We start from the raw sequence: 105,771 nt of genomic DNA, 5'->3' as shown, positions 1-105,771 counted from the left end.
AAGATCCGGAGATAATTGTACAGTCTGACATGATGAAATTCTCTTATTTTCTGCAGTGCAAACAAACTGCTAGAACAGCTCAGTGACATACAGGCAGAGTGGTGATTGTCCCATTATTACCTTATTATAATTGGGTGGAAGGAATTTGTCACCATTTTAGGAATGCTGGATATGAAAAATTCCCAAGCAGAAGGAAAAACACCATTGCAATAAGAGAATGTAAAAAAGTGACCCAGAACAGGAGCAGTTTTGAGCACACGAGGACCTGGAGCTTTCTTGGCATTGAGGTGGTTCAGGATTCTTGTAACATCCTATCAAAAGATCACAAAAAAGGAGGGTAGTAAATCAGCTTTAGCTGAAGATGCAGTAGAACCACCAAGTTTTAATAGGTTGGAGTATAGATGGCCAGTTGCTTTGAAAAGAGATCAGAATAGTTGACTACCATTTGAAAAGAAGCAAGTTTTCTTCTGATAGCCTTCTCAAAATTGAGTTTAGATTGATTAATAACTGTCTTACAATTGTTGCAAGCTTCAGTGTAGGCAGAAAAGGAAGCTGGAACTTTGGTACAAGCCAGTGCAATATGCTATTTTCTTATTCTGACCATTCATAGCACATTCTGAACACCAAGGTTTGGATCAAGGATGAGATTTTAGGGTGGAATGCAAAATAAAGGACTGCACAATCACCTGGAGATAATTGTACAGACAGATATGAAGTTCTCTCTCTCTCTCTCTCTCCAAGGCTGCCAGGAGAGCATATGAGGTTCTGCCAGTGATGTACAGGAATTTTAGTATCAGGGATGAGGAGGTGATTATCCCAGGGTGTCTATAAATTATTTACCTGATCATGATGCTTGATTAAAATTTTATTGTAAAATGGTTTACTGCAGCTATCAAAGCAACTCAGTTTTTTTCTCATGTGGTTGGCAGCCTTGATCCCAGCAAGCATTATGGCAGTACAGGATTAAAATGGTGACAGTGCAGGAGAAAGCAATGTGTTTATTGTGGCTGTGGGATACCAAATCTCCAGTGACTGCATTTGTTCCCAAAAAAATAACACCTATTGATTTATTTGTATGGGGCTACATAAAGGACAAGATGTATGCAAAATAAGTTAAGAACATCACAGAGTTAAAAGGGATTGAAAGGCAATGACTTCCATTTCTCAAGAGATGCTTCAAAACACTTGGAATGAAATCGGCTACCGTCTTGACATTCTACATACCACCAAAGGTGCCCATGTGGAAGTTTATTGAAGTGCAGTTATGATAAGAAGTTTCTTGAGTTGCTTAAATTCAGTAAAATGTTTTACAATACCTATTATAGTAAAATATTATAATAAAATTTGAGCTTCACAATCAGGTAAATAATTTATAGACACTTATGTATCATATATTTTATTTTTGAAGTATTATAACAAAACAGATTTACCTAATCCAGCATATCACCAGATAACATTAAAATTACTGCCTTGTGATGATTTAATTTTGGTAAAATGTTTTTAAAGTTGACTGTATTCAGATATTTGAGAATGCCTGTTATAAATGCTAAAATTAGTACTGTGATTACATATTTAGCATATGTCTATGCAAAGTAGTCACTTCACTTTATTTGGAGGTATGCCATATTTTGTGATTAGCTTGTCTAAGATATTTGTAATTAAAGTGAATTGAAGAATGCCACGGAGGATAGTTGATTCCAAAATGAAGTTCCAGTTTAACTTTCATTAGTTAGTTTATTATTCAGTAAATTTCCTTCCGGGTGATGTATTTGTTATCTACCTCTCATTTATATCATATCATTCAGTTTTTTTTTTTTGACAAAAGAATTGAGGAATAGCTAAAACACTTGCACCTGCGTATATACCTGAAATAATAAAAACACATGAAATTCTTTTATCCATTACACTATTGATTCAACTATTATGTTGAATCAGTAGTGTAATGTCCCTAATAGTATCCTAATTTACAAAGTCAGTTATAAGTCATTTGCTCAAATGTATCAGTTACTTAATTTCATATTTAAAAATTAACTCATGAAATTCTGGTTAATATCATAAACTCGATTCCTGGTTGTGAGCCTTTCTCCACAACTCTATGAGAAAGTAGGTGGTAGATGACTTTCATCAACCGGTGAAATACCACCACTTTGCTTATTGGAGGCTTGAAGTGGTGAAACCCATGTTTATTCTATAGAGCAAAGTTTCCGGCATCCCCCTCCCCCCATACGTCTCCTTCAACCCATGCTTTTTTAACTCAAGCACGGTACTAAGTACTAGAGGTTCTAATACCTCTCTTGTTTGGGGTTCACATAAAAAAAAAAAAAAAAAAAAAAAAAGTTTATTCCAGTAATCAGTTACTCCCTGGCTGAAAGCAACTTTCTGTGCATCTATTCTGCAACCATCCTTTTTCAATTTAAGTGTGTCTCCTTGTATGTGTTTCTTGAGAAAGAATAAAAATATCATCAGCATTCAGTTTATGTGGACATATTAAACCCTTAAACACTTCAAATTGATCGCTGCTCTTAGTTAAGAAGCACATAGAAAGCACCCAGTTGATGTAGGTGGTCTGTGTAATGTTGGTGTGTGAAACAATTGAAAAAAAACAAAAAACCAAATGACATTGACTATAATGAAAAGCTATACAGACGAATAGAGTGGTGCAATAAATCAAACCTCTTTTAACAGGAGATTTCTGCCTTCCAGATATCAACTGGAGTTTTTGGGCTGGTCACTCGCACAATAGCATAAAATTTCTGAATTTATTGAGTGACTGCTTTTAACACCAGCATGTTAAAGAGGCAACAAGGGAAATCAATCTTGACCTGATTACATTAGCTAATATGATTTTTATCTCCACTAACATCAGCTGTTTCCATCAGTTTTTGTGTAGATTTCGAAAATACTGCAATAATTAAAATTTCACAACACGTCTTTAAGACAACTTAGATATAGTTCAGGGATATCAAAAGTGGCAGCTCTTTTAATGCAGTAAAATGCTATTGGAGAATAGCAACCCCAAAATAACTTATAAAACTTTGTGAGGTTGAACTAAAAACAGTAGGCGAAGAAAAGGAATTGGGAGTTATAAAATAGTCAGACGTGAAGTTCTTTGAGCAGTGTAGACAGGTTGGCAAGGAACACCCATGGTGTCCTGTTGATGATTTTTCAAACATTTGCTTGTAGAGAGGTCATAATCCCACAATACTCTGTTCAAGTATGGAAACCACACCTAAAAAAGATAAGCTTCTTGAAAGGATTCAGACAGGCAATTTGACTGGTGAGATTGGTGAAAAGTGGCTTCCATATAAAGCCGCCGTAGCCTAGTGGTCAGGCGCGCGGGTGCATAAGTACATGTGCTTTGAGTGACCGGGGTTCAAGCCCGTGACTGCTGAATACGGTGCTGTTTCTTGTATTCTGTCTATCTTGTTAACTCCTCTGACTGTTTGGTCGTCCCAGAGTATAAACAGAATTTATTTATTTAATATGTGGACTACATAGCATGGAAACTAGATTCCTCAGAGGGAATTGAAGAGTATAAGGCTCTGAGAAGTGAAAGTAAAATGAATGACTAAGTTTTCACTACAGTAGACTTTCAGAATAATGGCACCTTTGGGAATTCGAGGTGCCATTATTTTGATTTTTCCATGATCTAGAAAGTTTTATTTTTAATATATTTAATGCAGAAATAATGAGACTAAATAAAATAAAAAAAAAAATTAAAAATGCAATTTTATTAACTGCACATAAAAAACAAACATGTTGACGATCCAGTGTTATATTCTGCCATTAATACACTCCTGCTTATGCCTTGTTCTATTTTCTTTATTATATCAAGTTTAGTTTGCACAGATAACACGGAGGTATCATCACCGTCCCAAATTCTTCCATCCACACCGGATGGAAAAGGACAGGGTTTGAATCCCACCGATGATGCGAGGAACTTTTATGGGCTTTTTCAACTCCGTGGCTGAGTTAGTTGGTCTCAGGCATAGATAGCAAGATTTTTTCTTCCAGAAACTGGGGTTTTTTTCGTCAGGCAAATCGACAAGAGAACACATGCAATTTACAGACATAAAATAAAAAAAAAATTAAAAATGCAATTTTATTAACTGCACATAAAAAACAAACATGTTGACGATCCAGTGTTATATTCTGCCATTAATACACTCCTGCTTATGCCTTGTTCTATTTTCTTTATTATATCAAGTTTAGTTTGCACAGATAACACGGAGGTATCATCACCGTCCCAAATTCTTCCATCCACACCGGATGGAAAAGGACAGGGTTTGAATCCCACCGATGATGCGAGGAACTTTTATGGGCTTTTTCAACTCCGTGGCTGAGTTAGTTGGTCTCAGGCATAGATAGCAAGATTTTTTCTTCCAGAAACTGGGGTTTTTTTCGTCAGGCAAATCGACAAGAGAACACATGCAATTTACAGACATAATACACATGGGTATATGAATTAACTTTCCGGGTAACCCTAATGCAATAGTTTGGATTATATCAAGTTTGTCACTAAGGTTTAATGTTGTTCTTCTTTTCTTCTCTATACGAGGTTTATTAACTTTAGGAGCCATAGTGAGAGGTTTTTAATTTAAAATAAATGTAAAACAGTAGTATAATCCACGATATCAGTACAGAATTCACTTTCAAAATGCCGAATTTAAACAAATACAGTAATCACGTTCCTTGCCATTTTCTTTTTTCGGCACTGCAAGACATCTATGCTATATGTAAACATATATAAACATCTGATCTCAATGTGCCATTATTTCGACAGTATACTATACTTATAAATTATTCAAAACTAGGAGCCATAAATTCAAATTACAGGGGAAGAGGTTTAGACTGGATTGCAGGAAGTTTTATTTTATACAACAAGGTATTAATTAATTACTGGATTGTTACCTCCACGGGTGGTTGAAGCTGACAGCTTGGAGAAATTCAGAGGTTAGCTGAATAGACCCCCTACGTGAGATACGTGTTCTTTTTTTTTAATAAATTTTTTTTTTTTGATAGTACAGCAAAAGCCTACAACTTCCTTGCACCATATGGCTAATACTATTCTATTTCTTAAAATCATTTAAAAGATGAGAGAGTGGTTTATTGGACCCCTTATCCATCATATATATCAGTTTTGAGAACATATGGTTTAAATGTTCTCATTCTTCCCTTACTTCACAAGTACAGGTTAATGTTGGAAAAAAAGTCATGAGTTTGGATTAAATTTGAAAGTGTCTCCTATTAGTATTAGTAATGGCCGCATGGTGCAAGAAAGCCTACGGCTTATGCTGCACCAGCCAAAAAAAAAAAAAAAAATCCGAACAAAACAATGATAAAAACAAAAAAATAATAATTAATAAAAAAAAAAAGGAAATTAAATCTATCATCCTATGTGCTTCCCTTACCCGAAAGTACTATCCAGATGACCTTTGAATTTCCCCAAACTGTCGGCCTCTACCACCCATGAAGGCAACTTATTCCAGTAATTTATAACTCTCTGGCTAAAATAAAACTTCCTGCAGTCCAATCTAAACATTTTCCCCTGTAACTTGAATTTATGCCCCCTAGTTATAGCATCATTTATAGTCTTGAAAATTTCGTCCTCATTCATTTTACTGATGCCTCTCAGAGCCTTAAACACCTCAATCAAATCTCCTCTAAGGTGTCTAGTTTCCAAACTCTGCAACCCACATATTCGAAGTCTTTCTTCATAAGGACGCCCTTTTGTCGATCTCACCGGGCGAGTTACCCGTCTTTGCACCCTTTCAAGAAGCTCGATGTCTTTCTTTAGGTGCGGTCTCCATACTTGAACACAGTATTCCAAGTGTGGTCTAACATAAGCCTTATATAATGGGATTATCACATCCCTATCTCTACTTGCAAAAGTTCGATAGGACACCATAGGCCTTCCTTGCGACCTGTTTACAATGCTCAGAGAATTTTATGTCTGACCGTATTATAACACCCAAGTCGCTTTCCTCCAGTACTGGGTTTAGTTGAACTCCACCGAGTGAATAAGTTATTTTTGGGATTACTGTTTCCCAGGTGTAATACCTTACACTTTGTTGGATTAAAGCATAGCTGCCATTTTTCTGACAATTCCTGAAGTCTATCTAGGTCTCTCTGAAGAAGCTCAGCTTGACAGTGATCATTAACTACTCTACCAATTTTAACATCATCTGCAAATTTAGACATGACGCCCTCTATCCCTTCATCAATGTCGTTTATGAAAATTAAAAACAACAGTGGTCCTAATACTGATCCTTGGGGAACCCCACTTCTTACATCAACCCAATCTGAGGAATAGCCATTTATCACAACCCTCTGCCTCCTGCCCCGAAGCCATCCTTCTATCCATCTAAGGATTTTCCCAGTGATTCCAACCTGTTCCAGCTTATAAAGCAACCGTTCATGTGGGACTGAGTCAAAAGCTTTGCTGAAATCTAAATAATGTCGAAATTATTCCCTAAATCCAGCTCGTGAGTGACCCTTTCGAAATAGCGAACCAGATTTGTTAAACATGATTTTCCCTTTAAAAAACCATGCTGTGAGTATCCTTGAGAATTTCAATTCGATCCAAATGATCCTGAATTCCACCCTTGATCATTGCCTCCATGATTTTCCCTACTACTGAAGTCAGACTGATAGGTCGATAATTTCCAACTTCACTTTTAGAGCCACCCTTATGTATGGGAGATACATTTGCACTTTTCCAATCCAAGGGAATCTCCCCAGAGTCTAGCGATGCTCGCATAATTAGCCTCAATGGTTCAATGCACTCGCTTGCCACATCCCTTAAGATTATAGGGTATATTCCATCAACTCCAGGAGCCTTACTGGTCTATAGGCTCGAAAGTTTTTTCATTAAATCTTGCGAAATTTCAATATCATTAATTACATATTTTTTAACTTCGCTCCCACAATTTCCCATTGCCACAAAAGGTTTTTCATTTGTAAATATCGATGCAAAATAACTGTTGAGTTTATCTGCAACGGCAGCTGGTGTATTTAATACTATCCCCTTTCCCTTACGTAAAGGTCCGATCTGGTTTGTCCTGCTCTTCTTGGCATTTATATTATATGTGAAGAATTCTTTATCCCCCTCTTTGCTCTGTTTGCTAGTGATTTCTCATAAACTGCCTTTGCCTGTCGAACTGTTTCTGTGGCTCTATTACACATCACCTTATAGCTGTTATAGGCTTCAGTACTTTTTATTGCTCTGTAACCTTTCCATGCCACCTTTTTCTGCTCAAGTAATGTGGCAACTTCACTATTCATCCAACTTGGAACCCTGCTTGTGGAGTATTTTTTTTAATGGTATATATGCATTCAAGGCATCTGTGATTAATGTTTTAAAAGCGTACCACAGTTCAAATGTATTCATTTTCTGTACGATATCTACCCAGTTAATAGAGGCCATGTAGTACCTTAAGGCATCGTAATTTCCTTTTCTGAAATTAAAACCCATTCCTTTGCCTTTTACTTCTGCTACCTCTCTCATCATCATCCACTGTAGAACTCCGTGATCACTTCCTGCTACTGGTTCCTCTACTGCCAGCCCTGTTATGTCATCTGATTCATGTGTGATGATGAGGTCTAGGATATTCTTTTCTCTAGTACTTTCCCTGACATGTTGATACAAATAACAGTCATCTAGTTGATTTAAAAATTTTGTTCCACATGTCGAGTTTCCTTCCCATTTACTCCAATCAATTAGAGGCAAATTTAAATCACCCATAATAAGACATTGACGCTTACTTGCCCATTCCATTTGCATGTAGAGGCTTTTGTCATAATCTTCACAATCACCTGGTCTGTAGATTACTCCTACTCGCATTATACCTTTGTTTCCAACTATCTCACACCGTACAGACTCTATACTAGCATGTGAAATGTCTGAATCCGGGATAGCTATCATCGCACTCAGGCTGCTTCTGATAAGAAGCATCACCCCTTCTATCTACCCTATCCTTCCTAAATACATTATACAAGCCGTACTTAAACTCATCATCCTCAATTTCCGGGTGGCACCACGTCTCTGTAAGCCCTATTATGTCTGCGTTACTTGTTTTAACCATCAGTTCGAATTCACTCATTTTATTGACGCCCAGAATTCTGCGCAGACACAATAGGATGGTGTCTGGGCAGAATTGGATTTTACGATGAGAGCCTTGTCAATCAATTCGGCCTTGGAAAGATTGTGCAAGGCTCATAGGATAGAATTTTTTCAGCATGGTCTGTGCTTACTAACAGGAGAGATTGTTTCGACAGGGATGGGATTCACTTAAACAGAAAGGGTGCAAGAATATTTTCTGATGCTATCAAGGCAGTATTAGGTAGGTCGGAAAACTGCTAGCTTGGGGGGGATACATGGGCTAAAAGATTAACAGTAGCCGCAAGCAGAGGCGAAAGTGATTCTTGCACTGCTTCTATTGTAATGCAGCCTAGAGAGCAAGTTGCTGGGAATTAAGAGCTGCTTGAAGTCATCATGGAACAAGAAAATACATGGGCTGAATTAGGGTAACTAAGAGTGGGAACAGGTGCATGTACACCAATGCTAAAAGTATAGTAAAAATATTTGAAGTTTTGGTCAAGACCTATTCAAAGGCAGATATTGTTGGGATATCAGAGACGTGGTGTCACACAGATATAAGCAGTGAAGAATTGGAATTTGAGGAGTACAATTTGTACAGAAAGGATAGACAGGGTAGGGGTTATGCTGTTAGTTAAGAAACATAAAATCTAAGGAAGTGTATCCAGTTGACATGGGTGGACATTGCAATGTTGAGTCAGTTTGGTGTGACATAAACACTGGGAAAGGGAACATGTGAGTAGGAGTGTGTTATAGGCCTAATAACTGTGATGAGTACTACGAACAGTTGTGCAGAGAAATAGGGGGCCAGTAACTGCAGGGGCTCACATCTGGTGAGTATGGGCTTGGTATACCCAGGGTCCTGAGCTGGATATCATCATTCTTCTCTTTCTTGATGATTCCCTTCTTTCCCCCCCCCCCTCTCTCTCTCAGGGTAACTCAGGAATTTTTTTTTTTTTTTGGCTGGTGCAGCATAAGCCTCAGGCTTCCTTGCACCATATGGCTGATAATAATAATAATAAATCAGAATGTCTTGTAATGGGTGATTTTAACTTTACAGATATTGACTGGAACCAACTTGAGTTGGTTACTTGCATGCTAGCAAGACTTTTGTGGATTTATTAGATGATTGTTTTCTACAGGAACATGTTCAAGGGGCAACTAGAGGGAGTAATGCTCTTGATCTGATTATCAAAAGTGATTCATTCATTAAGAATTTGCAGATAAAAGAACCACTAGGTAACAGTGATCACAGTGTACTGATGTGGGATTTACTTAAAAGATGTACTACCATCAAGGGTAAAGGGAAGGGTTTTTGCTTTTGTGAAGGTGACTACAGTGGTCCAGACAGTTTTTAAATTCTATACAGTGGGATCAACTGATGTTAAAAACAGCGAATTCTAAATGGGAAGCCTTCAAGGAATTAATCTTGAAAGCTATTAGGCTTTTCATACCAACTATGAGATACTGTTCAAGATTTAGACCTAAATGGATGTCAATTGATTGAGGCTCGTGGCAGAGAAGAAAACTGCATCGGATGCATATAAATTATCAAGAGACACAGAAGCCTATGGCAGATATAATCAAGTCCCAAAGGAGGTTAGGAAAGTGAAGGCTGATTATGAGAAATACTTGACAAAGGATGCAAAGATAAACAAAGACTTCTTTACTTATATAAACTCTAGAGGGAAGGGGATGAATCAGATTGGCCCACTTGATATTGGTAGTTCGACTGTTGATGATCCTGCTCAGATGGCTGACAAACATAATGAAAATTTCCCTCAGCATGAATTGTTGAGGAGGCTTCCATCCTGCAGTGGGTTGATAATGGCTGCACTTTACTTTACTTTTTACCAACATTAACTATGGTATCTTCAAGAGAACAGATATTAGTGAATGATTCGAGGAAGGAATAATTTCTGATAGACATTTTCCTTTTATGACCATGCAGAACAGACTCAGAATATGTGCTTAGAAGAAAGAAGTCAAATTATGTAAGACTTCTTAAATTTTTAATTTTAAGCCATATGAAAGCCTGGAAAGTGGAATATATGCCATGTTTTATTATCTTTTCTAAATTTTTTTTGGCTGTCACTAAATTATGCATTTGTGCAGGTTAAGTTTGTCCCTTGTGTGTTTTCTAAGAAAGGATAAGAATATTCGTCATCATCATTAAGTTTACTCAATCCATTTAAAGCCTTAAACACTTCAATCAGGTCACTGTTCAAGTGCCTAGTTTCTGAGCACTTCGATTTGCAGATCCAGTCTTTTATGGTAAGAATGCCCCTTTGCATTCCTAATCATCTTGCATCTGTCAGCATTACCTTTAGTAAAGACATATGATGCAAGAAAGCAAGCTTATCATCAGCCAGGAAAAAAAAAAAAAAAAAAAAAACTTCCACTTCACGCCTCCGTTCGTTCGAAATACCTGTCCAGCCGAGCCTTAAATTTATTTAGGCTATCAACTTCCACAACAAGGGATGGAAGTCTGTTCCACCAACCAACTACCCGCTGGCTAAAGGCAAATTTCCGCACATCTATCCTACATCTGTCTTTCCTCAATTTGAATTTATGCCCTCTCAGGTGATTATTCTGAGCAAGAGGCAGAATCCCATCAGCATTGAGCATGCTCAAACCATTCAAGGCTTTATACACCTCTATCAGATCACCTCGCCGGTGCCTAGTCTCCAGACACTAATTTTCAAAACTTAAACCTTTGTTCCCTTCACTAACCTTGTTGCCCTTCTCTGTACTCGTTCCAGCAGCTCTACATCCTTCTTGAAATGAGGCCTCCAGACCTGTATATAGTACTCAAGGTGTGGCCTGACCATTGCCTTATACAAGGGAATAATCACCTCCTTATCCCTGCTAGAAAAATTCCTGTATATCACTGATAAGGCACCATGAGCTATTCTTGCAGCCTGTCTGCACTGCACAGCCTATCCATATATTCCTGTCATGTTGGACTGTTCGTGCATATACACTATAACACCTTGCTAGCAACCATATCATTGTCCACTTTGTCTTAAATCCTCACCATCCACTGGATTTTGTCACAATGCAGCATTACCAATTCAAAGACAGGGTAAATACAAATTCCTCTGTCTCTGTTGATTAATTGTTTATTGCAGTAAATTGTTCATTGCTTCAAGCCAGCATCTCTGTTGTTGATCTTTCTCATGGCTAATGATAGAAACTAATTGGAGGTTTTATATAATGGCACCTCTGCCATACTTTTGTGTGCTGGAATATGACACAGAGTACAGGCAACCCCCATATAACACGGTTTCTCTCTAACAAGATTGATATGTTGCAGCAATCCTTGCACATGATACTTCTTCAAGGCTTTGCTCTAACACGGTTTGAGAATTGCTGTAAATCTCGCATAACACGGTATTTTTGAGCTTTTGCTGGAAACCCCCCCCCTTTTTTTATGAAAACCCCAAACACGAAAGGTATCAAAACCTATAGTACTTAGTACTGTGCATGGGTTGAAGGAGAAGTATGGGGATAGGGGGATGCCGGAAACTTTGCTCTAGAGACTAAACATGGGTTTTACCACTTCAAGCCTCCAATAAGCAAAGTGGTGGTATTTCACCGGTTGATGAAAGCATCTACCACCCTGATATTATGTTAGATGTAATTTTCAACATTTCCATTCCTTTTTTGTGAATCCCTGCTGTTGACTCGCTAGTTATCGCCTTCATGATATTTTTCTAAAGCACATTTCTGAATGTCATAACCATAAAACAATAAAAACAATTTGCAGTTTCCGGTTTATTGGTCTTTTTGGTTAGTGTAATCAGTTATAAACAGGTAGTAAACTCGATCTTCTTGCATTTGCTGTAGTACCGATAGCTGGTATTCTGTGGGCTTTCATTTTCACGTTATTATGATGAAATGTGTTTTCCCTTCCATGAAATATTCAATCATATAAAAAACATAAATAAATTTTCATGGAAGGGAAAACACATTTCATCATAATAACGTGAAAATGAAAGCCCACAGAATACCAGCTATCGGTATTACTCATTACTCCGTATCATGCATGCCGTGTTCTTTGTTATTAATTGCTTATCATTTTTATTATTTTAAATTTTACAACCAAAAAAAAAAAAAAGTCAGTGAATAGAAATATAAATTAGTGTGTACAGTAAGCGTAAATTTATTTTTAATTTGCAAACTGGAAAATATTCTTCCGATTTTAACGTATTGTTTAAAACGGGGGATCCGCTGTATTTTGTTGGGCGATCCCTGGGTTAGGTTCTATGCTATTGAACTTGTGCTTGTTTGAGACCATAAAAAAATAATAGTGACTTCGAAGGTGCAGTTCGTGACTTTTAAAGAGAGCAGAAGGTACACAAAATCTAGATGCTGCAGAAGAGATTGTGCTTAGCAGCGATGAAGAAAATTAAATGAACGTACATTATCCGACATATAATGTATCACGTAAGGTAAGACGTTTGTTCGATTATTACTATTTAAGTTACTACTATTATAAAAATAAAGTTAAAATATTAAGATATAAAAATCTTACTTATAGTAGTTATAAATTACTACTATAAAAATTAAGTTTCCAATAGTTATAAAAAAAAATAGCGTATTTTTGTTAGCTTTGTGGAATGCAACCCTCCTTTTTGTACTGGTTCTTAATCCCTTATAACACGGTCTCGCATTACACGAGATTTTGTAGGAGCTAAACTACCATGTTATACGAGGGTTACCTGTAATCTATAAATTAACCCCCCCCCCCCATACAATTGACCATTTTTCCTGTGTAACATAACATCCAAAAATGGCACGGTCGGTCACATTCCACTTCTAAAGTAAATTTTGAGGGGGAAAGGTATTTGTAAAGTACAGTATTTATTTATTTAACTGTATTTTTTTATTTATTTATAAAACTTATGTAACAAGTAATTCAATGTCATTAAAGATTTTAAATACAGTTGATCAGCATTGGAAAGAAGTAGTATTTAAATTTAAGTGTTATTATTAAATTGTAATTCTTTCCATTCTCAGATGAAGTGCTAACTAACATCAAAATATTCTTATGAGCATGATGACAGTGAAAGACTTCAAACATTTTAAGTGTTGGGTTAGTGAATAAACAAGTGAAATGAAATTAAAAAAGAAAGAAAAATAATGGATATTTAAAGTTCAGTAGTTTATCTGTTACAAGACTGGCTGTACACTTCTTTCGGTCGTTCACATCCTTCTTTGAGTGGGTGTGGTTTACCTTCAGTTTTAGCACATCTAGAAACTTAATTTCATATTAAAATACACAAAACTAACATAAAATACTAAGTGGTCACTTTATTAGTTAACCTACCTAATAGTGGGTAGGTCTTCCCTTTAGCACTAGAACGTCCTCTATTTGTCATGGCATGGACAAAAAAATCTGAAAAAAGTGCCACAGCAATGCTGATCTACATTGACTCAATTTCTTCCCAGTCATTACGAATTGGATGGTTGCAGATCTGCTGTGAAGAGTCATTCCACCTCATCTCGCAGCAGCTCAACTCAATTAAGTTCAGGAGAGGCCACAACAGTAGACGGAATTCACTCACTTTCCGTTCTGCATAGTTGTGGGTTTGTGATATTGCGATTATCCTGTTGGAAGAACCTATTTACAGATAAATATACTGCAGCCATGAAGGGATGTGTCTGGTTGGAAACTGCCAGATAGCCTGTGACATCCATATGTTTCTCCATTGGTATCAAGGCATTCAATATACTCCACAAAAGTATCCCCATACCATTCTACCACCACCATCCTACATTGTCGACAATTGGCAGAACAGGGCCTATTTTCTCGTTCTTTTCTATCATATTCAGGTTCTCTCATTAGCATGAAATAGTGGGAAGAGGATTTATCAAATCAGGCAATACTTTTTCAGTCCTCTGTTATACAGTGCTGGTATGCCTGAGCCCACTGTAATTATACCTTCATATTTTTTTGGTGATGTGATGTGGAACCTGATTTGGTTGTCAGCTGTGTTAATCCATCTGTGACAGGGTAGCAGAGTTGTACATTTTGAAGTGCCCTTTTGTTACCACTTGGTACTGGGTTATTATATGACTGATTTTAGCCTTTCTGTTTCCCTGCACAAGTCTTTTCAACCTTCATTGGCCTTGCATTAAAGAGCTGTTTCTGATGCAGGATTGTCAGCGGGATTTTTTGGTTATTGCACCAATCTTTGATACACAATACTATGTTATATGTGAAAACCCCTTCAGAAGTGACATCTACATGTGGCAATTACAATTCAGAGTAACTTAATTCTTTGATCTTGTCCATTCTCACACTGAATTACGCACACACTGCATAACATGATGCTGCTATTTGAAATAGTACTCCTTTTCATGAAAAATATAGATTTATTAAATAAATGCCAATCAAGTAAATAAGTTTTTTCTTTTTTTTTTAACTTCTTGAGTTAAAACATTTTAATTCAGGAAGTAAAATGTGTTAGTTCTAATACAGTGCATCATTTTTCAAATGAATTTAAAAAATCCTTTAAAAAAGGCTTGTTAAAACTTTCTGCATGAAAATGGTTAACAGTTTCCATCTTCAGTGCCATGCATCCACTTCTGCGAGTTCAGAGGGTTATTTTCATTGTTTACAAATACAGACCATAATTTCATTAAGAATAATGGAGGATGAAAGCAAGATATAATGCCATTATCACTTTTGCCCACCTCTGTCCAAACCAGATGGTTCTGTTGTCACTTCAGCCAAGGATAAAGCTGACCTGCTAGCATCCCATTTTTCTTCCAGCTCATGTATTAATGATCTTGGTAAAACACCTCCCACCATTCCCAACACGCTCCATTCAATGCCTCCTGTGGTCTTCCGTCAAAAGGATAACAGAAGGATTTTGATGAATCTTGATGCTAAGAAAGATCCAGGCCCTGATGGTATTTCTCCACTTGTTCTCAAAACCTGTGCTCCTGAACTTACTCCTATTCTTTGCCACCTTTTTTCACTTTCTTATTCCAAAGGTGTTTTTCCTTCTGCTTGGAAATTTGCTCATATCCAGCCAGTTCCTAAAAAGGGTGACAAATCCCCCCCCCATCCAATTATCATCCCATTGCAATTACTTCTACTCTTTCTAAAGTAATGGAGAAATCAATTAACCGCCAACTCTTAAACTACCTAGAAACATTCTGTCTGATCAACGATCGCCAGTATGGATTCCGTCAGTGTCGATCCACTGGTGATATTCTGGCTTATGTTACCCATTTATGGACTAATTCAATGAAAAGGTTTGGCGAAACACAAGTAGTTGCTCTTGACATCTCAAAGGCTTTTGATCGTGTTTGGCATAAAGGTCTTCTAAAAAAGCTTCCATCTTATGGTTTGCCAACTGTTTTTAGTAATTGGTTATCCAGTTTTCTCTCTGATGATGGTAGATGGCTCTCTGTCTTCTAACTTCTCCACTAATGCCGGTGTCCCCCAAGGTTCAGTTCTTTCCCCCACTCTTTTCCTCTTGTATATTAATGACCTTCTTCCATTGACTGGAAATCCTATCCATAGTTTTGCCGATCATAGCACATTGCATTCCACTTTCCATTTTGAGAAACCTTGTCCTGCTCAATCAGCTTCAACTTCTCGAAAATCTGCTACCAATTCCTTAAATGCCGATCTTCAGGTAATTCTCCAGTGGGGCAACGACAACTTAGTTGATTTCAACCCTTCTAAAACTCAGTCTTGTCTTATATCTCGCAAAAAGGATTCTTCTGCTCCTATGCTTATCTTTAGTGACACTCCGATTTCTAGGCAAAATGATATATCTCTTTTGGGGATTACCCTGACTTCTAATCTCTCTTGGTACAAGCACATTACAAATATTGCTTCCTCTGCATCTAAAAAACTTGGTTTTCTCTTTCGCTTTCGGCGTTACTTTTCTTCCAAACAGCTGCTCACTCTGTATAAATCGCAAATCCGCTCTGCCATGGAATATTGTTCCCACATCTGGGGTGGTGCCCCCAAAACCTCTCTCAGGCTTCCCCATTTCTTTACAGTTCTCATCGGATCAATGTGAAGCTTCTCCTTCCCTACTGTAATGGTCTGTCTTCCTGTTTGTGTATTTACCATTTTCAAATTCTGCAGCTAATATATCAGAATGATATACTAGATAGCATTTTTAATATTTCTATTATGTCAGAATTTGTTTATTTACCAAGTACTCTCTTTTTTGTAACTCAAACATATCCCATCATTGTTTATTACAGTATTCCCCCCCACCCAGTAAATTTCCAATTGATTAAAGTTAATTCTAACATTCTCTGTACAACTGTTTGGTGGTAACCATTACTTTCTCATGGTCCCAGTTTTGCAAACAGTTAACAGCTCTTGGAGTCATAATGTTGTAAGAGCACCCCACTACTTTGCAATTTATTGCATGTCCAAGTAGAACAGCATGAAGTAGTAAAGAATGAAATCTACGTATGCTTTTAACTACAAAAAAAAGAAAAGTTTAGTCTGTATTTTCTCCAGGCTAAGAGTTTTGAAAAACAAGTAACCTTGCCTGAATAGCAAAATGTTACTATTCCTCAAGTATGATATTCATTTTTTTTTTTTATTGAAAAATAGTGGTAAAAAAAATTCTTTATGGTGCCATGTTTCTGCTAAACAAGCATCAGGAGAGTCAAGATTTTTTTTTTTTTGAAAACAAAACTATTACTAAAGATATTTGTTCACATTATCCAATGTAGTGTCAGAATTAAGAATAAAATTTTAAATTGCACCTTTTAAGCATTTCTTACTCCCACCCAAAAAAAAAAAATGAAGGCAATATGCCAAAGTGCACCCACTTTTAGATTTAAATTTGCATTTCTGCTAAACAGTTAATAATACCATTATTAACTGTTTAGCAGAAACAGTTAATAATGGAAACTGTCTAAATTAGGAAGGAAAAAAAAAGTTTGATCTTTATAAACCTGTCTTTCACTCAAATCTTTTTGGGAGTTGGACATTTGGATGATAAAGTGAATTCTCGACCAAAAAAAAAAAAAAAAACTAGATTAATAAAAAGTGTTTTCTTTATTGTCGGAAAATAAGTCTCTAAAGCAGTGATTCCCAAACCCTTGTCACATCTGCAGGTAAATACTGTATTCATTAAACACACTAAAGCATGAACTCAATGGCACATCAGGGTGCTTGGCATACAGTTTGGGAACCACTGCTCTCGAGTGTCATTTTAGACAAATAAACATTGTTTCCTATGTGGCATCAATACAACATAGTATCTTTTTTTAAGTGTACTAAGACAGCTTCACTTCTTTTATAATATCAGCAGTCTTCTAGACCATGAATATATTTTTTAATCCTGCAGCAGATATCGAATTACTTTCTCTACAATACATACACAGAAAAAAAGGAATCAGTCATCTTAAAAAGAGATATTTATTTAACAGTACTAGTTGACAGCCAGTATAACACTTAAAAATATATCTATATATAAAAAATGACGTCTTTATTAAAAATCTGTACAAGCCAATTTAGTTTACTAAAAAATACATTGTTAATGATAGCATCAATTATCTTTACATTATGCTCATTCAATAAGATCTACTGGCTGACAAATCCAAGTTAGCCATTCCATAATCCCTAAAAAGTCTACATCGTACTGTGACGGTTTAATTTTCCTATAAACATCCAGTATTTCTTGTAAACACTTTGAAAATTGGTTCAAAACATCTTCTGACCAGTCTTGCTTTACGATAACCATCACATTACTTTCCAAGTTCTGTGGTATTAACACGCCCAACTCAAGCAGCTTACTTACCAGCATTTCTAACTTTAACCAGCTACTTTTTGAGTTGCTACTTAATGACATGAGCTGAATATTACGAGACGAAATAATATTTTGTATGCATGAACTCTGACTGTCACTTGTCCAAAGCTGCATAAATGCATTTAAAACTTCCTCGGAACAGATGTCAGGCTCATGGATAATAATCATTATGGCCAAATCAGCAGAAAGGCTGCCAATTGTTTTGGAATTTGTAGCTGTTAATTCGGACCTCATTTCTAAACACACTGAAACAGACTGCAATAACTCTACGATATCAGTAGCTGAACCGATCTCTTTTCTTTGTGCCTTTAAAATAAAATATCGCAATAAAATAATAATGTCCACAACAGATTTTCTCCCATTCCTATTATCATTTCCACTTTTCTGTATTGCTAAAAAAGAATTACAATCTTTATGTTTAATAAGCCTTTCTGACTCAGTTTTAAGGTCACTTTGAGTGTAGTCTACAGTTACAGAAGCTTTAGTCCATTGCAGTACCTTGTCGCTAGCCATTCTGCTGGCTATATGCTTACACATTGCTAAAACTTGGCAATTTGTCTCCTCTGAAAGCAAAAGTGGAAGAACTTTTTCAATTTCTTGACGGCAGAATTTTTCAACAAACTGTTCCGTTTCTGTTTTTATCACATTGCATAGTTCTACAGCTTTATCAATAATGGTTGGAGCTAGTTTTTCTAAACAGTCATTAACACTATACTTGCATTTTAATTCAAGTGCTGTGTGTTTGATACTCTCAAGAGCTGTGGCTTTAGTGGCAGGAATAAGTGTGTTCCTAATCTGACCAATTGTTCTGGAAGCAATCCGGTCAGATACAAACTCAACAGTCCTCTTCATAGAAGACGGATGGAGATGAAAGAAATTTTCTTCTAGCTGAAGTTCAAGTTGTTTTGCAGCCATACACGGAGATTTTGTGTTCTCAGCTGGAATAGGTGTAATTTTGCGAATTTCTTTTCCTCTGCTACGTATTCCTGCCAGATAATTTTCTAATACAAGTCTTATTTCACTCATATAAGGGCAACAGAGATAGACTATATGGTGGTTCACAAGAGGTAACATGTCAAGGGTTAATGCAGATTCTGAGGTTGTTTCGGTTTCTTCTGTATTGATTTCAATAACTTTTACAAGATTTGCCAAAAATAATGACTGTTGAAAGTTTGGAGTTTCGAACAACCAACCTAAGATCATTTTCAGAAAATTTTGATTGAAAGTTCTTATTTTACTAAATTTTGCTCTATAGATTTTCAATAAAACCTTAAAAAGGCTTTGATAGGTATCCAAAAAGGGAACAACAGGATCCATCATGCTTAAATATTCAACAATCCAAGGTACAGTCAAAATTAACCTACATTTTGCTATTGCTTCTTTTAAAATACCATATATGTCTAGTGGGAGAGGTACACGGTTCCGAAGTAGCTGCTGACTAGTTAGTATATCCCCAGGGACTGATTCTGAGGTGAAGTATGGATAGAATGTAATGAAACCAAGAAATTTTCCTAACAATCGTAAAGTCTGTAAAGCAGACAGAAACTCTTCTTGTAACGATTCATCGATAACAAGTGCCTCTGAATCAAAAGAAAGCTCTATGTTATTCACCTCTAAGATTTTTATTGCAAAATTATCTATTAAATGCTGATTAAGGGCTGCGGATCCTGCAGTTTTAAGAAAATCATGAAAAAATCCTTGTGGTCCTGGAAATGAAGGAGGAGGATTTGGTCCTCCTATTCGAGATGGTGCTAGAAACCGCTCTTGAAGTTTTTCAAATTTTTCCGGAAAAGAACGTTTCAGTATGGCCAGCTGCCCTTCAGTTTTACTGTCATCTAATTCCAGTCTTCCACAGCAAGTTGTAATCAACTGTGATTGTATCAACCGAGCAAGATGTGCATAGTTTGCTGGATCTTGGCCTAGGCCAACTATGTTCCTCACTCTGTTGTTAAAAGTTCCATGTGAGGTACAGCCAGGCATCAGGTGATCTTGCTGCCAATCTCTCAATAACTCATAGAATAAATCCCTTTGTTTTCGAAATACATGAAAAGAGTTATCACTTGGGAAATTTTTCCTGTTATCTGTTTCTGCCTGAAAAGATACACCCTGAATAGATGAAGACCTTCGTTTAGGACTAATAACGAAATCCTCGCTGATGGCATCAAGCACAGTGATCAATTCATTTGGAAACTTTTGAATATATGGCAGGCCGTTCACTAGTTTTAAAGTTGTACGGTCGAATAGAGAAAGAAGATTTTTCTGCCTGCAAAGAACACCTAATGAGAAGTAAATACAGTTATGGACAGAACCAAAAAAATTTGCATCCAGTTCATTATTTGTTAATTCGCTTGTGCACGATAGTTTTACATTTGATGTCAGCAATTGAAATAAAAAGTACAACTCTGTTGTAACATTAGGCACTAAACCAGCATCTATAAATTCAGAGTAAATCATAATAAAAATATCTAGGGTTATTCTGTTAGTGACTTTACTGATTTCTGGAGAAATATATTCTTTAAATATGACTTGTTCAACATTTTGTGTTAAAGGAGCTTTTGATGTTTCTGAATTCATTTGACTAGGCTGGGTGTTTGTACTGGATGACATGTCTTTGGCCAATGAACGTGACGCAGACAGTCTGGATAAATTTTGAGTTTCTTGAATGGGTGAAAGATTAAGCATATCAATCCGAGTCTTTTTTAACAGTTCCCGTTCCTCTTGAAAACTTATATCCTTCACATCTTGGACTGGAGTTGACTGGAAAACATTATTCCATGCTTTAAGTGGAGGTGTGCCAAATGGATTTTCCTGCGGTTTTGGGTTGTTTGAAGAGGTGTCATTGGACGTACATTTTTTTATAGGAGTTGGATTGATCCGTCGTGGTGGCACTTTTGCTGATCGGTCACTGGCCGTTACTGGGGGAAAGGCTTCGAAGTCACTTATATCTGGTGGTTTTTTCACGGTTTGCCTGGGGGGACATTTAGAATCTGTAATATTTTTGGAACTCCTAATATTACGTCTATTCCTAATGCGCCGTGAATTTTTGTCATCTTCGTTACTATCTCCACTATACGGTAGTGTGTCAATACCATTTGATAACTGCGCAGCACTATCTGGATTATGAGATTTCTGTAGTGACTCGAAGGAATCTGGAGAACTATTCAGAATGTCTCTTGAATTGTCTTTATATTTCCTCCGGTCATTTTTATGAGGCAGATGAAACTTTTTATTGGAAAACGAGTTATGAAGCTTTTCATTTTCTGTGGAAGAATCTTTAACAGAGTTGTCAGACAGGGACGATGTTTCAAAGCTAGACGACAGCACTACATCCCGTTTGCATTTATGATCGGAGGAAAATATTAGCGACCTAGAAGAATTCTTACAACGTTTAAATGATTTCTTATTCTGTTCATCATGAACTGCCATCTTCGTTTTTTGGAACTCACATGGCAGTTTAGATGGTGACTGAGCGTTGCGATAACCATTCTGCAAAATCCACGCACAGTGTTCTCGAACGTAGTTAAGAAAATAAGGAATGAATTCTAGTCTCACCTTTTCAGAATCTTGGAAACTAGCGTGTGACGACAATGAATTATTTACACCATGCAACCAACGTATAACTTCCAAAGATGGTACTTCACCGTTTAGCACACATTGTAATACTGCCGCCATAACTTACTGATTAAGCTGCCACCTGCTGTGAACAATGTGCATTTATTTCAAAATTTTTTTTTTTCAATTTTACAACTGAAATCTAAAACGTTCAGTACTATGAAAGAATGAAATCTTGGTTTATGTAGCTGCTGCTTTAAAATGCAAATAAAATATGGAACGAATCGATTCATGCTGATAAACTCATTTCTTCATCAGCGCTATTATAATCTTCAAACTCTAAGCTAATGACGCCGTTGTGAAAAGTAGAAGCAGTCCTGAGAACGGTTATGTTAAAAACTATTCACGCGACATTTCAGTTATTTAGAATTCTAACGTGCTGGCTTCAGTTTATTCGAAACGAGCTGAATAACTCCACCAAACTTAATAAATTTGCAACCAGACATTTCATTTATTTTATTATTGTTTTTTTTTTAAAAGCAAATGACAATATTAGTTTATTGTGAACCACTAGATAAACTGAAACAAATGTATATTATACGATGCTAGGCAGACTCGTTGCGATAACTGCTCGAAACTGTTAGTCAGCACCACAAAATCGAACCCATAATAAAACAAAATCAAATTATGTGTGTATAATGTAAATTGCTAACTAAAATATATAAAGTATGTACACTGCTCCACCATTAATATCCGGACACATGCCTTTAGACAAAAAAAAAAAAAAAAAAAAAAGTTTTTATTCTGTCATTTAATGTCATTCAATATTGTTCAGTTAATATTTAAGGCTGAACTAGACAAACATTTGGAGTGACTGGATGGGGGGTGGGGGGGTTGGCTGATGCTGTATAAGCTTGATTTCTTGCATCATATGCCTCAACTAATGCTAATATTTTGTTCTGAAACCTTTTGCTTTTATGACAGCCTTCAATTTTCGCGGCATACTCTCAACCAGCTTTTTATAAATGTCAGGTGATATGTTCCTCCACTCGGACTTTAACGCAGCCACCAGTTCGGCTTGTTCTTTGAGCAATCTTGATATACACGTACCCGACGATCCAATACATCCAAAAGATGCTTAATAGAGTTCAGATCAGCACTCTGGGCTGGCCAATCCAAATTTTCTACACCCAAACCACTCTGTTACGACCCGAGCAGTATGGTATGGCGCGTTGTCTTCTGATACAGCTACGGGTCTTCCCCGAAGTATTGTCATAATGTTGGAAGTGCATAATTGTCCTGGTATTGCACAGCGTTCATGGTTTTGTCAATAAGGACTAATGGACTCAAGTCAAACCATGAAAGGAGACCCATACCATGACACTACCCCCAGCAAACTTCTTTGCTGGGAGTGTACAATCAGGAAGGAACTTTTCACTTGGCGTTCACCACACACAGGAACGGCCATCAGACTGGTAGAATGCGAACTCGACTCGTCTCTCCATATGACTTTTCCAGTGCTCTACACTCCAGGATTCGCACTCCTCACACCATGTTAATTAGCATCTAGCATTTGTTCAAGTGACCAATTCTGTTGAACTGTTAAGGTAATTGTGTTGATATGTTCGAACATCCCAGTGTGCATATAAATATTCACGCTGGGCTGTTCGAAGCCCAGTGTGCATATTTATAGCAAGTTTTCTGATGTGTTGCATTCATAGAATCTGTTTCCCCGCCCGTGGAGGGGGTACCCGGGATATTAATGGCAGGGCAGTGTATTTATAGACTGCAGTTGCTGTAGTAGTAGTGGCATGTGATGTAAGAAAGCAAGTGTATGAGCTTATGCAGCATAAGCAAAAAAAAAAAAAGAAACACAAATCACATCACTACCCCACCAAATGCCTGTCCAGTTCCTCCTTAAATTTATTTAAACTATCAACTTCGAAAACGACAGATGGAAGTTTATTCCAGCAATTAACCACCCGCTGGCTAAAGGCAAATTCCCGCACATAAGTTCTACATCTGTTTTTCTTAATTTGAATTTATGCCCCCTTAGGTTCGTAATCTGAACAAGTGGAAGGATCCCATCAGAATTCAGCGTGCTCAACCCATTCAAGGCATTATACACCTGAATCAAATCACCGCGCAGGTGACTTTCTCCAGCCATTGCAATTTGCAGAATTTAAACCTCTCTTGGTAAGAGGATTCCTTCATCCCCTCGCCAACCTTGTTGCCCTTCTCTTTACACGCTCAAGTAAATCTGCATCCTTCCTAAAATGAGGCCTACAGACCTGTACGCAGTACTCAAGGCGTGGCCTGACCATTGCCTTATACAGAGGGACAATCACTTCCTTTTCCCTGCTAGCAAAATTCCTATATATCATTGACAAACTCCATGACCTGCCCCTGGCAGCCTGTCTGCATTACTGAGAACACTTCATATCTGACTGCGCAAATGCTCGCAGGTCTCTTTCATTTTCTACCACCTTAAGTGTAGTACCACACAATTGGTACATTTCTCTGGGGTTACATCTACTCATACCCTAATCCAAATATATGATATCAAAATTATTTTTTTTGCATCCAGTTCCTTTGTAACACATCATAATATCCTATCAAATTTGTCAGACAAGACTTTCCCTTAACAAACCCATGCTCTGTCTGAATTATTGCTGCAGTCTTGTCTAGGTGATTTTGCAATGCATCTTTAACCAGTGACTCCATTATTTTACCCGGAACAGAAGTTAAACTAACTGGTCTGTAATTACTCGTGTCACCCTTCGATCCCCCTTTGTGAATTGGGGATACATTTGCACATCTCCAGTCCGTGGGGAACTCCCCTGAGTCTAAGGATGCTCTTATAATTATGGCTAAGGTTTTGCTTAGTTGCTTTGCCTCCTCCTTTAATATTACTGGATAGATCCCATCCACCCCAGGTGCCTTTCTTATGTTTAACTTCAATAATTTCTCCTCCACTTTGCTCTCAGTTATTACAAAATCATTAAGCAGCCTGCTACAATTTGATAACCTTGTAGCATTTTCAAACCTTAATAACTCCTCATGTGTGAATGTAGATGCAAAATACTCATTCAGTTTGTTTGCTATCTGAGCAGGATCATCAACAGTCGAAACATCGATATCAAGTGGACCAATCAGATTCATCCCGTTCCTTTTAGGTTTATATTAGTAAAGAAATCCTTGCTCTTTTTCTTAGCATCTTTTGCCAAAGATGTCTCGTAATCTGCGTTTGCCTGCCTAACCTTCTTTGTGACCTGATTACAGACTAGCTTATATCTGCCATAGGCTTCTGAGTCGTTTGGTAATTTATATGCATCCCATGCATTTTTCTTCTCTGTCACGAATCTCATTAGTTCATTTGATAACGAAGCGCCTCCGCAGCCAGGTGGGAAGGAGCAGCAGTGCATAGCACGCGCTTCTTGAGTAGACCGGGGTTCGAGCCTGTGACCACCAAATACGGATGATACGGAAAAGTCAGGGAATGACCACCGCATATTCAAGGAGCAATATAGCCTTAGTTGCTAATGCTCCTAAAAAAAAAAAAAAAAAAACAACCAGCAGTGTACAGCGTGTCTGGCACGACGATTCCTTATATCCCTTTCATCTCCAAAGGGTTCAGTTACTACTCTCCCAAGATCATCCTGCACGTGTGGCTTTTGCACAATGGTTTCCCAAGAAAGTGTTCAAGTCTTGAATTTTCCAGCCTATGTTTTGTTCACGGATGAGCCTTATTTCACTCGGGAAGGCTTATTCAATCAACACAATGCTCATGTGTGGACTCACGACAACCCACACGGTGTGCACCCCCGTGCAGCACAACATCGCTTCGCAATAAATGTGTGGGCAGGTATGGTCGGTGACTGCTTAGTCGGTCCATACCTGTTACCGACCCGAATGAACTCCGCTAAATATCAGATTTTTCTTGAACAAGTTCTACCAGTGTTACTTGACGATGTTCCAGCAAATGTGAGACGCAACATTGGTTTAAACCTGACGGGGTGTTTGCCCATTATGGAAGATGTGTTCGTGAACATTTAAACAGGAATTTTGGGCGTCGATGGATTGGCCGTGGTGGACCTGTTGCCTGGTCCCAATGCTCATCTGATTTATCGAAATGGAAATGGACCTCGTGGCGAGACGCTGCTGCTACTGTCAAAGAAACTCCAGGTGTGTTCGACCGTGTCCGCAATCCATGCTGGGTTGGTGTCACGCATGCATCGCGTCTCATCGTGGAACCTTCGAGCATCTGTTGTAACATCATGAAATTCATCCATCTCGTACTCCATTGTTAATATTATGTGAAATAAATGCTTGCCACTAATTACTGTCTTGTGTCATTTCTGCTTCTTGTGCCTCTGCTACTACTTTCCCGTGACGTTTCCGGTTATGGGTTCCTACGCGATTCACATTCCTTTAGATGTTACGTACCTCCCCTAAACGTTTGTACCAATATTTTTGAGACACCCTGTATATATATAGGGTTGTTAAAATTAAGGTATCCCTATGCAGAGGGCTCTGCAGCGAGTTCTGAGGTTCGTACTGAAGAGAAATTTGGATAATAAAGAATGTACAATAAAGGTACAATAAAGAATGCGCTCGCCATTTATTGGAAAAAAGAATTACTTACAAAATTTGTCCTTGTATGGCGCTGTATAGCGCGTAACTATCTTAGTTACGATTATTCAAATAACTTAAGTTATTTGCATAATCGTAAGCTATTGCTACAGCGCCACTACTCAGATCTACTGTACTGTATTGTACGTATAAAAGCAAAGCAAAGCAGTCTCTTCAAAATCATACAGTAGATGTTTGCCTGCACTACAGCATCAATGCCAACTGTTGCAGGAAAAGGCGCTATTAGTGAAAACTGTACTATTAGAAAGCAACAATGCAGCTGCAGCTATTAGAGAATTCCGGCATCAGAAGCGCATAAGGCCCACGTGGACCTATGACTGTTTGTGCTGTCCGCAAAATGATCGCGAAATTTGAAGCGACAGGGCATCTTGGTGTTCAATCAGGTAGAGGGTGAAAACGAGTGGACGCCTCTCGTGGCTATGGCTGTCGTGGATTTAGCAAGTCAATCACCATGTGGTAGTGCAAGTGTGCCATCTGTTTCTCGTGAAATGGACATGCCGTATTCCACTGTAAGGCTAGTAATGCGTCAGGTGTTGCGGTACTATCTTTACAAGATGCACATGGTGATGCAGATATTCGTTTCACATACGCACTTTAGTTTCTGCCGCGAATGACAGTGGATATCACTTGGCCATGGAAAATCCTTTGGAGTGATGAAGCCCACATCTGCTTAAATGGAAAAGTGAATGCGCACAACTGTCGCATGTGGGCAACAGAAAACGCTCGAGTTATCCAAGAGGTCCCATTTCATTCTCCAAAGTGACAGTGTGGTGTGGATTTATGATCACATTCATGATTGGGCCATATTTTTGTGAACAGGTAACACCGATTGGAACCCCCCACCTGTTCCGTCACTGGACAGCGATATTATGAAATGTTGGCAAATTTCGCAATACATGTACCAGAGATGCAACAACCTGGATGCCTTCAGGATGCCATATTCAAGCAAAATGGTGCACCACCCTACATCCACCGTTGTGTCCAAAGATCGCTAAGGCAACACTTTACAGACGAACGGGTCCTCAGTCGTTGTTTCCAGACGTCTTGGCCACCCCAATCACCAGACATCACCCCATGTGACTTCTGGTTGTGAGGTTTTTGAAAACCCAGGTGTATCGGAAAGGATGTCAGACTCTCACAGATCTGAAGGACAGCAGTAGACGTCATGTGCTGGCTATTCCAGTTGACATGTTATGTTCTGCTGTAGAAAATGCTGTTCTTCGAATGGAAACTGTTGGTGACCAAAATGGAGGACACATTAAACAATTGTAGCGTTGTTCAAGTGATTTGTATTGCCACAGGGCCATATAGTGACAAATTTTGCAACTAATTTTTTTCCAATAAATGGCGAGCGCATTCTATATTGTACCTGTTGTCCAAATTTCTCTACAGTACGAGCCTTAGAACTCATTAGCATTTAGCATTAGCATTAGCATTAGTAGAGGCATTTGATGCAAGAAAGCAAGCTTATGCAGCATCAGCCAAAAAAAAAAAAAAAAAAAAAAAACCACTTCCACTTCACCCCTCTGTTCGTTCAAAATACCTGTCCAGCTGAGCCTTAAACTTATTTAGGCTATCAACCTCCACCACAAGGGATGGAAGTCTGTTCCACCAACCAACCACCCGCTGGCTAAAGGCAAATTTCCGCACATCTATCCTACATCTGTCTTTCCTCAATTTGAATTTATGCCCACTCAGGTGATTTTTCTGAGCTAGAGGAAGAATCCCATCAGCATTGAGCATGCTTAAACCATTCAAGGCTTTATACACCTCTATCAGATCACCTCGCTGGTGCCTAGTCTCCAGACACTGTAATTTACAAAACTTAAGCCTTTCTTCGTAAGAGCACCCCTTTGTTCCATTCACTAATCTTGTTGCCCTTCTCTGTACTCGTTCCAGCAGCTCTACATCCTTCTTGAAATGAGGCCTCCAGACCTGTATACAGTACTCTAGGTGTGGCCTGACCATCGCCTTATACAATGGAATAATCACCTCCTTATCCCTGCTGGAAAAATTCCTGTATATCATTAACAATACTCCATGAGCTACTCTTGCAGCCCGTCTGCACTGCTCAGAGAACTTCATATCTGCCTGCACAACCACCCCCAAGTCCCTTTCATTCTCTACCACTGTCAGTGTAGTACCACAGAGTTGATACGTTGCTCTGGGGTTGCTGTTTCCCATGTGTAGTAGTTTACATTTGTCAATGTTAAACTTCATTTGCCACCTCTCAGCCCATCTGCTCAACCTTTCCAGATCCTGTTGCAGCAGCATAGTGTCAGTAGTGTCCTTGACAACCCTGCCAACCTTTGTATCGTCTGCAAACTTGGACATTAAGCCCGATATACCATCATCAATATCATTTATAAATACAGAAAACAATAATGGACCCAACACTGAGCCCCGAGGGACTCCACTAATAACATCAGTCCACGATGAGCAGTGTCCATTGATTACCACTCTCTGTCTTCTCCCACTCAACCACCCCTTTATCCATAGCAGCAATTTGCCTCCAATGTCACACTGCTCCAATTTGTGTAGCAGTCATCCATGTGCAACAGTATCAAAAGCCTTTCTAAGATCCAAGTATATAATATCAAAGTTATTCCCTGCATCCAGTTCTTTTGTGACTGCATCATAGTATCCAATCAAGTTGGTCAGGCAAGACTTCCCCTTAACAAAACCATGCTGTGTCTGAGCTATAACTGAAGCCTTGTCTAAATGATCCTGCAGCGCTTCTTTAACCAGTGCCTCCATTAATTTTCCTGGAACAGAAGTTAAGCTCACAGGTCTATAATTACTTGTGTCAGCCTTTGATCCTCCTTTGTGAATTGGGGTCACATTTGCACATTTCCAGTCTATGGGTACCTCCCCTGAGTCCAAGGAAGCTCTCATAATTATGGCTAAGGGTTTGCTTACTTCCTTTGCTGCCTCCTTTAATATAACTGGATAGATCCCATCCACCCCGGGTGCCTTTCTTGTGTTTATCTTCAACAGTTTCTCCTCCACTTTACTCCCAGTTATTTCAAGATTCTGAAGCTTACTGCTAGAGTTGAATACACCTCTGGCATTCCCCTCGCTGAATAACTCCTCATGTGTGAATGTCGATGCAAAATATTCATTTAGTTTGTTAGCTACCAGAGCAGGATCATCAACAGTTGACCCATCAATATCAAGTGGACCAATCTGATTCATCCCCTTCCTTCTAGAGTTTACATAAGTAAAGAACTCTTTGCTGTTTTTCTTTGCATCCCTTGCCAAGGATTTCTCGTAATCTGCCTTCGCCTGCCTAACCTCCTTTGTAACTTGGTTGCATATCAACTTGTATCTATCATAGGCTTCTGTCTCAAGTGTTAATTTGTATGTATCCCTTGCATTTTTCTTCTCTGCCATTTGCCTCATTAGTTCATCTGACATCCATTTTGGCCTAAACCTTGAACAATATTTCTTAGTTGGTATGTAAAGCCTAGTAGCTTCCAAGATAAGTTCTTTGAATGCTTCCCATTTTGAATTTGCTGTTGGTAACATCGTCAGTTGGTCCCACTGTATAGAATTTAAATACTGTCTCAGTCCATCGTAGTCGCCTTTACGAAAGCAATAACCCTTCCCTTTACCCCTAATGGTAGTTACCTCTTTGAGTAAATCCCACTTCAGCACACTGTGATCACTGCCACCTAGTGGTTCATTTATCTGCAGATTCTTAATGCATGAAGAATCACTGCTGATAATCAAATCAAGAGTATTACTCCCTCTAGTTGCCTCCAGAACATGCTGATGTAGAAAACAATCATCCAATAAATCCACAAAAGCCCTGCTAGTGTGTGAGTAACCAGCTCCCAAAATCCAGTCAATATCTGGGAAATTAAAATCTCCCATTATAAGACACTCTGATTTACTGGCCCACTCTATTTCCCTATACAGTTCCTTATTATACTCATCAGAGTCATTAGGCCTATAGCACACTCCTACTCTCAATTTTGATCTCCCAATGTTTATGTCACACCAAACTGACTCCACACTGCACTGTCCAGCGATGTCGACTGGCTTCACTTCCTTGGTTTTTATGTGTTTCTTAACTAATAGCATAACACCTCCCCCCTTCCTATCCTGTCTATCCTTTCTGTAGACGTTGTACTCCCCAAATTGCAGTTCCGCATCCCTTATATCTGTGTGACACCACGTCTCTGATATCCCAACAATATCTGCCTTCGATGTTTTGAGCAATACCTCAAATTCATCAAATTTATTTACTAAACTCCTAGCATTGGTGTACACGCAAGTATACCTGCACCTGTTTCTATTCTTAGCTACCCTAACACAACCCATGCGTTTACTTGTACCGCAATGGCTCCAGCAGTCTCTGAAATACCATGCATCTTGTTTTTCAGGCTTCTGCTCATTCTAATAGAAGCAGTGCAAGAATCTCTTTCACCTCTGCCAGTGGCTACTGTCAATCTATTGGTCTTTGTCTCCCCCCAAACTAGCAGTTTTCCGACCCACCTAACACTGCCTCGATAGCATCAGCAAATATTCTTGCACCCTTTCTATTTAAGTGTATCCCATCCCTGTAGAAGCAATCTCTCCTGTTAACAAGTACAGTCCAGGCTGAAAAAAATTCTACCCCTTGAGCCTTGCAAAATCTTTCCAGGGCCGAATTGATCGACAAGGCTCTCATCATATACTCCCTCCTATCGTGTCTGGGCAGAATTGCAGACACTTTCAAATTCAACCCTAATTCTCGGCTTTTGTTCAACAGTGACCTGTACTTGTTAAGTAATTCTGCCGGTCTCCTACTCTTAATATTATTAGTGCTAACGTATTAGTGCCAACTCGGAATACTTTAGGGTTGTTAAAATTAAATCATCCCTCGTGTTTCATTTTCTGTATCTATGACTGAAAGTCATAGATATAGAAAATGATACACGAGGGATGATCGTTTAATTCGTGGACGTGCAAGATTTTGTTTACCGCGCGAACTTTCCATAACTATCGCTAGAGGCCCTCTCCCTGTTCGCTACTGAGCAGACTCTGTGTACGCATGCCAGTACTTGTCGAGCGATTGTTGCCCGAAGAGAGGTTAGCCGCGCCTCACTGACGATCGTTTCGAAGCAAGTACCATGTCGGACATACAGATTGAACAGCTATGTGATTCATATTGTATCAGACGGACACAGTTAAAGAGATTAATGAAGCGTATGGTACGATGCTTCATAGGAAGGCAATATTCCGGTGTCAAGTAGTTTCTCCATCAAGACAATGCCAGACTAAAAAAAAAAAACTAAACTATTATATTTAGGCCACCCGAATAATTAAATTCATCTGTCGTGCTGTGTGTCTTATGTCTGTATTTGCATGTGTTCTATGGTCGATTTGTCTGTTCTGCTGGACGAAAAACCCCAGTTTCTGTGGGAAAACCTTGCTACCTACGCCTGAGACCGACTAACTCAGCCATGGAGTGAAAAAAGCCAACTAAAGTTCCTCGCGTCATCGACGGGATTCGAACCCGGGCCTTTTCCACCCGGTGTTGGGAAATCAATGCCAGACTCCATACTGCTAATATTGTGCAACCTATGATCACTCATTGCAATAGGTGCCAAGGTTTGACCCCAGGGGCTCACTCTGGTAAGTATGGTCTTGGCACACCCAGGGTCCTGAGCTGGATATCATCATTCTTCTCTTTCTTGGTGATTCCCTTATACTTCTAACTCTCTCTCTGTCTTAGGGTAACTCGATTTTTTTTTTTTTTTGTCTTGTGCAGCATTAGCCTCAGGCTTCCTTACACTATATGGCTAATAATAATAATAACATCCCACTTATTACCAGACTTCGCCGTGCGATTTCTCCCTATTTCCACGTATGAAGAAAGCTCTGAAAGGCAAGTGTTTCGCGTCCGACACATCAATACTCGTAGAGCCAGAACGGAAGCACTTCGCAGTCTTTAAAAATGGCTTTCAAGAAGCATTTAATGCGTATGTACGACGGTGGCGAAAGTGTAAAGTTCAAGGGAGAGTATTTCAAGAAGGAGAAATCTTCAGAAAATTCAGATGATGACAATTAAGATAAGATCTTGCACCGGTCTGCGCACGTAGCACAGTGGTATCGTCACCTTCCTCCCTACCCCTGGTGGAAAAGGCCCGGGTTCGAATTCCATCGATGACGCGAGGAACTTTAATGGACTTTTTTCACTTCACGGATGACTTAGTCGGTTTCAGGCGTAGATAGCAAGGTTTTTCCCTCGGAAATTGGGGTTTTAGTTCAGAAAAAACAGGTTAATCGACCAGAGAACACGGAATTTACAGACATAATACATAAACGGGTATTTTATTTGAAGATTCAATGCGCAAGGCATAATATGATATGGGTTTAAATTAACTATATAATATCGGTGTAGATCCACCATAGTTTACCCATAAATTAAACTACGTATGTAGTGTGAAGGCATCGTTTTTAATTGTATCTCATATTGTGGCTACCTTAAAAGCTGTTGGCCTATCATCGGTGGGTGGGCAAGTACATTGATAGTGCATCCCACCGATGACAGGCCAACAGCTTTGAAATGGTGACCGTCTGGGTGGTGGTATCCACTGAGGATAAACAACGGTAGTTTTCTCTACTAGAGAAGTGTTACTTATTCGAAGTAGTGCAATACCCGGTATCTCGTTGAGAAGGTAGCCACAATACAATTAAAAACGATGCCTTTACACTACGTAAGTAGTTCAATTTATTTGTAAACTATGGTGGATAAACACCGATATTATATAATAAACGGGTATATGTATATAATAATTTGATTATTATTATTATTTTTTTTTTTTTTTGGGGGTTTATAATATGTTCGGCTATGATGATCATTGCAATAGGACAAAAACAGTCAATGTATCAGAAATTTCCAAATAAAGAAAAACAATAATAAATTCATACATTTTTATCAGAATTTTTTCATAAATTTAAAAATAAGGTAGGATAGCAAGTTTAAAATTTTTGGGACTATACACTGCCCTGCCAATAATGTCCCTGGCACCCCCTCCATTGATGGGGAAACAGGTCCTATGCATGCAACACATCAGAAAACCTGCTATAAATATGCACACTGGGCTTCGAACAGACAATTACAAAAGTGAGTATGCAAGATGACATGTTCAACAGAATTACCTCAACAGTTCAACAGAATAGATCACATCAACAAATGCTAGACGCTAATTAACATGATATAAGGAACGCGAATCTTGGACTGTAGAGCAGTGGAAAACAGTCCTATGGACAGACGAGTCGAGTTTCGCACTCTATCAGTCTGATGGCCATTCCTGGGTGTGGCGAACGCCAAGTGAACTGTTCGTTCCTGGTTGTATCCTCCCAACAATGAAGTCTGGAGGCAGTGTCATGGTATGGGGCTCCTTTCATGGTTTGGCTTGGGACTATTAGTCGTTATCGAAAAAACCACGAATGCAATACCAGGACAACCTGGACTTCCAACATTATGGCAATACTTCGGGGAAGGCCCGTAGTTGTATCAGAAGACAACGCGCCATACCATACTGTCCGGGTCGTAACAGAGTGGTTTGCTGAATTCTTCGGTGATCCGGAGTAGTTGCTGGAGTTGCTCCTCGGTTGGAATTTGGTCTAGACAAATACAAGACCCACATACTGCACCAGGGAAAATTAGTTGGCCGAAACTACCAGCTGCTGACTGGTAAAGAGATCGAAGCTATGACAGAAGGAGAGACCTACAAATACCTAGGGATGCTGCAGGCTGAGCAGTTACAAAACAAGGAAATCAAGAAGTGCCTCACCGAAAACTATCATCAGAGACTCAGAAACCTGCTGAAAGCAAAATTGAACGGAGGGAATACAGTTAAAGCCATAAACACCTATGAAGCTCCAGTACTAAGATACACATTCGGAGTCATAGATTGGACTAACACCGAGCTAGAAGATATCATGAGATAGACAAGGACAATGATGATCAAGAGCCGCCAACACCACCCGAAGTCAGCAGTGGAGAGAATAACGATACCTCGGAAAGAGGGAGGAAGGGGCCTGATAGACCTGATAGAACAACAGAAAACAACGATGGTTAACCTGAAGGATTACTTCGAGAACAACACAGCACCACTCCACCAGGCCATAAGAAAGATAGATAAGTGGTATACCGCCACTCAACCTAAGCGAGGAAACCCTTCCCGACCAGACGGTACAAGAAACGAAGTTAGAAAGATGGGCAAAGAAGGCACTCCATGGCAGACACTACAATGACCTCCACCAAGATCACATCGATAACTGTTGAGAAAGAAGGCAAAGCCTTCGAAAGCTTCAGATTTTCAATTATTCAGATTTTAGCGCTTTTAATTCTGTATATTTTATTGTATTTTATGGTATTCTTTTTCTTCTTTTTTTTCTTTTCTTTTTATATACTTATTGTAAATAGTGATTTATTGTAAATTAGTAATACCAGTTATTGAACTATTAATTTCGTTTTTTGTTTTATTATTTCAACGCAAGGTTGGTGTAAACTACTAAAAATTTATATTATGATAACATTCCTTCCAATGCATGGCTCACAAGCGGGACGCTCTTCCCCGAGACTGAAAGATTCATGCTGGCCATCCAAGACCAGGTAATCAACACCAGAAACTATAGACAATACATCGCAAAGGAGCCCGGAATGTCAGATGACACATGTCTACGATGCCACCTGGCCTCAGAAACGATCCAATACATCACTGCAGGGTGTAAGGTGATCACCCAGACTGAGTACACTCATAGACACGACCAGGTAGCCAGAATAATAGATTAGAGGCTAGCGAGGAAATACCAGTTGACCCAATAATGTGTACCATACTACAAGTACGAACCCCAGGTAGTACTAGAGAATCGAACCCACAAGCTGTACTGGCACCGCGCAATAATAACGGATAAGACCATCCCGCACAACAGACCGGACATAACTCTTGTGGAAAAGATGGGAAAGGCTACCTACCTGATTGACATAGCAGTGCCCAACACTAACAATATCCAGAAAACCCATGAGAAAAAAATTAGGAAGTACACGAACCTGAGACATGAGATCAAGGAGATGTGGCATATGTAAGAAGTATCAACCATCTCAATCATCATGTCAACCACCGGTATGGTACCAAACACTCTATATAGCAGCCTAGCAGCTATAGGTCTAGCAGAGAATACCTACAAGGAACTCCAGAAAGTCGCAATCCTGAACACCTGTAGGATGGTCAGAAGTTTCCTCGACCCACAGTACCAGATATTACAACCACCCTGTGTTCTTGGTAGCAGTACCTGTCACGCAGTGGAATCCCCCAATCAGGGAGAAATAAATAAGAGCAACAACAATAATAATATAAGAGCAACAACAACAACAACAACAATAATAATAATAATAATAATAATAATAATAATAATAATAATAATTATTATTATTATTATTATTATTATTATTATTATTATTATTATTATTATTAGCCATATGGTGAAAGGAAGCCTGAGTCTTATGCTGCACCACCAAAAAAAAAAAAAAAAATCTTAGTTACAAAGCAGTTAAGTAATAAAGAAGAGATTATGTGGAAAATAAGTACATGTATGTACTCATTTTTTCCTTAAAAATAACATTCTGTTTCTTTCATGGCTCCTTATTTTTTTCTAATTTTCCCTAAAAAATAATAAAAATATCTGAAAATACAACTTTCCGTGGAGGCGCTAGACTATAATTATTGATACCGTTTAGGAATTTGAAAGTGGTTGCTGTGCTGTGGATACCACTGAGACATCGAGTGATCCTTGGATTTGTTTTTTAGATGCACCAGTGTCCGATCCTCAATGGCATCTTCCATCTTGAATTTTATATGCACCCGGGTTTTATTAATTGAGCATACCTGACGTGTATTTAAATTTTTTTAAATGCATGATTTACTTGACAGAGCGCTGTCAGCATTCATGTAATTATGTGTTGGCTACATTTTTTGTACTTAATAATGCAGTAATTTATAGTTAGATGCTACCAAGCCCTGCTGCTTTTTTTATTAGCAGGCCAATTGTAGTGTTTCTATTTCTTTTTGTCTTTTAATAAGAGAAGAAACAGTACCGTATTTTCCCTCCATTTTTTTAAATTATTTTTTTGAAAAGATTTGCTTTAAGTGTTTGTTCATAGACGTCAGGACTGAAGATATTCGTTATGTCTTCTGGTGTACCTTTTTTAATACGAAAGGTATCTGCTAATCCTGAGGTAATAAAATCAGTATTATTTTCAGATTTAATGCTAATTTACTACGTTTCTTTGAGTTTTAATTATCTTTTATTAACTTGTGCAAATTTTGTGTGTAGGAATGAGAAGTTTAACGGCAGTTTCTCACAGCCCGTATATCGTTGTATTTATATTTAAATTTAAATGTTTGCATATATAGTTTGTTTTTTAATAATACTCGCTTACGCATTATAAAAATGTCTGCCATCAAAAAAATTACCAGTGTCTAGACAGAATTGTTAAATTTATCGGAATTGCGTGCACGCGATTCCTCGAATCGCGATGGAATTCGATAAATCGCGCCGTGATTCCGTGAATCGCATGCGTCCCGGCGGTTGTTCTTAGACACGCCACAGGGTTTTTAGTTCGACCCCAGCTCAAATTTCATAGTTGCAAAATTATTAATTTGGGAACCATCTGCTTGGTTTTTAGCTGTTCCATGATACCTGCTAACACGGCATATTATTATTTACAAATGCGATTATTGTTATATTGTTTTTTAGGTAAACAGTAAACACGTGTTTACTGTAAACAAAAAAAATACACATAATTTGCATAATCAAGCCCATTGCAATTAGAAAAGATTTAGGATTGGTAAATTAATAGTTTTGAAGAGCTGTCAAAACCATTTTCGGCATATCGTCATTTACAAATGCGATTATGGTCATATTGTTTCTTAACAGTGAACACGTGTTTATTGTAAACAGAAAATACACATAATTTCACGAATTTAATAATATTGATAATCAAGCCCATTCCTATCGGAAAATTTAAGATTGGTAAATTAATAGTTTTGGAGAGCTGGCAAGGAACTGCAAAAGTAATATGCATTTTCTTTTTCCATTTCATAAGAGGCGTTTAAAGGTAAAGGCCGAAATTTAGTTTCTGGTACCACTCATGCTACTTGAGGTTGCGTGAAGGATATGAAATGAGAAAAATAGTTATTATTATTAGCTACGTGGTGCAAGGAAGCCTGAGGCCTATGCTGCACCAGCCAAAAGAAAAATTCCGAAGTTACTCTGAGAGAGAGAGTTATTATTAGCCATATGGTGCAAGGAAGCCTGAGGCTTATGCTGCACCAGCCAAAAAAAAAAAAAAAAATTTCCCATGTTACCTTGAGAGAGAGAGAGAGAGAGAAGTAAAAGGGAATCACCAAGAAGGCAAGAAAGAGAAGAATGATAATATCCAGCTCAGGACCCTGGGTTTGCCAAGCCCATACTCACCAGATGTGAACTCCTGAGTTGTAATTAGAAGAAAAAAAAAAACACTTATAAGAGGGATCATGTTTTAAATCAACTTTCATTTTTGTTTTGTGAAAAAAGGTTAGGTTTTTGCACGACTTTGGGAGGGATTCAAGTATAAACCGGACATTGGCCATGGCCAAGGGTATCGGATACTAAAGTTTTACCAAAAGAAAAAAAAAAAAAAAAAAAAAATGACAGGAGCACTTTATTTCCTTTTAGTTTCAGCAATTTCTCTTCTGTTTCCTCTTATCACAAAATCATTTAGCTTCAAGTTATAACTTGGTATACTTCTAGTATCCTCATTCCTAAAAATTGTGTGAATGTAGATTCAAAAATGCAGAATGTTTTTTAATTTGTTAGCAACCTGAACAGAATCATTAATACTTGTGCCCTTGCTGCCTCCGTAGCCAGGTGGGAAGGAGCAGCAGTGCGTAGCACACACTTCTTGATTAGACCGGGGTTCGAGCCTGTCACCACCAAATACGGAGGATGTGGAAAGGTCAGGGAATGACCACCGCATATCCCGGAGCAGTATGGCCTTAGTTGCTAATGCTCCTAAAAACCAAATAACAACAACAAACAACAAACTTGTGCCCTTCACATGTTGTGGACCAATTTAGTTTTTCCCTTTCATTCAAGTGTTAAAATAAGCAAAGAATTCTTTACTACTTTTCTTCTCATTGTTAGTGAAAGACTTTTAATCTGCCTTAGCTTGCCTAATCCCCTTAGCAACTTGATCATGAACTAGTTTATGCTTACTGTAAGCTTTGTGTGCTCCCTGATAATTTTTTCCCCCTTGTGGGCAGCACAGTTGATGGAAAAGACCTGAATTCGAGTCCCGTTGGCAACGACAATAAGAGGAATTTGTATGGGTTTTATTAACAATGTGGCAGAGTTAGTCAGTCTCAGATGAGGGTAGCATAGTTTTTTTCCTCCCGGAAACTCTGGTTTTCCAACCAGAAAAACAGAAAATTGACCACAGAACATGTGCAATTTACATACAGTATACTCGCAGCAATATGGCCTGAGTCACTGATGCTCCTAAAACCCTAGTTTAGATCCATTTAGGTCTAAACCTTGAACACTATCTCTTAGTTAGGATAAAACACTTATTAGTTTCTATGATTACTTCAAGGATTTGAAGTTGGTAGCATCATCATTTTGCCCCATTGCCAAGAATTTAAAAACTGTCTAAAATCATTGTAGTGACCTTCACAAAAGCAAAATCCCTTCCCTCTATCCAATTACAATTATCAATAGTTTAGAAACATGGTACCAGAACAAAAAATAGATGAACAAGCTTTAAATAATTGAGAGAAAAATGAAAGGAATAATGCTTGGAAGCATCGTTAAAATAAAGCAAACAGACTGATAAGAGGGCTAGGATAAAGAATATAAGATAAAATAAAATATAGTAATAATAGCAGATAATAGTCAGACATGAAGGGCCACACAGTGGACAACAGGAGAACTAAAAACATACAGTAAAGTTCAAAAACCTGATGAAGAGATAAACTCCAAAGAACAGCACAAATACGGTGGATGAGAAAAGCCCAGCATAGATCATATTGGAGAAACTTGAATTCTGCAATGTATCCTATTTTCCCAATTTATAAAAACCTGTATAAGAATTCCTGTGTGTGAAAACTTTAAATAGCTTTTCCGCATTTAAGTACTTTTTACCTCTTCTTTCCTTCCACTTTTTTTTTTGTGGTGCCAGTCAATGTTTTACATAAGTAATGTATTATTTTATTATTTTTCTCAATTTAATGTTTTACGTTCATTTTGATTTAGAAGTTAAGTTTCCTTTTTTGAATAGTTTCATTTTGAAGAATGATGTCATACTGATACTGTTTTAAAAATATTTTTTTAAAATAAAAATATTAAATAATTGACAATGGAAAAAGTACATCTTCTGCATGTGTTTACATCAGTATGTTAGTTTTGCCACTGGATTTTTCATTAAATATTATATACTGATGTAAACAAACCATTGCAGGGTGGGGGATAGCATTTGAGTAATCTCCAGAATTTTTAGTTTCCCTCTTAGAAAATACTTTCTGCAGCTAAAAATTATGAAAAATGAGCTGATATGGAAAAGAGGAAATGATTTCCGAAGCAATAGCATGCGTAAAGGCAACTACAGTGGTCTCAGATTTTTTAGGTTCTATACAGTGGGACCAACTGATCATGTAACCAACAGCAAATTCTAAATGGGAAGCATTCAAGGAAATAATTTCGGAAGCTACTAGGCTTTTTTGTTCCAACTAAGGAATGCTGCTCTAGGTTTAGGCCCAAATGGATGCCAGATGAACTAATGAGACTCGTGGCAGAGAAGAAAAATGTATAGGGTGCACAAATAAATTGTCAGGTGACACAGAAGCCAGTGCCTCAGGAGCAGCAGTGCGTAGCACACGTTTCTTGATTAGACCGGGGTTCAAGCCCGTGACCACCAAATACGGAGGATGCGAAAACGTCAGGGAATGACCACCGCATATCCCCAGAGCAATATGGCCTTAGTTGATAATGCTCCTAAAAACCAAATAACAAACAAACAGACACAGAAGCCTATGGTAGATACAAGCTAGTCTGTAATCAAGTCACAACGGAGGTTAGGTGAGCAAAGGCAGATTATGAAAAATCTTTGGCAAAGGATGCAAAGACTTCTTTACTTATATAAACTTTAAAAGGAAGGGGATGAATCAGATTGGTCCACTTGTTATCAATGGTTTGACTGTAGATGATCATTCTCAGATAGCTGCCGAACTAAATGAGTATTTTGCATTCACACATGAAGGAGGAGAGGGCCAAATTTTCAAGGAGGAGAGGGCCAGATGTTCATCAAACTCTAACAGGGAGTTAAATGATTTTGTATTAACTGAGAGCAAAGTGGAGGAGAAACTGTTGAAGTTAAACATATGAAATGCACCTGGGGTAGATGGGATCTATCCAGTTATATTAAAGGAGACAGCAAAGGAAGTAAGCAAAGCCATAATTATGTGAGCATGCTTGGACTTGGGGGAAGATCCTACAGACTGGAGATGTGCAAATGTATCTCCAATTCACAAATGGGGATCAAAGGGTGACACAAATTAATCTGTTTAACTTCTGTTCCAGGGAAAATAATGGAGTCGCCGGTTAAAGAAGCATTTGCAGGATCATCTAGACAAGACAGCAGTAATAATTCACACACAGCATGGGTTTTTCAAGGAAAAGTCTTGTCTGACCAACTTGATTGGCTACTATGATGTGGTCACAAAGGAACTGGATGCAAAAAATAATCATGTATCATATAGTTGGATTTCAGGAAAGCTTTTGATACTGTTGCATATGTAAGACTGCTGTACAAATTGGAGCAGTATGGCATTAAGGGCAAGTTGCTACAATTGATAAAAGGATGGTTGAGTGGGAGAAGACAGAGAGTGGTAATCAATGGGTACTGCTCTACATGGACTAATGTTATTAGTGGTGTCTCTCAGGGTTCGGTGTTGGGCCACCCATTGTTTTGTATCAATGATATTGATGAAGGTATATCAAGTCTGATGTCAAAGTTTGCAGATGATACAAAGGTTGGCAGGGTTGTTAATGACAGTATGCTGCTGCAACAGGATCTGGAAATGTTGGGTAGATGGGCTGAGAAGTGGCAACCGCAGTTTTAACATTGTCAAATGCAAAGTACTTCATATGGGTAGCAGTAACCCCAGAGAAATGTACCAACTGGGTGGTGTTACACTCATGGGGCGAAGGTAAAGAAAGCCAACATGAGAACAACAAGAAACGTCGGATAACTTTACGCGGAAAATTAGTTTCCTGATACGGCACTCTAGCGCTGCTCGCTCGATAAACAGACGGTAGGTGTTATCGGTCTGGAGCAAAGTTGAGAACAATATATTTGATTGACAGGTAGGCATGGCAAACAATGTGCCGATTGGTGTGCGAACACAACACACAATAACATCAGGTTAGTATCATTTTAGCAGTACTCAGAAGCACTAATGGTAACTTGCCCTAATGAACACGTTCCATAATGGTGAAAAGAGGTCAGGTTACCCCCACTTGAATCCCATGGGAGCTTGAACCCCTCCCGAAATGGAGGGGGTAACCTAACCTTTTTTTCTTTAGAATCATGTGGACTAGTGCATAAATTGTTTATTAACAAAATATTATTTTATTATTACTGTACTTTTATTTTTAAAGACACTCGTGCAGATACACACATATCATAACGTCAATCACACCTCAACAGCTATTCACTATATATATATATATAGAATCTTTCTTTCTTTTCTTATATTATTTCCTAACATTTAAGGTTAGGTCACTAAATATAAGGAAACCGTTTCTATTATTTCCTAACCTACCATTTAAGGCCAGGTTACGAAATATAACAAAAAATAAAGAAACCTTTTCCTTTTTTTGTAACCAAACCTAAATCAACAGTATACTAAAAACACTCATGAACTTCAAAAATCTGCTTTTAATAATGAGAAAAAAAACATAATGAAGAACATAAAAATGAACAGAATGAAACTTTTATTAATTTAGTTTTCATCAAAAAATCAACCAACGTTTTATTTTCCTTACAAATTTCTTCCATCTTTAAAAGATTCATTGCTGCTATTACCTGTTTTCCATTCATCACAAAACTATTATGCACCGTTCTTTACTCATAAATATACATTATAATGCCAACACAGTAGCTTGTCATCACAGTAGCTTGTCATCTGTCGCGCCCACCACCAATCATTTCATCGTTTGCCATGCCTACCTGTCAATCAATATATCCTCGATTTCAGCTCCAGACTGATAAAACCTACCGTCTGTTTACCGGGCGAGCAGCGCTACAGTCCAGTGTCGGGTAACTAATTTTCCGCGTAAGTTATCCGGCATTTCTCGTCGTTCTCGTGTTGGCTTTCTTTACCTTAGCCCACTCAGGGTAGTGGAGCATGAAAGAGACCTGGGGGTAATTGTGCAGTCAGATATGAAGTTTTCTAAGCAGTGCAGACAGGTTGCCAGAGTAGGTCATGGGGTCTTGTTAATGATATACAGGAATTTTGCAAGAAGGGATAAGGTGGTGATTATCTCCTTGTATAAGGAAATGGATTCGAATGGATTGAGCCAGGCTCAATGCTGATGGGATTCTTCCTCTTGCTCAGATTACAAACCTGAGGGGGCATAGATTCAAACTGAGGAAAGACAGTTGTAGAATGCCAGTGGGTAGTTGATTGCTGGAACAAACTTCCATCTATTGTTTTGGACATTGATAGCTTAAATATATAACCTCCATGCACAAGTACATGGTGGGTGACCACCCAGGTGTGAACCAACGTAAGCAGGGGTCGAGGTGTGGCACCCACACCACATGGAGGAATGCCGCCCCTCTATGTTACCAGGCAGTACTAGGTGGTAGATGACTCTCATTAACCAGTGCAATACCACTACTTTGCTTATTGGAGGCTTGAAGTGGTGGAACCCATTGTTTAGTCTCTAGAGCTAAGTTCTGGTCAACCCTTTCCCATCTCTTCCATCATGCAGTATGATTGATGACTTTTGAGGTTATGACGAACATCGTGGCGAGATCCAATATTCCTTACATTTGGAGGGTACAGCTCTAAAACTGTGTTTGCAGGCCGGTCACTAGTTAGTACACTGGACTGAACCTATTGGTAACTCTCTAGGAGGCTTCCAAAGCATCTAGTGTATAATCTTGCTACCTCTACTCTGCCAGATAGAGACTGGAGGGAGTCCGAGTAGCGTATATGCGGGTGGCATTCGCGGCCACGTTATGTCAAAGATCCGGGTATATTCTTACCATGTGGACACCATATCCAAAAATTTTATTACTTCATACAGCATGTCCCACCCACTTTTTCTTATTATTGAATACACCATGAATTGTAAAACTAATAGAGCAACCTTATCTGCAAAAAGATCTAAACCTCCCCAAACACTTCCTAATTCATTTCACAAATATACGTGGTCTCAGTTCTAATCTCAACGATGTCCATTTCCACTTGCAGTCTGCCAAACCCCATGTACTTTTTCTGACAGAATCTCAGTTATCGGTTGATTCAACTACTGCTCATCTCAGATGCACAAAATTATTCGTTGTTTGATTCCTTTTGCCTCAAAGTTGGTACTTGTGCATATGTCCGTTCTGATATTCCCTGTCAGAGATTTGGAAATTTGGAATCTCCTCTCTTCGATCTTCTCTGGCTAAAAATCTCTCTACCTCATTGTGCCAAATTCATCTGTTGTCTCTGCCATTCTCCCATCTCCACTAATCACTTGGAGCTCTTTGACTTCCTCTCTTTGCAACTTTACTTTCTCCAGTCCAACTTTCCTAACAGTGAGGTAATTTTCCTTGGCGATTTTAATGTTCACAACTCCAGCTGGCTTCCATTTTCTAGTCACACCGACCCAGCTGGTCGGGATGCTGAGACTTTTGTAATTACTAATGACCTTGCACAGATTATTCATTTACCTACAAGAATACCGGACAATCCTAATCATACAGCCAACATGCTTGATCTTTTTCTCACAAACAACCCTTCTAAGTACACGGTTGAAGTGAGAGGTCCTTTAGCCACTTCAGATCACAATTTGGTGATTGTCTCTTCTCCAATGGAGCCTTTATCTCATGACTATTCCCAACCTCGTGTTGTTTGGCATTACAAGAATGCAAAATGGGATGACCTGCGAGATTTCTTTTCCTTGGTCGGATTACTGTTTCAAAACTTCTGATGTCAATAATTGTTCAGATCGTGTCAGTGAAATTATTCTTGCATGAATGGAATCCTTTATCCCACACTTCACTTTAAAATCTCGTCCTTTATCTAAACCTTGGTTTTCCAATAAATGTGCTAAGGCTCTTCAAGAAAAGAACATTGCATATTGTAATTGGCTTGTTTCTAATTCTTCAGTTTCATTTTCTGCCTACACCAAAGCTCGCAACAATTGTAAAGCAGTTATCAATCAGTCTAAACTAGTTTGAACAGGCTAAGCGTAGAAAACTTTCTTCTTGCCCTAATGGTAGCCGAGCATTCTGGTGTTTTGCTAAAGCTATTGGCAAGAGACCAAATTACATTAAAGCCTCCTTTAATGTAATTGGATAGTCGTATTCATCCCAGGGACACTTTTTTTTTTTTTTTTTTTTTTTTTACATTTAGCTTCAACAGTTTCTCCTTCACGGCGCCTCCATAGCCAGGCGGGTAGGAGCAGCAGTGTGTAGCACACGCTAGTTGATTAGACCATGTTTCGAGCCCGTGACCACCAAATACCGAAGATGCGTAAAGGTCAGGAAATGACCACCGCATATCCCCGGAGCAATATGGCCTTAGTTGCTAATGCTCCTAAAAACCAAATAACAACATTCTCCTCCACTTTCCCCTCAGTTATCACAAAATTATTCATCTTCCTCCCAGAATGTGACTCACTTCTGGTCCCATCTGTAAAAAATTCCTTATGTTAATGTTGGTGCAAAATATCCATTCCGTTTTTCTACACCCTGAGCAGAATCATCAACAATTAATCCTATGATATCTAGTGGACCAGTGTGATACATCTCCTTCTTGCTACTGTTTATGTAAGTAAAAAAAGTCTTTGCTGTTTTTCTTTGCATTCTTTGTCAGAAATTTCTCATATTCTGCCTTAGTTTGCCTAACCTCCTTTTTAACTCGATTGCAAACTATTTTATATCAATTATGGGCATCCGTGTCACTTGATAATTTATATGCTTTCCATGCATTTTTTTCTCACTACCACAAGTCTCCTCATTTCATTTGACATCCATTTAGGTCTATGCTTTGATGTATATTTCTTAGTTCGTATACAAAGCCTTGTTTACAACACAGATGGTGCAAGATCACAGAAAATGCAGTTTCAGTGACAGTGATCAAGATGTCTTAATGATAACTGTATTAATTGTAGAAATATGTGATTCAGCATAGAAGGTGTTGATGAGGAAGAAGAGGATCTAACAATACTCTATATTTAGAGAGACATTTAGTATCTAACAGCAACTGTATTTGGAGAGAGTTTCTGGTTTTGAAACTGGCCACAGATAGCAAGAATCAGAGATGCCATACAATGCATCTTCCCTTTTGCTATTATTTCAAGAAGTATATGCATGTAATTTTTTAAACAAAATACCATCTTGTTTCCTCTGCTGTGATCAATGAGTTTGTTATTATAAAATTCATCAAATGTGGAACAAAAAAATTACGTCATATTGTTCTTCCGTGTTTCACCTGATGAAACATTTACATCTTTGCAAGAATTTGATTTACTGGCTGCATTTGACCACTCCTGCAAATTAATTTTTTTTTTTTTTTTTCTGGAATGCTAGTTCATAAAGAGGAAATAAAAATGATAAGTATTATTCTGTTTTATAATACAAATCGAAATATTAATTTTACTTGTTCTGTGTTAATACCAGCATCTAAACTGATGCCCAATGTCTAGGGAACTGAAGCAGGACCTGGGGATAGGAGACTAGGTAGCTGGTTATCTACAAATAGCTTTTTATTTAGAGAAAAACTAAACGTATTCTGTTAACACAATGGTGTTAACATGTGTTCCAATTGAGGGTATGCACGCACTTTGTGATGTTTTCAGTTCCAATCTGCTCCCATTGCAGATCACATCACCAATCATTGACCTAGGGATCTTCAGTGTTGTTGGAATGTCACATAAAGACTGATTGCTAATGTGGTACCCTGCTATAAGTCTGTTCTGGAAGTCTAATTCTGTTTATTGTGGAATCTTGTTTTCATAATCATGCTACTATCACTTCAAAGCTTTTATTTAGTGTGTAACATGTGGTTCTTGGGTAGAATTTGACCAACTATCAGTGGAGGAATGCCCAGATATTAAGGACAGTGTATTAAAAGATATAACTTAAGATATACTGTATGTTATTGTTATTACATTATGCCAGTATTATTTGATATACTGCAATTCCATTTAAATTTTGTTAGTACATTTATATTATTATATATGCATGCTATGCATTCATATTTTGGTGATAATAAATTATTTTTTCTTAACAGAACAATGTAGACAGCATTGTATGCTTTATTTGCGTAATAACACCCATTTAAAATTTTCCCTTGATTTAAGGGAGAAACCTCCCCCCCAAATCAAGGTTCCAATGTATTTTTATATCTGTTATTTTATTTAATTTTTTAATTTAGACAGTCATATTCTCTTTAAACCCCCCCTTGGTTATATGTTTGGATATGCCTTGTAATAGCATTTTTCTTCTTTGGTAAATGATGGATTGAATATCACTATTATGTGAATTAGTTTACTTTTTTAATAATGGTATTCTTTTCAAGAAATGTATAATCCTTTGTTTCCATTTTCCAACTGTTTTGTGGCATTGAATAATTTACTGCAAGCAGTGCATTGATGGGGTCTATTGTTTAATGTTCTTTGTAATGCATAATAAACCTTTAACCTCAGTGCTTATACTTAAAATTATTTTGATTATTCTTTTTAGTGTATAGTACTCTAATAATAATTAATGTAATACTATAATTCTAATTTTTCAGGCCTTTAAGAAAGTTCCTGAAAACCCAAGATATAGGCATGTAAGGCCAGTGATAGATACTGGTAAGTTACATTTTTATCATTAAATTTAGCACCAAAAGATATTTTCTTAACTAATCACATTCAATGAGAACATCAGGGTTTCCCTTTCTACTGGGAGTTCCTCTTTTGTATTTTCCAGTTTCCACAGTTTTTCGATGAATTTGTAATAGATAGTACCAGACAGAAGCATTTGCTGAGTAGAAATGATACCATCTTTTCGAATAGTATACTGAAAAGATACCATTCTGCTAATCTTGAGTTTGCTTAATAATTTGGATTTATCTAATAGTATATTTACCAATGTAGTCCTAAAAGAGTTATTGTAATGTTCATCTTATGTAAAATTACATTAGGAAGTCATTAATTTTTTTCCTTCTGCTTTAAATCAGTTTGGATTGTTGCATAAGTTTCTTGTTTGTTGTCTTTGTTTCACATTTTTACATTGTCTCTTTGGCCTGGGAGAAAATTTTACATAGCTCTACCCTTTGCTTAAAGTGTTTAAAAAGAGGAACCAGAATGTTTGTGAAGTTTATTTTAACTCAGTGGTCTTATAATTTTTGTGTAAATGTGCATTTTTATCATTTTACCTCTGGATACTTTAGCAGTTGAAGAATATTCTTATATTGCTTGTAAGATATTTTAAAAGCAAAACAAAAATGGTAGAATGGAATATAAACTTCTGAAATAAACTCCATGCTTGTTTGAAGTCCATGAAAAGGTAGCAGATGCTGTTCAGGCTTTCTGAGAAGAGTCAGGGTGACATCCTGTCGCACAGAATATCTGGAGGAATATAATTGAACAGTACACCCGAACATGATGCGAGATTCAATTTATTGGTAGATTTTCATTTAGTGATTTAATTTATATGCTTCAAATAGAAATTACATTCCTCATAGGACATTTCTGAGACAACTGTACACGAAGAGGTATGTTATTAGTGAAATTGTCCTCCAGTTATAAAAGGCCAAATCTAATTGCTAAAAGTTACTATGTTTTAACCCTTTAATTTGCATATCAGTTTTTATTGCAAATATTCTTACTGTTGTATGTGTAGTTTTTAAAATTTTAGGGTCAGTTCTATTTTATTAGTAAATTTATTTTTATTTCATTGTCCATTTCATTCAGTATAGTCAGATTATCCTAAGCCTGACTTTAAACCACATCCCAATATCCTTATAGGTATCAGTGAGTCTTTTTATATGCTTTTGTAATTCAGTTACAGGTCTTCAGGATAAGCCTTTTAAGGAAAGATCGTCTGACCAATTTGGCAAGGTATTATAAGGGTAGTAACGATGAAACTGGATGCAAAAAATAATTTTGATAAAAGCAGTGTTCTTAGTAGATCAACGTTATGAGGGGAGGTCCCTCAGAATTCTCTGCTAGGGCCCTTGTTTGTAATTTTCACTAATGATATTACAAGTTTTGCTTAAAAATTTTGATGATGATTTTAAAGCTGGAGGATTGTTGTCATTGAGAACCAGGCTAGCTTTGCTACTGCGACTTAGATAAATTCTACAGCTGATCTAAAAAAAAAGCAGTTACGCATTTATGCTAGTAAATATGAAGTTATAAATTTTTATAAAGTATTCCGAAGTAGTTAAATTATCAAATAGTAATAGCACTCGACACTGTTGGAGGTGAAAAGGATCTGGAAATTGCAGTACTGCCTGATATGAAATTCTCTCAAGCATAGCAAGGCTGCTAGGGCAGAATATGGGATATTGTTAATGGTACGCAGGAATTTTACCAGTAGAAACGGAGATAATTATCCCACTATACAAATCAATGGTTAGACCAAATCTTAAATACTGTACATAGATGTGGAGACCAAATTATGGGAGAGATACTAACTTACCTGAAAGGGTGCAAAGGAGGGCACCAACTAGTTGTGGATGCAGCGACCCTAGTTCTGTAAGGTACAAACTTTATATACAATACATCTTTATTGAAATCTGTTTAAAGCTTAAAATCTTAAAGGGGTTGAACAAATTTAATGATATGAATATTTTTTCATTTTAGGATGATGACAAAGGGGACTTTCAAATTCAGGAAAATAATTGTAGACTAAATATGATAAAATTGTCTTTAGTTAGAGTAATCAACTGTTGGAAAATTATTACCTAGAATTGAAGAATCAAAGCACTTATGTAGATTTAAAGTGGGATTAGATGGATATTTGGAAAAGTAGATAATATAAAATCTATATAACATTTGCTTCATTTCATTGGGTTGCCATTTTATTAATAATAGTATTACTTATGGTATTGATGGGTAAATTAGGCCTGCAGTATAATTTCAAGAACAAAAAAATATATATATATTAAAGTTGACAAATAATTGCTATATTCCTATAAAAATATTATTAAATAATTTTACATTGTATTATTGATAATGCAACATACTTTTAATATGAAAATATAAATCAAACAAAAGTTTCATCTCTCATAAAAATAACGATCGTGGTATTTAGTTTTATTGCTTTAGTTTAGGTTCTGGACAAGGACAAAGCAGCCACATAAATAAAAAAAAGTAAGCACTTTCAACATCATAAATCTTATTTTATATATAATAATAGTGATCACCTCAATACAGGTAGGTGCCTAGTTTGACAGCATTGGTCAATTTGTAATGTTAATAATTTGACAGCATTGGTCAATTTGTAATGTTAATAATGAATAAATTAAAAAATGTAGATATCATTTATATAATGCAGCCTGCAAAAATTTTTTTCCTCCTGAATTTGTCCTTGTGCCAAAAGAGGTTTTCCACCATTGACTTAGAGATTGCCAGTATAGGATAATCTAGGTGCCTCCATAGCCAGGTGGGCAGGAGCAGCAGTGCGTAGCACATGCTTCTTGATTAGCCCAGGGTTCGAGCCCGTGACCACCAAATACAGAGGATGTGGAAAGGTCAGGGAATGACCACTGCATATCCCCAGAGCAATATGGCTTTAGTTGCTAATGCTCCTAAAAAACAAACAACAACAACATATGGGATAATCTCTAAGTCAGTGATGAGCGAGTATGGAAAAAATTAATGCATTATTTTGGGACTCTAAATTTAAAATAGTATAACAATGCAAAGTAACCCTGCTGTACCTGATTCTCATCTTAGAAAAAATAACACCTAAACACTGGTTAGCCTGTGTAGCAGGTTCTAATGGCAAAGCACAAATTTTTAATTTAAAATTTTGGGCCTATATATATATATATATATATATAGGCCCATAATTAATATATTTCAAAAATGCCTAGATGTATAATATACTCTAAGGCAAGCAAAATATTTTAACTTGTATTGCTCATTGACCTTCAGTGCTTCACATATTGACATTTTAGTTTCAGGAAGTCAGATTAATGGAAAAACTGTTATTAGTGTAATTTGATAAAGATTTAATGCAGTTTTTATAAATTATTTTTATTTTTATAAATTATTATAATTAAAAACTTTAATACCCTATAAAGTATTAATATCCTAAATTAAAATCCTTTACTACCAAGTTTTGAAAGGCTAAAATATCCCTGTTAGGGGTATTTTAGCTTTTCAAAACTTGAATGAATTTATGACTTTAATGAATCATTAAAATTCTTATTTAAAATAAATAAAATTAAAATATCTAATCTACAAATTATGCTGACCTTGATATTCTTATATTCTTCGAGGGGAAAAAAAAAAATTGCAGTGTAATTAATTAATGTTTTTTTTTTTTTTTTTCCAGAAAATTTATTGCATATGTTTTTATAATTTTTAGGTGCAAGCGCAAGAAAGTATTTAGAGAAAATTAAAGAATCACAAAAAAGTATGAAATTTTTTTACATAGATATTTTCATTGTAATTATGACGTCATACCCTCCCACTTTTGGTGTTTGAAATGCAATATGAATATTAAAAATTGACTTACTAATATATCTATGGATTATGCTATTAACTATGAATGTTAGATTTCCCACTTCTACGATACAGTCATGTCTAGAGGCAAAACATGCACTCTGAGCTTGTGTGTATTCTATTAATAGTTTTGTTAAGCTTGATACCCTGAGTAAATTGACTTCAAAAAGACATAACACTTGTTAAAATGACAGAATGATGATATATTTTGTATGACAAATGACATGATATTGCCAAGGGAAATGTCTTTGTGTGTGAGCGATGTAAGGAGTGTGAGGCAATCAGGTGCCAACTCAGTGTTATGGGCCTATATATATATATATATATATATAGCTTGAAGGACAGGGTGGATACCCTCAAAGGATTTCAATTGAGGGCCCATCAAACTCTCAGCTGCCCACATCAATGCCAGAGCTTGCACTTGAACATCACGCAACACAGGAATAACCCCCAAGGCAGAATGCACTGGTCCCAAAGGAACTAGTTGTTGGCGATGACTCTATTATCAAGGAAACGGGGAACATATTGTGCAAAAAGGATAGGTGGAACAGGACCAGGGTATATCTGCCAGAGGCAAAGGTTGATGACATAGAACAGATAACATCTTTTAAGGGCACAAAAGGTGATATTGCTTTACACGTTTGGAACTAATGATATTAAGAGTAGGAGACCAGTGGAATTACTTAACAAGCACAGGTCAATGTTGAAAAAAAGCCGTGAGTTAGGGTTGAATTTGAAAGTGTCTGCAATTCTGCCCAGACACTATAGGAGGGAGTATATGATGAGAGCTTTGTCAATCAATTCGGCTCTGGAAAGATTGTGCAAGGCTCAAGGGGTAGAATTTTTCTCAGCCTGGTCTGTGCTTGTTAACAGGAGATACTGCTTCTACAGGGATGGGATACACTTAAATAGAAACGGTACCAGAATATTTGCTGATGCTATCGAGGCAGTGTTAGGTTGGTCGGAAAACTGCTAGTTTGGGGGGGGGGGCGATAACAGTAGCCACTGGCAGAGGTGAAAGTGATTCTTGCACTGCTTCTATTGGAATGAGCAGCAGCCTGGAAAACAAGGTGCAGGAGATTTCAGAGACTGCTGGGAGTCATTGCAGAACAAGTAACTACATAGGCTATGTTAGGGTAGCTAAGAATAGGAACAGGCGCATGTATACTTATGTGTACTCCAATGCTAGGAGTTTGGTAAATAAATTTGATGACTTTCAGGTGTTGGTCAAAACATCAAAGGCAGATATTGTTGGGATATCAGAGATGTGGTGTCACACAGATATAAGGAATGCAGAACCAGAATTTGGGGAGTACAATGTGTACAGGAAGGATAGACAAGATTGGAAGGGGGGAGGGGTTATGCTATTAGTAAAGAAACACATAATATCCAAGGAAGTACAGCCAGTCGACATGGCCTGACAGGGCAGTGCCGAGTCAGTTTGGTGTGACATAAGCACTGGGAAGGCAAAATTGAGCGTAGAAGTGTGTTATAGGCCTAATGACTCTGATGAGTACAACAAACAGTTGTGCAGAGAAATAGATGGGCCAGTAAATCAAAATGTCTTGTAGTAGGGGATTTTAATTTCCCAGATATTGACAGAATTTGTGGGTTGGTCACTCACACACTAGCAAGGCTTATGTGGATTTATTGGATGATTGTTTTCTACAGCAGGATGTTCAGGAAGCAACTAGAGGGATTAATACTCTTGATCTGATTATCAGTAGTGATTCTTCATGCATTAAGAATCTGCAGATAAAAGAACCATTAGGTGGCAGTGATCACAGTGTGCTGAAGCGGGGTTTACTTAAAAAGTTAACTACCATCAGTGGTAAACGGAAGGGTTTTTGCTTTCGTAAAGGTGACTGCATTGGTCTGAGACAGTATTTAAATTCTATACTGTGGGACTAACTGATGATGTTACCAACAGCAAATTCAAAATGAGAAGCATTCAAAGAATTAATCTTGGAAGCTACTAGGCTTTTCATACCAACTAAGAAGTATTGTTCAAGGTTTAGGCCTAAATGGATGTCAGATGAACTAATGAGACATGTCAGAGAATAAAAAATGTATGGGATACATATAAATTAATAGGTGACACGGAAGCCCATGATAGATACACTGATGAGTCAAAACATGACCACCTACCTAATATGATGTTGGTCCTCCCCGTGCAGCCAAAACAGCTCGTACCTGGTGAGCCATGAACGCTACAAGATTTTTAAATGTGGCTTGTGGTATCTGGTACTAACACGTAACCAGCAGATCCTTTAACTCCTGTAGGGTCTGTGGTTGAGATGCCGCAGGTCCCAGACATCAATGCCATGTTCCAACACACAGCATTGGTGTCTGGGGAATTTGGAGGCCAGGGCAATATCTGGACTTCTCATGTTTCGGGAACCAGTTTCGAACAATCTGGATAATGTGGCATGGTGGATTATCATGCTGAAAGACGGCACCATCAGAGGGTGAAGACTATTGCCATAAAAGAGTACCTGGTCAGCAATGATGTTTAAGTAGGTGGTAGATGTCAGAGTGCCCGGCACATGGATGACTGGACCCAGGGTATCCCAGCAGAACATCGCCCAAGGCATGACACTGCTGCCACTGGCTTGTTTTCGTCCCATGGTGCATCCAGGCACCATCACTTCCCCAGGTAAAAGATGCACATGTACCCAGCCGTACACATGGTGCAACAGAAAACGTGATTCATCGGACCAGACAAACTTCTTCCAATCACTCAAGGTCTAGTTTCGATGCTCGTGTGCCCATTGTAGGCACTGTCGTTGGTGATCCGTGGTTAGAATGGGCACTCGGAGCGGCCTGTGGCTATGCAGCCCCATTTTCAGTAGGGTTCAATGTACTGTATGTTATGACACATTACTCCTATCATCAGCATTCCAGTTACTGGAGAGTTGTGCCACAATCGCCTTTCTGTTACCACATACCATCCCGGAGAGCCTTTGCTCAGCTCAAGCATTGATGAGTCATGGTCATCCAACACCTCACTGGCGGTTCATGAGTTTCCCCTCGCTGGACCACTTTTGGTATGTACTAATCACGGCTGACCATGAGCACCCACCAGCCGTGCCTTTTCATATATGCTCTGACCCAGTCGTCTGGCTATTACAATTTGGCCTTTGTCAAACTCGCTTAAGTCTGCTGCGTTTCCCATCTGAAGAACAAGAGTAACACTGATTAACGGAACTCATTATCAGGTGTTTTTTATACCGTGTCCTGACCCACACATCCGCCGTAGTTCACCTACAGTTGCTTCAATTTGCATAACGACTTGCTGGTCATAATGTTTTGGCTCATCGGTGTATAAGCTGGTCTGTAACCAAGTCACAAAGGAGGTTAGGCAGGCAAAGGCAGATTACAAGAAATCTTTGGCAAAGGATGCAAATAAAAACAGCAGAGAGTTCTTTACTTATGTAAACTCTAGAAGGAAGGGGATGAATCAGATTGGTGCACTTGATATTGATGGTTCAACTGTTGATGATCCTGCTCAGGTAGCTAACAAACTAAATGAATATTTTGCATCTACATTCACACATGAGGAGTTATTCAGGGAGAGAAATGCTAGAGGTGAATTAAATTTTGGCAGTGAGCTAAATGATTTTAAATAACTGAGAGCACAGTGGAGGAGAAATTATTGAAGATGAACATAAGAAAGGCACCTTGGGGTGGATGGTATCTATCCAGTAATATTAATGGAGGCAGCAAAGGAAGTAAGCAAACCCTTAGCCCTAATTATGAGAGCTTCCTTGGACTCAGGGGAGGTACTCATGGAGTGGAGATATGCAAATGTAATCCCAATTCACAAAGGAGGATCAAAGGGCGACCCAAATAATTACAGACCTGTTAGTTTAACTTCTCTTACAGGGAAATTAATGGAGGCATTAAACTGGTTAAATAAGCACTGCAGAATCACCTAGACAAGAATTCAATTATACCTCGGACAGAGCAGGGGTTTGTTAAAGGGAAGTCTTGTCTGACCAATTTGATTGGATACTATGATGTTAGTCACAAAGGAACTGGATGCAAAGAATAATTTTGATATCATATATTTGTATCTTACAAAGGCTTTTGATGCTGTTGCACATGGAAGACTGCTGCACAAGTTGGAGCAGTGTGGTATTGGAAGGCAAATTGCTGCTATGGATATAGGGATGGTTGAGTGGGGCAAGACACAGAGCGGTAAACACTCAGTGTTGGGTCCATTCTTGTTTTCTGTATTTATTAATGATATTGATGATGGTATATCAGGCTTAATGTCCACGTTTGCAGACAATACGATACGAAGGTCGGCTGGGTTGTTAATGACAGTATGGTGCTACAATAGGATCTAGAAAAGTTGAGCAAAGTGGGTGAGAGGTGGCAACTGAAGTTTAACATTGACAAGTGCAAAGTACTGCATATGGGAAGCAGTAACCCCAGAGTAACGCATTAGCATTAGTAGAGGCATATGATGCAAGAGAGCAAGCTTATGCAGCATCAGCCAAAAAAGAAATTAAAAAAAAAAAAAAAAAAAAGACTCCCATTTCACCCCTCAGTTCGTTCCAAATACTATCCAGCTCAGCCTTAAATTTATTTAGGCTATCAACTTCCACAACAAAGGATGGAAGTCTGTTCCACCAACCAACTACCCGCTGGCCAAAGGCAAACTTCTGCACATCTATCCTACATCTGTCTTTCCTCAATTTGAATTTATGCCCGCTCAGGTGATTATTCTGAGCAAGAGGAAGAATCCCATCAGCATTGAGTATACTCAAACCATTCAAGGCTTTATATACCTCAATCAGATCACCTTGCTGGAAGTTTCCCAATCTTCAGACACTGTAATTTGCAAAACTTTAGCCTTTCTTCGTAAGAGCAACCCTGTTCCAATCCAGTTCCATTCACTAATCTTGTTGCCCTTCTCTGTACTCATTCCAACAGCACTACATCCTTCTTAAAATGAGGCCTCCAGAACTGTATACAATACTCAAGGTGTGGCCTGACCATTGCCTTATAGAAGTGGATAATCACCTCCTTATCCCTGCTAGAAATATTCCTGTATATCATTGACGAGACACTATGAGCTGCTCTTGCAGACTGTCTGCACTGCTCAGAAAACTTCATATCTGCCTGCACAATTACCCCCAGGCCCTTTTCGTTCTCTACCACTGTCAGTGTAATTCCACAGAGTTGATACATTACTCTGGGGTTACTGCTTCCCATATATAGTACTTTACATTTGTCAATGTTAAACTTCATTTGCCACCTCTCTCAGCCCATCTGCTCAACTTTTCTAGATCCTCTTGCAGCAGCGTACTGTCATTAGTGTCCTTAACAACCCTGCCAACCTTCATATCGTCTGCAAACTTGGACATTAAGCTTGATATTCCATCATCAATATCATTTATTAATACAGAAATAACAATGGATCCAACACTGAACCCTGAGGGACTCCACTAATAACATTAGTCCACGATAAGCAGTGTCCATTGATTACCACTCTGTCTTCTACCCCTCTATCCACAGCAGCAGTTTGCCTCCAATGCCACACTGCTCCAATTTGTTCAGTAATCTTCCATGTGCAACAGTATCAAAAGCCTTTCGAAGATCCAAATATATGATATCAAAGTTATTCCCTGCATCCAGTTCCTTTGTCACTGTAGTACTGTGTGGCACTGCAGTGACAGTGGTAGAGAATGAAAAGGACCTGGGAGTAATTGTGCAGGCAGATATGAAGTTTTCTGAGCAGTGCAGATGGTCTGCAAAAGTAGCCCATGGAGTCTTGTCAATGATATTCAGGAATTTTTCTAGCAGGGATAAGGAGGTGATTATCCCTTGGTATAAGGCAGTGGTACTGTGTACAGGTCTGGAGGCCTCATTTTAAGAAGGATGTACAGCTGCTGGAACGAGTACAGAGAACGGCAGCAAGATTAGTGAATGGAACAAAGGGTTGATCTTACGAAGAAAGGCTTAAGTTTTGCAAATTACAATGTCTGGAGACTAGGTACGTATGAGGTAATCTGATTGAGGTGTATAAAGCCTTGAATGGTTTGAACATGCCCAGTGCTGATGGAATTCTTCCTCTTGCTCAGAATAATTTTCTGAGAGGGCATAAATTCAAATTGAGGAAAGACAGTTGTAGGATAGATGTGCAGAAGTTTGCCTTTATCCAGCGGGTGGTTGATTGCTGGAACAAACTTCCATCTGTCATTGTAAAAGTTGATAGCTTAAATAGATACAAGGCAGAACTAGACAAACATTTGGAGCGGGTGGATGGGTGAAATGAGAGGGAGGTTTTTTTTTTTTTTTTTTTTTTTGGCTGATGCTATATAAGCTTGCTTTCTTGCATCATGTGCCTATGCTAATGCCAAGTTACAGATTTTTTTCATTTTACACAATTCATTGAAGGACTTCAAATAATCATGAAAAGTCAGCTCTTTTAATTGTTCTGTCAACTAGATCCTTAAATGTCTGGGGTTGTTCCCGAGTATTATCCCATTGTCATTCAGTTTAGCTAATTCTCTCTCTCTCTCTCTCTCTCTCTCATGACTTCTAATACCATTTGTTGAGCTTGCCGTAGACTAATTTGCTGAGTGATTCCATCTTTACAAGATTTTTACATATAGCTGTCTGCATGAATCCTGAACCTTTTGAAGACCCTCATCTGTGAGGCTTCTTATGTGATTCTGCTACTGTTTATTTTCTCCACTTCCTTATCTTTGCATTGAAACACTTTCCAGATTTCTGATCTGTATCATTTCTTTATAAATTTTTTGCAAAATTTATTTGTTAAAAAAAGTTGCATTTCAGAATTCAATGGTTAATTTATTTAATTCTAAATTTATTCCTAGTGACAAGCTTTCTCATTTAGAAATAATATCTAATATCTTCATTTAATTTAATTTCAGTTTATTTATTTATTTTCTTTTCTAAGTTGAATTTTACAAGTTTCACACTGAGAGTTGCTTCCATTTATCAATGAATAGCATGTATGTGCCGAACTTTTTGATCTATGTACAAAACATTAAATCAAAAAACTTTTTGATCTAAATACATTGTACAAAACATTATTAAACTGATAAAAGCATTTTTGATCTACTGCCACTCCAGTTATGGATTGGAAGCAGTTATTTAAATATAAATTTAACCAGCTAACTTTCAAAACTCTGAAGTGGCTGAAAGCATTCAGTTGCCTGATTTAATATTTAAAAATCAGTTTATTTTATTCTGGTTAATATCATAAATGCAATTCCTTTCAGATGATGTGATGTGTCTTTGTAGATGCAAAACTCATGGATGAGATTGTGAACAAACATTTATTTAAAAATAGTTTTGATAAATGTGTAATAGATTTCCTAGGGAGAATTTTGACTGAAATTTGATTTAAGTTAACACCATATTAAATAAATTTTAAGCAGAAGTAATTTTCTAATGTTCCTTTGAATTGAAGGCATGTTAAAACTTCATTTGTTTTACATTCCTTCAGACAGAGTTCAAAATTATATTTTTTAATATAATAGCTATAAAATAACTGTGTGCCATTTTGAGAGTGCATTGTCTTCCAAGAGTTTCAAATTAGCTCTGTGCATGCGTTATCATGATTTGTATTTTCAGTATCATTCATTTCATTTTCAGCATATTGTGTGCTTCTTAATAATTTCACATGCTTTTTCATATATATTTATATCCTTTTCCATGGCTTTTACATGTTATTTGATATTTTCTAGATATTAAATTCAAGAAAGATGAAGTGTTCAAGAGGATAAAACTGTCTACTTTTGTCACTCTGGTATGTATCAGAAATCTTTGATATTTTCTAACTTAAATACATTAAACTTTTTTATGTATTCAGTCCCATGGAATATGAGCTTTATGAAAGTTAGTTTCCTAAATTTTCCATTAAAAAAGTGAAGATTTGAATCTTATAATTTCTGTGTTGGATACCTCAGCTCTGTGATAGTCTGTCTGTGCAAGGAATTCAACAAGGCAGATATCTTACCTATGAGGAATAAATCATGAGTCTCTGCAGTTGCACTTGAACACATATTCCAGGATATAGTAGGTGGGACTTTTTAACTTTTTTTTACTATTCAATTTTATATGAAGGATTCTCTTCAGGATCAAGATATAAAATATTTCAGAGACAGCCTCCATATTTTCTGGAATCAGCAATTTTCCCAACTGATATGGGGAAAAAAAAAAAAAAAAATATATATATGAAACTACCCTACATTTTCATTTTTAGCCACTGATCGAGGCAGGCCTTTGAATTTCCCCAGTCAGCCAACCATTGTTGCAATGTGTTTCAGTGATTAGCAACTTGCTGAAACAAAGCTGTGATGGAAAATTTTTATTTTTTTACTGATAATGTTTTTCTCGTATTTTTTCATTTCATTTTTATTTTTTTACTGATAATGTTTTTCTCATATTTTTTCATTTCATTTGTATTTGTTTCTTTTAGATAATTGAAGTTGCCAAAGAATCTCATGAAAGGTTGAATGAAGCAGGTATTGTTATTATTTTTATTTTATCAATTATTAAAAGGAATATTAATTTGTATTATGCATGCAATTTTTATATATTAATGTCAAATGAAAGATAATTTGCATTTGGACCATTTTAATTGGATTCTAAAATTACTGGGAGAATATTAAAATTGAAAGCTGTTTTCATATAATATATACAGTCATTATAACAACCTCCCAGATTGGGAAAAATGTTCATATTGAAAGAACATTATATTGATAGTTCCTAAAAAATCAGTAAAAGAACAAAGAAAAATTTGAACTTGTATGTAATTTTTAATATAATGTAATTAATATAATTCTTTTAAATACAATATAGTGTAATCTAATTCAGAATTTTTACTATAGTATTAAACAAGAAACTGAAGAATGTATGTTTTGCATTGATTATATAATGCTGTAAGGTTAATTTGTAAATTTTGTGTGGTAATTACTGTATGCAGTAGTGCATGTGTACAGTATCTATGTATGTATGTACATACATGCATATCAAGGCCTAACCGTAGCCAAGGAAACTGGTTTCAGACATTAAAATAATCTGTCAAAATGTGCTTTAGTGTGCATTTTGACAGGCAGAACATCTTTTAAAAGAGAATTATAAAGGTACATGATATCAGTTAATTCACTTTCATAGTTAGGCTGCTTTTGAAAAAAATTACATACAAGTTCTAATCCTTGATGTGAGCTCCTTCAGCAAAACTTCTTGCTCAACCACAGTAGGTTCCTCTTCTTCACTGCCACAAATTTCAGGTTCCATCATTTAAAGTTGGCTTCTCTGATGATTTTTTTAACCCAGAATTGAAAACCACAGGATTGAGTCATGGATTGGAAAAATATCTGATTTTTCTTCTGTTAAATTGGAAGAAAAAGTTCTAAAAGTAGGGTGGTTTTCCCTCCAAGTGGATTAAAATTCAAAGCCACATGTTCAGGAAGCAGTAAACATGTTAAAAAATAATAGTGACATAATAAAAAAAAAAAAAAAAAGCAAAAAAAATTGATAAGCATAGAGTCAAGATTATACAAGATCAGTAAAAATAAATCTTTGCTAGCGATTTTTGCTGCTTGTAATATGTTTTAAGAGGGTGTAGAGATCCAAATCTCTAATCTATGACTGGAGGAATTTCTTGAAACATTTTGTATCTATCTGATCTAAAAGAGAGAGAGAGATGTGAAGTTTCCAAAGAGGTATTCTGGGTTTTTAATCCTTGAAAACATGCAAACCAGCCCATGAACACACTTCCACAGATTCTACCTATACTGGAGCTTGTCACTCTGATTGTGTAATAAATAAATAAAATTAAAAAAAAAAAAAAAATTGTTGAATTATTCACATTTCATCGTATGCTTGTATTTAGAACAGATAAGAATGAGTATTTTATTTTATTTATATTCTGATTTTATTAACATTAATAGATGCATCCCAGCCAATAGTCTCTTCTCAACCTGCAAAGACTGAACAGATACCAAATACACCACGTTCTACTTTTCACAGGTAATTTTGTCTTTAGAATAAATATTCTTTTCATTCAGTATGCAAAGAAATCTTTTTAGTTTTGTTTTTAATCGTTATTAAAATTTTAAAACTGGGCTTTCAATTTTTTGATATTAATTTATTTGGGTAATTCAAAAGAAGACCAAATTTTATATTTTTCTAGTTATTGTTAATTCAGTATATTAGTACCAAAAATGGTAGATTATTATGATATTAATAATTGTACTGGGTGGTCACAATTAAAGTACAGCAGACTCTTGATTTACTGGGATTGGATTAACTGGGACCCTTCAAGACTCCAAATTAAAAAAAAAAAAAAAAAAAAAAATCAACCAGAAATAATAAAATTCAAGTAATAAATAGAATATATGTATAAACAGATGTTTTGCAAGTTGTAAATAAGTGGCAACATGCGGCATTATAAGTCATGATTAATGTACCTATTATTCTGCAATCCCCACTGTCGTCACACCCGTTGCTCAAAAAAAAAAAAAAAAATGTTCTGTTTGTTTTAGTGCATGACGTAAATTGTTGTGTTCCATCACACCACAAAAAGACAAATTTTTTTTCATTATTTATGTCAGGAACGTCAATTTTTTTTTTTTTTTTTTTTTTAATAGTAAATATATATATATATATTTTTTTCTGTTTAAAAATCGTGAAAATGATGGATAAACGCAAAAGAGTTGTGCTTTCATTTGAACAAAATCTTGAAATTATTCAAAAGTGTGAAAACAGTGCATCCATTAAGTCTTGAATGAACCATTATAATGTTGGTGATAAACCATACGTGGCATCGTAAAAAATAAAGGGAAGCTGTTAGATTAAAATTGACATTGTAAAAAATAAAGGGAAATATTATACCGGACACGAGTAGTGTGTGGTAAGTTTTTTTTTATCTTTTGCCACATTTTTTTCCCTTAGGTTGCTGAACATTTTTGAATTAACCGGGAAATCGATTATCTGGGATTTTTTTACCATCTATCCCAGAAAATCGAGAGTCTACTGTATCTCTTTTTAGAGCTGTATGCAGTGTAACCTAACAGAGGAAATATTCTTCTTCATTAAATCGCATACCTGCCAAATTTAGTTACATTTCCTCTATTAGATCATGCTCCACACAGCCCTAAATAGGAATACTTTAATTAGCCATCCAATACTTAGTTCATCTTAATGCCCCCACCCCCCAATCTGACAGTCATTGCATGTGGTGCTGGTGTCATCTCATTGCTGTAAGGTCATTTCTGTACAAAATGGCAATGTAATCATTCATGTTCAGAGTTTCAGCAGGTTTTTTTTTTTAAATAACAATCAGAGAATTGGTTGCCTGAATTCCATCTATTCAAAAACAACCTTATTTTGTAACAAAATTAATGTTGCCGTTCTCTCATACTGTGTCACATTAGGCCAGTTTCTCACTGAAGAAAAAATGAGTAGCAAAAAAAGATTAGTATATGAGAACCAAAGGACTTTAATAATGAATAAATGAAAGTTGAAAAAAAAACAAAATGGATGCTCATTAGGCAGATATACAGGTTTAACAACAAAAATTAACTCAAATCATTGGTAATTCAGATGAAAGTCATGAAGTGTGTGGTCTCCTGCTACCATTAAACAAGTTTTGCACTTCCATAGCCTTGAACATTCAGATAATTCTTGACACTTCTTCACTGAAAGCATTTCCCAGCTGTTGTGGTGTCACAGGAGGTACAGGTTGAGCAGCAATATGTCTTTACAAAATCAATGAAATGAGAGTAACTGGAATTCTTTGACTGGTGGTATGTTTGCTATTATCATTTAATTTCATCTTTTCTTCCTTCTTAAAACTAAAGTGCTGGTATTTTACTGTCATTTTTTGTAATGTGTGTGTGAGAACAATTTTCATAATTTAGCCCATTGTAATGTACTACAAAAAACTAATGTGGTGTTTTTTTTTTTTTTTTTTTTTAGTGCATTAGTTACCACATCTTTCAGCAGTAATGACTACTACTTTTAAATGCTTTAAAACAGCCCAGAAATTGTCTTAGAATATAATACTTTGAGCACCTTACTAAGCACGAAACTGTTCTGGGATATACTAAGTTGAAACAGAGTGAATCGTGGAAATATTCTAGACATATCACCAAAAGGGTTAATATTGTTACAGCTTATATTTCTCTGAGAGCCATACTTTAAGGGCCAAAGAGATGCAAACCATGATTTGACCACCCATGGTTAATATAAATATATTTTCAACTCAAGATAATATCCTTACAATATAAAAACTTTTTTTTTTTTTTTTGTGTGTGGAAGGAGGATTATCTCTCCTCCCCACCAAAGCATGTTATATAACCACCAAACTTCATATTGGGGTGGAAACATACTCACTGATTTTATGAAATTGGGCTCTATCCATTTAATGTCTCAGCATTCCCATTGAAGTAACAACAATCATATGTCTCTGTGACCTCTACTTTTATGCAGACTTAATGCACAGACCATCTCCCTCTATATACTGAACACTGCACCTCTATTTTTAATACAGACTCCCTCTATATATAATATTGAACTCTATATCTCCATCTACAGGGTGTCTCAAAAATATTGGTACAAACATTTAGGGGAGGTAAGTAACATCTAAAGGAATGTGAATCGCATAGGAACCCATAACTGGAAACGTCACCGTAAGCCGGTACACGGCGCTGTTCATCAGTTCGCGAGAGGGAAAATTTTTGGTTGACTCATTCAAGCAGTAGTCGCCGCACAAAGAGCATGCATCGATATACGAACTGTGAGCTGGCAGACATGCACCTAGTGTATGGATTAGCAGAGGGCAATGGACGAGCCGCTCAACGAATTTATGGAGAACGCTTCCCAGACAGACGTACTGGACCACAGTTTGTGCGTGTGCATCAAAATTCGTGCGATTATGGGTCATTTAGAGGTAACAGGAGTAGTGCGGGCAGACCATGTTCGACGCAAACTCCCGCCATGGAAAAAAGTGTGTTGAATGCCGTCCAGAATAATCCTACTACCAGCACACGTGCTGTTGCCTCTGCCTTAGGAGTGTCTCGTTGCAGTGTACAGTGGGTCTGGCACAACGATTCCTTACACCAATTTCATCTCCGAAGGGTTCAGTTACTGCTCCCCCAAGATCATCCTGCATGTGTGGCTTTTGCGCAGTGGTTTCTCCAAGAAAGTGTTCAAGACTTGAATTTTCCAGCCTATGTTTTGTTCACAGATGAGGCTTGTTTCACTCAGAAAGGCTTATTCAATCAGCACAATGCTCATGTGTGGGCTCACGACAACTCACACGGTGTGCACCCCCATGTGCACAACATCGCTTCGCATTAAATGTGTGAGCAGATATGGTCAGTGACTGTTTAGTCGGCCCATACCTGTTACCATCCCGCATGAACTCCGCTAAATATCGGATCTTTTTTGAACAAGTTGTACTAGGGTTACTTGACGATGTGCCATCAAATGTCAGACGCAACATTTGGTTCCAACATGACGGTGTTCGTGACCATTTGAACAGGCGTTTTGGGCGTTGATGAATTGGCCATGGTGGACCCGTTGCCTGGCCCCATGCTCACCTGATTTATCGAGCCTTGATTTCTTTCTGTGGGGGCCCTCAAATCTATCGTGTACGAATCACCTGTGGAGACGGAAATGGATCTCGTGGCGAGACTCGTCTGTGCTGCTGCTACTGTCAAAGAAACTCCAGGTGTGTTCGACCGTGTCTGCCAATCCATGCTGTGTCGGTGTCACGCATGCCTCGCATCTCATGGTGGAACCTTCGAGCATCTGTTGTGTAACATCATGAAATGCATCCATCTCGTTCTCCGTTAATATTATGTCAAATAAATGTTGCCACTAATTACTGCCTTGTGTCATTTCTGCTTCTTTTGCCTCTGCTACTACTTTCCCGTGACGTTTCCGGTTATGGGTTCCTATGCATTTCACATTCCTTTAGATGTTACCTACCTCCCCTAAACGTTTGTACCAATATTTTTGAGACACCCTGTATATCCAGAAAAAAGTCACAGCTTTTCCCAGAAGTGGTAGACATCTTTTGCCTTAATGCAGACTCTTCTACAAGGTCTACATATATTGTGTATCATCTAAGCATTCTATCAATGTGATTCTCAAATAATAAAGTACAAATGTCATAGTTAATTGAGTGCTGCAACTGACATCTGTGCTATTCTCTGGAGACAGTTCTCCAGAGAATAGCTTCTCCAGAGAATAGCTAGGAGACAGTTCTCCAGAGAACTGTCTCTCTGGAGACAGTTCTCCAGAGTATTCTCTGAGTGTAAAGACACCTGTGCTGTTTGTTTGTTTGTTTGTGCGCACGCGCACATGTGCAAGAGCATTTGGCAGTATGTAATTAAGAAACTTCCCTGCATAAATTGGCTTTCTTTAATCCATAGCTGTTTTGTGAACCAACACGTTGAACCAATACAGTTAAAAATGGCAGGACATATTAACAGAACTGAGGCCAATTGGAATGAGACGTGTGTTCCACCAGAAACACGTCTCATTCCAGCTAACCTAATTAGACAAGAGACTCTACTGCTTGTGGTAAGTTACTTGTTTTCTTCATTATTATGCTGAAAACAATCAGTGAAATATTAATTTGTATTTTAATTCATTAATACAATGTTAATCATGTCTACATCTACTTATGTTATGATGTTAGCATTTGTTTTAAGATCATGTTGCAAAAGTCTCTTTTCGACATTTACAAAAAAGAAAAGTATAAATATATTTTTACAAATGTCCCAACTATTGAGATAAATGATTTCTTGGATTGAAATTTTAATAATTTATTAAATTGTTAAATTTCCTGAGATTTCTTTCATAATTTTAATCCTTTACTAAGAAACATAGACATATATAAAATTTTCTTTCTATAGTCATCACTCAATTATTTTTTAATGTTTATTCTCATTCTTCTTAGTGTAATCTCTGGTATCGGAGAACTTGACCTAAAAGTTGAAAGTAAAGATTCGCTTTTGTCATCAGAGGCAGAAAATGTTCAAGATCCTCTACATCAGTTGCCATATTTACTTCTAGATGTAAGGGACAAGGATGAATTCCAGCAGTGCCATATTATCTCAGGTAGGTAGTCATTCCAGTTATTCCTTATGAGATGAAAAAATAATATCAAAGAAGCAATAGAGGCAACAAAACTTATGTCACAATACATTTACTAAATAAAATATAATATAAAATGTAATCAGTTTGTAGTAATAAAAAAAAGTAGAAATGATCCTGAAAGGAATGAATTGTATTAAAAATTTTAAACAAAAAAAATTATATAATTGAATTTGATTATAATGAACATGATTATATTGTGAGTAAACTTCCATAGTGAGCAAATAGGAAGAATTCATCTAGCACTGTTATTTTAATAGCAGAATTTCACATTTATAGTATGTTAATTGCATGCCTGCTTAATTTAAAATAATGAAAAAACATGAAGACTTATTTGTGCAAGAGTAATTTGTCCTAATATTCCTTAGACCCTTATAGCCACTGTAAGAAATCTTTAAAAATAGCAACAATTTAAAAATAGCAACAATATACAGCGTCCATGGATTACAGGTGCAACAGCAGCTGTAATCCTTGAACCCTGTAGCACTTGCTATTTCTATAGTTTTTTTTGTCTTTTTTTTTGGAATTCAAGAGAAATTATGTAAACTGTTGATGTAAAATGATAAATAAATACACGCACAAATTTTATTTTATTTTATAAGAAAAACTGATGAATGAGGAATCATAGTAAGAAAAAAAGTAACGAAACACATATATAATGTTGATGTGTCGAGAAGTAATAATAAGGATTATGTTTTAAATTGTCATTTTAGTTTACAGACTCAGATGGATTCAAAGTTGATACTGATGATTGTCAATGATCGGATTCTTGAAAAACTCATTTCTTTAAAATATTTCATTCAGAATGTTAATATGGCGTTTTTTTTTTTTTTTTTTTTTTTTAATCTCGTATCTATAGATAATAGGCGGTGCTAATCATACAAGAGCTAGCTACACTATAGTTCACCACATTTGACAGATATCTGTATTATACATAAAAATTTTCAAAAAACTAGGTGGATTATAAGAAATAATATAAAGCTTTTAAAGCAACTGATAACTAAGCCTAGATTTTAATTAATAATAATATAATAAAAAGAAGTGAAATCTACCTTTTTGTACCCTATGCCAGTGGTTCCCAAACTACTGAGATCTATGGACCCCTTCAAAAATTTAAAAAAAAAAAAAAAAGTTTATGGAACCCTTCAGAAATGAAAAAAAGTTCTGGACACACACACACACACACACACACACACACACACACACACACACACACACACACACACACACACACACACACACACACACACTTATACATATATTTGAATAATGTTTGAAATAGTTGAAAACTGAATCTTTCATAATAAAAAAAATATATTCCTCTACATATGCTTGATCATTATTCAAATTTATTTTATATATATGCATATGTATGCACACTGGGGTTTCTGAAAGAAAATTCAAAGTTTTATGTTTAAAACAACTCAACTTTATTCTTATTTTTACATAAATATATAATAATAACTTTATCTATCATCAATTTGCTATACATAGAACGAATAATTTGACCAGACCAGTTCCACAGGATAGTTTTGCAGACCACCCTGGAACTGGTCTAGGACCCCCAGGGGTCTGCAAACTCCAGTTTGGGAACCGCTGCCCTATGCTAAAGCTACTACTGGTAACAGAGGTTTGAGATAATAAAGCACTTCATTGGAATTCTTCCTCTTTCTTAGTAGGAGTATTACAGTACTCACCCTGCCTTTATAATATGTTATACTCCTTGTCCAGTATTAAATATTGTTTCATTTTCTCTTGCAGTATATCTTTCAACATTTTGTTGTATTTCTAAATGTGATTAAATCTTCCTGTGATTTTAAATTTTGACCCTACAGAAGAGCAAATTTGTGATGTACAACTGCCAAAGGAAAAAACTGTCTTCACATTCAAGCAAACATGAGCAGCCTTGTTCAGACATTGAAATGGAGGGCACTCCCACTGGGAAGTGTGATGCTTTATTTGAGGACCATAAACCCATATCTCATGTAATGACCTACAAAAGGAAGATTGAAGTTAGCCTGGACACATTCTTGAATATCACAACATTCTTTAGAGCTATCATTCTACTACAATATAAATTGTAATGGGTAGTCAACATGATCTTATCAATAGGGTACATAAAATAACACTGAAACAAGATAGCTGAGTGGCATTGGTGCCAAAACTGCTCTCAGAGTATACTATTAACAGCCAACAGAAGAAGTTTCCATCATCTTGTAAAGGGATACCAGAAAATTTCAGAAAATCAAATCCTCCCTTTTAGATAGAGGGTGAATGCACACCTTTTCCATGCGGTATGAAAGGCCAGCAATCATAACTACTGTGATCTAGTATACATCAGCAAGTTTCCTCTTTCTTCTTAACCTTCAAGTTACATGGTACTAGTGTACATTAAGCTTTAATTAAGTTCTCCATAAAAAAAAAACAAAAGTATAATATGGATTGCAAAATTGTAATGGATACTCAACACAATCTAATTTTAACTGTAAATGGATGCTGAATGGATTATGCACAGGATCGAATGTTCAGTTGCATCAGATTTACTGATGCAACTTTGTTCTTCCCCATTTATTTTCTCTACTTCTGGTACCTGAAACAGCCTTCCTCCACGTGTGATTTGTAAAAAATAGACCCTAAAGAAATTTAAGTCGTCAAGCATACAAACAAGTTCTTGCCTTCCATTCTTTGGATAATCTACGGTACACCTTTCTTTATTAGATCACCCTAAAAGAAAAGTAGGATTTGGATCATAAAGTGAATGGAAATGGTCTGCTTCACAAAATATTTACAGCATTGCATACTAAAAGTTTGAATATTTGGTTTAGCACTGTCATTCACTGAATTAACTTGAGCTCTCCTAAGCACTTACTAACATTATTAACCAAATTTTGTAATAATGGTTGTCTCAGTAAAATAACCTGCAATTCATCGCTGGTTGTCAGAAATTCTAGGGCAATAGTTCTCAATCTTTTTTGCCCCATGCACCCTTTTCACCATATGCCAGAATGTCATTCCCCCTTTCCAAGATTGTCTGACTCAAAAGGTGCATTCCAAAAAGATAAAGGTGAAATATTTTATTTTTAATTTAATATGTGACATCCAATAAAGTTTGATGTCCTGTAGATTATGTACAATCTGTAGAATTGTAGTTGGTAGAAAGATCGATATTCCAACAGTTTGAGTCTGTCAATATGTGGTTCCCTCCCCCCCAAAAAAAAACCCTAACCCCCACCCCTGGGTGAGAACCTCTAGGGTGTTTTCAGGATCAAAATAAATCTCACATTTTCCAGCATTTGAACGCACCCACCTTAAATGTTATTAAAAAATGACTTACTGTTCACATTTTAGTATTTCTAATGTTTGTTTATTTATTTATTTATTTTTTCCCACTAACTATTTATTTAAATTTCTTAGCCAGAAATTATCCATATACTATGTTGTGTCGATCATGTAATTATGAAACCAAAGATCTGTGGGCATTTGTATCCTTTTTATGTTTCTTGAACCAAAAGTTAACTTTTTTTATATTATTAGCCATACAGTATCAAAGTTTATTGATTTAGAATGATACAATATTTGAAGATTAAATGCACAAGGCATAATATGATATGAGTTTAAATTAACTATATAATATCAGTGTAGATACACCATAGTTTACCCATAAATTAAACTACGTACATAGTGTGAAAGGCATCATTTTAATTGTATCTCATATTGTGGCCACCTTCACGAGATACCAGATATTGCACTACTTCGAACAAATAACGCTTCTCTAGTAGAGAAGACTAATGTTATTTATTCTCGGTGGATACCACCACCCAGATGGCACCGTTTCAAACCTGTTGGCCTATCATTGGTATCCACTGAGAATAAATAACATTAGTCTTCTCTACTTGAGAAGCATTACTTATTCGAAGTAGTGCAATACCTGGTATCTTGTTGTGATGGTAGCCACAATATGAGATACAATTAAAACAATGCCATTCACTCTACGTACGCAGTTTAATTTAATTTATGGGTAAACTATGGTGTATCTACACCGATATTATATAATTGATTTAGAGTGGATTGATTGATTTTAAATAACTTAGGATAATCAAATCATATAAAACAAATAAATAAACAAACCTTATTAAGTTGAAGATTATTTGAACTGAAAAACGTTTGAATGAGAATCAGTAATTGTTTTCAACTTTTTAATCATAGAGCTTTTGTAATGCTAGTTCTTTTGAACTAATCACAACCCAGCAGATATAAATGCAGTTTTGAATTCCATATGTGTAATTTGTAATTTCACAAATGGTGGAATTATAGGTTGAATACTGTAAGTCACACAAAATTACCCTACTACTAACACTAGGGTTATTCCTGAGTATAAATTAAAAATATATTTATTTAAAATAATTAGGATTTTGTTTTGGCAAGATTAAAAATTGATCTTTTGTCCAGCCTAAATGATAAAAATACTTTGTCAAAAATGGATCCCGCGCGCTTGCTCTCTCTCTCTCTCTCTCTCTCTCTCTCTCTCTCTCTCTCTCTCTCTCTCTCTCCTCTTGATTTTTCTTTCATTTTGGTGTCTTAAACCAGTGATTTAACTCAGTGCATGGTTCTCTTCATTACTCTTGGCATCTATAAATGTATTGGCATTTCGCACAACACTTGTTTGGAGAGGTTTGGACTTAAATCCCATCGGAGATGAGAAGAATCCTCACAGGCCTCTTCTGTCGGATCTGCAGTAGCTAATCTCAATGGAGGAGGTAGGTTCCTCCATGATCCATGAGTTAGTTCAAGTTTTTCAGTCTGCACAACGTGCAAATCAGCCTGTGAAAACTTATACAGATGTAATGCATACAGTGCATTATATCCTTAGATGCTAATGAGTTGTATAAATAATAATTAGAATTGCAATAATTTTTAGTATTTAGGTCAAATATTCTATTTTTAGTTTTAATATTTCATTATTCCCCTTTAGCATTACAATATGATCATAAAAATCTTAACTTTCTACCATAAAGCTTTCAAAAGGGATAGGCTTAGAATAGATTTAGAACTGCATAAAAATTTATATACAGTCAAACTCAGTTATAATACAGTTCAAGGAACCAGTAAAAAAGTGCTTCTTAAAAATCATTGTAATCATTAAAGTATTTTTTTAGAGTTTCAAAAATAACAGTGAAACAAAATAAATGCCAATTGTTGGTTATATGCACCCACAGACAACTTTGAATATTTTATCAAAGCACCTTGCTTTTCTTCAGTGCCAGTCAAACATGCACTACAGTGTGAGTGGATGATTATTTAATAATCAAATTCCTTGATGTATCTCTCATAGGTTGCTCCTAGTTGTGATTGACAACTACTGTCATTCAAATTGCACATCATACAGCCTTGAAAAGGAAACAGGGTTTTTAATTTTTTTTTTTTTTTTTCAAGTCAGGAGTTAATGTACATATTTCCCCCCCCCCCCTCGCCTTTTTCCCATTCTTATGTGTGGTCAGCATTTTTATTGTTTTGGCATGCAATTTTTACAGCTGGATGCCCTTCCTGATGCCAACCCTCACCCTTTATTCGGGCTGGGAATATGCGGTGGTCATTCCCTGACCTGCCGCATCCTCTGTATTTGGTGGGTACGGGCTCGAATCCCAGTCTAATCAAGAAGTGTGTGCTATGCACTACTGCTCCTGCCCACCTGGCTATGGAGGCACCAGTTAATGTACATATACATAGGTTAATGATAAGATTATTTACTATTTCTATTTTCTATTATAAATTTAGAATACAATAGTTTTCTGTCAACCAAAATATGGCACATAGGTAGTGGCATTCCTTGCTTATGCATAAATGTGGATCGCTTAATAACATGTAGTTGATGTTTGTGACTAATAATTTTATACACTTTACTTAAAGGGTAGATCATTTACTGAAAATCTTTCTAATGTTACTGTCGAATACACAGTTGCTTAAAAGCACTGTAATTTTTTAAAATCAAATGCTGAAAGTAAACATTTTTGCAGCAGACTAAAAATTAGTACAGCATGTTTTATATATACCGGGTGTCTCAAAAATATTGGTAAACATTTAGGGGAGGTAGGTAAAATCTAAAGGAATGTGAATCGCATAGGAACTCACAACTGGAAATGTCACCGCAAGTCAGTACACGGCGCTGTTCATCAGTTCGCGAGAGGGAAAATTTCTGGTTTACTCATTCAAGCAGTAGTCGCCGCACGAAGAGCATGCATCGATATACGAACTGTGAGCTGGCAGTCATGCACCTAGTGTATGGATTAGCAGAGGGCAATGGACGAACCGATCAACGAATTTATGGAGAACGCTTCCCAGACAGACAGACATGTACCGGACCACCATCTGTTTGCGAGTGTGCATCAAAATTTGTGCGATTATGGGTCATTTAGAGGTAACAGGAGTAGTGCGGGCAGACCACATTCAACACGAACTCCCGCTATGCAACAAAGTGTGTTGAATGCCATTCAGAATAATCCTACTACCAGCACACGTGCCATTGCCTCTGCCTTAGGAGTGTCTCGTTGCAGTGTACAGCATGTCTGGCATGACGATTCCTTACATCCCTTTCATCTCCAAAGGGTTCAGTTACTGTTCCCCCAAGATCATCCTGCACGTGTGGCTTTTGCGCAGTGGTTTCTCCAAGAAAGTGTTCAAGACTTGAATTTTCCAGCCTATGTTTTGTTCATGGATTAGGCTTATTTCACTCTGGAAGGCAACCCACACAGTGTGCACCCCAATGCGCACAACATCGCTTCGCAATAAATGCACGGGCAGGTATGGTCAGTGACTGCTTAGTCGGCCCATACCTGTTACCATCCCACATGAACTTCACTAAATGTCGGATCTTTCTTGAACAAGTTCTACCAGTGTTACTTGACGATGTTCCAGCAAATGCGAGACGCAACATTTGGTTTCAACATGACGGGGCGCCTGCCCATTATGGAAGGTGCACTCGTGACCATTTGAATAGGCGTTTTGGGCGTCGATGGATTGGCTGTGGTGGACCCGTTGCCTGGCCCCCATGCTCACCTGATTTATTGAGCCTTGATTTCTTTCTGTGGGGGGCCCTCAAATCTATCGTGTATGAATTGCCTGTGGAGACGGAAATGGATCTTGTGGTGAGACTCGTCTGTGCTGCTGTTACTGTCAAAGAAACTCCAGGTGTGTTCGACCATGTCTGCCAATCCATGCTGCGTCGGTGTCACGCATGCATCGCGTCTCATGGTGGAACCTTCGAGCATCATATTGTAACATCATGAAATGCATCCATCTCTTACTCCATTGTTAATATTATGTCAAATAAATGTTTGCCACTAATTACTGTCTTGTGCTATTTCTGCTTCTTGTGCCTCTGCTACTACTTGCCCGTGACGTTTCCAGTTATGGGTTCGGCCGACCGGGCTAGCCGAGTGGGTAAAGTACCTGCCCGGCAACCCAAAGGTCGAGGGTTCGATTCCCGCCTCGGGCTTGGATCAAAGTACTGCAAAAACCTTGGGAGGTGCAATATGGCCACAGAAGCCAATGCGCCAACAACTACCAAAACAACAAACAACAAGTTATGGGTTCCTATGCGATTCACATTCCTTTAGATGTTACCTACCTCCCCTAAACGTTTGTACCAATATTTTTGAGACACCCTGTATTTCTGTAATTAAAAAAAAAAAAAAACACAATCTGAGAAACCTACTTTGCATGCACCTTTGCAGTTGTAAATTAACACAGTTCAATTAAAAACAGTGTCAAGTGCAAAGAGAATTACCCATCTCCAAAACACAGATGGGGGGTTAGAAGAGTAATTAGAAATTGAAACTAATTCCTTTTTATGCTTATATTTTTGCATATGGTGTATATTATTTTTAAACACTTTCCTCAACAAAAAAACAGAAGAATCTGCCAGAAAAAATAATTATACTATATGATGAAGATGAAATTATAGCCTCCCGTGTTGCAACAACTCTAGTTCAAAGAGGATACGATAATCTCTTCATGCTCTCTGGTGGTAAGTATTGTATTAGTGTTGAAATTAATCTAATGTAGTGTGTGTACATTTTGTAAATTAGCTAATGTTATAAGTGAATAATTTTTATACATTCCATTTATTAAAAATCAGGACTAAGGTTAGCTGCTGAGAAATTTCCAAATGGTTTGATTGTGGGTACACTTCCTGTGCCTCCTCCAAAGTCAAGTAAAAGAGAACTCAATGCCACAAAGTCATTTCTTAATGCATCATCTTCTGAGAATATTGCCAAGAATAGCCACTTAAGAGCTCACAAGAAAGACAGCTTCTCTAAAGAAGATATCCTTTTTTTTTTTTTTTTTCCACCTTAATAGGTTGTTTAAGTATTTGAGGATTTCGTTTTATATTAAAGTTAGTCCACTTTATGAATTTGTATAAAATATAAACATATAAAAATATAATGTGCAACACCACTCTGTATAATATCACAAGAACTGAATCTACTTGTCTTTTAAGTTAAGTGCTCCTCATAGTATTGCAGTAAATATTGTCACTCTTCGAAAAGGAAAGGGGGGGGGAAGTGTGTGATTCATCTCTTATCATATATATAAATCATCTTTAGCCATTGTCAGCCCACCGCAGGATGAAGGCCTCCTCAACATGCTTCCAGCACTGGTGATATTCTGGCTTATGTTACCCATTTATGGACTAATTCAATGGAAAGGTTCGGTGAAACACAAGTAGTTGCTCTTGACATCTCAAAGGCTTTTGATCGTGTTTGGCATAAAAGTCTTCTAAACAAGCTTCCATCTTATGGTTTGCCAACTATTTTTAGTAATTGGTTATCCAGTTTTCTCTCTGATCGCTCACTGAGGGTGATGGTAGATGATTCTCTGTCTTCTAACTTCTCCACTAATGCCGGTGTCCCCCAAGGTTCAGTTCTTTCCCCCACTCTTTTTCTCTTGTATATCAATGACCTTCTCCCATTGACTGGAAATCCTATCCATAGTTTTGCCGATGATAGCACATTGCATTCAACTTTCCATTTTGAGAAACCTTGTCCAGCTCAATCAGCTTCAAGTTCTCGAAAATCTGCTGCCAATTCCTTAAATGCCGATCTTCAGGTAATTCTCCAGTGGGGCAAAGACAACTTAGTTGATTTCAACCCTTCTAAAACTCAATCTTGTCTTATATCTCGCAAAAAGGATTCTTCTGCTCCTATGCTTATCTTTAGTGACACTCCAATTTCTAGGCAAAATGATATATCTCTTTTGGGGATTACCCTGACTTCTAATCTCTCTTGGCACAAGCACATTACAAATATTGCTTCCTCTGCATCTAAAAAACTTGGTTTTCTCTTTCGCTCTCGGCGTTACTTTTCTCCCAAACAGCTGCTCACTCTGTATAAATCGCAAATCCGCCCTGCCATGGAATATTGTTCCCAACATCTGGGGTGGTGCCCCCAAAACCTCTCTCAGGCTTCTTGATTCCATTCAGAAGAGGGCAGTTAGGTTAATTAATGATTCATCTCTAACAGAGTCTCTCCACTTGCTTTCTCATAGACGCACTGTTTCTGCTGCATGCCTCTTCTACAGATACTTCCATGGGCACTGTTCTTCTGAATTGGCTTCTATAATTCCCGCTCTCTCTTTCAAAACAGTCCGAACACGTGCCGCCACCAGCCAACATCCATTTACTGTCCAACTTCAAACCCACAGAACCAACTTTTCATCTTCCTCATTTATTCATTCAACTGCCGTTTTCTGGAACAACCTTCCTTCATACGTATTTCCTGAAAATTACAATCTACAGAAGTTCAAGTCCAATATCAACAAATATCTTCTTTCGTCTTCTCAACCTCCAACCCAAGCACGGTACTAAGTACTATAGGTTATAATACCTCTCGTGTTTGGGGTTCTCATAAAAAAAAAAAAAAAAATCAAAAAACCACTTGTACTGATGTCATTAATGAATTATAATTTGATATACAAAATTAAATTGGTAAGTTTGGCTTACTTCATAACCACTGTATTTGTTTTCATAGTATCTGAGGCCTCTGAAGATATGATAGTTGCGTTGCTTTTGTCACATAGTTGTCATTAAAGAGAAATGCATTTCTCAATTCAATCACTCAAATGAATAGCACTGTTCCCCATAACACTTCATGGCCAAAGTTTCCATAGTGACTAATTCCAACAACCCTACACATACTATTTTTGTGCTGATGAATGACAGTTGGCCTGATATTAATTTGTTACCAGTTGCAGTGAGGATAAATTTTGCGTGAAAGTTCTATTGATTCTATCAGTCAAGTTGAAAGAGCACTTAATTTAATTAACTAGTGACACTATAGTAAAATTAATTTTTAAACAGAAATTAAAATTACATAATAAACTTTGGCAGTTAAAAGGTCTATAAAGAATTCAGTGAGAGAGAGAATGAGAATTAAATGAGATCTTAATTTTTAATATTGTTTTCAGTATACAGTAATACCCCGTAGTTACGCGATAGGTGGGTCCGACGAAAATCGCGTAAGTCGAATTCGCGTAAGTCGGGGTACAACTTTGCATATAAATACATATAAATTTTGCTTAATTGGGACCAAGGACTAACAAAAACACTAGTTTAGAAGAAAAATATTAATAAAATTGCAGTTCTTTATACATATTAATACAAAATATGTATTAAAAAAAAACAAATGAGTTACGTAAAAAAGTTATTTTGATGTCGATGGCTTCATAAAATCTAACAAATTCGTCGGACGACACAGCGTCTTTTTTTCACGCAGAATTTCTTCGTAGCAAGCTAATAATTTTTTTATTCCTTGCTTTGTAGCTATAACGCGTTCTTCGTTGGAGTCTATGTTTTCTAAAATTTTTAAGCCCTTTACAATTGAGCCCTTTTCAATTTTCAACCTGTCAAGTTTGCAATTGTCATGTGCTTTTCGCCGTTGCTTCATTTAGGTCTGTAGCACGTGCAATATCACATGGTCTTTCATTTCGCTCAAAGCGTTTCACAATTTCATATTTTTTCTCTATCGACAGAGGCGGACTGGCCATAAGCCTTACTGGGGAAACCCCGGTGGGCCAGTGTGATTTTGGCCATAAACCATAGTATGAGGCCACTATAAATTTTCCCGGGTAAGAATTTTTGACCCAGTCCGCCTCTGTTTATCGATAATTGCTTTTCTTTTTCTCTCTGAATCTGCAGTGTCTTCACCAGGACGCTTCCTTTTCACACCTTTTAATTAAGTATTTTACTCATTTTTAGGGAATAAAGCACAATAACAAAATGAGGAGGCACGCTTGATACGCATAAACAAAGCTGCGCGCATGTAGCAACTGAATAAACAACACCATAAAGGCAGAGGTACGCTATTAACACCTCACATTTCTAGGGGTTACTACCATAAAACAATAAAAATCCAGTTGCGTTTCTGCTAGTGAAATCTGTTATAAACTGGTAGTAAACTCGATCTAATTGCATTTGCAATTATACCGATAGCTGGAATTGTGTTGGTTTTTACGTTATTATGGTGAAATGTGTTTCCCCTTCACTGATATAAAAAATATAAAAGCAACCAAGTTAAATTTTGTTCATCTTTCGCTCTCATTCTCCGCCGTCGCACCGTATATCGATAACATATGAAAAACGACCTTGAAGATAGTGGGCGGCAGCGTTGCCAAACGAAAAAATCAAGAACCGCGTAACTCAGAGTTCGCATAAGTCGGGGTATTACTGTATAGAGGATAAAAGTTTTATTACTAAATAGGCCTGTGAAGCCAAGTTTGATCATTTATTTTTGAATTACAGCTGGCTATAATTCATTATTGTTGCTTTATTTTTATGCTTTTATTGCAAAATAATAATTATAAAAATAATTTTCACTCTAAAGCTTTATAAAACTTGCTGTAAAAATTTTTAAAATAAAATAATATAATGAAGGTATAATATAATGAAGAATAAAATATGTGAAACTAATAATTGAATTAACTTAAATGATTAAAAATTGCTATTAAAAACTGCTGAATAGCAATTATATACCTTGCAGAATAGAGCTATATGATGCTTACCTTTCTTCTCATAACATGCCAAAGTCTTTAGATGCATACTCATTCCTGCATCCTAATTCATAGTATGTTCAATGGTTTTAAATGCTAGACTTTCAAATCACATGCCGCACAGTCAATCAGATTTGGCAGGGTTGATGTGATGCTGAATGGGGTAACGTGTGAACATTGTTACATTGGCAAAACTGACCGATGTCTGGAGGACAGAATTGATGAGCATAATACTGCCATTAAAGATGCATTTTGTGGTTGATTGGAGGAGCTACTCATTATTGAGAGGAACTGTACCACATTAACCCCCATTAAAATCGATGTGGGTGAGGAACGTAGATGGAAGCGCCACTGGTGGCTTGGACTTATTATTATTAATAGCCATATGGTGCAAGGAAGCCTGAGGCTTATGCTGCACCAGCTAAAAAAAAAATTTCCCTATTACCCTGAGAGAGAGAGAGGAATCACCAAGAAAGAGAAGAATGATGATATCCAGCTCAAGACCCTGGGTGTGCCAAGCCCATACTCACCAGATGTGAGCTCCTGGGGGTATTGGCGCATCATGGCCTAAGTCACCTTTGCACCATAAAAACTAAATCAAATCAAACCACTAAGTGGCTCAGAAGTCTAACTGAAATCACCAAACATATGAATCGAGACGTTGGCATTCAGCTGTCGAAAATGGTATTGTGGCACTGCATTTGTGTAGCAGTATTTAATGGTTATTTTAACATTTTAAATTTGCAAAGTGAGTTTTTAATGATCTAAAGTTTATTTTTATAGTTTTAGTCATATTATTCTGCAATAATTGCAGCTAGCTATAATTCAAAAATGATTGTTAAAAAAAAGAAAAGAAAGAAAGAAAAGCTCTCTTCTTTCAATAACGGAAAACAAAACAAGTATCAAAATACTGAACTTGTGCTTTCCAAACTTTTTTTTGATGCCGAAAAAAATATGTATTTGGCAAAAATAATTTGGCACCCACCATTTTCTTCCTTATTCTTAGTTTATGGTAAATGCAACAGTATGCAACTTCCTTTGTTTTTTGGGGGCCAAAACATGTAAAAAAAAGAGTAAGGGAAGGAGACTTGTAGTACTAAGCACAAGCTTAACCAAGGCCATCTGAAATAGACTACATCAGCTATTACCTTTCAAAGAAAAATAACATGTTCAGAGCTCACCAACCGTTGAATATAAAGAACCTGAAAAAATAAATCTTAAACAAATTATAAAAAATAAATTGTATCACATGTTTAATATATTTCTTAATATTTGTATTTTAATCAGTCAATTACATCAATATGTACAGTGAATGGAAATCAGAGTGAAAACAATGCTGATGTGATTCCAAAATTTTGTGACTCCCACTTTGGAAAGCTCTGCACTGAACTGGAAGTGTAGCTCATCTTGGCTCTTACAAATATTCAGCCACAAATTAAAGATTGCAGCAGAAAGCAAGTTAACCCAAGTCTTATTAATATTTTCTTCCTTTCTTTTTTATTCAAAAATTTGTTTTTTTTATATTTGTTTTTTTTATATTGGTATTTTAAATTGATTATTACTATATAGAAAATTTTACAGTACAGTTAACCCTCGTATAACACGGTAGTTATGTCATGTTGTTCAAAACTATGTTATACGTGACTAAGAAAAAGTACAAAAAGGGGGGATTACGTTCCAAACGCTAACAAAAATACACCATTCTAGATTTCGTGTATCTTCTGCTCTCTTTGTAAATTTCATCGTGTGGAACTAAGCATTTTTGAAGCTCCCTTTTGAACTTTGGGCTCCTTTCATTCAAGGATCTCCATTCAAAAAATAAGATTCTAATTGTTCGGCTAACTTTATGCCTTCCTGTATGCTTTTTAGTGTAAAATTTGGAAGTTTAGAATTTTCATCTGCACAATCAACCTCTGAATTGATTTGGTTTTACCTCCGATGCCATTTCCACCAAATCCGCTTTGCCAGCTTCTTTTTCTACCAGTAGTTCCTGAACATCTTCAGTAATCATATCGTTTTTTATTTTTTTAGGAGCATTGGCGACTAAGGCCGTATTGCTCTGCGTATATTGTCTATAAGTTGTGCGGCACCTCCCTAGCCAGGTGGGAAGGAGCAGCAGTGTGTAGCACACGTTTCTTGATTAGACCGGGGTTCGAGCCCGTCACCACCAAATACAGAGGATGTGGAAAGGTCAGGGAATGACCACCGCATATCCCCGAGCAATATGGCCTTAGTTGCTAATGCTCCTAAAAAAAAAAACCAAACCAAACCTATAAGTTGTGTGTCCTGAGGTCAATTTTCTGTTTTAATGAAGAAAAAACATGTTTCTGGGAGAAAAAAGCATGCTACCCTTGCTTGAGCCCGACTAACCCAGCCACATTGTGAAAAAGACCCATAACCCCCCCCCCCCCATCATCGACTAGATTCAAGCTCAGGTCTTTTCCACCTGGTATGGGGAAGGAGGGCGATTCTATCAACTGTGCTACCCATGAGGGCTTCAGTAGTCATATCATCAAAACCTTCCCCTCCTACTGATGTAGCAAGTTCTACTATCACACTGATTCTGTTTTCTGCCGGTTCAATCATATTTCTTGAATGAAATGATTCTGGCCATACATTTTTCCCACACATTTAGGCGCCTCCGTAGCCAGGTGGACAGGAGCAGCAGTGCGTAGCACACGCTTCTTGATTAGACCAGGGTTCGAGCCCGTGACCACCAAATACGGAGGATACGGAAAGGTCAGAGAATTGACCACCGCATATCCCCCGGGAGCAATATGGCCTTAGTTGCTAATGCTCCTAAAAACCAAATAACAAACAAACAAACAAGCTTCCAAAAACCAAATAACAACAACAACAACCTTTCATTTAACGTTGACGGTTTTACTTCTTTGAGCAATAAAGCTATGATTCTGATACAGTCCACAATTAAGAGATGTTTCCATGCAGTGGCGGATTCAGGGTAGGGGCACGTGCTTCTTTCCCCCCTGTTGTTTTTCGGAAAATATTCACCAATCATTTAAATTCCCTTTAGCTACTTTTTTTTTTTTTTTCATTGTTAACATAAGATTTTATCTATTTTTGCATTGTGGCTCAGCTATTTTCAGCTGACTGCAGTTGGAAACACTGATGCTGATGTGATCACCATTCTAGTTCGAGGTGTCACACATTTTGGTAGTGCATAATGTTTACTTCAAAGTAATTCAGACTTTAGCTGTGTGCCTGTGTCTGCCAGTCACATTATGTTTCAGTGTCATATTTGTTTTGTTCTGTGCATTATTATGTGCACAAACAAGACACAAAATGGTGCCCTCCTGTCATTTTTTTTTTTTTCTGGATATAATGAGTAATGATTTTCTGTTATAATGAGTTTTAAAGGTGGATATAATGCCTTGATCTAATGGCTGAATGAAAGCAGTTGTATTAACCTAGTACAACTGTGGTGGTAGAAACATAATTTCAATGTTTGGATGACTTTTGGACGGCCTGGCATGCTATCCAATAGTAATAAAACTTTGAAATCTACATTTTTCCACAAGTTCAATAGCACAGAACATAACATGGGGATTTCTCATTATTTTTTATTATTTTTTTTTTTTTGACTAGAGAGTCAACAGCAGGGATTCAAAAAGAGTGGAAATGTTGAAAAATTACATACAACATACAGTAATAGCAGGGTTTCCCCTGCACTAAAGCTAAAAAATACCCTGTTATGCGAGGTTTGCCGAAATTCTCTAACCGTGTTATTTAAGTGTTGTGTGAGGATTTCTGTAATTTATCAATCATGTTAGAATGAAACCATGTTGTAGAAGTACCGTGTTATATGGGGGTTGCCTGTACTTCATTGTGATTTACATTTTAAGACATGATGCAGATGGGGCAAACTGGATAATTTAAGTTAAGCACTTTCCTACATTATAAAGATATCCAAGTAGTAACTATAAGATCAGATCATTCGTACTATTTTTATTATTCTAGGAAGAGTATAAAGAACATAGATGTGGCTTTAAGAAAATAGCAAATTTTATCCGACTACATTTAGTTTTGCTGAAATAACTTGCACAGACTGGCAGATAGGTGAACAGATCATGCGTTTGTATATCTGCATGGTTAGAAAAATATTAAGATGTGGCAGCATCATCAGATTGATCTTGAACAGATAGTCTTAAATAAAACATTTCCTTCGTGTGTTTATGAGGAAAAGAGTTTAAGTATAAGTTTAGAGTCAAAGAATAGGCAGGCATATAAGAATGTATCAAATGAAATCTATTGATTTCATTTGATACATTCTTATCTGTAATGGATTTCTTCAGAAAGAAACAATCCATTATAGATTGCTGCCTTTATTTAGCATTTTTTATGAGCAGATCTTGCCAGTTTAGTTTAATTGTTTTTACTGCACACTTTCAGTGTGTGTGGTATAAAAAACTAAATTGAAAAGTTTTGAAAGATTTAAGTAGGCCCTTTTAGATTACCTCCAGCTCAGTTTCTCCTAGATGTGTTTATTTGCCACACTAAAAAAAAAATGCACAATTGTCTCATCATTACATTAAAAATCAGCGGTATTATTTATTTTAGTATTGTTTATTTTTTTATGTCTAACAGATATTTCAGTGACGATTTCCTATAAAAGAAAAGATGGTAGAGATAGTGTTATTTACCACCTTCCTATTTATGAAAAGCTTTTACTGCTTTAATGATCACATCTTATTGCCCATTTAAGTGATCATCACTTAGTCTTACTTATGGCTAAAGTTTATGATTGATTGTTCGAAATAATAGACTAGCAAAGTGTATTGGATTATAATAATTATTAAAAAAAATAATAATAAAATGTCATCAAATGCTTAGTTATCTGTTAATTTCTGATTGCAAGATCAAAACCATTGTATTTCTTAACTGACTTACATATAGAATTACTACAGGCTTATCTGAATAGATGTATTATTAGTTCGAGCACAAGTAAGTAGTTTCTTTTGCTTATTAAAGTAGTGAGTGTGATATAGAGAATACCACAATAAATTTATCTATGGTAATCTGACTTATGGGACTCTCCAGTAATAACAGAATAATTTTAAAAACTTCTATTATTTTTTATTTTTTTTGCAGATTAAGCATAACCTTTGAATCAGTACAACAGCATTAGGTAGTGGTCATTGTGGAATGACACCAGCAGTAAGCATTCTCTTCACTGCAAAAAACAGTGTCTAGTTTATGAAGATGTCTAGTTTATGAAGAGCTAAAATAACCCCAAAATATTATATCAACCTGGTAGACCTGTAGGAGAGAGGCCAACAAGGCCTCGGCGCCTCCGTAGCCAGGTGGGAAGGAGCAGCAGTGCGTAGCACACGCTTCTTGATTAGACCGGGGTTCGAGCCCGTCACCACCAAATACAGAGGATGCGGAAAGGTCAGGGAATGACCACTGCATATCCCGGAGCAATATGGCCTTAGTTGCTAATGCTCCTAAAAAAAAAAAAAAAAAAACCAAACAATCAAACCAACAAGGCCTCTACACATTGAGGGAAGTTAACATATAACATTAACAGGATAAAACTTTTCTCATCAAATCTGTCTGTATCTTAGATGTGTGACCATTGGTCTGAATTTATGTAGGCTGTGGCAACTTGCCAAAAACATTTAACAAGTCTTCCCCCCCCCACTTCTGAATTTTATAGTGTGACCATTTTCCCATGCCATCATGGCTAGCATGGAAATTATGATCATTGTCCTTCCACACCACATGAAAAAGACTAGGATTCGAACCCCATCAAAATGAAAGAAATTTTAATATGTTTTTGTCACACCCCAACCTATTTCTTCAATCAGTCTTCAATCTGAGACATTTGCAAAATGCCTCAGACATTTTGCAAAATGCAATATGTAAAATAAGAACATTGAGGTTGACAGACCATTACTTTCAAAATAACTTAGGAATAGCCATAACAGACATTGAGACCCTTATGAAAATTTTGCTATTTTGTAGTACAGAAGAACTACCAAATGGCAAAAGGTGAATAATTAAAATAATAGAAAATGGGAAGGGTTACATTCCTGATGAGTTGGAAAATGTAGCTTGTAGACAATCTGTGCATGGAAAAAAAAAAACTTTGAAGTAAAAAAAGAAATCACAGATAAGCAAAACTGCAATTGAAAAGGGCTGTTGATTGGTGAAGGTACTGGTATATACAACTAGTCTGCCGATTAAAAAAAGGGTTTCCACTCTTGAGCTCTACATCAAGCCATTGATTACCCTTATATTTGTAGTTTTCTAACAGATGGCACATACACAAAGGGACGTAAATTTAAGTATCTCCATTAATTTTATATTGAATTTATGTCATTCCAACAACAGTTACTCTGACTGAAAGGAAAAATTTGCTTTCAGTCAGGTTAATTCAGTGGTTTTCAACCTTTTTTTTGATAACGGCACCCCTTAAGTAATTTATATTATTTTGCAGCATCCCCTACTCAAATATCTGCCCGTTAGATCCCATTCTCTCTGTGTGTGCGCGTGCGCAAATACACACAGACATATATATAATATTAAAAAATATATATGCTATATGATAATAATAATTATAAACAAAATTGCAATTCATAATACAAATTATATACCGTGTACTTATATAATAATTTTATTCTTTATATACAGGTACTAAATAAACATCAATTATGGATAACTACAAAATTAAAAACATACCGTACAATGGAAGGTATTTAAACACTTGGTTTATAACTTTTCAATGATATATTTGTGCCTGGTGTGATTCGCAGATCTTTTTGATATTAGGTGGAATATTGGAGAGACATACTCTAATTTCTTCCTCAATCGTTTGTAGTCTTTCCCTCTTGTGAGTTTTTATAGTGGTAAGCACAGAAAAATCCTAACTCACATAAGTAAGATGTTGAAAATTGCAACAGAATTACCACAGCTTTTTTTGCAATATGAGGATATTCATTCTTCATCTCTATCCAGAATTCTTCGATAGATACTTCTTTATGTTTTAATTCCAAAGTGGCACATACACTTTCTTCTATGTCTGCCGACATATCACTACTCCGTCTGCTAATGGTATTATCGGAAAGAGGAATATTTTTAATTTCATTTTCTGCTTCGCTTCCAAAAAGTGCCCTTACTATAGCATTGCAAGCAGGAGGATGTGTCTCTGCTTCTGTGTGAGGCTTCATATTTTTAGCAATTAACTGATCTAAACTTTGGCTGTTTTCTTTGGTTATTCAAAAGTCTCTCAGAAAAGTTTTATCCTGTTTTCTGTATTTATTTGTACACTCTAGGCTTGTTAGCCAGATGGCTATGGTTTTGGGTTAAATGTTTTCTTTAATTTACTAGGTACCATTGCTTCTTTAGACAATATGTCGCCACAAATAACACATTTTAGGCTAGGACTATCTTTATCCCCACACCAAGTAAATCCATTCCATATAACTGTCCAAATACTGACGATTTTTCTTCCTCACCTTCGCAGCAGACTTGCTCAAAGTGAGAACAGTTATAATTATTCCTTCTTTACTGGAACCTCCACCTTTTTCTTCTTTTTCGTCTTTACCATAATCATCTTGATGTTTGTCTGCTTTTTTGCCTTCACGACAATCATCTTCATGTCTTCTTTTCTTAATAACAAACTTGTCCGTCTAACTATCAAGGGTGTTACACTAACTGAAATTTGTTTGCACGGGTCATTACAGTACAGGTATATCAGCTGATCAGTTTTTCTTCTTTTTCACCGTGCTACTTCTGCTGTCTGCTTACCCTACCACTCTATATTAACTTCTGCTTGCTGAAAAGTTGATTCTTTTGTTAGGTTGGAAACGCTACGCGAGCTCACATGCTCTCATTTACTAAAGCACATTTCTGGAGGTTACGACCATAAAACAATAAAAACAATTTGCACTTGCCAGTTTATTGGGCTTTTATGTTAGTGCATCTAATTATAAACGGGTAGCAAACTCAATCTAATTGCATTTGCGATAATATCGATAGCTGGAATTCTCTGGGTTTTCACATTATTATGATGAAATGCATTTCCCTTTCCATGAAATCTTCAATCATATAAAAAACATAAATAAAATTTCAATCTTCTCTTCATTTCTATTTTTTAAGCTTCGTAAACTGTGACATAAATTAAAAAAGTTTAAGTAACTTAATGCCAAATTATGTGGCACCCAGGTTGAAAGCCACTGGGTTAATTGTTGTTGGACCAAACTTCCATCTGATGTGGAAGTTGGCATTCTTTTTTATATATACAATCAGTTCTGCTATAACTCAGTACATGTGTTCCTGAAAACCTCTGCGTTATGGTATTTCATGCATTAAAAACAACAGGACTTATGGGCAGAGCACTCAAAAAAAAAAAGGGAAAAAAATGAAGTCAGGTAAGTAAGTAACACAATAAAAAAAAAGTTAAATCCAGTAATATTGCTAACACAGGTTTAAACATCTTAAATTTCAAATAAATAAATATTACAGTAAATGTAGCACTTTACCTTGACAAGACATGAAGTTTGTTTGATTGATATTTCTGTTCACTGACATTTTTTTTTATTGTAAAATTTAAAACAGTAAAAAAGATGAGCAACCAATAGCGACAAGCATGGCAAGCACAAAAGAGGAGATTCTGAAAATTTATGTTTTTTATATGATTGAAGAGGAAGGGGAAACATCTCACCATTACATAAAAACCCACAGAATTCCAGCTATCAGTATTATTGCAAATGCAATAAGATCAAGTTTGCTACCCATTTATAATTTAACAGAAAAGCCCAATAAACCAGGGACTGCAAATTGTTTTATGGTAGTGCCCTCCAGAATGTGCTCCTCCACTCGCGCTATCCCACCATGAGGTGGGATAGCGCGAGTGGAGGAATTTCTGTTCAAACAGAAAATCTTGTGAATACAGCAAATGATAAGTTTGATAACAGTGTCTCCGACCAATACAATTACAGTAACTGGGAAATTTCACTGGATGTAAAATACTTCCAGTTGCTTTCCGGATAATTTCTTACAGTTTCATCATCAATAGTTCTTAGCTTTTTCTGGTAAACTTTGTCTTTGGCTAATCTCAAAAAAATTCATAGATGTGATTCTTGCAGACCATACTGTTGGTTGTCATTTAGGGAAATCATTGTTAAGTGAGTTTTGCATGGGAATACTGAAGCCTATTGGATCATCATCCTGAATAAAAAGATCATTTCCTATGCATGACTCTTCATGAAATGGACTTTTCAGCACGACAGGGTATCTTTTTGTCTTTGTGTCTTAATGTATAGGCTGAAAATTCAGGCGCCTCCGTAGCCAGGTGGGAAGGAGCACCAGTGTGTAGCACACGCTTCTTGATTAGACCGGGGTTCGAGCCCGTCACCACCAAATATGGAGGTTGCGGAAAGGTCAGGGAATGACCACCGCACATCCCCGGAGCAATATGGCCTTAGTTGCTAATGCTCCTAAAAAAAACCAAATAATAATAATAATAATAATAAGCTGAAAATTCTGTAAAATATGTCACTCCATACCATATTGTCATTTTGGGATGGCTTTGATATATTGGCTTCTCTTCACTATTTCCAGTGAATCAGCAGACCCCGTTACTGGCCCATGTCTGTTAATCTTTCAATATTAAAAATGGCTTCATCTGATCAAATAATGTTCATTAAAAGGTCTTGCTAGTCCTCCAACCATTCAAGCATGATTTTGGCAATCTCCATCTTTCAGTCTTTTGAAAGAAGTCCATATATAATGGTTTTCACATTACAGTGTGTGAATGAATAATTTTAAAAAGTAACTTGTTTGGAGTGTGGCAAGAAATATTGACATGTCAACTGAAATTTTATTGCAGGAGGAATGGTCTATCTCAGTAATACAAGACAAATTAGTTGACTTAATTTTTATAGAAGATATATGCTTATCTTCTGTATAAATTACGATACCATGAAAATAAGCAAAGGAAATAATGTATTAATATCATATGCATAATGATATTAAGCAAATTCATTGAGTGCTAACTAACATACAGAGAATCAAAAGCAAAATAACAATTATATCTTGGGCATAGCCTAAGAAGGTAATTTCTTTACTTATTTCCATTGTGTGTTCAATAAAATATTGCAAATAAAGGACTGAGGATGCCTAATCATTAGTACTTTATAAATGCAGGTAATTGTGATTTTTGTGATTATAATTTAATTGACCAGAATTGGATATGTGAGCAACTTTAAATATAAACTTTGTCATTCACAGTGCATTTTATCATATTTTTTGTTTAAAATTGACAAAAAACATATGATTGTTTCTTTTTATATAATACAGGTTCTGCTCACCATCAGCTATAGGCTGTGCTTGGGAAAAATTCTTCTTCCTAAATCTGCTGTTTACCCTTTGTAGTGATTTAGTCTTTTCTTCCTTAATTCTTATCCTTTACTGAAAATAAAATTAAAAAAATAGTTATTCATTCTTCAGAAATTTGCATGATATTTATGCACTCTATTCAAGTTCTTCGTATGCACCAAACTCATGTCCTAGATGACAACATTTGGTGATCCGTCCAGTTAGAAACCAGGCTCTTGAGCCAGACAGCACCATAGAATAACTTTTGTGGTACGTTACTTTACTAATGTGATTCACAGGATTAATTCTATTAATAACTTTGCATGTTTTTCAGCAAACATTTTGCATCCTTCTGTTGGCTTGTAATTCAGTAATATTTGGGCTGCTTTGTATTTTAAACTTTTAACTTAATGAAGTAGATGTAGATATTGAAAAGGTTTAAAAGTATTATTCTTTACTAGACAATTATTATAATTTATATTTTAATAAATAAGAAAGTGCTCTGCTTTAATTCTCAGTTAAGTTTAGACTTTAATCATGAATAATTATTTGGGCTCTTTTTATAAATATAAATTGCATGCCCTGTTTAATATTTCTGCACTGTTTTTAAGTTTTTCTTCCTTTCAGGTATCCATAGTTGACCAAATTTAGATTTTGCTTGTCATATTCATGATGGAATAGCAGTTTTAGTTGAAAGTACAGCAGGCTCCCGTTATAATGCGGTTCGCTATAACGCTGTTCTTATATTATAACCCGTATCTGACTATAACGCTGTCACAGATCACTATAACGCCCTTTTACAGATTGCACTTTTGGCATATTTAACAAAATCGTTTCATTTGATGGAGTCGATAAGCTTGAAAATGAATAGCAAAACAGCATTAAAACGTTTCTCACGACGATTTGAGAAATTTTCCCACGCTCAGTGAAATTTTCTTGCACGCTAATTTAACTGCAGTACAGTGACTTGTTACGTAGTTCCGAAATCAACATTTTAAAAAATTATCAAGTATATTGCATGTAATATTTGTGTTATAGGCATTTATCTGAAGTCTAGTCATCACTCAGTACAGTATTAGACATCGTGCGTAACGGACAGTTTACTTGAACATTGTATGATAATGCAACCAACGCAGTTACATTTTCGAAGAGCTAATAATGGCCAATAAGAATGAAAAAGCAACAACGTCTGGGCGTGGTATGAAGACTATAACTGTAAGAAAAAGACTGAATTTGAAACTTAAATTAGACGTTTTGAAGCGAATCGATTCCAGTCAACGACAAGCGGATGTGTGCCATAATTTAGGACTTGCACTTTAACTGTAAGAACAATTATAAAAAAGTAAATAATTAATTTTAGCAGCAGGAAAGATAGCTGTTCCACTGCAAGCAACTAGGACTAGGCCGGCTATTAGGATTGAAATGGAAAGACTTTAACTAATTTTATTGAAGATAATATTCCAATGCAGAATTCAGTTAAGTTAAATTTAAAAAGAAAGAAAAAAAAAAAGAGAGAGAAAAAGAGATTATTAGCCAATATGATGATCTGAAGAAAACTCGCCTAAAAAAAAAAAAAAAAAAAAAATGTGGACCCATTTAAAACTGGTAAGGGCTGTTTGAATAGATTTAAAATCCAGGGAGAAGCCACTAGTGCAGATCAAGGAGCCGAAACTTTCAAAAAAGAACTTGTTAAAATTATTGAAGAGGGGTATTATGTGTTATACTTCTCAACAAGTTTTTAACATAGATGAAGCAGGACTTTTGTGGAAACGAATGCCTAAAAGAAGTTTCATATTGAAAGAAGAAAAAACATGCCAGGTTTCAAAGCGACGAAGGATCGGTTGACTATATTGTTGGGTGGTAAACGCTGCGGGGGATTTAAAATTAATACCCCTTTTAGTTTATTTGGAAGAGGGCCAAAGTTTAACCAAAAATCGACACATTTTTCATGATTAAATTCATCAATTAAATTCATTATTTTAATTGGAATTTTAAGTTTACTTTTGATACGTAAGTAGTTACCACATAATTATATACGTATGTAATGCAGAATATTTTATATGTACAAATATTTGAATATTAAATATTTTTACTGACATTTGTGCATCTTTTCACTACCATTTATTATTGATTAGGAAATATCCCATAGCACCGGCCGCAACTCACAAATACATATGTTACCTTATGGGAGTGCGGCACTCGCTTATCGCGGATTTACTTAGTGCTCTGTTTTTCCGGAATGAATTAGCAGCGTTAAGCAGAGGTCACCTGTAGCTTATTTTATGTTACCAAAAATTTGTGTTATTGATAGACGTTGAATTCAATATTTTCCCCTAGTAAAATATGCAGAAAGTTTTATGTACAGTTTTTGCTATTTTTTTATTTTTTTTATTTTGATGCAAAAGATGACTGTACGTATTTATTCTCAAATGAGTGATGGCACATCTCCCAAAGAAAAATTCTCACTGAGAATTCTTCTTTGTTATTATGTGCTTATTCAAGGGCACTGCCGTCATGGTATGGTAGGCATCCATGCAAATACCTAGGGCGCCATTTGGGTAGGGGCACTTTGAGATCATGTGGATTGTTTAAAAGAGCGCCAAATGCTTGATTTGCATAGGGCACAAAAATATCTCATGATGCCGCTGTTCAAGGGTATTAAACAGGACAACTCACATTGAACTCACACCAAAGCAACTGCAGCTGAACTACGGCTCATGCACGGCTTGGGACACGCTATAAAAAACACCTGATACTGATCTCCGTTAATCAGTTTGCTCTTATTCTTCAGATGGGAAAGGCAGCAGACTTAAGCGAGTTTTTTACAAAGTCCAAATTGTAATGGCCAAACAACTGGATCAGAGCATATCTGAAATGGGATGGCTGGTGGGGTGCTCATGGTCAGCCATGGTTAGTACCTATCGAAAGTGGTCCGAGGAGAGCCTTCGCCCACCTCAATGCTTGAGGTGAGCGAAGGCTCTCCTGGATGGCATGTGGCAACAGAAGGGTGACTGGCACAACTCGCCGTTAATTGGAATGCTGTTGACGGGAGTAATGTGTCACAACACACAATACATTGAACCCTGCTGAAAATGAGACTACAGTTCACCGGCGACAGCGCCTACAATGGGCACACAAGCATTGAAACTGGACCTCGAGTGATTGGAAGAAGGTCGTGTGGTCCGATGAATCACGTTTCCTGCTGCACCATGTGGATAGCCAGGTACATGTGTGTCATTTACCTGGGGAAACGATGGCACCTGGATGCACTATGGGACGAAAACAAGCCGGTGGTGGTGGTGGCGGCGGTGTCATGCTTTGGGCGATGTTCTGCTGGGATACCCTGAGTTCAGTCATCCATGTGCCGGGCACTCTGACGTCTACCACCTACCTAAATATCATTGCTGACCAGGTACACCCTTTAATGGCAACGGTCTTCCCATCTGGCGGTGGTGTCTTTCAGCAAGATAATGTGCCAATGCCACACCACCCAGATTGTTCGAGACTGGTTCCCAGAACACGAGGACTTCCAGGTATTGCCCTGACCTCCAAATTCTTCAGACATCAATCCCATTGAACATCTGTGGTTTGTGTTGGAACAGCAACTCCGATCTGCGGCATCTCAGCCACGGACTTTACAGGAGTTAAAGGATCTGCTGGTTAAGTGTTGGTACCAGATACCACAAGACACATTTAGAAATCTTGTAGCATCCATGCCTCACCATGTACGAGCTGTTTTGGCTGCACGTGAAGGACCAACATCGTATTACGTAAGTGGTCGGTACCAGATACCACAAGACACATTTCAAAATCTTGTAGCATCCATGCCTCGCCATTTACAAGCTGTTTTGGCTGCACGTGGAGAATCAACATCGTATTAGGTAGGTGGACATGATATTTTGGCTCATCAGTGTAAAGTTATGACATTTATGTAAACTTTTGTTTTCCTTTTATAGCTATGTACAATCTGATGCTTAACTTTTTTTTTTTTGCAACTGAGTTCCATGATGCATGGGCTCCTGTGGTTAGTTCTCAGAATGTGCATCCACAGTGAATTTTCCAAATGCCTGTGGGCTACTGTTATGAAGTTTTTGTGGGCGTGGGTCCTGTGGAGTTCGTTTCATTTTATAAAAATGAACACTAAATACATAACTTTTTAAATATTTATTTATTCTTATTTCAACATGATTGTCCAATCTGAATGAGAGTGAAACTTAAAAACCAAATCAGAATTTTAAGAAAAAATCATGAAAAAATAAATAAGCATGTTATTAGGGATTTTTTTTAATGCAGTAAGGGGTCCTCTCGACATCTGTTTATGTATGACTTTATTAATTTTTATCAACTTATAGATTATAATTCCAGAAAATTTATTAATTTTCAATTTTTGTATGCTCAAGTTGGACAGCTTTTCTTCCTTAATTCTTATCCTTTACTAAAAATAAAAATCCAAATTTCAAAACTGCTTTCTTATTGCAGTCTGTTATAAATTGCATATACAAATTACAGGTCAACCATCACTAATCCGGCAGCGTTGGGACCTGTGGGGTGCCGGATTAGTGAGTTTGCCGAATCACCGGTGGTTATTTTAGCACATACATTTTACCCAACAGCTAACCACCACCTTTAACACGTTGACTGCCAAGTTAATTTAATAAAAAATTCCCCAGGGGCCAAAAAATATTTAGGAAATAATTTGATTAGTAATTCTAAAATAAATATTTTGATGTCAGTGTTGTCGTTTTTTCGCTTAAAATATATATAAAAAAAAAAAATCTTTTTTTATGTCGGATATATGTGGCCAACGTGGCCACATACGCTGGTTACTTTATTTCTTGAGAAGCCGTGTCAGCCACATACACATGTGTGGTAGGGAGTAAACATTGGTTCATAATTTTACATTTCAGACAAACTGGGATGTTGCTCCTCAGTATGTGACTATATTTCCTGAATGCTATCCATCCAAAATTTATTCTTCTCTTGACTTCCAGCCATTTATCATTATTACAGCTAATGACTTGTCCTAGATAAGTATATGAATCCACCTTTTCAATTACTGCTCCTTCAATCATTATATCCCTTTCTGTGAAATACTTGTTCATCATTACATTTGTTTTAGCCATATTCATCTTTAGTCGGAAATCCTTGTTAACTCTGCATAACTGATTAAGGTTTTCCTCTAATTCTTTGGGATCGTGGTTTATGGCCACAATCCCAAAGAATTTGGGATTTATGATTTGCCTAAACCATTTATGATTTGCATCTGCAAATCATAAATGGTTTAGGTACCCTCCATTCACATTGGCCCCTTTCTGCGACCAGTCTAATCTTCTGAAAGCTTTCTCTAGGGCAGCAGTAAACAACTTCGAAGATATTGTCTCCTTGTCGAACTCCTTTCTCAATTTTAAATTTGCTACTGTCTTTGTGTAGTGTAATAAAGGAAGTAGCATTCTCATATATTTTCTTCAAAATCATAATATATGGGTTACTTATGCCTTGTCTTTCCAGTGCCCGAAACATTGCCTTATGCTGTATGGAGTCAAATGCCTTTTCATAATCCACAAATGCCAGGCATAATTGTGTTTTATATTCATTTGCTTTCTCCATTAGCTGTGATATTACACGAAGGTTATCCATAGCTAGAATCTTGTCCTAAAGCCAGCTTTCTGATTCTTCATTTTCTTCAACGCATGTTCTTCCTCATCAGGAAGGATATTGGGTATATCGTGTGTGTTACTAATTTGTGACCCATCTTCCCCACTGCTGGCATCATTTCCTTGCTCCTTGTATAATTCACTATAGTAGTCTTCTGCTATTTGAATTATGCTTTCTCTGCTTTTTATAAGTACGCCATCGCTATTCTTCAGTTTCAGTATCATTTGTCTTTCTGTATTATTGCTCATAGCTGCTGATTTAAGTCCTTTGTTTTCCCTTAATGCTTGTTCTACTTTTCTTGTGTTAAATCTTCTTATGTCCTCTCTGAGTCTCTTTCTAATGGCTTTGCATAACTCAGTATACTCAATTTTGTCCTTGTCAATGTTTATCTTGCTCTTCATTTGTCATCTTTGGTTCATCATGACAAGTTCTTGACTAATTTTTTCTTCTTTGGATTTCTTTTTACCTATAGGTTTCTTGGGCTTTATCACTTTCAGAAAGTTGTAGTATTCCTCATCAATATGTTGGTCCTGAACAGTCTGCAGAAGCTCAAACTTGTTCTTATGTTCCAGTACGTACTGCTTTTTCTCCTCTTCTGTTATCTCAGAGACCTTCATATTATTTACTTGAGTCAGTTTTTTCCTTTCTTTTCTTACATCTATATCAAGTGTGCATCTTACCATTCTGTGTTCATTTCCAACATTTACCTTGTTCAGGACAGTAACATCATTCACGATATATCATCTGTTAATGAGGATGAAATCGATTTCATTAGTTGTTAATCCATTTGGGCTCTTCAATGTCCACTTTCTCTTCACCCTTTTCTTGAAAAAAGTGTTCATTACTGACATTCCTCGAGATTCTGCAAATTCCACAAGTCCTTCACCTCTTTCATTTCTTTCACCAATTCCAAAATTTCCTATAGTTCCCCTTTCTGCACTGTTTTGTCTCTCTTTCCAACCTTAATATTAAAGTCCCCCATAATGACAGTGTAGTGGGTTTTCTGCTCATCTAGAATACTCAATTTCAGTGTACATTTCTTCAACATCTTCATCATCATGGCTAGATGTTGGTGCATAAATCATTTTAACCTTTAGCTTGTATCTCTTAGAAATCCTGAGTCTTGACACCCTTGGTGATGTACTTTTGAATTCCAAAATTCAAAATTCCTTTCACTATTTCCATTGGTGTACAGCAGATTTCCACTTGATAAACTTATAAGTGATTCATTTCTTTTTCTTGTTTCAGCAACGCCAATGATATTCCAATTCACATTTTTTTAATTACTTTTCCAGCTCTAATATCCTATCTTCACTGATGAGCAATCTTATGTTGTAACAGGCCAAGTTCAGTTTCTGTGCATGGCAGCCTGGTCGTACCTAGAGATGCTTAGCTCCTCTGCTTCCACTCTGATCCTCTCGCTGCCATAAGAGGGAGAGTGAAAGCTGATGGGAACTGAGGGCCATTTCTTTTGTCATGCTGTCATGTGCTGGAGGGTTTGGTCTTTTCCTCTTCACGCTGACCAGCCGTCTTGAAGAGAACCACTCTACACGTGTGTTGCCACCTAAGTGAAACAGGGCTTACCATTGAGAAGGTGTGCATGAGTGGATTTTAGGGAGGAAGGCCAACTGGACTTCTCCTAAATCTCCTGAAATAGAAAGATGTTGGATCCATCAGTGTTTTTGACTGAGTATCTGATAATACAAAATGCCTGTTCCCCTCTAAGCCTCGATATTATATAGATAATTATAACTCTTAAAAATATTATGCCTAGTTGCATTTAGTCTTACTTAAACATGTTTGTTTTATATATTCTGTTATTTTTTATATTATTTTATATTTATTTATTTGGTATATCAGCAGTGGTTAGCTTCATTGCATTCATCCAGCTTGTCTGGCCAGTTAGTTTTAGCTTCTTTATTTACATTTTCTGTATATTACTTTTAAGTTGTTTGTATTCTATTCTGTTTTCTGCTGAACTCACTCCTGCTAGTTTAATTTTGGCCTTCCTCATTTCCTCTCATATTTTCATTATCTCAAGTGTTATCCATTCATTTCTTATTATTTTTATGAACTCTCTAATACTTGTTTGGCCATTTTCCGGTGCTAATTTTATCCTCAAATCAGAGGCACTCACTGATTCGGATGGAGCTTATTCTCTACAGTTTGTTCCACATATCTGTTTTTTGGGTAGAGTAATTAATGATATGACTCTATCTTCCTTCTTTTTTTTTTTTTTTTTTTTCTCCAGTGTTTTTAACATTGAGGATTTCTAGTGTCTTCTGACCAGGATATTGTCTATCCAGTTTTTGTCAGTGCCATGTGGAGATTTCCAGGTGCATTTGCATTGGGTCTGTGGTAGAACAATGTGTTTGCAGTTAGCAGAAACAGCAAACACATTGTTCTACCACAAGCTGTTTCTGCTCATCTGGGATTGATCCAGTGTATGTAGACCTAGATTATTTTAATCTTTTATTTCTGTTCCTGGGTTTGCAGTCTTACTGATTATTCTTGAAGAGACTAGCTTCACCTCACTATGGCTTCAATTCAGTTCCTTTTTATGACTATTTGTGCTCCTCTGTGATAGGTATCTTTGTTACCAGAAAAATAATTATTGCTCCTTGGATGCTTAACAAGCCCTTGGTCAAATTCCTTTTTGTGAAGGGCTATATTTTATTGCATAGAAAGAAGCTGTCACCTTTCTGAAAATTTCTATCTAATTTTATATAATCATTGGAGAAAATTAAGTTCTGAGACTAATAAAGATAACTTAAAAACTGTTTACTCTGGGGGAAAAAATAATAAATTCCTTGTGGAAGACTGCTAAATGACAGTTAATATCTGAAAACTTTTTTTCAGTTGCAATTGGAATTAGACAAATTAAGAGCAAGATTCTGTTAGGTTTCATGTCTGCAATTCCATATTCTGTTGGTTTTTTTTGTTTTTTTTTGTTATATTCTTATCCTATTCAGTTGAATAATTTATCTTTTTGGTACAACAGTGCACAAGAAAAACTTCAGGGGCTCAAAATAGGGAAAAAAGAATTTTGAATTGATGTAAATATAAATGTCTACATTTGTAAAAATTACATTGCTAAGATTTCTTTCTTTTTTTATATATATTCTAGATGGTTTGAATTACTTTTATTTAAAAAGTAATATTTAGGAGACCATTTACAACAAAAATGTGTTTAGTACTTTACCAAAGAGCTATTAAATTACAAAGCCATACTTTTCCATGTTCCAGTTGAGGTTTTCAAGGTTTTGCCCTAGTTGCTAATAGTATAAATAGATAACTTAGGCCTGATATGACTGAGTGATCGGGAGTGAGAGTGCAGTAGCACACTGTGAGTGGACCCTGGTCTAAGCCCATGTGACTGCTGAGTACAATTAACAATTATATCCACGATTTATTGTAAATTCCTTTTTATATCCTGGCAAAATCACAAGGCCATTCTGGAGTATAAACAAGAATTTTTTTTGCTCCCCTAATGCAGGCAAATTTGCACTGTAGCCATTTATTATAATTGTAGATAATAAATGCAGTTTTAAGATGTAATGTTCAGTATATCTTTCTTCTTTCTAGGACAAAGTTCCTCAGTATTTTCATTTAAGAGTGCCACAAATATGAAGAATTCATCTGCCCAAAATAAATCCAAGACATATATAGGTAGAACTGCCAAAACTCCACCATGGAAGTGATCTAGTACAATTTTTTGTGAAATGCTCAGTTGTGGAAAGCACAGATATCAGCATATTCAGAGTGTAGTGCTTTTTTTTTTTATTTTATAGTAAAACTTTTGTCTAACTTATTGATGTAAATAGCATTTACTAAATTTAAATTATTTTAGATCTGTAAAGTTTTATTTTTTGATGGAATTAAAAGGTTTTACACCATTAATTTTGTTAATTTTATCTACTCATTAAATAAATATTGGTGTGGAAGGAACGCAAGAGTAGTTTAATTTGTCGATGAGCAGAGGTTAATCATTGCTGTTGGGTACTTGTGATCTTAGGAAGTGATAGGAATCTTCTACATATTTGAATTTACCGAAGCCATCAGCTTCAGCTCATGAAGACAATTTGCTGGCTAAAGGAAAACTTCCTAGACTGGGCTAAAATTCTTTCCTCTTAGTTTGCTCCTTAAGTTATCTAATTGCTAAGCTCTGTAGCCTAAATATTCAGTCTCCTCATATGGGTGCCCTTTTGACAATCTCACTATATTCTTTGCTCTTGTGGGTAGCACAGTCGGTAGAATCACTGTCCTCCTCACACTGGGTGGAAAAGACGTGAGTTTGAGTTCTGTTGATGAAAAGTGGAATTTTTATGGGCTGTTTTCACAACATAGCTGAGTTATTTGGTCTGATGCGAGGGTAACGTGGTTTTCCCTCCAAGGAACTTGGGGGTTTTTTGTCCAGCAAACAGAAAATCGACAATAGAACACAATTTACAGAAAGTATACACAGAGTAATATGGCCTTAGTTGCTGATGCTTTTAAAACTCTACAACTAGATGCCTTACTCACCTTTGGGCCCTTTCAAGAAACTCAGTCCTTTGTGTGTGTCCATACTTTAACACAATATTTCAAGAGTGGTCTCACAATTGCCTTTGCCATAATGAGTAGCACAGTTGGTAGAATTACCGTCCTCCCCACACCAGGTGGAAAAGACCTGAGTTCGAGTCTTGTCAATGACGTGAGGAACTCTTATGGGACTTTTTCGCAGTGTGGCTGAGTTGTCGGTGTCGGGTAAGAGTAGCACGGTTTTTCATCCAGCAAATAGAAAATCAACCACAGAACATACAATTTACAGAGTAAATACTGAACAACATGGCCTTGGTTGCCGATGGTCCTAACACCCTATTACAATGCCTAAAATAAACAATATAATTTTATTGTATAAGAATTATACATTGAATTATGGCCTCATCAAACTTCAATTAATCATCAAGAGGATGTGCGTCTTCCTTGCCACTTGTCTGCTGCATACAGAATTTCATATCTACCCTATATATTGACTCCCAAATTCCTGTTTTCTTCTATTTTTGATTTAACCCCTCAAAGTGTGTAATTAGTTGAAGCATATGATATAAGAAAGCAAGCTTATACAGCATCAGCCAAAAAAGAAAGATTCCCATTTCACCCATCAGACAAATAATTGTCTAGTTTATCCTTAAATTTATTTAAGCTATCAACTTCCACAACAACAGATGGAAGTCTGTTCCAGAAATCAACTATCTGCTGGCTAAAGGCAAACTTCTGCACATCTATTCTACAACTGTCTTTCCTCAATTTGAATCTGTGCCCCCTCAGGTTCTTAATCTGAGCAAGCGGAAGTATCCTGTCAGCATTGAGCCAGTTCAGACCATTCAAGGCCTTATATGCCTCAATCAGATCACCTGCAGGTGCCTAATTCCCAGATGCTACAACTTGCAGAACTTAAGCCCTTCTTTGTAAGTGCACCCCCTTTGTTCCTCTCACCAATCTTGTTTCCCTTCTCTGTACTCATTCTAGCAACTCTACATCCTTAAGTGAAGCCTCCAGACCTGCAGCCTGACCATTGACTTATACTAGGCATGTCAAACTCGTTTTGCACCACGGGCCATATAAGCTATTTTGCATTAGGCTGAGGGCCACATGCCTTCAATTCTCAAAAAATAAACAAAATACAAATAGCATTTTTTAGAGGACACTTGGCATTGTTTTCCACAAAGGAGATCAAAATTTGGTTGATTGTCTTGAGCTGATGTAATCTTTAAGATTGACGATAGATGGTGATTGGTTACTCTTGACCTTTCTGGAGTTTTGTTATTTTTCATCGAAGAAAACAGTTGCTCGTATAAGTATGTGCTCCGGAACATAGCCAGTGTATTCGGGATAGCGAAAGATAACATTTTTGGAAATCAATCTGTGGGTAAATAAGAAACTAATTCACAGTTTTTGAAATCATAAAATCTATCGAACTCCATATCTAACAACTTAATTTATTATTATTATTATTAGCTGTATGGTACAAGGAAGGCTGAGGCTTATGCTGCACCAGCCAAAAAAAAAATTTCTGATTTACCCTGAGAGAGAGAGAGAGAGAGAGAGAGAGAGTCAGAAGTAGAAGGGGAATCACCAAGAAGGAAGAATAATGCAATGAAAATGTTCGAAATGATTATTACCATGTTGGCGTTTCTTTTAGTTTTGCAACGACGCCCTTAGTAATACAGGTGTGCCATCAGTTGCAAAACAAACCAACTCGTTCGATGGTAATTTATATTTATTCAGAATTTCCACGAGTGCACCAAAAATATCAGCTCCAGTGGTTGTATCGTGCATAGGAATAATTTCTAAAAGCTCTTCATTTACTTCACATCACACCCACCAATAAAAATTGCCATTATGATTTGTGTATCATAATGTCTACTGATATTGTATTCTTTGCAGACTCAAATAGATTTACTACGTATTAAGCGTACTATTTTTTTTGCTCTTTTTTCTGGATGCAGTAATAGTCTAGCTCCCATTTCTCTTGAAAGTTAAGGCATTCTTCTTCGATCGTTCTTTTCTTACTCATATTGGTATTAGGGGTTGACATAATGTTTATTGTTATGCGTCTTTAATTTAATACAAATAAAACACAGTTAAAAATATAATTCACGAATTATATTAAAAATGAAACATGTCCTATCTTTTCTCTCTTTTTCGAGGACTGCGTTGAAAATTGCTTAAATGTAAAATTCGAAATAAATTATGTGAAAATAAAAGTAAACTTGGTTAGTATTTTTTTTTCCATTTCTTTTAATCAAAAAAATTTTTTTCAAGACATCTCGGTGGGTGCCTCCGTAGCCAGGTGGGCAGGAGCAGCAGTGCGTGCACACGCTTCTTGATTAGACCGAGGTTCGAGCCCGTAACCACCAAATACGGAGGAAGCGGAAAGGTTAGGGAATGACCACCGCTTATCCCGGAGCAATATGGCCTCAGTTACTAATGCATTGCCCCCTTTGTTAATTGGGGATACATTTGCACATCTCCAGTCTGGAGGGATCTCCCCTGACTCTAAGGATGCTCTCATAATTATGGCTAATGGTTTGCTTACTTCCCTTGCTGCCTCCTTCATTATAACTGGATAGATTCCATCTGCCCCAAGTGCCTTTTTTGTTTAACTTCGACAATTTTTCCTTCCCTTTGAGCTGTTTTAGGATTACTTCCGAAAATCAATTCGCAACATTAGAACTACGGCGCGGGTCGGGATAAGCTATAAAAATTACCTGATACTGAGCTCTGTTAATTAGTGTTACTCTTGTTCAAATGGGAAAGGCAGCAGACTTAAGCGAGTTTGTCAAAGGCTAAATTGTAATGGCCAGACGACTGGGTCAGAGCATATCCGAAACGTCACAGCTGGTGGGCTGCTCACGGTCAGCCATGGTTAGTACCTACTGAAAGTGGTCCGAGGAGGGAAAACCCACGAACTGCCGGCGAGGTGTTTAACTACCACGGCTCATCGATGCTCGAGGTGAGCGAAGGCTCTCCCAGATGGTAGAAGGGCGACTGTGGCGCAACTCACCAGTAATTGGAATGATGGTGACGGGAGTAATGTGTCAACATAGTACATCGAACCCTGCTGAAAATGAGGCTGTGTAGCCGCAAGACGCTCCGAGTGCCCATGTAGCTAACCACGGTTCACTGGCGACAGCACCTGCAATGGGCATGCGAGCATCGAAACTGGACCTCGAGCGATTGGAAGAAGGTTGTCTGGTCCGATGAATCACGTTTCCTGTTGCACCATGTGGACGGCCGGGTATGTGTGCGTCGTTTACCTGGGGAAGTGATGACGCCTGGATGCACCGTGGGACGAAAACAAGCCAGTGGCAGCTGTGTCATGCTTTGGGCAACGTTCTGCTGGGATGACCTGGGTCCAGTCATCTATGTGCTGGGCACTCTGACGTCTACCACCTACCTAAACATCATTGCTGACCAGGTACACCCTTTCGTGGCAACGGTCTTCTCCTTCGGCGATGCTGTCTTTCAGCAGTATAATACGTTATGCCACACTGCCCGGATTGTTCAAGACTGGTTCGCGGAACATGAGAAAGACTTCGAGGTATTGCCCTGGGTTCCAAATTCCCCAGACATCATTGCCATCGAGCATCTGTGGTTTGTGTTAGAACAACAACTCCGATCTGCAGCGCCTCAACCACGGACCTTACAGGAGTTATAGGCTGTGCTGGTTACATGTTGGCACCAGATACCACAAGCCACATTTAGAAATCTTGTAGCCTCCATGCTTCACCAGGTATGAGCTGTTTTGGCTACACAGGAAGGACCAACATCATATTAGGTAGGTGGTCATAATGGTTTGGCTCATCGGTGTATATGGCAATCTCATGTGGGAGCAATTCAAATCGTTCATGGAAGTCCAAATAATGTATTTTTTGTTGATATATTTTTTTGTGTCCAGGTCATGAGTACTACTGTCAAAACAGCTATCCACTTAAGATGTTCCCTTTACAAAATCATGCTGTTTCCTTTAAACCATTCCTTTCTGGATGAACCTGTATTACATTCTTGATCATTGCCTCTGATTTTCCCTACCACTTGACTGGTCTGTAGTTATCCACCATCCTTTGAACCACCTTTATGGACTGCTAATCGAAAGAAATGAGTAATGAAGCACTCATGATTGACTTCATTGGACAGTTCTTTTTCCACTTTCTTTTAAATTACTGGGTATTCTACCTCAGAACCTGTCTGAAACATTTTTAGTATTAATCCAGTGCCTACACCAGCTAATAACGTGAGCTTTGATAACTGTTGTTATTTGGTCAGGACACTGGGGGGGGGGGCAAGATATGTTTCTGTTCTTAAAACCATTTGAGAATATTTGAGATCAATAGTAACGTTTTCATCCTGGAAGGTTAATGTTATTACTAACCATTAATCCCGCTATCCCACAAGTGATGGCATAGAGGGAAGTAATCATAGGATGCATGTGATCAGATAAGATGTTCAGGTACATTTGGGAAGTCACACCCATGAAGAGCAACTATCATATTGGCCTTCCCAACAAATGGCACCCCTAAATCATTACAGAACTGTCATTTGCTTGCATTGCAGAGGTAACATATCCTAGATTCAAATTCATGGAGATTTTCTCTAAATTTTGCCTCTAAAATAACAGATTTTAGGGCTAAAATTTAGAGCAATAATAGATTAAGAGCTGCAAACAGAGGTGAAAGTGATTATTATTATCATTATTATTATTATCAGCCATATGGTGCAAGGAAGCCTGAGCCTTATGTTACCCCCCTCCCCGAGAAAGAAAAAGAGAGAAAAAACAAGAGTAGAAGTAGAAGGGAATCACCAAGAAAGAGAAGAATGATAATGCCCAGCTCAGGACCCTGGGTGTGCCAAGCCCTTACTCACCAGATGTGAGTGCATGGGGTTAAATTGTTGGAATGAGCAGCAGCCTTGAAAGCAAGGTGCTGGAGGTTTCAAGGACTTCTAGGAGTTGTCAAGACGCAAGTAAATACATGTTCTGTGTTATGGTAACTTCTGTGTTAAGGTGCATGTGCACCAATAATAGAAGCATCTGTACAGGGTCATCGAAAAAGGCGTCCGTGATTTCCCTTTTAATTATCTTCGAAAATATTTGATCGATTGCTGTGATCGTAGCAGCAAACAGTCCGGTCACTCACTAGGTTTTATTTGACACCTCAACAATGACCTGGACTGTGCCGTGAGTGTGCGCAGAATGACTCCTACGTGTAATGCCTCAGTCAGTGTCACTAAGATGGTGACCATGCAGCAGAAAGCGCAGTGTGTGTTGTGGTATGCTGAATTTAAATCTGCTATAACAGTGCGAAACCACTACTGCCGTACTTACAGACAAAACAGTACGTTAGTTTAATCAGTTTAAGGAAACTGGCAGTGTAGACATTAAGAAATCTCCAGACCGACCACCAACGTCTGAAGAGAATGTGGAGTGCTTGAGATAGTCTCGCTTCTGTAGTCTGAAGAAATCCATCACACGTCGCAGCCTGGAGCTTGGCATTCCAAAGACCACCATTCAGATTGTGCGAGACTGCATGCATATAAGTTGAACTGAAACATGAAATGAAACCTGAAGGCCGTCCCAGACATACTGGATTTGCTAGTGCCATGTTAAATGCGATTGACAGTGACCAAAGTTATTGAAGCAACCTTCCACATAAATGGGTGTGTTAATCGTCACAGTTGTAGAATTTGGGGGTCACGGCAACCAAATGAAGTTCACCAGTATGTACGTGATACTCCTAAAATAAATGTGTGGTATTGACTAATGCACGATCGCTTGCTAGGCCCATTTGCGTTTGCTGAAAGGACAATAACTGGCAACATTTATTTTGATATACTTCAGCTTCAGCTTTGTTTCCCCTCAAGTTGAAGATAAAGAAAGAGAGAAAGAAGTTACTGTGATTTTTCAGCAAGATGGCGCACCGTCCCATTTCAGTCGTAAAGTACAAATGCCCTAAATGACAGGTTTGCTGATCGTTGGATCGAAAGAAGTGGACCTGTGCCTTGGCCACCAAGAAGTCCTGACCTGACACCATTAGACTTTTTCTTGTGGGACTACCTAAAGAACATCGTCTACGCAGAAAAGATTTGCGATCTGCACCATTTAAGAGAGAGGATCACAGTTGCAATAGCAACCGTTACGCCGGAATTGATTGAGCGCAGATGGACAGAGATCGACTACCTCTTGGATGTTTGTCGAGCAACGAACAATGCTCATATTGAAACATACTAAGGTATGGAGTAAAACTTGAGATATTCCTGTAGATCTTAACAAATCAATTTTTTCTATCATGAATTCGATGACCCTGTATTTTTCGACAGTCAGTGTAGGCTTAACGGATCGGGCTGGAAGTGGTCTCAAATTGAAGATGTGCAGAAAGTTGTTAAAATTTAAAAATTCCATATAGTTTTATTTTATGGAACGGGCCAGTTTTGTAGTACAAACGAGAATAGTTCAACATTAACTTCATAGATGGAGCCACAGGAATATATTAATGGAACCACAGGAAGATGTTAACAGTTGTCTAAGTTGATAAGGCATTTTTTTCTGATTAACAATTTGCACGTTCGCAAAATCATCTCCTTTGTTCCGGAAAAAAAATAAAATAAATAATAATAATAAAACTACCGACTGCAAATTGCCTACCTTAAAAGAAAGAACTAATGATTCCATTGCACTGCTCACTATATGTCCCCACGTGCACGCGAGTTCATTATTAAGTTTAATATGTTCAGAACTCATCATCAGGACCGTGGCAAGACCCGAGGCAAAATTGCGTCTTCCCCTAAAATATTAAAAAAAAAAAAATTAATTAAAAAAATTATAACTTATTTAAAATACATTTCTGGTACACGTTTTAATAAAAATGAATGACAAAAATAAAATAAAAACTAATTTTTTTAAAATCAAAAACGGCAATTATTTAATCTTTCTTTTGGCGCCCCTTTCAG

The 105,771-nt window shown here is 37.0% G+C and overlaps 2 protein-coding genes across 3 annotated transcripts; one reads left to right on the top strand and one right to left on the bottom strand.

Moving 5' to 3' along the window:
* Positions 1-17,661: 17,661 nt before the first annotated feature.
* On the bottom strand, positions 17,662-21,573 carry dlt (codanin-1 like protein dlt). The gene has a single exon (XM_090375621.1). The coding sequence runs from the start codon at positions 21,571-21,573 to the stop codon at positions 17,662-17,664; it is 3,912 nt and encodes a 1,303-aa protein (XP_090231747.1).
* Positions 21,574-36,247: 14,674 nt separating this feature from the next.
* On the top strand, positions 36,248-98,022 carry LOC150083923 (centrosomal protein of 41 kDa-like). 2 transcript variants are annotated; one of them, XR_016547043.1, is made up of 13 exons: positions 36,248-36,343; positions 47,160-47,220; positions 50,951-50,998; positions 58,815-58,876; positions 59,549-59,594; positions 61,026-61,104; positions 66,047-66,207; positions 69,658-69,725; positions 74,152-74,266; positions 74,378-74,567; positions 83,198-83,247; positions 88,609-88,896; positions 97,867-97,971. XR_016547043.1 is itself a non-coding variant. In XM_090374963.1 (12 exons), the coding sequence occupies exons 1-12, from the start codon at positions 36,293-36,295 to the stop codon at positions 97,980-97,982; spliced, it is 1,047 nt and encodes a 348-aa protein (XP_090231089.1). In that variant the 5' UTR covers positions 36,248-36,292; the 3' UTR covers positions 97,983-98,022. The 2 variants fall into 2 exon arrangements, 1 of the variants encoding a protein (XP_090231089.1); XM_090374963.1 differs by lacking the exon at positions 88,609-88,896 and having other exon boundaries at positions 97,867-98,022.
* Positions 98,023-105,771: the final 7,749 nt, after the last annotated feature.

The sequence above is a fragment of the Mastigoproctus giganteus genome, chromosome 6 (genome assembly GCF_048544385.1).
Source record: "Mastigoproctus giganteus isolate SK-2022 chromosome 6, ASM4854438v1, whole genome shotgun sequence".
Classification (NCBI taxonomy): domain Eukaryota; kingdom Metazoa; phylum Arthropoda; class Arachnida; order Uropygi; family Thelyphonidae; genus Mastigoproctus; species Mastigoproctus giganteus.
This window is presented reverse-complemented; position numbering and strand designations above follow the sequence as displayed.

What these genes read in the sequence shown, in the direction of transcription:
- dlt (XM_090375621.1), bottom strand. Translation starts at nt 21,573, where the DNA reads ATGGCGGCAGTATTACAATGTGTGCTAAACGGTGAAGTACCATCTTTG.
- LOC150083923 (XM_090374963.1), top strand. Translation starts at nt 36,293, where the DNA reads ATGTCTTCTGGTGTACCTTTTTTAATACGAAAGGTATCTGCTAATCCT. An exon ending in AATTAAAGAATCACAAAAAA is followed by an intron (nt 50,999 to 58,814) that starts GTATGAAATTTT and finishes GATATTTTCTAG; the next exon opens with ATATTAAATTCAAGAAAGAT. An exon ending in TCTCTTCATGCTCTCTGGTG is followed by an intron (nt 74,267 to 74,377) that starts GTAAGTATTGTA and finishes ATTAAAAATCAG; the next exon opens with GACTAAGGTTAGCTGCTGAG.